At 34.5% G+C, this 122,222-nt stretch overlaps 15 protein-coding genes, 2 long non-coding RNA genes and 1 pseudogene across 20 annotated transcripts; 7 read left to right on the top strand and 11 right to left on the bottom strand.

The window, feature by feature from the left end:
* Positions 1-1,509: 1,509 nt before the first annotated feature.
* Positions 1,510-3,703, bottom strand: LOC102627166 (uncharacterized). The gene is made up of 3 exons (XM_052438526.1): positions 3,236-3,703; positions 2,849-2,946; positions 1,510-2,640 (listed from the first exon to the last, which is right to left on the bottom strand). Exons 1-3 carry the CDS (start codon positions 3,569-3,571, stop codon positions 1,932-1,934), a joined length of 1,143 nt encoding a protein of 380 aa, XP_052294486.1. The 5' UTR covers positions 3,572-3,703; the 3' UTR covers positions 1,510-1,931.
* An 896-nt stretch (positions 3,704-4,599) lies between these two features.
* Positions 4,600-6,537, bottom strand: LOC102626895 (exopolygalacturonase clone GBGE184). Its single transcript, XM_006480053.3, has 4 exons — positions 6,348-6,537; positions 5,581-6,188; positions 5,272-5,488; positions 4,600-4,927 (listed from the first exon to the last, which is right to left on the bottom strand). The coding sequence occupies exons 1-4, from the start codon at positions 6,501-6,503 to the stop codon at positions 4,685-4,687; spliced, it is 1,224 nt and encodes a 407-aa protein (XP_006480116.2). The 5' UTR covers positions 6,504-6,537; the 3' UTR covers positions 4,600-4,684.
* Positions 6,538-15,119: 8,582 nt separating this feature from the next.
* On the top strand, positions 15,120-21,294 carry LOC102615040 (sucrose synthase 2). The gene is made up of 15 exons (XM_006479940.4): positions 15,120-15,387; positions 15,501-15,633; positions 16,222-16,373; positions 16,452-16,644; positions 16,800-16,918; positions 17,043-17,259; positions 17,528-17,623; positions 17,727-17,900; positions 18,619-18,735; positions 18,820-18,986; positions 19,317-19,541; positions 19,854-20,175; positions 20,298-20,542; positions 20,631-20,769; positions 21,020-21,294. The coding sequence occupies exons 1-15, from the start codon at positions 15,290-15,292 to the stop codon at positions 21,056-21,058; spliced, it is 2,436 nt and encodes an 811-aa protein (XP_006480003.2). The 5' UTR covers positions 15,120-15,289; the 3' UTR covers positions 21,059-21,294.
* Positions 21,295-25,090: 3,796 nt separating this feature from the next.
* LOC102614738 (endoglucanase 17) lies at positions 25,091-27,935 on the bottom strand. Its single transcript, XM_006479939.4, has 8 exons — positions 27,539-27,935; positions 27,249-27,455; positions 26,957-27,157; positions 26,737-26,829; positions 26,475-26,636; positions 26,268-26,379; positions 25,999-26,162; positions 25,091-25,905 (listed from the first exon to the last, which is right to left on the bottom strand). Exons 1-8 carry the CDS (start codon positions 27,896-27,898, stop codon positions 25,573-25,575), a joined length of 1,632 nt encoding a protein of 543 aa, XP_006480002.2. The 5' UTR covers positions 27,899-27,935; the 3' UTR covers positions 25,091-25,572.
* A 3,515-nt stretch (positions 27,936-31,450) lies between these two features.
* LOC127901331 (uncharacterized) lies at positions 31,451-32,925 on the bottom strand. 2 transcript variants are annotated; one of them, XR_008053492.1, is made up of 3 exons: positions 32,355-32,925; positions 32,194-32,252; positions 31,451-31,953 (listed from the first exon to the last, which is right to left on the bottom strand). It is a non-coding gene; the product is annotated as an uncharacterized LOC127901331 (long non-coding RNA). The 2 variants fall into 2 exon arrangements; XR_008053491.1 differs by having other exon boundaries at positions 32,215-32,252.
* A 6,226-nt stretch (positions 32,926-39,151) lies between these two features.
* LOC102614454 (pectinesterase-like) lies at positions 39,152-42,628 on the bottom strand. The gene is made up of 3 exons (XM_006479938.4): positions 41,650-42,628; positions 41,408-41,568; positions 39,152-40,146 (listed from the first exon to the last, which is right to left on the bottom strand). Exons 1-3 carry the CDS (start codon positions 42,498-42,500, stop codon positions 39,449-39,451), a joined length of 1,710 nt encoding a protein of 569 aa, XP_006480001.1. The 5' UTR covers positions 42,501-42,628; the 3' UTR covers positions 39,152-39,448.
* A 7,900-nt stretch (positions 42,629-50,528) lies between these two features.
* LOC102625047 (protein ALP1-like) lies at positions 50,529-54,780 on the bottom strand. 2 transcript variants are annotated; one of them, XM_052437295.1, is made up of 4 exons: positions 54,632-54,780; positions 53,127-53,623; positions 52,815-53,040; positions 52,177-52,719 (listed from the first exon to the last, which is right to left on the bottom strand). In XM_052437295.1, exons 2-4 carry the CDS (start codon positions 53,517-53,519, stop codon positions 52,280-52,282), a joined length of 1,059 nt encoding a protein of 352 aa, XP_052293255.1. In that variant the 5' UTR covers positions 53,520-53,623; positions 54,632-54,780; the 3' UTR covers positions 52,177-52,279. The 2 variants fall into 2 exon arrangements, with proteins under 2 accessions (XP_052293256.1, XP_052293255.1); XM_052437296.1 differs by lacking the exons at positions 52,177-52,719; positions 52,815-53,040; positions 53,127-53,623 and adding exons at positions 50,529-51,312; positions 51,677-52,010.
* On the bottom strand, positions 54,632-58,720 carry LOC102614169 (uncharacterized). Its single transcript, XM_006479937.4, has 3 exons — positions 58,173-58,720; positions 56,662-56,900; positions 54,632-56,219 (listed from the first exon to the last, which is right to left on the bottom strand). Exons 1-3 carry the CDS (start codon positions 58,635-58,637, stop codon positions 55,973-55,975), a joined length of 951 nt encoding a protein of 316 aa, XP_006480000.1. The 5' UTR covers positions 58,638-58,720; the 3' UTR covers positions 54,632-55,972.
* A 4,896-nt stretch (positions 58,721-63,616) lies between these two features.
* LOC127901284 (uncharacterized) lies at positions 63,617-64,728 on the bottom strand. Its single transcript, XR_008053444.1, has 2 exons — positions 64,253-64,728; positions 63,617-64,169 (listed from the first exon to the last, which is right to left on the bottom strand). It is a non-coding gene; the product is annotated as an uncharacterized LOC127901284 (long non-coding RNA).
* A 5,274-nt stretch (positions 64,729-70,002) lies between these two features.
* Positions 70,003-72,075, top strand: LOC102613865 (probable pectinesterase/pectinesterase inhibitor 7). The gene is made up of 2 exons (XM_006479936.4): positions 70,003-71,064; positions 71,197-72,075. Exons 1-2 carry the CDS (start codon positions 70,065-70,067, stop codon positions 71,889-71,891), a joined length of 1,695 nt encoding a protein of 564 aa, XP_006479999.2. The 5' UTR covers positions 70,003-70,064; the 3' UTR covers positions 71,892-72,075.
* A 4,881-nt stretch (positions 72,076-76,956) lies between these two features.
* Positions 76,957-78,961, top strand: LOC102626311 (probable pectinesterase/pectinesterase inhibitor 20). The gene is made up of 2 exons (XM_006480051.3): positions 76,957-77,991; positions 78,116-78,961. The coding sequence occupies exons 1-2, from the start codon at positions 76,983-76,985 to the stop codon at positions 78,808-78,810; spliced, it is 1,704 nt and encodes a 567-aa protein (XP_006480114.1). The 5' UTR covers positions 76,957-76,982; the 3' UTR covers positions 78,811-78,961.
* Positions 78,962-83,660: 4,699 nt separating this feature from the next.
* Positions 83,661-85,558, top strand: LOC102626020 (probable pectinesterase/pectinesterase inhibitor 41; annotated as a pseudogene).
* A 3,266-nt stretch (positions 85,559-88,824) lies between these two features.
* Positions 88,825-90,968, top strand: LOC102625736 (probable pectinesterase/pectinesterase inhibitor 20). Its single transcript, XM_006480050.2, has 2 exons — positions 88,825-89,853; positions 89,990-90,968. The coding sequence occupies exons 1-2, from the start codon at positions 88,848-88,850 to the stop codon at positions 90,682-90,684; spliced, it is 1,701 nt and encodes a 566-aa protein (XP_006480113.1). The 5' UTR covers positions 88,825-88,847; the 3' UTR covers positions 90,685-90,968.
* Positions 90,969-92,605: 1,637 nt separating this feature from the next.
* Positions 92,606-93,493, bottom strand: LOC127901433 (putative invertase inhibitor). The gene has a single exon (XM_052438749.1). The coding sequence runs from the start codon at positions 93,294-93,296 to the stop codon at positions 92,778-92,780; it is 519 nt and encodes a 172-aa protein (XP_052294709.1). The 5' UTR covers positions 93,297-93,493; the 3' UTR covers positions 92,606-92,777.
* A 1,416-nt stretch (positions 93,494-94,909) lies between these two features.
* On the bottom strand, positions 94,910-96,029 carry LOC102613281 (RING-H2 finger protein ATL64-like). The gene has a single exon (XM_006479934.4). The coding sequence runs from the start codon at positions 95,887-95,889 to the stop codon at positions 95,095-95,097; it is 795 nt and encodes a 264-aa protein (XP_006479997.1). The 5' UTR covers positions 95,890-96,029; the 3' UTR covers positions 94,910-95,094.
* Positions 96,030-104,940: 8,911 nt separating this feature from the next.
* Positions 104,941-107,981, top strand: LOC102612779 (uncharacterized). Of its 2 annotated transcripts, XM_025099126.2 has the most exons (4): positions 104,941-105,651; positions 106,770-107,008; positions 107,274-107,326; positions 107,398-107,981. In XM_025099126.2, the coding sequence occupies exons 1-4, from the start codon at positions 105,187-105,189 to the stop codon at positions 107,553-107,555; spliced, it is 915 nt and encodes a 304-aa protein (XP_024954894.1). In that variant the 5' UTR covers positions 104,941-105,186; the 3' UTR covers positions 107,556-107,981. The 2 variants fall into 2 exon arrangements, with proteins under 2 accessions (XP_024954894.1, XP_006479995.1); XM_006479932.4 differs by lacking the exon at positions 107,274-107,326 and having other exon boundaries at positions 104,945-105,651.
* A 1,607-nt stretch (positions 107,982-109,588) lies between these two features.
* LOC102612478 (uncharacterized) lies at positions 109,589-112,626 on the top strand. Its single transcript, XM_006479931.4, has 3 exons — positions 109,589-110,233; positions 111,457-111,695; positions 112,139-112,626. Exons 1-3 carry the CDS (start codon positions 109,769-109,771, stop codon positions 112,383-112,385), a joined length of 951 nt encoding a protein of 316 aa, XP_006479994.1. The 5' UTR covers positions 109,589-109,768; the 3' UTR covers positions 112,386-112,626.
* An 834-nt stretch (positions 112,627-113,460) lies between these two features.
* Positions 113,461-115,734, bottom strand: LOC102612174 (60S ribosomal protein L18-2). Its single transcript, XM_006479930.4, has 5 exons — positions 115,571-115,734; positions 115,358-115,447; positions 115,140-115,268; positions 114,613-114,795; positions 113,461-113,903 (listed from the first exon to the last, which is right to left on the bottom strand). The coding sequence occupies exons 1-5, from the start codon at positions 115,571-115,573 to the stop codon at positions 113,745-113,747; spliced, it is 564 nt and encodes a 187-aa protein (XP_006479993.1). The 5' UTR covers positions 115,574-115,734; the 3' UTR covers positions 113,461-113,744.
* Between the last annotated feature and the right edge of the window lie 6,488 nt (positions 115,735-122,222).

The raw sequence follows: 122,222 nt of genomic DNA, 5'->3' as shown, positions 1-122,222 counted from the left end.
AATTAATTACGCCGCTGCATAAATACTATGCCTTAGTCTTTGTCTAAAGAGAGCATCCATTACTCTACAAATTGCAATGGGATATCTGCTTTAATTCTCATTGAAATGTGAAAGGGCGATTTTGATTTTCAATTTTCAAAATGAGTTTAATCGGTTGTGTGGTGGCAACCAAACGAGTCAGTCTCACGGCATCAAATGTCAGCATGAATAGCTTCGCTGAAGCCAGTTACAGATAATTACTGGATAAGAAGGGGAGAAATAGAGAGTATATACTTGGACCAAATTATCTATAGATAATTATGTGTGGTGGCAACCAAACAAGTCTGTCACGGCATCAAATGTCAGCATGAATAGCTTCGCTGAAGCCAGTTACAGATAATTACTGGATAAGAAGGGGAGAAATAGAGAGTATATACTTGGACCTAATTATCTATAGAATTTTCAAAGGTAAATAATCGTGGTTTTGGACAAATCAATGTTTCTTATATATTACGGCATTTGGTTTCTTTATTATACATGCCTCTTTTGGGGTAATTACACAAGTCCAAATATAGTCCACTCTCTCTCTCCCATGTTTTTCGGGTGAAGTTTCAGCACTTGGCCCTGACAGTACGACGCTTCAATATCATATACATGAAGCAGTGCCCCGGGTGGATCATATTTTTGCTTCCTTTTCATGGACTGCTCTCTCCGGATGGAGTTGATTGTATACCACTGAAGTTTTCCCCTTTTAGAATGGAAATCACCTGGATGGATGAATGGTGATCAGAGATAATTAATTGTTAAGGAAAAAAATAAGCCAATATATATATATATACATGAATTGGTTGCGTGGCAATTACAGTACCTCGCTCATACAGGGTCGTGAAGTTGGCTTACTGATGGTGCATTGAGTTGCCGCAGCCATTACCCTGTAAATTCCATGCATGTCCGAAAAATCCAAATCTTCTTCCAACAACTCATGAAATTTTCTTTGAAGCATCAATGGCCGAGCCTGTCAAACAAATTGCAATGATTAAAGTCAGTTTGCTAAATGGGAAAAAAAAAAAAAATAGGTTGTGACAGCTGAAGGCGTTGAATAAAGCCATTTCAGTAAGACTGATTCATAAATACAAGGGATATTTTCACTAAAGTTGTCCCATTTGTAATTCACATTTATGGCCTTCTCCAGCGTGTATGAAAGTGAAAAATAAATGTTTACTGACCCACTCGATCAAACTTCTGTAGTCCTGTGGCATTGATCTTCGACAAAACAGCCGTAAGAGTAGAACCCCAAAGGAGAAGACATCTGATTTTAGTAATTGCATTGATTCGCTATTTAATGTATCCTTAAGCTGCCACCTTATAAGCCAAAACAAACTTCTTTTTCAGCCAAAATATATTTGTGCAAAATTGTTGTATTGGATGGTATTTCTCGAAGTGAATATAATGAAAAAAGAAAAAAAAATCAATTTGAATTAAACCAATTTTGACTAGTACCTATTATTGGAGATCGATGCATGTTCATGATGAAGCCATGTTGCTTTTCCAAAGCCAGAGATCTATTAATTATGTGGGGTGGAAAAAATTAAAAAAAAAAACATGGTTATTGAACAGGAATGATTAAGCCTTGGAAGAAACTTGGTTATTAATTTTGAGATATTCACCATGGGTCGTAAGTCATGCCGTAGAAAAATGTTGTGAAGCTGTAATTCACCGTGAGCAATTGGGCCCCGAGGACACTCTTGGTGCATGTATCGAACACCTTCAGCTATTCCTATGGCAATCTTCAACTTTTGTTGGAATTTCAATTTCAGCTCATTATGCGGGGAGGCTGAACTAATTCAAAAGTTGCAGTTAACAAGAGTATCTCAATCAAGAAGAATATCATTTACATTAAACAAGGACTGATGGCCTTTTTCTGTAAATAATCTCAAATAAAGAGCGTAGGGTTAGAACTCACGGCAAAGCATATTGTCCAGTGTCCCTTCTCTTGGATGCGGATAGACTGAAACTGATGCACTATCACTCTGGTGGTAACCAAGCAACCCCAGTATGTTTTTATGGCGCATAGACCAGGCTGCTTTCTTTTCTGCTTCAAGAATGCTGCTGGAATCTCCTGTGAATCTCTTTACCAGGACAAACGCGTGATACTCCGATAAATACCCAAGGTAACCCACATAGTTCTTGCATTGCCCCATTAAAGCCTTTGTGGTAAACTTATCTGTTATCTCCATAATCACTTCCCAGCTTAGCTGCAGTGGCTGGCCTAGCATTAATTTGGCCTTTGAAAACTTTATTGGACTGTTAATTTGTACATCCTTTCTTGGTGACGCCACATCAGTTATATTTTCATTGTCCTGCTGTGCCTCAGACAGCGTTTGATTTTCACTTTGTTTGCTTGTATTAGCCAAAAAAGGAGAAGAAGGCTGCTGTTCTGGCAGTAAGGAGGAATTAACACGTAGGTCTTCTTGCAATATGAATCCTTTCATGAGCTTCGGAGATTTTGGTTTGTGTATTTCTTCCATGATCATTGAACATTCTGATCTATCAAATGAATCTAAGTGATGATCAGGGACCATGGCTTCATCATCATTGCTCACCAATGATACATTACAGTCTGTGCCATTCAACCGGAAACTGACGTGTCTTGAAAAGCAACTGCAACAAGAAATACACAAGGATCGACTATTTAGTATCTAGATAATCACAGTGGTGCGTAAGAGCCTAACGATCCTTGCCTGCGGCTTCTTCCATTTGTATGTCAAATTCACTGTATTACTTACAAAATTGATATGTTTAAAAGGATACATTTACATAATTAGTTATATATGAGAGCATGTAGCAAAAGGGAAAGGAGTGGCGAAACCTATCCATTACAATCCAAGTAGCCCTTGAATTGTTAGCTTCCTCAATTATAACATCCCTTGGCCGGAAGCCTGCAGCAATTTTTACCTGAAATTTCACCTGCGACAGAAGTAACTGATTCGTTATGCTAGCCAAGGGTATTACAAGTTAAGAGTTTACTTAATTTTCTGGAAGAAAAAATGACCAAACAAAAACTTAGGAGTGCAAGAATATTTTCCATTATTATGGAAAAATGAAACAAAAAACGTAGGAAAATGTTCACAAAACTTATTATCTCAGAGCCAAAAATTCAAGCAAGTGACTTGTTTAAAAAATATAAATAAATAAAAGCAGGTGATACTGATGCACCAGGGGTTGCAGGGCGGGGAACAGGTCTAGAAGGACTTACTCCCTTAGATTTGCAGCAATCATAAAAAGGCCTGAAAATTTGCTTGTAAACTTCCTTTCTGTCACTGATCTCTTGGCAGAGGAAGCTGATGTGTGGATCTTCCTCACACAATTGATTGCACTGCTGATCTTCCCTGCAACCTGCGTAAGTTGAGGACCCAGTTGCCTCCATAGCGTGCAGAAGTGTGAGAACCAATATCTCATCCTCTGCATTATTCACTTGTCTCACGGCCTTCAAAAGTGGTGCAACACCTGTATTCTCTATGCAGATCTTGATTCCTTCCAAAACCACGATCACACTCTGTTTGCTCTCTCTCCTTTTTCTAATACTCATCATTGTTACAAGGAATTTACAGCTCCTATTGGCTGCTACTAATTGATATCTATGATATGTTTTGTTGTTTTTTTTTTTTTTTTTCTATTATTGTTTGTTTGGTTAGCTGTGCATGCGGTTCATGCCTAGCTATGTGATCCAAATACACGATCTTATTGTATTCATCTTAAACTGGTGGCATATTATGTCCGCATAGTGATTCTTGTTTCCGACTTTGAGTCTAACGCACAACATTGTAATAACCGAAAGAGAATGTTTTGTTGCTGCTATTCGATTCGCCACGTCAAGGATACAATTAATAATCTGGCAAAGTGTTGCTAATGCAAACTATATATATAATTAGATCAAATATAAAAAACGAGCACATTATTGAGCTTTATGATAATACCAAGTTTATGTTCTTCCTCATTGTATCATGGATTTTACAATTTCGACAATATTAATTGGCAAACAAACACCAGTACCCTCCTAGCTTCCTCATGATTTATCTCCTTCTTCAACTCTCTCTAGCTTCCCCTAGAAATCTCCAACATCATGGCATCATATCACCACCATAGAGATTACCAATGCCTATGTTCAATCATAAGACAGTTTAGGCTCTTTGCTTTGAACTATCCAACGTTCTTAATCGAGACAGCTGGATCGTTCTTCAAAGGCCCACAACAAAATAACTGCCACATTGTTAATACTTTATAGGAGCTAAGCTAAATTTGTTGGCTTAATGTTTTATGATTTTCTTTTTTGAAATTCTATAAATTAATTGTACGTTATTTTTATTCTAGTGAAATTTGGATAATGTTACCTCCATTTGGTTTAATTGTGTAATGCTCTCTCATTAGCTGCACTACCAGCTTAATGTATGTATATATATATATAGAGAGAGAGAGAGAGAGACAGAGACAGAGAGAGTGGTAAAGGCATTCAAAATTTCAAATTCAAGCTCTATTGTTTTTATTTAAATACATGGTCATCTGAATTAATCTGATAACAGTCATCTGTTATTTGAGATAAATAATAAATTTAAAGGCGTTTACACAAACCACGCATTAATTTAGTGGAAAACGCTTAATTGTAAATGAATGTAATTGCACAATATTGTGTGAGACTCGTTTGTCACTAGCAGGGTGGTGGGCTGATCTTGCCCTCAAACTTGGCTTCAGCGTTTGCACATGAAGATGAGAACGGCAAATTAGCTTCAGCTTTCTTGGCGGAGCCGACGTCAAAGGCCAAATCCACGCCAACCAATTCAACACCATCACAAGGAACCACTGAACTGCAATTTAGATTAACACCTACATTTGTAATTGAGGTTCCCTTAATGTTCTTGTAATGAACATCGGTGATCTTCACGCGCGATGGCTGCAAAATATAACTAAAATAATTAGCAAATTTATGACAATTCTATGTTAACTTATACATATTAGAATATATACTCCAATGCAATGTATTAAAACATATATTTTATTATCTTTTAGTTTTCTCAAGTGCAAGAATCCATATTTTTTCTTAATGCAGACATACTTTTAAATCATGCAGTTTACGAGAGTTAAAAATTAACTCTTTTAAATCGCATGATTTAAAAGTATGTCTGTATGAAAAAAAAAATTGAGAACACCCGCACTGTAGAAGGAGACTCTCTCTCTCTCTCTCTCTATGTAATGCATGTATCAATTTGAAACATTGTTGTTTGCTGAGCTTAATACCTCATTCTTTTTGGCACCATAGTTTTGGTCTATGATAATGGGATTCTTAACCTTGTCCATGATAATATTGTCATAAAAGATGCGAGAAGCTTTAAGAGAAGCTGATCCCCGCTTTGTCTTAATTCTCAGGCCATTTGTGGTGTTAATTAGTGTACAATTGAACACAGTGATCCCATTCACATCCATCTCGTCCGGTTTGTTTCCAAGGCTGCCAACGCTGGTATTACACAGAACGTTAAATATATGAGTAGGAATTGGCATTGGTACAAATTAACATTTTAAGAGGGTTATAATTTGTAACTAACTTACCTGATGCCATGTCCAGGACCACAAGTGATTCGGGAGACGGAAATATCCGTGGAACCATGTCCAATGGAAACACAATCATCGCCGGTTCCAATCTTGCTGTTGGTGATGTTAACAAAACTGGACAAGCTTAAATGGATACCGTCAGTGTTAGGGCTTTCATCCGGAGCAGTGATGTTGAGGTTACTGGCCGTGAAGTTTTGGCAGAAGACGAGGAGGATGTGGAAGCCTTTGCTGTTGAGGGAATTGATCCCAGTAACAACGGAATTGTTCACATGGTTGAATTTGATTGAAATTGGGAGAAGGTCACACTTAGTAGCAGAGTGCTGGGGATTAGAGTCTTTTAATTTCCATGAAGCGGCACCTTGGCCATCAAAAGTACCTCCACCAGTGAGAAGCAAACCATCTATGTTTTCAAACAGGATCCAGTCTCCATCAGCGTATTCCTTGAGGTCAGTTGTGGCTTTTACAATGCCCCGAACTTCAACAGTTATAGCGCTTTTGCATGGCCCTGAAAAAACTACTGGCCCTGTCAGAAATGTTCCTGAGGGTATAAGAACCTTTGCTGGAGCACCAGATCCGCATGCCTTTGCCCAAGTCTCAGTAAATGCCTGCAGCATGCATATATATATGATCAATTAATTAAGAATTTGTAAAATGACCATTTTCATTTTTGCATTATATACATATCTATATGTTTCTTGATTCTTATGAATATTTTACGAGGGCTAGGTGACGCATGGGCATGGCTTTATCAATGAATTTATTACCTGTGCATTATTTTTGTCGCCATTTGCCTCAGCACCAAATTTTGTAACATCAAAATATAAGCTATAGTTGGGTTCTGCCCCTTGCACCACAGAAGAGAGAAAAGTTAATCCTAGGAGAAGAACAGCCTTGACAACAAATCTCTCTTGTCTTGCCATGGTGCTCTTAGCTAGCCGCGAGCTATAGTTTCGATTCTCTTAAGATTTTTTTTTTTTAAATGATATATCATTCGGAGACTTATTGAATTTATACTCAAACTTATTTCTATCTATAGTTAACTTATAAAAAAATGAGTTGTTTCCTATTTTTTTCCGTCTTTAGCGCGATAAGCTAAGCAGTTTACTGATTTAGTTTGCAACTAGAAAAGCCATATTGGATTTTGTTTGGATTTGAATCCTCTCGTTTTTTTTTTCTCTCTCTCTCTCTCAATAATCTTGTGGCGAACCCTAAACCGAATTAATAATACTTATTTATCAGCATTCATTACTTTGACGTAGCTTAGGTGTTCTAAAAATATTGAAAAAAAAAGTTGGATTGTAAAAATTTTGATAAAATATATGAGAAGATGGGAAAAAAGAGCGAAATTAATGTTTGATGTTGGGAATATGAACACCTTTAATTATTTAATTAATTAAATAATTTTTAATCATAATTAATTTAAAAATTAAATTTAGAATTATGAGAAAAAATATATATAACATCATTTTCAGCTTATTATTCTCCAAAAAATAGCTTATGTATATATATTAATTTTGCATTTAATTTTTAATTAATTACGATTAAAAAATTATTCAATTAATTAAAAAATAATAATTTCCTTTCTTTTTCTCATAATTTTAAATTTTAATTAATTATGATTAAAAAATTATAATTTTTTTTCTAGTGAGAAAATCCTTATTGTACCAAAGTGAGAATATCATTAACAAACACAAAATACCGATTTTAGTCATTAACAGATAAAAAACACAATCTCCAATGTGTGTGTATATGTGTATATATACTATTTTTATTATTTTAAATAAAAATTTCTCCCATTTTTCTCCCATCTTTCTACTACTCGTGGAGATAAAGTTACTTGAAATCTCAAGATTTCTAAAGTCAAGCGGCTACTAATGCACCCGTACGTGTCAAAAAAATTATAAAAAGCTCACACAGCTCGGCTTAACGCTCAACACTGGCTTTTAGTACATGCATACAACATGTCTTCAGTCTCCTCACTTCTCTTCCCAAATTACGGTAAAAAGTAGCGGCCGTTTGTTTTCATTGCTTTCGGTGGCCACTGCATCTCGTATTGCTAATGAAAATTGTTTCTATGTGCTACAGTCCTAGAGTGGGCAGACATCGGGCATATGAACGTGTAAAACAATACCTATTTTACAAGATATTTTAGGTTAAAATGCTTAAGGTCGTTCACGTATGTATGGACCACTTCTTCTAATATATGGCTAGGATAAGCGGAGGGAAGAATAAGGGATAGAGAGAACATATGCTAATCCGTTGAGGAATGTTCCTAGCCTTTTGGCATGGTGTGCGTGTATATATATATATATATCCCTTGGCTGCTGGCCATGAGATAAAGCCACAAAGGGACAAAGATACAAGAACCAAATAAATATCATCTTATATATTAGCTTAATTTATTGCAAAGACACTTTAACTGCTGATTATAAAGTGAGCTATTTAAACTGTACCATACCTTAATTGATGACCATGTCAATAGAAACAAAATATCATAACCTTATTACCAAGACGACCATTCTACATTAGCATTCTTGATACGTAAGCAATATTCGACGCTAACTAACGCCTTTGGCGTTGATGCCTGAAGTGGATGGCCAGCACTAATAAGGTGCCAGCGTTTCATTATTTTGCTTTTGTTTTTTCATGACGATTAGCATTATGTATTGGAATGTCCAAGGGGCAGCTTCGGCTAATTTTCGGCGCTCTTTCAGGACAATTATTAAAAATTATAATCCATCTATGGTGGTTTTGATGGAACCTCGCATTAGTGGAGTTAAAGCTGATGATTTCATAAAGACATGTGGTTTCGAACACTCTCACCGAGTGGAGGCAGAGGGATTTTCTGGTGGAATTTGGCTCCTTTGGCAGAGATTTATAGAGGTGGAGGTACTGCTGAATCATAGGCAATTCATTCACTTTAAATTACGTCGGAATAATATATTTGTGTCTTGGGGAACGGCTGTCTATGCAAGCCCAAACCCAATGTTGCGGAGACAGCTGTGGAAGCATATGGATAGCATTGCTATTTCGATTCAAGGGCCTTGGCTAATAGGGGGGACTTTAATTCTATCTTGTATGCTTCTGAAAAGCAGGGGGGTGCTACACGAAGTCCTGGTGTGTGCGGCACCTTCGACAGTGGTTTGATGAGCACAAGATTTTTTATCTAAAATTCAAAGGTCCTCGGTTTACCTGGGCTCGTGGACTTTTGTTTAAGCGTCTTGACAGAGCTCTCTGTAATAGTGATTGGCTAACAAAATTTGCGGACAATTCTGTGCTTCACCTTCCGAAGGTTGCTTCAGATCACAGGTCGGTTCTGGTTTGCTTCGAGAAAGTAGTTTCAAGATATCGGAGGTCTAGGCCATTTCGCTTTCTGGCACCTTGGCTGACTCATGAACAATTCAATTCCTTTGTGCAGAAAGCGTGGGATCCTCAAGCTCATTATAGTAATGCGGCGTCCCATTTTGTCCAGGCGGTCCAAGAATGGAACAGGGAGGTATTTGGGAATATCTTTCAGCGAAAACGACGACTAATGGCTCGAATAAATGGGATTCAAGCAGCTTTAGAAAGTTATTACTCCCGAGGGCTTGAGCGGTTAGAGGCTAGTCTACGGAACGAGCTGGAAATGGTGATGGGTCAAGAAGAAATCTATTGGTGGCAAAAATCTAGGAAAGATGAGCTCTTACACGGAGACAGGAACACTAATTTTTTCCACCAAAAAACCATAGCAAGAAGACGGAGAAATAGAATTGAAACTATTCAAGATAGTTCAGGAAACTGGATGTATAGCGAGGAAGAGATCCGTAATCATGCAATTGGGTATTTTTCGTCGCTATACAGAAGTGAAGCGGCATCTCCTCAAAGATATCAGGTACCGAATTTTTTTCCAGTCTTGAATGCTTATGATTTGGAGAGTACTGTTGACCCAGTGTTAGAGGAGGAAATTAAAAGGGTAGTCTTTAGCATGAAGCCCCTCAAAGCTCCAGGTTCCGATGGCTTACATGCCATCTTCTATCAGTCTCAATGGCCAGTTGTTGGGCCTTCTTTTTGTAAGTTTATGGCTGATATTTTTAATTCAGGTAAAATTCCCCAGGATATCAATACTACCCTTTTGGTATTAATTCCTAAAGTGGAACACCCTACTAGCCTAAGTATGTTTAGGCCCATCAGTTTGTGCACAGTTGCTTATAAAACAGTCACGAAAATAATTGCTAACCGTCTGCAAGCTTTGTTGCCTGATCTCATAGGCCCCCATCAGACTAGCTTTGTACCTGGCCGCCAGATTATCGATAATATTGTAGTTGCTCAGGAGGTGGTTCACTCCATGCGAAAGAAAATAAGGAAGAAAGGGCTTATGACTATCAAGGTGGATTTGGAAAAAGCATACGATCGGCTTAATTAGGACTTTATTTTTTATACTCTTAAAAAAACTGGCATTCCAATTCAGTTATCTAGGCTGGTCATGGAATGTGTAACGTTGGCTCGAATGAGTATTTTGTGGAATGGTGAGGCTACAACTGAATTTGCCCTAGGGAGAGGAATCCGTCAGGGAGATCCGCTGTCGCCGTATATTTTTGTTCTGTGCATTGAGCGGTTGAGTCATGGAATAACCCAAGCTGTGAGGGATGGTAACTGAAAGCCTATTCGTTTGGCCAAGCATGGAACTCCACTAACGCACTTATTTTTTGCAGATGATTTGCTCCTCTTTGCAGATGATTTGCTCCTCTTTGCAGAAGCATCAATGGATCAAGCTTCTACTATAGATGCAATGCTAGAAAATTATTGCCGAAGCTCGGAGGCGAAGGTCAATAAGTCAAAAACTAAAATTTATTTTTCCAAAAATGTTGTCTCAAGAGATGCTCAGCTGCTCAGTGATGTTTTGGGGTATTCGGTTACAAAGGACTTGGGGTGCTATCTTGGAATGCCGCTTCTCCATTCGAGGGTGAATAAAGCTACTTATCAGACAATTCTTGACAAGGTGGATAAGAGGCTCACGGGCTGGAATGCAGCACACTTATCCTTAGTTGGCCGAATCACTTTGGCCCATTCGGTGCTCCAAGCAATGCCAATCTATGCAATGCAAACGACTTTACTCCCGGCTTCAGTGCGCGGAAAGATTGAGAAGTCTTGTCGTCGGTTTATTTGGGATGGGAAGTCAGAAAATCACAAGATGAGCATGGTGGGTTAGAACCGAATTTGTATGCCGAAAACAAAAGGTGGCATGGGGTTTAAGAACCTGGATGTGATGAATCAGGCATTGTTGATGAAATTGAGCTGGCAAGTGGTCTCGAATTCTGACAAGCTATGGGTAAAGGTTATTTGCTCAAAGTACGGGTTAGATCCTAGACATTTACCGCTATCATTACCTGATAAACAAGGTACGAGAATTTGGAGGGCCATAAGGAGCACATGGTCAGCCACCATGATGGGAGCTCGTTGGGCTGTCTGTGATGGAACTCGAACTCGCTTTTGGCTAGACTGCTGGGCAACTAAACAAGACCCTTTGATTAATCTAGCTATTCACCCTGTGCCTCAAGAGCTGGTTAAAGCTACGGTAAGCGAATTTATAAACGTACATGGAGACTGGAACTGGTCAGCCTTTGAACATCTGTTTCCCAACTCTGTTCTGCTGCAAATTGCTTCGGTAATGCCTCCTAATCATTTGCTTGGTGTAGACAAAATCTTCTGCCGGTATGAACCAAGAGGCAACTTCACGGTTCGCTCAGCATATGAGGCTCTATGTCAGCTGGATTCAAATGATACTGGCACTGCATGGAAGCTAGCATGGACTTGGAAGGGGCCGCAAGCAGTTCGCATATTCCTTTGGCAGGCTCTGCATGCAAAGTTGAAAACCAAGGAAGAACTATCCAGGAGGCATATTCCTATTTCTATAGGTTGTGAACGGTGTGGGGCACCAATTGAGGATGTTATCCACGTATTGAGAGACTGCCAGTGCATTAGGCGGTTTTGGCTTCGGTTGGTACCAGCTCGGAATCATCTGTCCTTTTTCCAGTCTACATTACGTGATTGGATTACTGCTAATTTACAAAATAAGTGGAAAATTGCTTCTCCATCAACTTGGGAATGTATCTTCGGCGTAGCGATTTGGAGATTATGGTTTTGGCGAAATCATTTTATGGTGGATGGGAAGTTGGCGGACAACTCAACAATCTATTTAGATATTACGGCCAGAGCCAACGAAATCCATAAACTTAATAATTCTCACATAAGCCAGCAGCCGCGGCGAAAGGAAATCTTTATTGGATGGATTCCACCTCCATGGCCTTGGTGCAAATTGAATACGGATGGGTCTTGTAGAAAATCTGAAGGTGCAGGAGCTGGGGGAATTCTTCGAGACTCGGTCGGCCACTGGATTTCTGGATTTTGTTTGAATATTGGAGAAAGTTCGGTGCTCATGGCTGAGCTTTGGGGATTGTATCAAGGACTACGTATAGCTTGGGATACTGGCATCAAATGTCTTTTGGTTGAAGTGGATAGTCTTTGTGTCATTTAAATGATCTCAAAGCAGGTGGTTGTGCCTAATGAATTCTATGCACTGGTTGCGGCTATTCAGGAATTAGTTAGCAGAAATTGGCGGATTACCATCACCCATATTTATCGTGAAGCAAATTCGGCGGCAGATTTTATGGCGAATATGGCTCACTCACACCCCCATGGTTTGCATTTATTTTCTAGCCCGCCTGTGAATATTTATTCAATTATTTTACAAGACTTATTTGGGGTGTCTCAACCCCGCCTTATTCCTGTTTAGCTCGCTTGCTTGAGCCCCTTTTAATTAAAAAAAAAAAATTCGACGCTAACTGTTTCGTTTGTAAGCCTCAGAACGGGGCCAATTTTGATTGCTTTTCTTTTCTGATCTATCAGTTGGTTCGAGAATAAACAAATCCCTTAATTCAAGAGAATCATAGACTGATAGTAACAGGTTATTCTTATTTAGTGCACTTTATCCCCTTTTTTTTTTTTTTGATTACATGAGACTATTGCTCAAATTACAGTTCAAATTACAACTCATATTACATGAGAGTATAATTGATATGTACAATCATATATTTATACTGAGCCCTATTGATATGAATACTGATATGACACCGCTCAGATTTTTAACCCTCTCAAATATTCGAGGGATGTCAAACTCCCATCCTGGAAAAAAAACTGTCTTCACTTGAGCTCAAGGGCTCCAAGAAAGAATATTTAAATTAAACCCCTACAATGCGACTGCAGGGGCTCGAACCCCTTCCCTCACATTTGTGAGGGAGGGGCTCTAGCCACTTGGGCTAAGCCCAAGTGGTTGTGCACTTTATCCCGTTGGAATTTCCGATTTCAATTTCGCGTACATCCATAGCTCTATTTAACAGCATCCCCGAATTGTGATGAAAAGGACTCAATGGGCGTGGATTTTGGTCTCATTTTGGGCTTCATACTTGGGCCTAAACGTTCGACATATTCCTAACCCCATCTTCGTTTTCCTCGTGACTATAATCGACATTGTAAAGTGCTAAAATTACAACCTCTCAAAAAAATTTAAAAAAAAATTGACGAAAGATGATTTCATGGGATGAGTACTTTCCGAAGGTCATAATACACGCTATAAGCCTTTGTTTTTTGGGTGTATAATATATTGTTTCAAAGTTTGTGACGAGACGAACTAAACTCAGAATTATTTGAGTCGTTCTATTTTAAGGTCAAGTTGAAAATTATACTTTTTTTTTCATCATTTTTTAGTTTGAAGATTTTTTTAAAATTTTTTTCTATTACTTTCAAGATTTTTATTTTTTTTTAAGATATTGGATTGGGGTACCATTTGTTTTATTTTCTTTATTATTTTATTATGAAATAAGGTTATAAATTTACTTATTTTCATAAATTCACAATATTTAGAATTATTATATAAAAAAGCCAAATCCAAATTTTGTTAATTCATATATTTCTTAACAAAACTTTCATTATTAAAAAAATTTAGTTTTTTCTATCAATCAATTTTTAACGTTTCCACCTCGCGAATAAAAGGATAAGTTCTTAGAAGACCTGCGACTGTTGTTGGAAACTTGGAATATGTCGTTTCTGAGAGGGATATTCAACAAGATACCTCTATAAAGTGGAATTTCTTAAAAATAAAGCCAAAAAAAAAAAAAATCATTGCCCCTTGACTTTTTTTTTTTTTTTTTTTTGTTGAGAAGACCCCTTGACTCACTACCGTTCGGATTAACCAAACCCACCCCCGCGTTATCGCTTTCAACAAATAAAAAACTACATTATTGGATAAGGTTTGCCAAGTGCTTCTTCAAATCCGCTGGCGTTTGATGGTTTGTAATGATGGGCGGCCCACACCATTCTCAGAGGCAGACGAATTATGCCAATTGAGATATCAACGGCACCGAAAAAGACGAGTAAAGTGGGATAAAGGTAAAATAACTAAGAATACCCAAAAATATTGACAACATATCTTGCATAACGATGTGTTTACTTGTAATATGAGAGAATTGAAACCTGAATTGAGAATAATTGATTTTATTTATTTGTTATTTGGGATTTAAGGAATGGAATTTGATTCTCATAGGATTGGGAATCAAGTTCTTCTTTTTTAAACTCTCCATTTTATCTCACTTAAACTTTATAATTTTACTTTTGTCCTCAATTAGAATATTATTATTATTGTAATTATTGTTAATAATAGTAAGCAATTAGAGCACTTGAAATTTCTTCTCAGCTCTTTAACAACATCCGCCACTGATATTGTTGGCTCTTCTGACTAATTCAATAATATATCTCCAAAACAAATTGATTTGAAGCTTGAATTTCATATATTTGAGCTTTAGAGAGTTCAAATCTAGAAAAAAAAATCCACCATATTTTGAAAAACATAGATTGAGATGACAACAACGTCTACAGGTGTGGAACTTCACCATTAATTCATGACAATTTCTACGTGTTAATAATTTGGACCTTGCTAACTTATATAGACCATTAAATTGTAATTAATAACCTAAAAACAAAATCAATTAAACTACTTTTTAGCTCACTAAATACACCTTTTAGGTTAATATAAATTACATTATTATCATATAACTTAACAACACCCTAATAATTTTTGTTACACTAAATAATTTTTAAGAGTCATGTTATCGACCCGTGGATGTCGGACTCTTCTCACCACGCGCAGGCCAAGCCCTCTCCAGGCTCCATCAAGTTTGTTAATCGACTCACTTTCCTTTCCTTTGGGACATTATGAACGACTAGCCAATTTGGTCACGCCGGTCCACTCTCCCTCTCTTACGCCTTACGTGGCACGACATTTTTTCTGTTTATCTTAAGATAATTGTTTTATCCAGAGCTGAGGAATTAAACTGCAAGTACGGGCATTTTCATCACTTTTCCGTTCCCAGCTCCCAATCAAAATCAGGCGCTAGAAAAAACGTCGCTCTCGCACTCATAAATTCAATCACGTATCCGGTATTCTCGTTCTTTCCTGTAGCCTTTATTTAGTATATGCTAGCCAGTACAATTTGTCCACCGCTCCATCCTAACCCGTCAGTCCCAGTATATAAAGACAGAACCGCAACTCTGATGCTTCGCGTACTGCCACGACTTACACTTGTCACCTCCTTGTTTGCTTAACTTTTTCTCTTTTTGATCATCACAGACTCTCTTTTGAAACAAGATTCGGTGATTCACGAGCAACAAAATCATGGCAGCCCCTAAGCTAAGTCGGATTCCGAGCATCAGAGAGCGCGTGGAGGACACTCTCTCTGTTCATCGTAATGAACTCGTTTCTCTCCTCTCCAGGTTCTGAACTGATCTAGCTCATTTCTCGCTTTTTTTAGTTTGATATTAAGTTCGCTTATGGTTTGAGATGAAGACTGACGGTGGTTTTGGATTTTTTTTCCCTTATTATTTAGGTATGTGGCTCAAGGCAAAGGGATTTTGCAACCGCATGTACTGATCGACGAGCTTGATAACATTTTTGGCGACGATGAAGGTCGGCAGAACCTTCGGGATGGTCCGTTTAGCGAAGTTATCAAATCTGCTCAGGTAAATTTCTATTTCTCTTCTGTTTGCTTCCGTTTGATGACGATTTTCTTTAATGACACTGATTTGGAATTTCTATGAGGAATTAGTTTGTTTTATTGTTAGTATTTTCAAAATGTTTGTTTTGGCTTGCTCTTTGTTTTTTTTTTTTTCCTTTTTTCATGTATTTTGTTTTCTTAAATATATTAATTGAGGAATCTTTGGACGTTGAAGAAACTTGTTGATCAAGGCATTGAAGTTGGTTGAAAATCTTCTTGATTTAAATGATGACTGGCTTATAATTATCCAATTCTTTAGAATATCTCTATCTACTTAATTTGTAGAGGAAATTTGTTTGATCATTGACACATGAACTAGTCTCATTTATTTAATGTGATTTCAAATTTGGCTGTCAAGTCTATATGGCTTGCTGCACTATATAAATTGTGATCTCAGTGAAGAATGAGAATAGTAGTGAAGAGGAACCAGACTCGTGAAGAAGAAAAGGAAGAAAAAAACTGTTTATTGGTTGTTTGCTTCTTGTCTAGGTTCTAGTTTCCTTCAGAACTACACAGGTTAGGAGATTTCAATTTGTGTGTATTTTGCTGACAGGAAGCGATAGTTCTGCCTCCGTTTGTGGCTATAGCAGTCCGTCCAAGACCAGGTGTTTGGGAATATGTCCGTGTTAATGTCTATGAACTTAGCGTGGAGCAACTAAGTGTTTCTGAATACCTTCACTTCAAAGAAGAACTTGTAGATGCGTCGTAAGCATCCTCTGTGTTTCTGAACTTTGTGTATTTAATTAGTGATTCTAACAACCCATTGAGGCCTTTTTTTTTTAGGTTTAATGAAAGATTTGTGCTTGAGCTTGATTTTGAACCATTCAATGCAACTTTTCCTCGCCCGAATCGGTCTTCATCAATTGGTAATGGGGTTCAGTTCCTCAACCGTCACCTTTCTTCAAGTATGTTCCGCAACAAAGACTGTTTGGAGCCCTTACTTGATTTCCTTCGAGCACACAAATATAAAGGGCATGTAAGTATGAGATAACGGGATTTTGTTTAAACTGATTTTGATTGTTAATGTGTGATTTTTCTAGATTGAAGATTAAAATTTGCTATGCCTAAATATTGTTCTGTGTTATTCAGAGATTTTGTGGAGTTCAATGATTGATTATGTATTATATGCAGCTATTGATGTTGAATGATCGGATTCAAAGCATTTCCCGGCTTCAGTCATCTCTGTCCAAGGCAGAGGACCATCTTTCCAAGCTTCCACCTGATACACCCTTTTCTCAGTTTGAATATGTGTAAGCTCCTAGATATCTTTCATCTCTTTTACTTATTGTTTTTGTTAATGGTATATAAAATCAGGCAACTGTTATTGAACTTATCGTTTGTGTGCCTGATATTTCCATTCTTCCATGTGTGCAGGTTACAAGGAATGGGTTTTGAGAAAGGTTGGGGAGATACTGCAGAGCATGTGCTGGAGATGATGCATCTTCTCTTGGATATCCTTCAGGCTCCTGATCCCTCTACATTAGAGAAATTCCTTGGAAGATTACCGATGGTGTTTAATGTTGTTATCTTGTCCCCACATGGATATTTTGGGCAAGCCAATGTTCTAGGTCTCCCTGACACTGGTGGACAGGTATTCATAATTTCTATTACATGTCACAAGGCATATTTTGTGCCTCAAACATGGATATCTTTTCTCCTAGTCTTTGTTCATCTCCTCAAGTTAGTTCTTCTCCTATTACATGTATGAATTCAATTGTGGTTCATTGTGAATTTTATAAGAGTGAAAAATCAATCACCACCTTGAGATCTCAACTTTGTAAGATTTCTTTATTCTTTTATTTATTTATTTTTTATTATTATTATTATTATTTCTTTTCTTTGGCCTATACAATGTGAAGGTTGTTTATATTCTGGACCAAGTGCGTGCTCTGGAGAATGAAATGCTTCTTAGAATAAAGAGGCAAGGACTGGACATCTCTCCCAAAATTCTTATCGTAAGTTTCTTTGTTTTTCGGTCATGAAGGTTTCTTATTCCCTCCATTTCTTTTGCTTTATGTTCTTATCAGTAATTCTTGCACTTTTTTCTGGTTCTTAAAGGTGACTAGGTTAATACCTGATGCAAAAGGGACTACCTGCAACCAAAGGCTTGAAAGAGTCAGTGGAACAGAACACACCCATATTCTGCGTGTTCCTTTTAGATCAGAGAAAGGCATTCTTCGTCAGTGGATCTCGAGATTCGATGTCTGGCCTTACTTGGAGACCTTTACTGAGGTAAGCCTTGTCTAGCTTTCAAAATTCCTTTTATTTTTGCTTGTGTGTCATGCTTTGAATGATGATTCTGATGGTAGTGCATGGGGTTAGAAAATGCCAGATGATGAAGAATTTGAACTCTTTCCTTTTGTGTGATTACAGTAGTGTGGGAGCAAGTTTAATTACTTGGTGATTTTGTTGTTATGAATAACATAGTCTTATGACGTCAGATCAAATAAACTATGAATGGAAGAATATATGATAAACCTTAAAACTGGAAAGCCATATTTAATTTACTAATTTTTTCCCTTTTGGGCCATTTATTTGCAATGTTCAATTTAATGAAACCTAATAAACACATGTTGTGCTTATCTTCGTCATCAATGTTTTTGTTATGCAATCCTGGATCTCTGTCCACATGAAGTTGTCCCCTGCTTGTTGTCACATCCATTAGTAATTCTGTGCTGCTTGAAATACTTTCATTTTTCTTGCCTCCTAAGTCTAGCATTGCTGCAATTCCATGCCAAATTCTGCTATCTCACTTCTTCACCATCGTTATCAGTAAACCATTTTTGCAATAATCCCCATCTTTTTGACCACCACAGCTTGTTTACCCCTTGACACTGCATTTAGGGCACTGTAAAGTTGAAGCATCCTTTCATTCACATTTTTTAATTTATAATGTTGGCATGCTTTTCTAATTTGGCTTTAAAGACTAATCTGTTCTGTATATGATCAGGATGTAGGAAGCGAAATCACTGCTGAATTGCAGGGTTTCCCTGATTTTATTATTGGCAACTATAGTGATGGAAACCTTGTTGCATCTTTGTTAGCATATAAAATGGGAATTACCCAGGTAAGCAACAATAATATAGAAATGTGAGGCATACCAAATTATCTTTACGTTTAGCAACTCATGTTTTAATGTTGCTGTGTATAGTGCACCATTGCACATGCATTGGAGAAAACAAAGTACCCAGATTCAGATATATATTGGAAGAAGTTTGATGAAAAATATCATTTTTCATGCCAATTCACTGCTGACCTGATAGCCATGAACAATGCAGATTTTATCATCACCAGTACATACCAAGAGATTGCCGGAACGTAAGTTTCACCCTTTGTAGGCTTGAATCAGTTGCTTGGCTACTCATTCTTACGTGCTATCAAACTGAATGTGTTCCTCATGACATTTTTTCCCCACTTCTGTACTTGAACTAAGATTTATTAGCTGGAATGATTATTAAGGTTTTACTCAGCTTTTCTGCTTAGTGTTGGTTAGTTTAATTTTCTATTCCAGTTGATAATCAGCTTGCCTTTACAACTTCTTCATCTTTATTTAACACCTGCAGAACCTCTTGTACTGTGGAATTGCTTGGAATACTTCCAATTATTCTTACTGCATCAATTGCTTTACTTGGATGCTCTTCCTTTCAGGAAAAATACTGTTGGTCAGTATGAGAGCCACACTGCATTCACTCTTCCAGGCTTATATCGAGTTGTTCATGGCATTGATGTTTTTGATCCGAAGTTCAATATTGTGTCCCCGGGGGCAGACATGGACATTTATTTCCCATACTCTGAAAAGCAGAAAAGACTCACAGCCCTACATGGTTCTATAGAACAGTTGCTGTTTGATCCTGAACAGAATGATGAGCATGTGTGAGTCCCTTACTAACTCTATAATTTTTCTCAACCTTAATACAGTTTTTATTCTATACATCATTCAAATAGTTATAGGTTTTGTTGGTAAGAATTCTGTTCATGTTATTTCAAGTGATGCTATTGTTCTACAAGCATATATTATAGAATATTGTAAGGTTGCCATTTGGAGGATCAAATGCAAGAACAAATAGATGTATTCCCATTAAAGTCATTGACTGCTAGAAACTGTTTTTCAAGAGAAAATTTTGCATTTAAGTTAGATTCTTCAAAGGAGCTCCTCTTTTATAATCTGCTTCCTCATATCTGCAGTGGTACATTGAGTGATCAGTCGAAGCCCATTGTCTTTTCCATGGCGAGGCTTGACCATGTGAAAAACATGACAGGGTTGGTTGAGTGCTATGGTAAGAATAGCCGACTGAGGGAACTGGTTAACCTTGTAGTGGTAGCTGGTTACATAGATGTAAATAAGTCCAAAGACAGAGAAGAGATAGCAGAAATTGAGAAGATGCATGAGCTTATGAAGACGTACAAGTTGGATGGTCAGTTTCGTTGGATAGCAGCTCAAACAAATAGGGCACGTAATGGCGAGCTCTATCGCTATATAGCCGACACCAAAGGTGCTTTTGTGCAGGTATATGTGCACCCGATACCACTGAACTTTTTACCTTCTTACAAAGTATAGTAAGGTGTTATGATAACTTAACCCTCAACTCTCTTTTTTCCTTTTTCTTTTCTTTTTTAATTCTATGGCAGCCTGCTTTTTATGAAGCTTTTGGATTAACAGTTGTGGAAGCTATGACTTGTGGACTTCCGACATTCGCCACTTGCCATGGTGGTCCTGCAGAGATTATCGAGCATGGTGCGTCAGGGTTCCATATTGATCCATATCACCCTGATCAAGCTGCTGAACTCATGGCAGATTTCTTTGGAAAGTGCAAGGAAAATCCAAGCCATTGGAAAAAAATCTCTGATGGAGGGCTTAAAAGGATTTATGAAAGGTTAGTAGTATCTAGTGATGGAATTGTGGATCCTTCACCATTTGTTATCAATGTGATTTCCATGCCGACACAGAATCATAATTTGTAGGTACACCTGGAAGATTTATTCTGAAAGGCTAATGACATTGGCTGGGGTATATGGTTTCTGGAAGTATGTTTCAAAACTTGAGAGGCGTGAGACCCGGAGGTACCTTGAGATGTTCTACATTCTAAAGTTCCGTGATTTGGTGAGTACTTCAAATCATTTATAATAGTTACTATTGTCGATTGAGATTTCTCGATTTACAGTTGCACTCTTGTTTTTCACGTTGCTACAACTCCTTAAAACCTTTTTGAGTAATGAAATTCAATAGTATCTGAGGAGTTAAAAGAGTGGTGTGCCATAGCAGTTTTCATTTATTAGCGGCATCATTGTTTAATCCTACTTCAGATTCTACATCTTCTGCATCGAATTTCAATGTGCTTGCATTATTTCAGGTGAAGTCTGTTCCTTTGGCAAGTGAGAACCAACATTAAGCTGCTGGTACTCAAGGAACTGCTAATAATTACCCAGCTACCTCCCGTAACTATAGTGCAAAAATAAAGAGTACTTTTTGTATGTATATCTAATGCTTTATGTTGTATGGTTAAAAGGATATTCGAGCCTCTCGACACTTAAATCTTCCTGTGCTATTCTCGACAGTGTTCACAATCGTGGCTGTCGTGAAAATTTGATTGCTAAGACATTTTAATATTATTATGTTTTCTTGGTAGCTGGACATTTACTTTATATTATGCCGGCCTTGAAGGGACTCGAATTCCTCTTTCAATTTACCCCAATAGATTTGTAATTGCAAATAGCAGTAAAGGCCAATTTATTAATATGGTATTTCTTAAAATAATTATTGTTAGTTATAAAAGTAATTAATTGTCAAGAGAATCACTTAAATGTTTGGTCAAATTTAGGTTTAAAAGTGTGGCGAATTTTGAAAACAATTATATGTGTTTGATAAATTTAATTATTAAATTACTATAAGAATGTAAATTACTGGGTGAAATGTAATGTTAAATAAAATTTATTTATATATTTATAAATATGTTTATAAAATATTTTTTATTACACATATAATAATTAGTAATTAAAATAAATATTTTATATTATAATTTTATTTTTTTATCTGATAATAATAATAAACATAATCTTGAATTTTTATCAAAATCAAATTTTGAAAAGTCATTCATTCTCTATTTTTTAAAAAAATTATACTGTAGAATAAGGTGATGTGTCAAAAGTAATTTTAAAAAAAATTTATCACACGCATACAATTAGCTTTTAACTTTTTAAATTTACTTTTGACTCTCTCAAAAGTAATTTTAAACTAACCCTAAGAGTTCTAAAAGGCTCTTTAAATTTTCAAATAAGATTATTATTCTTTCTTTTCAATATTAAAAAGTGGTTTTCTCTTTTATTAAAAATATTATAGTATTTTTTGTCATTATTTATTGAAGAGAGAGAAGTATTATGACCACATTACCAAAAAAATTGGAGGATAATTAAATTTGATGAGAGAAGAATTTGATTAAAATAATATAAATTTATTTTATTTGAAAAAGCTTTGCAGAGATTTTTTTTCTTTACTAATTTATTTATCACATAAGTAAGTAAATAAGTTTTTTTTTTTTAAAAAAAAAAATCATATAAGTCTTTGCTGATGTTTTAGGCATATAATCTATGAGATCGAATTCCCAATCAACAATAAATAAATCAGTGCCTGATTCTTAACAAGGCTTTCCTAATTATTTTACCCCTGCAATTTTCAACTAAGGCCCGTTTGGGCAGCTGCGGTGCCAAACCTTTAATTTATAGATTTGAGGCAGCTGTCCCAAACGGGGCTTAACTAAAGGATCTTAAATAAAGGATTTCTTTAAAAAATAAGTCTAATTAAAAATAATTATTTGAATAAAAACACCATGTTAAAGTAGATCCAAGTCCTAGCTTGTCGTAATGATATATATTCTAAAAAGATGGAAAGAATAGAATTTTTTTTTTTAAAGAACGGATAAAATCCAAATTAATTTTTTAACCATCCACCTCCCAAAATAATATATTTTAGCACTTATTTATTGAGCCGTATGCGTAAACAGTAAGCTAGCTTGCATATTGGTTTTTTTTTATTTCTTTTCCCAAAGTTTGATATAATATGTAGTTTTGGAACAGCGTTTAGTAATAGTTCATTGAAGTATTAAATATTTAAATAGTCTCGAAGGCTTGGCTTGTTAGCTGCAAAACACACAAAGAGATTATTAAATAGCAGAGCAGCTCCATGCGGGGCCTGGGGTCACTTATTGAGTCTTCTGGGGAGATCACAATAACCGAGTTTATAGGACATTTTTAATTAATTAATTAATAGGATGTTTTTATATGTGGAGATTGGGGAATGTCTCTTTGTCTCTCTAATTTCTTTTTCCGTTGAATAATGATTGAAAGTCAACTCTAATTCCACCTCAACTCCATTAATTGAAGGTGTGAAATACTCTTCGATAGTCTTAGAATTGATAATTTACTAGAGAGAGTTAGAATATAGATACGAACTTTCCTTGCCTTTTGACACTTTTCCAGGCACAAGCAATGCATGAGCGTGTCCCTGCGAACGGGACTCTTACGCTATCGTTAGTTTGCATTTAGACAATTTTTAGTAAATCCCGACAAAATATTTTAGTTTTCTCTTAATTTGGTTAGAAATTTAGAAAATGGTCAAAAGTTCCTTTCTAAACTTTGTTTGCCTTTTATTTATAGGCTGATTGGGTTGGCAAAAAAATCCTGAATCGACCGACTCATGCTTGCAGGCCTATAGGCCGGCCTACATCGATTGAGATTAAAATTATAACTTATAACAGTGTAAAGTTTATTCTTATTTATAATTAGCACAAATTGAGACTAAATTTTTTTGATTAAATGCAAATTATTCCTATATAGAGTATCACTATAGAGAGATTTTACTATATTATGACACTTATAGATATCTTTAAAATTTAAACTTTTAACAAAAGAGTAGTCTTGATGAAATAATGGCAAGTGAATTAGTATAATTTGAAGAGTGTATAACAAGCATTACATTGAATTTGGAATCAAGTAACGCTGGTGTTGTTTTAATGATACAAGAAGGAAGTGTTGTAAAAGCAACTGAAAATTACTTAGGTACCAGGAAGCAAAGTCTTATTTAGGTCGTGACTCGTGAGTACCTCTATAGAAGATCTCAATAAATAAAAAAAAAAAAAAAAAAAACAAAAGTGTAGGGACATGAAGTAATTGAGTTTATAAATATTTGACCTTTTAAAATTATTTCAACAATCCCCACTTTTTAATTAACATTAAACCCGACTTATTTTCAAAATTATCCTCCTAAAAAGAAGATAATAATAATATATTATTTTATATTTCTTTTATTTCCTTGTCTACTCTATAACATAACAAAACTGAGAACACAGCCAGAGATTCCAAGTAACTTGAACCGTGAACATATGAGAACCCTGGGACGAATCGATTTGTTTTTGAAAAGTGATTATTTGGTAGAAGATGAGGAGGATAAGGAGTTTTTGAATTTGAATGGAGTTATGGAGATGGTGAGGAGCGAGAAAATATTTCGTGAATTTAATATTTCTTCGTCAAGGTTACTATTTTTCACCCATAGGCCTAAAGTTTCCTGCCTCTTGCTAATACTGGATAGTGGGAAAAGAATGTTAGTTGTAAAATAATAAGATTTTTTTCATAGGCAACGGAACTATGCAATAAAAAACAAGTAATTAATCAATTTTTTTAAATTTAAAATTAATTACAACTCTTCCATATTTGGTGATTGATGATACGATGGATTTGGTTGTGATGAAAACAAGTTATCGGTGATGATGGTGGTGATAGAAAGAGAGTGTATTAATTTTTTTTTTTTTTTAATTTTGTAATAAGGATAATTTAAAATAGATGGATTTGATTAAAAAGTGTGGATTAATGAGATAATTTTAAAGCCAAATGTCACTACTCTCTAACAAAATTGAGGTCAGGTGGTTCGGTGCTGAGCCATTGGGATTTAGGGGATTTGCATTTTCATTTTTCCTTCCCGTTCAGCAACGTATGTTATATGTCGTATATATCCAGACACTCATGGCTTTGGGCTCTCTTATTTCACTGTCTCAAAAGCGAAGTTCAGTTCTGACACACTGAAAAAAAAAAAAATCTGTAAAACCACAGCTTTTTTGACCATCTCACACTCTCACAACCTTCAAAAAGCATCACATGGGCATGGCTGACTCATTCTTCTTTTCTTTGTTTGTTTCATCTCCTTCTCTCTCCTTCCTTTCCTTTCCCTCCATTTTGAACAGTCAAATTACACTGCCCATCAAAGGTAAAATATTCATTAACAAGTTTAAAACATTATCCACTGACTATTTAGTTATTGTTAATTTGTTATCAAATATCCATCTAGTTGTTTTATATCTTCTTTTTGTTAGTTTGAAGATCCATAAAATATGTCTAATATGACAAAATTTAATAATATTTAAATAAATATCAGCTTCTGTGGTACCTTAATCCCTTTCTATTGATTAATTCCACTTGCTTACAAACACGCATAAACGGAAAAAGCAGAGAGAGAGAGAGAGAGAGATTGAAATCTTGAAAAATTCTTGCAACTGAAGGCACTAGTAGACACATTACAAGTCCCAAAAGGCAGACTTTAACATGCTATATTACAATCACAAGCTATTCTATTGGAGCTCTCTGATGGTCTTACTATAGAAACACCGTTCTTGGCACGAAACTTGCACTCACGCCACAGGCTACCTACATAATATAACTAATAATAACAATACGCCAATGGGATCACTTATCTCTCCTTGACCACTGTGCTTCAAGGCTTGGGACTCGAGCTTTAGGCTTCGACACAACCCTATCCCCAATCACCTCATGCACTTCCTGGAATTCTAACACTCTTTTTAACATTAAAAACGACAAAAATATAAAAGATAAACGAGCTCCTGTATCTAGTAACTACGAGTTAAAGCTGGCCAAATGAGTGTGCGAGATATGCTAAAGCTCCAACTAGGGGTGCGTTCATGTAAGTGGATGGCTCTGATTGCTCGTAATCTGGCCGTTCATCCGGGAACCTATCGTGCTGATCTGGCCCACCAACAATTGCACCTACCAGAACGTTGGGGTTGGGAGATTGAGATTTCATGATACTGAAGCCAGAGGAGCATTGAATCCTGGCTGGATGTGCACCCACGGACGGCAGTGATGATCCCCTGTGGTGTATCCTTTGTGGGTACCTTGGACCATATCCCACCATGTAGGACATCTTCAATGGGTTGTCCCCCAAAATATAGTCCACCTGGTAATGCACAAAATCAGATTAAAAATTAGTTTAACTTGAAAACAAGAAAATGGGTTGCAAAAAATTAAGATAAATTATCAAAATTTTGACCTGTCTCTTGGCAATTGTCCGAAGCCTCTTTGCGGTAACAGTGGTACCACCACAGTTAACAACTCTATGGGCAGAGGTTAAATACTTGGCATATGTTAAGAGCAAGAATGAAGTGGAGGTGACATATTGCATGTTGCTATCACTCATTTTGAACAGAAGCCCACCTGTTGCATCAATTAATATGTACAAACAAAATTAGCCGTTACAGAAGAAACTACATATTTTGGCATTTGCAGTGAGAACAACAGAGTGAAGAACACCGGGGAAACCTGGGGTGTACTGGGCGGAAGAGAAAGAGGCCCCCGGAATTAGAGAACAAATGAAATTATCTGCATGGTCCTTGTACTCATGGAGGGACTGTAACTTTTGGACCAAAAATGCCTGAAAATGCAGGATAAAAAATCAACACTAAGAGCCGTTCCATTTCGATCAACAATTAGTCAATAAATCAGGACGTTATTGTTGGATTGTGAGACCTTAGAGAGAAGAATCCTAGCTCCAACATGTTTGTTATCCCATCCAAATGTGTTATCATACTCTGCAGCTCCTAGAATCTGTCCATTAACTTGAATGTAGTTGAGGTAGGTTGGGTTCCTGGTGGCCTTGTGCAGCCAAGCAGCGCCCCACAACAGCTCATCCTTCGATCGTTAACACAAGAAAAGAAAATATATGCTGAACTTTCTCAACCTAAACAACAATGACACTTGAAAGTAGAAGGGAAAGTTTCAATTGTATTACCTGATAACCGGAATATGAGCAGTAGAATGGGCAGACAAATTTCTTCAACCCATTGCTGTAGGCTCCTCTGTACTTGTCAGCAAACTGAAAAACCTGTGCATTATATTATAAATAAAAGGGTAAAATTAATCTCAGCTTTTGTATTCGAATAAATTGGATAACAAGGAAATGCCCTTATTTTAATATAGTAATCCAGTTATAGCTCTGTTAGAAGTTTTACCCTGATAGCTCTCCTGACCAAAAGCTTGGAGTAGGTTGGGTCACTTCTCCTGAAGACCAAAGAAGCAGCGGCTAAAGCAGCAGCAGTTTCCCCAGCCACATCAGAACCAGGATAGTTCCTGTCTATTTTGATGACAGTTCTTGGAGTATCCATATCTTCAGGTCTCTCCCAACAAGCATGGTCCTTGTTAGCATCACCCACCTACACAAAATGTAAAACCCAAAAAATCAATCTCTTTGTTTTAGTCCTCATCTAAAGTTTATAGGGAACATTCTGTATTCTAAAAAGAGACCTGAACATAGATGGTGTCTGGGTGTACGGTAGCTTTAAGGAGATAATCAGTAGCCCAACGAATGGCCTCTCTGGCATTCCGCAGCTCACCTTTCATCAACCCGCCAAACTCAATGACACTCCATGAAAGCATGGTGGTTGTGAAAGCCATGGGAAACCCAAACTTTACATTGTCCCCTGCATCGTAGTACCCACCAACCAAATCAACCTGCATTTCCATTTTTGATACTCACATCAGCAAAACGCACAAGATTAACAAAAAAAAAAAAAAAGAGTTTGGTATAAACGTACATGCATGGCTGCTCCATCAGTGAGACCAGAGTCCCTCCTCCAAGTCATCCTCTGGTTAGGTGGGAGCTTTCCAGACCTTTGGCCTTCAAAAAAGATGATTGATTTGGTGAGAGCATCTCTGTAGTTGTGTTTAGCAAAGTGGGGATGGTGGTGGTGCGGGTGAAAAGCAGCAGGGAAGCCATTGCAGAGAAGCAGGGAAGTGGTGAACCAACAAAGGAGGACCAAGCGAGTAAAAAGAGAAAGGGAGAGAGCCATTTTTGAAGATTGGGGCTGCTCCTCAGAATAAAGAAACCAAACCAACAAACCGACCAACCAACTACCAAAGCCGCAGTGAAGAGCGCAGAGGTCTGTAGCTCTCATTATTTATAAAGCAAAAGCTGACACTGTTTAACGTCCTGCTTCGTTACAACAGTTATTGAATCCATATCCTCTTACAGTTACGGCCTTAACAGTAACAAGCGCTTTGCCTTTATTAACTAATTCATCAATTAAGGGTTAACAGAATTCATTAATTAAATCTTTCTTCTTATTTCGATTTGGATGGGGATGTTTATGCGCATTGTTTCAGGAGTTAAATGACCAAATAGATATTCCAAAAATTTTAAAAGACGGGTTTAATTAGATCAGTATTCAATTTGAACTCTTGATAAAGATTCGTCTATCCATTAGGAAGAAATTAAATTGAAGTCTTCAGGGAGGACTCATTTTATATGGCAAATATTTATTTGTAAGATTAAGATACATAGATTAAAAAATCTATTTGTAAGTGATGGAGATTTCGTCTATATTGAGGGTAGATATTTGACGATAACTTGGTAGAGTCCGATGACGTGATAGATAGATAGCGCATATTTTCCATTTGTGCTAGAAAGAAAGCAACATATGAAAATAATCAAACATTGTTTATTATGTTCATGTGTACCCAAAATTCCCAATACGTAAATGCAAAATTTTACTATGTAGCATGTGCCCCAAAATTGTTATCCAGCATTCAGCATATCTTATAACATTACTAATTGAAGAACTATGTGACAGATATTAATGAATAGTGATATACTTTCATCTCAAAATTCTAAAAACAATGCAGGTGGTCTGTTGCGGGACTGCCATGGTAAATTTCTTCATGGTTTCAGCGCAAATCTTGGAGTATGTTCGGTTATAAAGGCTGAACTTTGGGATGTCTTGCATGGGTTAAGAATGGTATGGGACCTTGGCTATAGACGTATCCAAGTTGGAATAGATAATTATAGTGTGGTGCATCTTATAAAGGAGAATAATGCTAATGTCAACAAATTTTTGAATATAATCGAGATGATTAGGGAACTCATAAGGAGGGATTGGGGAATTCAAATTGATCACATCTATCGCGAAGCAAATTCGACGACTGATTTCCTTGCTACGCATGCTTTGAGTTTGTCTGTTGGAGTGCATTTTCTTCATTCTGTCCCTTTAGGTTTAAGCTCTATTTTGTATTCGGATATGTATGGGGTGGCATACCCCCATTTTGTGCCCTCTAGCTCTTCTCTTTCAGAGCCCTCTTTTTATTTAAAAAAAAATCTAAAAAAAATGCAAAAATCCACACAAACATGAAATAAGTACTCCGAGTAAAGCTGGTCCTACTTTCGGACCAAAGGGTCAAGGACTGGTCACGGGTTCAGAGTGCTGATACTAATGGCGAGTTTCAAACACATGACACGAGCATCGAATAACTAGAAAGTGAACCTCATTATACTTTATTTATTAGGTATATATCACATAGTAAGGGAAAAAATAAAAAATAAAAAACCACGTTTTGCTCTGCCGCTAGCCGCTAGGTGAATCAATGGAACTAACCTCCCGCTACATTGGAACAAGCTTTATATTAACCCATTACATGCCCACAAACTGAGGCAAAGAGACAACGAATTTATGGGGCTGATGCAAAATATTCTTGAGTGCAAGTAACAAAATGGTCAATAAAAGCCCATGCATTTGCAGTACTTGGTGATGGAACCCGTCAATCGAGAAATGTGGACAAGCTCAATGAACCTCTTGATCCTCATCCCCGTAACCAGATACCATCCATTCAAATGAAACCGGCAACTTGAAGCCCGGATCACCACTGCAATTGCCTTACTCTTATTAATACTTTTTAAAATTTTAAGAGTTAAGATAAAATTATAAATTGTACAAACTAATGTGATATAATTCAATTGATTGGTTAAATTTTTTTTAACCCACATAATTAATTTTAATTATTTTGTATTTTCACTCAACTAGTGAATTTATGCTATATCAATTAGTAAAAAAGATTTTTATAAAAATTTGTAATTCTATAACCACACTTTGTTGTATTTTATAAAAATTAATGACTTACACTGCAGCAATGTAATTTGTTAGACAGTAATTCATCAACTTTACCTTGGTAGTTGAAGTATGCAATTTTTCATCAATCAAAAGCTCAAGCCCGTGAATTTTTAATTAACTAAAGCAATTAATAATTGAAAAATGCTAACCATCACGAGGGGCGAGAGAATGCCGAGAGAAACGGCAGCACAAGCTACCGTTTCGCTCTTTCCCCCTCGTGATGGTTAGCTAATGTTAAAATATTTAAAAAAAAATTAAAAGGACAACATTACATGTAATGCCTAACTTTTTGCTCAGCTTGTACTGTTGTTTCTCATAGTCTTCTCTCAGCGTTCTCTACATTTAGCACTACCATTAATAATTTATCTGTACACTCTTCAGATAAATAATGTCAACTCGTGTAGATCATCACATGAGGAAGTGTGAATCTAGATGTGGGAGAGAATTATCTTTAAGAATCTCCTTTTAATGATTGGGCCATTTTTTTTTTTTGAACATGCAGCATTATTTGATTAGGCATTCCCTTAACTAATAACTGCTTAGTGCTTAGTCAGTGCAAGCGTGAGAGAGAAGCCTCAATTGCTGCAAAATGAACACGTAAAGAGAAGCACCAATGCCCCAAGGCATGTTGCCTCGACACAGAATGTTCGGCAAGCTATCGATACAGCGGGACCAACCAGAGGTAAATAATGAAAAAGCATCACAAAAGATGACCAGAGAGACTTGTGTGCATTATTGAAATATAGAAAGTTACGTGTTATAGATTACAAAAAATAATGGAATGTGGGATAAATTATTTTAAAAATTGAAAAAGGGATTGCAAATGTTTGATGAGAAAGCGATATTGGATTGATCGAATCAGTAAGATCACGTGCTATTCTGATTTCCGCCCACATGCAAAAGGACGCATCCATGCTCATCTTCTTCTATCTATGTGCCCCTCTGTCAGAAAGGAGATATGACTTATAACTCAAACTGCAACAAAAAGCTGACACAACATTTCTCTTTGAAGACTAAATTGGTCTGAAAATGCAGGTATAGGCCTGAACTTGAATGGAGTTACAACTGAATCTTTTACCTTGTTTGTGAAACTACACTTAAACAGCAATTTGAATGCCTTATTTCTAGTTTTGCAGCCCCGTACACTTGCTAGAGGTCATCGGTTGCATATAGAACTTTGGGTGTGTTTGGTTGATGTATTAAAACTCCTCATTGCATAAAATTTATACAGGCCCATGTTTGGTAGATAAAATGCTACAGCAACACCACATTAAATTTATTTTGTCCTTTAACGTTTTCAGTTTTTACGTGCTTTTGCTTTGACTTTCGGTTCCTTTGCTTTAACTTTTGCTTTTGCTTATTAATAAAATAATAATAAAATAATAAATAAATAAATAAATATAATTTTTTAATTTAATAAAAATTTTATTTTTTTATTTTTTACATTATAATTATTAATAAATTTATAATTTTATTATAACTAATAATAAATATTTAAATATAAATGAATTTCAATAAATAATATTTAAAATTAATAATAGTATAAATATTAATATAATTTAAATATATTAATATAATCTTTTAATTTAAATTAATCACAAAAAATTAATACAGTACAATGTAATACCAAACATTGTACAGTATTATTATAATACAGTGCTAATGTAATACAGCATAATACAATACACCAGTATTAAAATAATGCAATACAACATAATACAATACATGTACCAAACGCACCCTTTGTGTATTCTGATCGTCACATCCCCACGCCACTACTTCAAGTATACATGAATCGTGAATGGGTTCAAGTCCATTTGTATTCTATAATTTACAGTAACTCAAAATTAATTATCCAATACAAGAAAATGATAGTATATGTGAAACTAGTGAAAAATTATAAATGACTATTTTTAGATTTAATATAAGTTACATATATGTAACTTAACAAAACTTAAATAGGGTTGACAAAATCTGAATCCGGATGTAGGTGCATCTGGATTTTGATATGCATTTATATTTATATATTCGGATCAGCAAAATCTGCAACGGATTCTGAATTTTCGGATCTGCAAAATTAAAATTTAATAATTTAATATATAATTTAAAATTTTAAAAATTTACGTAGTAATATAAAAAAATTCAATCATAATTCAACAAATAACAATTCAACATAAAGATCATACAACAACATCATAAATTCACAAATAAAAATATGACAATATAAATCAAACATAAAAAATAACATAAATTCAAGTACACCACTATTAAAATCCGTAAATAAAAACACTACAAATCGATGGAAATACCAAACTCCAAATCCAACACACCATGCCACTATATCGTCAGTCATCAGGATCTTCCACTCCTTCATCAAATAATTACCCACAATACCAAATTATTAACTAGAAAAAAGCCATGGAATTAATAGAAAGAACACAAAATTAATAGAAACAAGAGAGCAAATTACCGGCAAGAACGATCCAATCAGGCAAGGCTTGGACGACGGCGACGCGTGCATCAACAGCGGCGTGGTGAGCTACTTCGATTTTGGGCATTAGCGATGGCAAGGTGAAAGTTGAATGCGATATGTCTTAGGGTTACAGACTATATATATTTTTTATTTAAGTTAATATATTATATATTTTTTAATTTAAAACAAAATTTATTCGGATCCGAATTCTAATTTTCTAGATGCAAGTGCATCCGGATCCGTGCGAATTTTTATTTTTCAAATCCATATCTTCTGAATCCTTACGGATGGGAGCTGGATCCAAATTTTATTACTATGCCTGGAACCTAGATATACAACCCTTAAAAAGGGAAAAAGAAAAAACAATTGTATAGTTTCAAAATGAAAGTTTGACTTTAGAAAGTGTTTGGGTATCCGAAACATGGTGCGGGAAAGGTAACTGTTAGCCGTCAGTTTCATCATTACGATCTTTTTTTATTTTTTTTTCTTTTTCCCCCTTCTCTGAAGTCTGAAATCTGCTTACATTATCATTATTATTATTTCTAGCCTCACATCCCGTGATTTCCGGTTCTTGCAGGAATGACTATTACTCTTCGTGGACTATGGCCTACGAGTATCATCATATCATATGTATGCCCCGGGACCATACCCTCTACCCCTAGTTGCGATTAAGACAGATCTACCACTCTTGCACAATGTTTATTCACAAAATATTGAAAGTGTTTGGGATTGAAGATGAATAGCTTTATTTTAAAAGATATAATATTAAAATATTTGATAAATATTAATTATTTTAGTTTAGAAATTATATTGATATGATTTTTTATTTGTATAATGAAAAATTTATTATATCTTTAATAATTTTATCAAAATTATTATTTAAAATTTACGTTTACTATATATTATTAACTTTATTTTATAGTTATAGTTTTTTTTCTACAGCAACTATATCTTAAAAGGTACAGTACCTCAATTTCAAACGCACATATTATTGGGTGAGGTTATTTATTTATTTATTATTATTAGTGAATAAATTGGGTGGCGATTATTTTAAATGAGAACAAAGAGAGAGAGGAAAAAAGATGATTTAGGCGACTCTTTCCTTTTTATGAACGGTTTATCGCAACAAAAACATAATTAAATGGTCAAGTAGTGCCTCAAATTATCTTATTAATCTCAACCCCACCTTTCACATAATCTCATTTATAATTAAAATTATCCTTATGAAAATAAAGTAAAAATAATATTTAAAAAATTGCACTTCTATCTGTCATCGGCCTCTCTTTCTCTCTCAAGTCTCAATATCTCATCTGCTCCGAACTTTTATACTATTGGATCAGAAACATGATGAACTTAGATACACGTAACAATGCCAATTCCAGACAAATCATTCATAAGAATAGAGAAAACACAAGCCATTTTCAAGCACCATAACATACCTCCGCATCATTAGAAATTCAACTGTTCAGATTCAAAAGAAACTCCGTTGGAAGCAGATATACTGCCCTAAAGTCAAAAGCAATATCTTTGGCAAATTTTACCGGAACCAGAAGTAAACGCAAAATTATTCAGGCTGATCCGTTTTGAAAATTTGGGTGGTGAGTGGGAACAACGACAGTAAATGAGGAAGAAAAGATAAAAATTTAAAAACAAATCAGGTTTTTTATTTTTTTAAATTTACAAAATAAATAGATTTATTGAAAAATGAGGCTAATAAGATAATCTGAAGAATGAGTATGTTTTAACCCACTAAAACATTCACTAAATTCATTTGTTTAACAAACCCATCATCAAAATTTAAAATTTTAATTTTATTATGTAAATCCATCTTAATACCTATTAAACTTTTATCAAACAAAATTATCATAATTTATGCAATTATTATTATTATTATTTTTTGCTTCTTCAACCCTAAGATATACATTTTTTCTTCCTCAAGGACCAACATGATGGTGGGGGTTAGATGGAACGCCTACCTCTAATTTAGATCATCAAAAGGCAAAGAAATATGGAGAGGCACATAAATTAAAACCTTTAAATGGAAGAAAAATATAAGAAAACATCACAATATACCAAAGAACAGGAGTCAATAGCAAACTATCAAAAAAAAAAAAAAAACTATTTTCTAATATAAGGAATCTCTTATTCATCCAGATAAACTAAAAGAAAACCTTAAAAATCTAAGAAATACTAACGAATCCAATGAGTATGAACTCAATTAATTATGAAATCAGTTGCAAAAGTAACCTTGCAAAAAATATGCCTGATTACCCCCAAATTTTTATCTCACCAATTATTTTTTAGATTTTCACCATTACATATATGCAAGGTTGACTCTCTAATTCAATCTTTTTTCCTCTATGGTTTTTTTTTTTTTTTTTTATAGGATGTAACATGTACTGTCATAACTCATAAACTCAAAATTATGAAAATCCCATTGAGTAGGCAAAAGTTCTCTCCTCACCATTTATTTGCAGATTCTCATAGAATCCTTTTCTTTATTTTCAATATGCAGAAATCTTAATTTAGAAAGAGAGAATGTACCACTTAAATCCCAAAAAAACTATGCTATGAAGAGAGCCTATTAGCCAAATCCAAGAGGATATTTCCCAAGTACAAATTTTAAGCCAAATCCAACTTCCTTCGGTCTTTGTTGCATTAAAGAGGAGCACGTGAGAAAAAAGGGGGGAAAAAAATGACTTTTGTTCCTCCAAGACTTTGCTTGACAAAAGAACATTTCGTAGATTACTGAATTTATATCGTAATTATTTGAATGCCCGTCGAACAAAACAAGAAAACAATGTAAAAGAGATCAATATGGTAGATTGCGAGGAATAATCTTTTAAAACTTTATTTAACCCTATTATCTTGTCTAAAATTGTAGTTTACATTTGGAATATTTTGGTAGTAATTTTTTTTCATTAAAAAGTGAATTTATTGAATATTTTAATGAATTCATTTATTTTTGTGGACCTTAGGCATATTGGGTCGTGTCTAATAATTTTGTTGAGATTGGTTTAGGTTTTAATGTAAAAGCATAGGCCAGCCGGTCCAACTCAAATGAAAATTCAAATATCAAAATCTATTTACAGATGTGTTGCATAGCCATCTAAGATAAATTATAACAGTTCGGTGGTGATTCTGGTGAAATAAATTGGGAAGAAACCATTAATATTTTAGGTTGAGCTATTTGTAATATATTATTTTATTAAATTAAAGTGCTTAATGACCCTCTCAATTTTTTTTTTAAATAAAAAGACCGTTAAGATGGCCATCTTTTTTGCTATTGATTTTCAAAGAAATTAAAAATTAAATGTATGTAAACCCCAAACTTCTTCTCCTTTCTCGATTGCACTGCAAACCATATTGAACATCTTCTTTGGGGAGCAAAAACAATATTGAACACATTCTTCAATAAACCATAATTAATTACTCAAATTGTATTAAGATTTTTTTTTCAGACTTAAATTGTTTTCAGTATTATAAGCATATATTAGATTTCTTAAAAACTTTATTTGGGTGCGCTAAACATTTTTATTTGTATTTTGAGTAAATAAGGATAATTAATTTAATTGGTTTAAGTAAAGGTTTTATTTTCTTTATTTTTTTGTATTTTAAAAGTATATAAAATAAAATTTATTTTTTAATTTATTAGATCAGTGTATGCAATAATAAAATGTTAGAGAATAATTTTCAGAGTGCAAGTAGCTTGAGCCTAACACTTTGCACAACTTACACCTTGCAGAGAAATTGAACTTTGATCGGGGCACAAAACAATGAAATCTTTATAAAATATAACTTTTATAGTGCGTTTACTTTATGGGAATGGAAATGAGGTGGAATGTGAATGAGGTGGAATGTGAATGAGCTGGAATATGAATGAGATTTCAATGTTTACTTGGCAAAAATAAATGAGAATGAGAAATGAGAATGTGAATCAATTTACCAAAATACTCATAGTATTAATAATTAATAAAAATAATTAATTTATCATTATTAACAATATTATCATTATTGTTTTTCTTGTTGTTGTTGTTGTTCTTATGATGATGATGATGATGATGATTATTATTATTATTATTATTATTAATAAAATAATATTAACAATAATTAATAATAACTAAAATAATAAAGTTAATAAAATTTGATAATATTATTGAATGTCTAATTGTTGCTGATTAGTGAGAAGATGATCCCACCAACCTTTTAATTGACCAATAAAACCGGCAATGAGGATTTCTGATATAGCACGATCAGAAGTTCCTGCTTCGGTTTTATAAGCATTGGCTGCCATTGTCATTTGTTGCAACAATCCTAGGATATTGTATTCGGACATGCCGTCAATATTCCACTCATAGACTGAAGATGCATTATATCGGGATTGATTTAATGCACTTGGTCTATTATCTATTGCTAGATCCGGTGGAGTCTTGACAGTGGGAAGGGCTAATTCGCAATGAATTTTGTTGGCTTTAGGAGTAAAAGGTTCTTCTTTGAAGGCTTCTATATCAGAAGAGGCTATAGACAATTGGTCTTGTTCTAATACTCCAATCTTGCTAGATTGAGGAGTATCAGGGGCTATCTAAACTTTGCTAGATGATGAAGAAGCAGCTTCTATCCTATCTAATTGTTCTCTAATGGCTTTAGCAAAATCTGATTTTGACTTTTGAACAAGCTTTTGGCTAGTTTTCGAAACCTGAAAGGGTTTGAAAATAGGTTTCTTAAGCTTTTTGTCAGAATCCGATTTTGTTGGAATAGGAGAAATTGATGGAACAATAATGGTTGACTTCTGAATTTGGTTTTCTATCATAGTCAACTGCTTTCCGATTGTATTTAAGTTAGTATTACAGAAATTATTCTGTTAGATAATACTACTTAAATTTGCATCTGTATCATTTGGTTTTGGGATTTTGTAAGGTGATGCTCTAATCTCGATAGGAGGTTCACCATGATTTACGGCTATACTCCTAAGAGGTGGATGTTCAAACTCGATGGATCTATTCCTATCAGTAAGATTCCATTCAGGGATTTTCTTTCTAATAGTAATAGGGTTTGACTCTTTGAAGGGATAAGAGATGTTGTTCTGAGAAGAATATATTTCGAATCAATCAAAAAACAATATATGAACTTTATGAAAATTCACAAATTCATAATAGATTTGTTGGATTTCTTTTTTTTGATTTAAAAAATGTTTGAAGAACCAAATTCTTTTTTCTTTGTTTAAATCAGAATAAAAATCATTATGAAGAAATGTTTTATCCAATTCAAAGTCTTTTTCAATGACATTAATAACATTTTCCGTAACAGCAGAAAATGTAGGAGAAGTTGGAGGAGAAGGTTCCTTCTCTTCCTGACTTTGTAAATGTTGACTACTAGTGTAGATTGGATGAGGAACACTAGTGGTATAATCAACTGAACGAATGGAGGTACTAGGTATATCTGAAGTAGAAAACCTAGGTTGACTTTTTATGGACTGAAAAGGGAGATTTATAACAGAGGGTATTTTTGTAAATTTCCTTTCTAATGAAGGAATGCTTGAGCACGACGCTTTATCAGAAAATCTGGATGAGGTAGATCTCCTGAATGACAGTTTGACTTTACCATCGGAATACTGAGTCACATTTTGCAACTCTGTATTGGGCTTAAGTTGTTTCGGAATCGCTGGTGGAGCGGCTCCTTCAAGGATCCATTCCTCTGGAAGATTTACATCTTTCCATTGGATTGGTTTAGGAATGACCGTGTTTGCTTTGGACAAATCAGTCTGCAAGAGAAGGGTCTCATCTCTTTTCGACTGGTATTTATGCTGTGTGTTAAATGCAGAAATCATGGCTTTGTAAGAAATTTTAAAAATTAATTCAACTGGGATGGATCCCTTAAAAGATACCATGCTGATCATTTCCAAGCAATTTCAAAGTTTTTTCCTAAGGGCTAATAATAATAGTAGCCGTGGAATAGGCTGGTTCTGAATGTGATTCACTGAGAAAGAAATGTTTGAACTTAACTGAATCAGTGATTTCTAAAATGCTTTGATAGTAGGACTGGGGTTTTCTTTTAATTTCTTTAAAACAACCAACTGAGGATCAAAAAAGATTTCTTGATTTATTATTATTAAATTTTATTAACTTTATTATTTTAGTTATTATAAATTATTGTTATTATTATTTTTATTAATATTATCATTATTAACATTTATTATTATAATTAAATTTCATTAACTTTATTATTTTAGTTATTATTAATTACTGTTATATTATTTTTATTAATATTATCATTATTAACATTTATTATTATTATCAACTTTATTATTTTAGTAACTATTAATTATTGTTAATATTATTTTTATTAATATTATCATTATTAACATTTATTATTATTATTAAAATTAAATTTTATTAACTTTATTATTTTAGTTATTATTAATTATTTTTATTATTTTTATTATTAATAATAATGATAAATGTTAATAATGATAATATTAATAAAAATAATAATAACAATAATTAATAATAACTAAATAATAAACTTAATAAAATTTAATAATAATAATAATAATAATAATAATAATAAGAACAAAACAACAATAAGGATAATATTGTTAATAATGATAATATTAATGAAAATAATAATAATAATAATAATAATAATAATAATAATAATTAATAACTAAAATAATAAAGTTAATAAAATTTAATAATAATAATAATTATTATTATTATTAATGACATTTAAAATAATAAAATTATTTGTGATTTGAACAAAGGTAATTTAGGAAATATGAAAAAATTAGAAGGATAGAAAAGTAAATTTATATTTCATTTCCATTCCCAACCCCTCTCGTGAGAATGGAATTCCCATTCCTTATTCCGAAATTATGTAGAATACACACATTTTATTTCCATTATCAAATTACATTTTGCCAAATAAATATAGATTTTATTCTCATTCTCCAAACTCACAAGTAAACACACCATTATTCTATTAGATAAGTAATAATAAATTTTCTAAAGGGATAATTGTAATTCATTCCATTCCAATGCTAGTGCTCGAGCCTTCAGCACTACGGCAGACAATAGGCACTAAAAAGTTCACCCTCAAGGAGTCAAATTGAGATAGAAAGGAATGCCAGTAGAATTTAGCCATTCACTTCCTTGCAAGAATGGCCCGGCCGTAAATTGAGCTGCCACAGCCGAGTTATTGATCACCCTGTAACCAGGCCACGTCACTCTGGCACTCGTGTTAGAACCAGGGCCCCTGTTCTTGTACTCCCCATAAAAGAGTGTACTCAATGCAAATGTACCATTCCATTCTAACCATCCAGCCGGCGCTATCAAATCGCCCAAATAAGATAGCATAAAAACCGTCCTCGAATATTCTTTCCAAGGACGACCAAGGTATGTTTTAAACTCTGTTTGATATGGAATCAAGTCCGAAGCAGCAGCAACTTTGCAATTCAAGATTGATATCCCTGTATTTTGATTAGGGTCTTCTCTCCCCTGTGCAGTGATAATATTTTTTTGGTTTGCATTTGGCTTACGGGCATATAAGTTGCAGATTTGGAACACCACAGCTGCATTGCCAAAGATGAAATCAACTGTGCCATATACGTCGCATTCACGATAAAATTGTCTGAGGGAATGAACATATAGAGTGTCTTGGTACCCAACGAAGCTGCATTTGTAGAAAGCTGAGAGATCTGAGCCACTCCTTAAGGCTACTGCTTGGTGTTTGCTTGGACCAGCTGAGTTCTCAACTGTAATGCCTTTGGCGATAAACCCGGTCCCCACGACAGCTGAAAACAACAAGAAGCACCCAGAACAAATCACGTTATAATAATGGTCACAACGGGCCGCGTGGGCCAAGTCCAGCCCAACAAAAATTTGCTTATATCGTCACCCTGACCCACACGCCAGCGTGACAGTTTGTCAGAATTTGAGCATCAAGCTCTCAGTGGACAAACTACAGAAATGAGGCCAGCATTTTATATCATATTATGAGATTTGTTAAGACAAGAGAAAGTACAAACTGGGTCAGGCACGTAAATTGTAGAGGGAAAATCATATTGTTAAATAATTTCCCGAGATGTTCATTTTATACCAAAATCATTCTTAGTCCATTTCATTCGTTTGGTTTATTCATTAAAAGATTCCCAAAAAGAGTATATTTAAATTTATCCAAGATGAGGAAAGAATTAAACGAGGAAGACCCACCCGGATTTATGTGATTTGAAATTCTTGACAACTTCTAATCCAAGATCTTGACAAGTTTAGAATAAGCAAAGCAAAAAGATAATCAGAAAAGTACCAAAAAGAAAGAAGGAAAAGACAGATTCTTTTTGGGACAAAGTCGTTTAATTACGCGCTTCAATGATCCAAGAAACACGGCTACCAGGTGATGCGGTCCCTCTGCTACCGACACTCGTAAGCGAATCTCATTACGGCCACATCTCAAAACTGCAAATGCCTTCATCTTAAGGATTTTTCTACCTTGCATTATTAATGTAAGATACATCCCTCATATATTGAGCTAATATAAGATACATCCCTCATAAATTTAGCTGTGGATCCTACTTGAACCCATCTGGTTTTGGAATTCACTCAGCATAACATGCCAAAATCGTAGCATCAGAAACGAACCATGCTTGGTGACTGGTGAGCCCCTATCCACGGCCCACAACCCACTACCGACGACCGTTTATATATTGATTACTTTTGGGAGACAGAATCTTAATTATCTGAATTTAAGTGGCTTAAAAATACTTGAATCCACCACTTATGGGATTCACAATTGTGATAAATAATTTATCTACAAGTTATTAATTATTAATAACTCTTCCTACGTATCTCACTGCAAGCAAAGATGCTCACGGTCAGTAACCCACCAACCCGTGATGGGAGACCAACATCATCGATGGTCCCGCCCCCACTTTATCATTTGGACCAATATATACGATCGCTGTCGCACATCGATCGGTCCACATCAATTCAAAAAGAAAAGAAAGAAAGAAATTCAGAATTTCCAACAAAAAGATTCAAGTAAATTTTGAAACTCACCTACAGTGGCTGACCGGAAAGTAGTCCATCCATCAACGACGCTTCTATTGGCCTTCACTACTGTTTTGCCGATCCCATCTCCTACGAACATCAACATTGTCTTCTTTTTATCCACCTCCACGTTCTCAAAATAAGCCCCAGCTTTTATGTAAATCACAAACCTGTCAAAGCAATTAAATTTTGTTATGTATTGATATAATTTCCATTTTGTATAATACGAGAAAATATCCAATCCAACCCACCGAGTATTGGATTTGTTTGGAGCTGCTTCCACTGCTTCAGTAATGGTAGTGAAATTCCCAGAGCCATCTTTAGCCACTATCAGATCAAATTTGGTCAAATTAACGGACTTCTGTAACAATTTGCGATCATTTAAAGACAACCAAGTTGGGAATCCTCTCTTAATACGCCCATACTCAGGAAAAACCTCGTACTTGGAAGACATGTTATCACCGGGGATTTTCTTGAGCATAACCAAAGAGTTGCTCACGTGCCTGGAAATGTTGTACAAGCTGCTCTTAATAACGTCCCTCACGTTTCCGTCACTGTAAGCGAACCCATCAAGACACGTGTACTGGTTTGTCATTGCACCGCTGAACAAAGTTTGCAAATCATGGTAATGCTTGGAGGGCAATTTCTTGGGGGAGAGATCATTGAGAGCTGATTTGAGCTCAACAATGGTGTCATGAAACAGCTCGAGACAGTCATTGATTGCTCTCTTTTCAAGGGTGTTAAAATTTGGGTAACTCTGTCCAATGCTGGAGCAGTTTGAGGAGGAGGCTCTCAGCTCGGACAATGTGCGGTTTATGGTTACGGAGATGAGTTCAGGGACTCTTTTTGAAGCGAGATCTGGGACTGAAAGCAGAGTCGAAACGCAGAGTTCAGGATAGAGTGTGCCTTCGCATGCGGAATGAGCAACCTGGAAATGTTTATGGACTCGCAAGTGTGGGGCATCTGTTGTTTTGGGGTTCTTTTTTAGGGTGGTTACACTTACAGCTGATAGTACAAATAGTAGCAAGAAAATAGCTGAACTGGGTAAGAGAGCAAGTAAGAGTCTGGTTCCTCGCCTGGGACTGGGAGTGGGACTATACATTTTTTTTTTTTTTTTTTTGGTGGTTCAGTTCAGCTCTGAGGGAGAGAGTAAAACTGAGGAGTGAGATGTAAGTAAGCAGAGAAGAATAGTAGTGACCTGGTACGTCTAGTATTTGGAACTCATAAGGACAGCATCAAAAGCAACTTTATTTGCATCTGCGCTGCAGGGGAATTTTTAGAATAATTTTGAGTTACTGTAATAAAAAGGGTTAATTTTGTCCTGCACCCAACTGTTTCAATATTTTTCGTCACGCACCCATATATTTTGAAAATATTCACTCCACACCCAATTCCGTTAATTTGACCGTTTATTCTAACGATCAAAGGGCAAATTTAAAAATTCATATCCTAAATATTATTTGATGATGATAAATTAAATTTATTTGATAATTTAATTAATGAAATTATTATTAATTACCTTTAAATAAAATTTTTTAATGTAAACATTAATTATTAAATTAATATTTTATCTCATTTTATTTTTCTCTAATTCAAGATAAGGGGTATTTCGGATATTTACTTAAATTTCAAATAGCTCCATTAAACATAACGGTCAAATTAACGGAATTGAGTGTGGAGTGAGTATTTTCGAAACATATGGGTGCGTGGCGAAAAATGTTAAAACAGTTGGAGGCAGGACAAAATTAACCCTAATAAAAAAGTAAATAATATTATATTATATTTTTTAAAAAAAAAAAAATTAATAAGTAATGATTATATAAATTTTTTATATATGTACACACACATTAATTAATTATATTATCTCTAATATATTTTAAAAATTATTTCAATATATTTTGAATATTTTAATTAATTGCTTAAAAATATTTGTAAATTAACTGTCAACGATCGAGCGCATATATCTTTATATGTGGATATGTTAAACCACGTCCACCGAGCAAATTACATATGAGGACAATTCATTTCTTCCATATCTGCTCACAGATCAGCAAGGGCATAAATATCTGCGTTGTCATTTTACACTTCCTTTCGAACCTTGCGGAGGTTGCGTACAATTAAGACCGTTGCTAATAAAATTCTTCCGGTGTGCCCATTCCTGCAGAAAATAATAAAGTTTATTAACGAAAAGGGATTTATAAGTCCTTTTTAAAATGTTGAGGGGTTTTTTATCCCTTTTCTTAAATGTTGAGGGGTTGAATGTCCTTTTCCCATTATTTGGACACAAACCTCTCAATTTCTGACCCGTTATTTATGTTGTGTTTACTTGCTGGAGTGGGAGTGAGGAGTGTGGATTCCTCCCACTCCAGCGTTTACTTCATCTAAATGGGAAGGGAGTGGGAATCCCACTCCGTGGGCCCTACCCATTTTTGGAGTGGGAGTGGATTCCCACTCCCACCTCTCCCTTTTTTACCCTTTTATTTTTTTTAATTTAATTTAATTTAATATTTTATAATTAATAAAATAAAATAAATATTATTATATTTATTTGAATAATATTATTATATTTATTTGAATAATAATATTATATTTAACTAAATAATAATTTGCATTGATTCTAAGTTAAAATTATTTTAAAATAATATTATTATATTAATAGAGAATTAATAAATGTAATATTATTATATTTATTTTAAAAATAATAGTATTATATTTATTTAATATTAATAATAATAAATAGTTTATTCTAAGAAAATATTAATTTTGTACTAAATAATATTATATTATTATTTTATATAATAATAAATTTAATATATTATATTAAATAAAATAAAATAAGGTTTCATTTTGTATTAAAATTAATAATTTATTGTTCATAATTAAGAATATTAATAATTATAATAAATTTACAAATATAATAAAATAAATATTATTCATTAAATATATTTTTTATTAGTTTTGTAATTAAAAACTATAATTCTTTAAATAAGGATAAAATTGTAATTTGAAACTATTTACTCTCAATCCAAGACAAAGTAAACACATAAATTGGATTCTGATCTCTAATCCATACTTCCATTCCAGTGTAAGTAAATAACCTACTCCCACTCCCACTCCACATTCTCAATCCTAGGATTCCCACTCCTTAGGATTCCCAATCCAATCTAAAAAGTAAACGCTACCTTAGTGTTTTCCTTCACAGTAAAACATCTATCATTTAATACCCACTAAATTAACAACCTCTATTACATAATAGTTTTTTTGTTTTATTGACTTGGGCCGAAGAATTAAGTTAATAGCTTTAATAAATTAGTAAGATGATATTTTTTTTAAACTCTTACACAACTTAGTGGTCTCATTCATATTATAAATTAATAATTTACTGAAATTATAAATTTTATTATTTTATTATATTAAATAAAATGTAACTCTATTATTACTTGTTTTTTCTTTAAATATAGTTGGATCTCATATCTAGTTTCACTTAATGCTTATAGAAGCTTTGGAATTGAATTCTAAAATTGCAAGAACTTTATCTTTTTATTAATTTGATTTGTATTTAGTGGATTAATTCATTTTTAATTTATTAGGTTGGTAAAATACAATGAATTTTAGTTTATTATAATGTACCTTCAATGAATTGTATATACAATCTATAAATTATTAATTTATTAATTTATTGATTAATTAATACATCTTTAAATTAATAGGTTTTGTATGGTTATGAAATTATTAATTTACAGACAGTGGCGAACCCATATACTTAAATTGGGGGGAGGAGGTGAGAGGCGGCGCGGGCTTAGTTCCAAAAATTTTATTTCAATTTGAGAAATTTTTTTAATTGTTCATTTGAATATATTTAAAATTAAAAAATAACAACATAATTTATTTATTTTAAATTGGACTACCATGTTTCAAAAACCACTAAATAGAATTCTTATGATTGAACTATAAAAATTTTGTTTTGTAGAAAATGGGGTCAAAATTTTTATTTGACGCTTTTAGAAGGGGCTTAAGCATACTTACATGAAAAAACAATGGCATAAAAAGAGCTGAAGCACTTCATGAGCCTTGATGGATCTACCTATATTTATAGAACTTTCAATTTTAACGGTATCTTAAGCTCATAAACACTTAATTATTAATTGTTAATTTGATTTAAGAATAGTCACTTCAATGCACATTGATATTCAGCACTAAATATTAACTAAGGAAATTTTGCTATCAAATGCATAAATGAGTTCATTTAACGACTTTCCACACCCAAATGTCCTTTTGGTGTTCATGATTTTCAGGTTCCAAATTCGTAGTACTAAGAGTTTATTTGAGATTGAGGTTAGACAGACTAAGGTGTTTGGTAAACACAAACTGCTGTATCTTAGAAGTTATGTTGATGTGATTTTTTACTTGTATAATGAAAAATATATTATATCTTTAATAATTTTATCAAAATTATTATTTAAAATGTATATTTATTATATAGTATTAACTTTTGCTTCATAATTACAATTTTTTTTCCACATCAATTATAATTTAAAAGTTACACCACCTCAATTTTAAATATGACCTAAATGTTACAAGATGTTTGCATGCTAAAAATAGGCAGCCAAATAACTAATTTGTTGAAAAAGGCTTTTTCCTTTTTTTGGGAGTATTTAATTAGACTGAAATGACATATACAAGCTAAGTATTCTGAAATCTGAAAACGAATTAAGTAATTGCAATTGTAAATATATTAATAGAATAAAGGGGTGGGGTTGAAATTGTAAGTTTTTGATTAAAGGATTTGGACGCCGACAAGCCTTGCTCTGCTTCCTCTTATATACTTGGGGAGGTGATATTTTCACCAACAAACCGACCTCACTTTGAAAAAAAAAAAAAATTATTATAATTCTATGTTATTCTTTAAAATTATAAATAAAGGAAGAAACTTAGATATTTGATCAAATAAAATTAGATATCTATTTATTAGAAATAATAACATATGCTTTTTCTAAAGTAATTTGATTATTTTATATTGCTATGATAAACTAGTCAGATAAAACTTATCTTAAAGCAATAATAATAAGTAAAGATACCTATGTAAAACAAAAAAAAATGAATAAGAAGGATTTAATTGATTAATTATTATAATTTTTTTTGTTGATTTGTATATTTTAAAAATAATGTAAACTTATGACATTTATATTTTTAAATTGGGATGGATTTACATAAGTAGTGGGATAGAAATATCCCAACCCTTGTAATTGGCTATGAATTGATTGAATGTAGTATCAAGGAAATTATCAAATTATCAATGTGGATACCTGATTTGTTTTCTTTTTATTTATTTATTTATTTATGCAATAACAATATTTGTAAAGAAAATAGTATAAAAAATTAACACAAAAAAACATTATTGTTTCACTATTTTAGCAAGTGTGGGGATATTTTCACTGCACTACCTGTGTAAACCCACCCCACTTCTAAAAAATATTTACTGCAAGTTTATATTATTTTTAATAAATATAAATTAATACTGAAATTTTTTCATTTACATTTCTTTGACTATACAACTTGCTTTAATATAAGTTTTATTCCACTATTTTACCCTCGTAAATAATATGAAAAATTGGCCCAATAAATATATATTTTTGTATCTAACAATTTAGGTACTTAATTTTGTGACCTATAATTAAACATTTTAAAATAAAATATAAAAAATTATAATATCCTATATGTAAATTATATAAATTTGACAATTCAATAATTTACATGAGTATTACACCATAAGTCGTTATATTTTTTAATTAAAGATTGATGATCATACTAATAGTATTGACACATTATTTAGAAATAATGAGCTTTGTATAAAAAATAAAAAAGTACTATTAACGTTAAAAGCAAATTATTGGCACTTTTATATTATAAGGGTAAAATAACCAATTTCAACTTAGGTTAAAGCAATCGTAGTAGTCAAATATAATTAAATATCTAAGTTACAAAAAAATTAAGATAGATTTAATTAATTAATTTTCTAAAATTCTTCTTTATTTGAAAATTTTAAAAATTATTTGAACTTTTTATAATTATTTTTTATTAAAAGAATGCAATATATCAAATGACAAGAAAAAATATTGTAATCTATGGTTTTACAAATTTATTTTTACAAAACCGATCATTTTACTACATTTTTGTTAGCACTATTAGTTGACTAGTTAATTAACTAATAAAATAATAATTTTACCTTTTAATAAAAATTTTTGTCCAAAAAAAGCAAAGCACTACAGTATTGAAATATTAGTCAATTAATTGGTCAATTAAAGACACTAAGGAAAACATAATAAAATAACAGATTTTATAAAATATAATAATAAGATGATAAATAATAATATTTCTTGTACTAATTTGATATTTTATAATTGTTAGGGTAATTAAACAATAATGACACTCCCCCACACCGCACACCGAAAAGGACATTTCTTTTTATCTTTTGTTGAATTAAGGTCCACCCACCATCTTTCATGGTCCAGTAAATTATGACTTGGGCTTCTAGTACATGTGCGGATGTGCCCATGTGATGTCTTGTCGGGAACTGATTCCGCCACAATTAACTCAAGGATTTTGCCACCTTAGGTTTAACGTAAGACGCAAGGTACAGCCCCTCACACAACCGACCCGTGAACCCCACTCGTAAGGTAGCAGCTCCCGTCAGTCAATTGAGCAGTGATGGCCCTTCCCGGCTTCCCATTTATGTATTCAGGAACCAAAACAAGTACAATTTGCAGTTTTTGCCCATATACCACCTCCAATCTAATAGATTCTGACCCTAACCAAATATTATATTAGCCGAACCGATTAGAAAATGCATGTGATCGGATTAATTTCAGACTGAGTGATTGTATACATTCATGCATGCTTGATTGCTAGGATCAGGACACACTGTGTTCAAGAGAGCCATGGCGCAGCTGTTGTAACTTGCAATGAGACTGCTAGAGTAGGTAGCTTGGTTATTTTCCTTGTCTAGAATACAGCTATGATATGTACGAACTTTATTTAATTTGTTATTGTTTTCTTCTGTTATTTTTAGCCAAATTCCTTTTCTGGAAAGATGAAAAAGAAAGAGCAACGACGCAGCACCATTAGTTTGTGACCACTGACTACAATATATGCAATTAGATTAACATCAATAAATGCATGTGCATGGTACGATAGTTTGTTTTTAGCTATATTTCTTCTCAGTAGTAGATCCATCAATCAATATAAAAATATTAAGAATTACGTTATCATTCATGGCGTACTCCAGCTCTCAGCAGCTATATATATGCAGAAAGCATGTCAAAGTTATGTGAGCAGACTCTGGGAAGTGAACTGGGAACCCTATACATGCAATTACATTAGCATTGATCTGATCACTTCAGGTCTATACTCTGTAGTAGCTCTTTCCAATTGAAAGGGGCTCACAATTTGCCTAATTCGGTTTCTTTTAGGATAAATTATTGCGGGAGTTAGGACTGTTAGCACTTGCCTTAGTTTTGAAAATGCCCTTGTTATAAATTATAATTTCTTATGGGCCGAGCTACTTCAATTTTTAACTTAAAATTTTTACGTAAATTTTGAGCCACAAATTTTAAACAATTCAATGGTCGACAATGAAATTCAACGTAGTATTTAATCACGACTATCATCCACCGTTAGATTGTTTAAAATCAATGGTTTAAGATTTGAGTCTAAAATTTAAGTACAAAATTTAGGTTAGAATAATATATAAATCATTTCTTAATCTAAAAATACCTAGAAAATACAGTTTTTCTTCCCGCAACTATAATACAACTAATATGGCTTTGACATGCTAAAAGCTTTCTTGTTGAATACTGTTATGTTGCGTTTACTTTTTGGATTGGATTGGGAATCCTGAGGAGTGGGAATCCTGGGATTAGGAGTGTGGAGTGGGAGTGGGAGTAGAGTGTTTACTTAGACTAAATGAAAGTATGGATTGTCAATCAGAATCCCAATTATTTGTTTACTTTGTCTTGGATTGGGAGTAAATTGTTTTAAATTATAATTTTATCCTTATGTAAAGAATTTGTAGTTTTTTTTAAAAAAATGAATAAAAAAATATTTGTACAATAACCTATTTATTTTATCATTAATTTTAATTATATAAAATACTAATTATTTTTAATGACGTAAAATAAATTTTTTTGTGAATTTTATTTTAATTTTAAAACTAAAAATTATTGGTAATATTTATCTGTATAAACAAAAGACAATTTAAAATGTTAGATTATACTATTACATTGTGCCATCGTCAAGAAAATTATTTTTCACAACTTTAATTTTTCCATCCTGTTATTTTTTATTTATTTATTTTTTCAAATTTTATGTGCATACACAACTTGTTCTAAATATGAACATATCAAGGCATAGGGCAGCCATCAGTTTTGATGCCTGGAGCTACAGGCCATTTTGGCAAACAACCTTTCTATCTTTTCCAGTGGCTTTCCAGTAGCTAGTTTTGGTGGCTCTATTTGGTAATTTCGATCCCTAGGACAGAAGAAGAACCATTCCATATCTCGTTTTGGAAGGAATGATTTCTCTGCAAATTTACATTTTGTTGAATTCTCAAATCAATAAGATTAAGGTAAACAGAATGACCGAATATAAAACAGCTACTCACTGTTTTTTTTCTCATTATTGTACATGAAAACTTAAATCCCATAAAATTGGCTTTTAGTACAAAAAGTTAAGGCCCCATGTGAAGAAAGATTCTAACAGGAATCAAATAAATAAAACAAATGAAAAAGTGCTTTACAAAGCTAAAAACAATTCCTTGTTCACATTAACTTTCAACTGTCTTTGATCACTAAAGCTAATTCATGTTTTTCATGACAATTAGACAAATACAAACATTACACGATTAAAATCTGAGGTACTTGGTAACTCCCAAGGATCAAATTTGTACAATTAGACCACATGAATACACAACTTGTTCTAAATATGAACAAATCAAGGCATAGGGCAGCCATCAGTTTTGATGCCTGGAGCTATAAGCCATTTTGCCAATAGTAATACTTGGTAGAATGAAGTCCCCACCACTATGGTCCAAAAATATCATTAGACTGCAGTATAAAGTAAATCAATATAGCCATGAAAACAAAATTAAATATTGTTCATTAGTTCGATATAGTTTCGAACCCCAAAATATATTACATAGCACCTCAAGTCCAAGGTTCCAAAATAATATTATATAAGAACACATCTCTAAAGTTCCAAAATAGTGTGTTCATTTGACAAAACACAATCCAAATTTCCAGACTAATACAAGGACTGCATCTCACAAACCACGACCAATCTTTCGAAGGATATACCCCTTTTTTCAGCTCATTGGGCAAGTTAAAGAACACACGTAGCATATCATGTTTGGTTGCCAAAATATCAATCACATCTAATATTTCTTGCTCGCCTAAGCCTTCAATCTTACATATTTCACCATACAACTTAGCTTGTAAATCAGATAATTCTTTGTCAGCAGTAGAAAGTACGCTAATCAACCCATCAAGCTTGGGTACAATGGCTGAAATGGAGTCTGCCATTGCCCCCATATTTGAAGACATATTTTCAAATGTCTTGTCCTTGGTTCTTCTTTTCTTCTTGGGATGGCTGGAATTACTTGGAATGCTTTCATTTTCATTAGCATGTGCATGTGATTGTGGAGTGTGTGACATATCATCAAGAATATTCTCCATAAAAGTCTCATGAGTGGAATCATTTCCTAAGGTGAAATTAAAATTGTCTTCATGACGTACCTCTTCTTCGTCATCATCAGCATTGCCGGCATTTGCTCCATTAGCTCTATCACGACCAAAGATCTCACTCAATGTGTAATAATGGGGAAATGGTTTGAGAAATAACCCACTTGCATCCTTTCTTTTCTGTTGGGGGAATAACAAAACAAAGAAACATGAACAGCACAACAACATAAACAGGACAACAAATGATTGATTAATGTTAAACAATCAGTGCCCTTTAATCTTAAACGAACATAAACAACAAATATTTAACAAAGAAACAAGATCAACACATCAAAAGAATGAAGCCTAGAAATAATAATGGAACAAAGAAACATGAACAGCCCATCAACATAAACAGCCCAGAAACGGAGTCAAAAACAGAGCACGAACATCCAAAACAGCCCAAATGAAATAAATCAGATAGATAAAGGACATTATAAACTTCAAAACCAATTATGATCTACTCCCTAACTCTCAATAGAAAGAATAAAGTTAGGTATTTTACCTTCACATACTCATCGTAAACACTTTTATCACATACGATCATCGACTTCTCTGAATCCCAACCAAACCCACTTAGAGCTAACATGTCTGCCACAACATTATGTTTTAGCTTGAAATACTTAACTCTAGATTCAATATGGGGAGATGCTTTCAATCCACATCCTGGAATTTTCAACTCCAACATACTTTCAAGTTGATTCAAGTATCCAGTTTTGAACCCACAATCTACCCGCCACATTGGATTTTGACTCAATTCATACAATGAATCTACCAATGCATCATCTTGGGCTGTTGTCCAGTAATGCTTCGACAGCCCACGACCTCTTTGACTCATTCTATTTACAATAAAATAAATTTGTTATAAAAAAAGTATAACGTCAACTACACTTGATTGTATAGTTAAATGCAACATATAAAATGAAAATAAATGGCAAAAATAATTCATCATAAAAAATAATAATAAATTGCATAAACAGCAAATATAAAATAATACATTGTCAATTAAAACAATCACATTTTCATTGAAGGAACACACCAAACAAATACATTGTTAAATACCATTAAAAGTGATTTAACAAACTACAATGATAATAAACGAATGTCCTCATGCATTCCTCATGTTCCACATCTCTTGAGCTAAATTATCTCTCCAAGCAGACCACTCATTTGAAGTGTCAATTGACTCAATGAATTGTGCTTCGTCAACATTGTCCCCTATGTCATCATCTATTTCTTCTTCCATAACATCGATAGACATTTCCGTTCTTATGAAATTGTGCAACATACAACAAACGGATATTATACGACGTTGTGTTATAATATCATAAAAAGCGGGACTTCTAAGTACAGCCCATCTCTTCTTTAATATCCCGAAACATTGCTCAATCACATTGCGAGCACTAGAGTGTTTCATATTAAAAAACTCTTTTGGTGTATGAGGTTGGTGTCCATCACGAAAATCGCTCAAATGATAACGTTCCCCTCTATATGGTGAAAGAAAACCCATCCCATTGGTATAGCCAGCATCAACCAAGTAATAATAACCTATAAAAAGAATAAGATAACGTTGTATGAAAAAAAATCATTCGCCAAGTAATATACTCTCACAAGCTAAAGAAAAATTTGGTTAAATTTATTACCATGAGGGACTTTTAACCCATTTCTTCTAGTTAATGCATCTTTTAGCACGCGCATATCATGAGTTGAACTTTCCCAACCCGGTAAGACATATATAAATTGCATATCTTGTGAACAAACTCCCAAAACATTTGTTGCAATCTCATTTTTTCTAGTTCTATATCTTGGTTTATCGGCCTCCGAAACATGAACTTTTATATAAGTACCATCTAAAGCTCCTAAGCAATTCTACAATAAACCATTAAAAAAAATTAATGAGTCAATGTACAAAGTGTATTAGAGAAGACACAAATGAAACAAAATATTATACTTACCGTAAACCACTTCCATTTTGGGTCCGTTGAGTTGTTTGTAATTGGCTCAGGTTTCTTCCAAAATTCCTTTTGACATCTAATCATTGCCCTTAAACACTCATGAAAACATTTACTAACTGTTCTTCTGGATCTCTTAAAGTTAAAACCGACAACCCGATTTTTGACATGATGTGCTAAGATTGACAAAAACATTGCAACCATTTCCTCTGGAGACACCCTTTTACTTCTAACCAAACTCCCTTTCTCACAAAGAAGCTTACATAATTTGAAAAATGCTTGTCTATCCATTCTTAATTGTGACAAACATTTTATATCACTTTCAAACACCAAGCCATGCAAATGTGACAGTTGTTGGTAAACTCTATAAGCTGAATTCACAAGATAAGTAAACATAGGAATACATAGCAGCACACACAGCCATAATCATTTGCAACATGACAACTAGTTCTTGTATAATTACCAAGATTTTCTGCTTTCTTGCTAACAACCGTGCCATCCTATCGCTTAACAAAAAAGAAAACTCGATAAATAAAATGGGCTGGAAAATTAATTTTTATTTCTTTATGATGGAACCTCAACTAAATGAGCTGGAAAATATATTAACTAATCCATCAGTTATATAAAATAAGCCAAAACCAACAAGAGGAAATTGATCAAATCGAACAGCAGCAAAAACAATCTCTTTCATTCTCTTTCAATTACTTTTCTGTTAAAACACAGACAAAAATAGCTAATGCTTGGATGCCAGAGGCATAAAAAAGGTCAAAATTTTGCTAAAATAATAATAAGTCTAATTATTTTTCAACTTGTCATTGATCAAGTGTTTTCTCAATAGTCACAGCAAGAGGAAATAATAGCTTAAATAAGAGAACAAGAATAAAGTAGACTATGTAATTATCATGCCTTATCTTTCCCAGCATCATTATATTAGTCAAACATGTGGAGTCAATAACTAATCATTATGTCCAAGTAAGAACTGCAAAAAGTTTACATTCCAATATAAATATAAACTAATTATATTGCAAAAAGTTTACACTTGTTGAGTTCCCTTCGAATATGTTTACATATTGTAACCATAAATAGTTGTAAATTATGGACCCTAATCTTACACATGGCAAAATCTTAAATTGGCATGCATTAGACTAATTATGGATCTGCATGTACACGATCACTGCTCTCTTGAAAATGGGAGAAAAAAACCAAATCCATGCATTAAATTTTCACAACCCAGAATGGAGAAATTTTAAACAAAAAAAAAGAGCTTCCACATGACCACTGAACTGGCACCACATCTTGTCTCTATACGCAGTAGGAGCAAAAGCAGAGAAAAAGCACTTTCAACACACAAAAGAACTTCCTCTTTTATTTTCACTTTTTGACCAAAAAAAATAAGCAAATCGGTTCGAGCAACACATGTAACACAGAGATAAATTAATGACAGATCGTTGCATGTATGACTCAACAAAAACTAGATCAGCGGCATGAATGTTATTAGAAAACATTACCTTGGATGATTCGAAATCGACAAAAGAGAATTTTTAGCAGCGTGGGTAGTGATTCCAAAGCCGTGATTGAGGCTAGTTCATGTATTCTCTTTTCGCCGGCACTGGTGACCTTTTCCAAGTGAAGAAATCGAGCAATGATTTTGGGATTTCACGAGTTAGATTTTGGGATTTCACTGGTTAGGGTTTGATGAACTTGAAATTCGTTACCATTCAGTCTTTTTTATATATGGTACAATTGTAAATTTTGATATTGTTTAAGGGCGTTTTTGGTATCAAAGGAGTGGGAGTGGGACTCCCACCTCTCCCCACGGGAGTGGGAATCCCACTCCCCACTCCAAAATTGAGTGGATCCCACGGCGTGGGAATTCCACTCCCCCTTCAAAACTTGCAAGTAAACGCTGGAGTGGGAGGAATCCACACTCCTCACTCCCACTCCAGCAAGTAAACACTACATTAATGTGATTCTTGGTGATTTTATAGTAGAGAATATGACTAACCAAAATAATAGGGTGGCTTATGACTAGAAAATGCAATTCATAAACGGCGAGATCGGGATTGGAATTATAGGAGAGACGGGCCAACGCGGTTAGAAATTTCTGATGACGTAGTAGATGTGCGCACTGGTTTCGTCTGGCTTTTCTTGGTTGAGAAAATGACAGCACAACTTGCTGCAAAGCTGGAGCATCTTTCTTGAAGCCACCTGGTCCGATAAATGTAGCATCCAGATCCCCCACGATTGGGTATTTCGATATGAAAACCCGGTTCATGGAGCAATTGGCTCCCGGTTTCTGCAAGAACAGAAAATTAAGCCTTGTCTCACATGGTGAAATATATATCATAGTCTCATTAGTCCCATTCCTGTCTAATTGTCTCATATGGTGAAATATAAATAATAGTCTCATTAGTCACATTCCTTTGCAAGAAGACATCCTTCTTGTAACAAAATATTGAAAAAGGTAACATACTAGATAATTTGCAGTCTTTCTATTGGGTATAAGTTGATAAGCAATTCCGACAGATAAAACTGTAAGGAAAAGATTTACTTACGACCAACATTTGAGTTTCGATGTTTGATTAGACCGAAGCCACACTCTGTTAATGGTATTTTACATCTTCCATATATTCTCATTTAAGTCCAAACGGGCATATTCTTCCTTTGTCTTAGATATGGCAAGTCCTACAACTACAACACATTTATTCAGAGACAAACAGAACAATACAAGATACATAGTCTGGAGTAGACAAGGCCTAGACTGTTGGTATGGTGGAATTAATGAAACTTTAGATCATAACTCTTATGGAGATGCATGGCATGCTGAGATGGTCAATGACAAAGCTACATCAGAACTTCTTGATGAACTCATAGATGTGTGCACCGACTTCTTCTGCCTTTTCTTGGTTGATAAAGTGAGCTACCCCTTCCATGACAACTACTTCCTGCAAATATGGTACATATTTCTTGAAGCCACCATCGTGTATATATTCCTTCATACCTTTGTTGTTATAGACAAGATCCTGGTCACCCACGATAAACTTGACTGGTACTTCGATTTGTACCCCAGTCCATGGCGCCATCAGCTCCCAGTTTCTATAAGAAAGAGAAAAATTACTTAAATATACCGTACTCCACAATAGGCAGCATATTGTTTTCATATAAAGTATCCAATAACTACACTAGTATTAGTAAAATTATGTGCCACCTAGATACCAAAACAAGATTTGAAAATGGGACATCCATAACATGTCCTGATACTTCCAGCCATGAAAGTAGTCATGAATGTGTGAGTTCGGTGTTTCATATCAGTCTCAGACATGGATCAAAGATCACCAATTATACGTAGATGAAATAAGAAATTTCTAGAAAATAACAGTAAGGTACATGATGAAAGGCAAGATTGGCCCTACATAAAATGTATTCATCGACTACTAGAAAATACTGTCAAAAAGATTAATCGCCAATTTGTCCAGATAAAAGATTGATAACTAACTCTTTAATTATGATAGCCATGGTATAAGTTTTTGGAACATACAGATCCGAACATCGATAATAATTCACTGGTCCTGTGAAGCCTTTCTGGTTAAATTTGGAGGCATAATAATTGACATCTTCTTCTGAAAGCCAAGAGGGCAAGGCTGAAGGATCCGGTACAGTACTGAGTCCCGTATCTTTGGGTATACAAAGTGGTTTTGCAATGCGCAAACACAGAAATTTCTTCATAAGTCTTGCAGTATCAATCTGAGCAAACTCTTCTTCAATCTCTCCAGGTTCCTACAGCAGAAGTTAGAAATGTTTTGAACGAGAATCAGCTCATGAGATTTGAGAATGATGCACTCAAATAGATGCTTCTAGAGTACGAATACTGAAGATTAGAGCAACATTTGGGAACTATTCTAGAACCAAAATCAAATTACAATCTACTTCAGTGTCATTGCTTCCAAGTATAATGGTTTTGCTCACAATTTTAACACTGATCAAGAGGATACAACCACTGTTTTCATGACTGGAGGAAATCAACAATATATTGCAAAACATACCCATGGCACACATTTTGCAATGCTTGTACGTTTAATCTTCTTGGACTTAACTTTAGGAATATCACTCGTCAGTCAAACAAAACAAATTCACCTTCATTGTTACTACCATGCCTATCTGATTGAAAGAGAGATTTATTTGAGGGAATATCTAATTGGAATAGGGAAGGGATCTCTCACATGTGCCACCAGTAGGTTATTTGGTTCAAGATTTCTGACAAACTTCTGACATAATTTAGTGTTTTGGATAGATTAATGAGAATAAAGGAATAATGCCAAGTCATTCCTTGGTACCGACTGACGAGAGAGAATTTAGGTGATCCATCAATAATCAATTATCTGTCACTAAAGCACACTTAATGAGAATTTGGCATGTAGGACTTGTGAGGAATAACACTCTTGTTCATCTATTTTGGACACTCACAAAGACAAATATAGAAGAACGCATCCATCTACCTAAAGTATGCAAGGTACAAATTTGTAATTTCACAAACCCGCAAAGCAGATAATAGTTTTCCATGCTTCGAAAAGCAAATGCATACAGCAGTTTAGAATATGTCTAAATAACTTGCCTACAGTAACATAGTGCCATTGTGTCTTCTTTACGGGGTTTGGCCCCGAAAGCCAGTTTTTGTGTGAAAACACCATATTCAAGTCCATGCTTACAGCAAATAGTTAATGGTAAACAATCCCAAAACATTGTACATATTGAATAATCATCACAAACAATAACCAAGTGAACAGCTAGAAAATGGGTTCTTCCCAATTTCTCTTGCTCTTCGTAACTCCAGTGAAATTATGTCCAAAATTATTGACGCAAATCATTAACAAATGCATAAAACTGAAACATTTCATAGGCTAAAAAGATGAATTTAAGCAAAATTATAGCACAATTGTCAATGAAACTAAATTCAAGTGCATTACTTTTAAGGAATTACTAGAGCAACAATAAGAGTTATTTCTTAATACATGCACAGAAATGTTGTTAAAGAAAAAAAGGAAAAAATACCTGAAATCTGCAGATATAATAATCATCACCATAGACAGCCCTGAAGTTATTGAGAGGTCTGACAGCCGGGTTTCTGGGAGGAAAGGGGACGCTCATGTTGACTAAGGCCTTGACTCTGTCCGGCCTAAACAAACAAAAATACCAAGCAATCAAAGCACCCCAGTCATGACCCACTAGGAAAACTTGATGGATACCCAATTTATCAAGAAGGCCGATGAGGTCACCGACGAGGTGGAGTGCCGTGTACGACGTGACCGAGGGCGGGGCGTCGGTGTCGCCGTAGCCGCGAAGGTCTGGGGCAATGGCGCGGTAGCCGCGGGAAGAGAGATAGAGGAGCTGGTTGCGCCAGGAATACCAGAGTTCAGGGAAGCCGTGAATGAAGAGAACTACTGGGCCGGTCCCTATTGATGCCACGTGCATGTTTATGCCGTTAGTGCCCACTGTTGTATGCTCTATTTTCTCCATTGTTTGTTTGTGTTTTCTTTTGGTGCAACTCTGAAGTCTGAAGGTTTCAGGATTCGGCTCTGTTTTACTTGAATGAAAGGAACGTGAAAGAGGACGGCTCTTGTTTGACATTTATTAACTTTTATTATTATTATTATTATTATTATTATTATTATGGATAAAATTGTGGTGCAACTGTGGTACCGTGTCATAATTACACCCAACTGTTGAATTTTCACTTATTTAAGTGGACCCCACTCATTTGAGTGGATCCAACGGCTGGTGCAACTATGGCACGGTGCCACAGTTGCACTGTAGCCTGACCCTATTATTATTATTATTATTAAATTTTATTAACTTTATTATTTTAGTTATTATTAATTATTGTTATTATTATTTTTATTAATATTATCATTATTAATATTTATTATTATTAAATTTAAAAATAATAAAATGTTAATAAAAATAAAAATAACAATAATAAAATATTAATAATAAAATCTTAATAAAAATAAATATTAACAAAATCTTAATAAAAATAAATATTAATAAAATATCTAATTTTAATAATAATAATAATAATAATAAATGTTAATAATGATAATATTAATAAAAATAATAATAACAATAATTAATAATAACTAAAATAATAAAGTTAATAAAATTTAATAATAATTATAAAATTAATGATAATAATAATAATAATAATAATAATAATAACAACAACAATAATAACAATAAGGATAATATTGTTAATAATGATAAATTAATTATTTTTATTATCATTTTTATTGTTAATAATGATAATATTAATGAAAATAATACTAATAATTAATAATAACTAAAATAATAAAATTTAATAATAATTATTATTATTATTAATGACATTTAAAATAATAAAATTATTTATGATTTAAACAATGGTAATTTAGGAAATATAAAAAAATTAGAATAATAGAAAAATAAATTTATATTTCATTCTCATTCTCACATTTTTATTTTCAATCCCTCATGGAAATGAGATTCTAATTCTTTATTCTTAAATTATGTAAGACCCATATATTTTATTTTCATTCTCAAAATATATTTTATCAAGTTAATTCTCATTCCTTCATTCTCATTCCCTAAACCCACAAGTAAACACACCATTAGAGAATTGTAAATATTTAGTTAAAAGGTAATATAAAAAAAAGCCAAAATTTTTGGGAATTTCCTAAAAATGGGGGAGTTAGGGCAGCAAACGGTGCCGTTTTCGTCTCTGGGGAGTCGTGCGGCGGAGGATTCATTTGCGTCGCTCAAAGAGCTGGTGGAGAAATCGAAGACCGGCGAGGAGTCCGATACCGATAAGAAGATTAACTTGTTGAAGTATATTGTGAAAACTCAGCAACGCATGCTCCGCCTCAATGTTCTTGCCAAGTGGTGCCAGCAAGTTAGCGACTAATGAGTGGACTTGACTAGCTTACAGAATCTGTAAGCTACAGACTGCAGCATCAGCCGTTGGATGTGGAGTGAGAAACTAAACAATAGAAAATCGGATGGTGGGATGACGGGAGATGTTTGTTACAGAATCTGTACCATAGACAGGTCCCTAATGAGTTGGTTGGTTGGTTAGTTAGTTATTTACTTAGTTGCCGAGTCATTCATTAAAATTTTAAATACAGCTCTCTTGTGCTTACTCATTTAGTCGGGTGACATCTGTCCGTCTAATTCATCTTATCCATTTCATATTTAGCTGAATCATCAAACAAGAGCCGTCCTCTTTCACGTTCCTTTCATTCAAGTAAAACAGAGCCGAATCCTGAAACCTTCAGACTTCAGAGTTGCACCAAAAGAAAACACGACACTCCGCTAAATATGAAATTGGAATGACAAGAAAATCCAATTTTCTTGTCATCGGTAACGCAAGCACCGTGGTAAGTTCCGCATATTTTTGTCTTTTGCGACGCTAAATTTCACTTGACCCCTTGCTTCCTTTTGTATTTACAATTCATTTATAAGTATTACCATAATTTCATTTGCCTATTTCTTCTTAAAAAAATTCAGATTATATCATTATCATTGGTATGAAAATGTAATTTTATAAATAGAAATTTAAAAATACAATAGTAGTAGAAATAATAAAGAATGAGGTTATTTGAATTCACTAAAATACTTATTAAACTCATTAATTAAAAAATCCACCATAACAATTTGAAAATTCATATTTTACTCTACAAACCTATCTAGATACCAAATAAACCCTTAATAAACTTATGATTACAAGACTATTTTTCCTGAATAAATATATTTTATGTACTTTGTTTTCTAAAATGATAAAATTTCTTCTCCTTTTTTTAATTAATTGTATCTTAATAAAATATAAATTGGAATGGTGAATTAATTATTTTGGCATCAATGTTTCTTTTGTAACTGATGCATGGTGGTTACACATGTTTTGTAAATATTCAAAAGTAACTGAATATATTCGGTTGATGATAATCTTGTACTGGGTTTGAGCTAGGAAATAAGAGAGTTTTAATGAGTAATTCATTTGTCCATTATTATAATTTAGTCTGTAGACATTTTAGAAATAAAAAATTAGAATGAGTTTTTTTCCCTTTTTATTATCTTCTGCATTGATGCTTTCATGTGCTAATTATTTTACAGTGCTCACTTTCCATCCCGATATTCTCAACCAAATGCAAAAGAAATATGAGTTCAACAAGCGAGAAGCAAGAGAGACAATGTTCAGAAGCTAATTCAAGTAAAACCAAGAGAGTTTGAGAGCGAGAGACAGAGTGTTGTTGACTCATCGCTTTTTAGTATCGTAGCAACAAGCTAGATATTCAAGCAGTAACCTATGCGTACTAATACTTTTACTCACAACAGATATTAAGTAATACAATTTTAATACAGTTTTAATTTAGACCAAGTTGTGAATGATCAGATACACTCTTTTATCCACACTTACTTCGAAGGCTTCACTTCTTCGTCATTGAGCAGTCCATGACATCTACAAGGTAATCTGAAACCAAAGAAACACATGATATATTCACATTGGGCAGTAAATGATACGAGGCAACAATATGGGTATAAAAAGACCTACTAGCATCTTCTTTTGTGAAGCAAAGAGGAGGAGCAATTCTGAAAACATTTCCATAAAATCCACCTTTGCCGATCAATACTCCCATTTCTATAACAAAGAGGTCTCTATGTAGCTAGAATCTTAAAGCAATATGGCTGGATTATTGCTGAGAGAAGAAGAAAACACATATACGTTTCATTTTGTCCATTACATCTAGAGTTTCAGCCTTTCTCAATTGGCTATCCGTGACAAATTCAACTCCAAGCATAAATCCCCATCCCCTCGCATCTCCAATAGTTCCATATTTATCCTTAAGTGCAGTGAGTCTTTCTTTCAAATAGGATCCAACAACATGGGCATTATGCTGAAGCTTATCTTTCAAAACAGCGTGCCCCGTAGCTGTACATACGGGATTCCCACCAAAGGCGTTGAAGTAACTGCCACGAGTCAAGGCCTCTGCAACCTCTGGAGTAGTTACTAATGCGCACCAAGGGGAATGCTATTTCCAATGCCCTTTGCCATTGTCACAACGTCAAATAACCCTTCCAATAAGGAAAAAAAAAAAATCCTCTCTTGATATGAGCTCTTATGAATTTTTAAAAATCTTGTAACATATGTCTTTAAGTGATAGTGTATTGATAGAATTTAACTTTTTTTATTTTATTTATTTTATTAACTATCAATTACCACGTGTATGTTTGCTCAGGAGGAGATCAGATCAAGAGAAAATCATGATCCTCCAATAAGATAAAAGCTAAAATTTTGAGAGAAATTATAAAACTCTTACGCGAATTAGCATCAAATTGCAATAAAAAAAATCATCAAATTATTAAGAGCTAACCGAATGAACATTAATTTCCCAAAATCTAACTCAAATTGATCTCAATCTACCAAACCCTAACCCAAGACCGAATTGGTTTCAAATATCCAAACACTAACATCATCATTTTAATAGCAGCAGCAACAATAATTTGGAGAAGCAATGGTTGTCCCGCTTCATGGCTGCTCTGCAACATGTCACGGGCTCGCTTGGCACTCAAGGTGGATACACTTAGAAGTGGGGGTTAACTTAGAAATTGGGCCACCAAGACAACTAACTAGCTGGGGTGCACTTAGCAAAACCCCCACCAAGGCCCAAGGGTCTAGAACTCTCTACATATTATCCATTCACTAGAACTTTCTAGGACTCACCACTTGGGTCCCTTAGTGTTTTGCCACTTGTAATAGAATTCTCTAGAATTAGGCATTCCACCCCCTATAAATATGGGTGAACACCCATCATTCACACAACCACCAACACACCCACACAACACACCTAGCACACTAGCTCTCAAGCTCTCTTGTACAAACACTCTTGTAATTATTCAAAGTGCAATACAATCATCTTTGGCCATTCCACTCTTACTACCCTTAACATTTTCTCCAAGTGTGTGTGCTTGGCTTGTTTAGGGAGTAATCTATGCTTACTTGGCGACTCACACGCTAAGGTCGCTCAAGTGTCGCACGGGAACTTGCTGCGCAAAACTATCACCCCGTGACAAACAGCTGACTTTGCAGCGTGGTTTGACATTGTAGCAGCAGGTGCGCGTGCGGCATGGTTTTGCAATCTAGTGGCAGCCGACCGTTGATGTGGTTGGTAATAATGACTTTCTAATGGTACCAGCGTGTTTGATTATCTCTAATCAAATAAGGTTAAAAAAAAGCAAGTTAATGATTTTTAATTGTCTAATTGTTTATAATTTTAAAAAATCCAGACTTATATGTTAGAAATTTATCTCTTTAACTTTTAAGAATTTTCATAAGCAGTAGGGAGTATAATGTTAAAATTCAAACTAATACAATTCATCCGTTTTAACTATTTTTTTGGTGGACCCGATGGTGACGGATTGAAATTAGAAAAAGTTCAAATTGGTGGTACCTTGCAACAGTTGCAAGGTAGGTGAATCCATCCTATTTTCTTATATATATTAGCTGCGGTATTATTTTCTTAAATAATACACAATTTACATACTAGCTGTTTTCATATATAATTCTCTAAAATATAAACTTGATATTGGTAATATTTTCTTATCAGTCCCCTCAACCAAATCTCCTGTGTTTTTCACTTTTCACTAACAAATGTAAAGAGTTTGCAAGAAGTAAAAGACGTATATTACGCTCGTGGGTGGGCTTAGACGTGGACGGTAAGAGTTATGTGAGAAGGAGAACGGAGGGGTTTAAGAGGTCTGGTAATAGTACTGCCCTTATTACTGGGGACTGCATATTTTGAGTTCCTGAAGAGCCTTGGACCACATATGCCAGTTGCGGTCAACACTACATCTCTGCAATGGCCACTGTGAAACCAATGGGCCTGAAGTTTCTAGAGCCCAAGCTCTTGAAAGCTTCCAAAATCCAAAATATATATTACCTGCGGTATTCTTGTTTTCCAGTTCTTTTCCAACCCCACCGCACAGAAACAACGGACACGACATCAATTGAAACAAATTTCTCTGCAAGAAGGAAACATGATTGGTAATTAGTAATTACATTCTACATGCAGATGCAGAGAGGAACTAAGCGACAGTTGATTTACCGTCTTAATAGGAAATCCAACAGATGTACGACGGCAAAGGAAAAAACAATGGCATCAAATTCAAAACATGTACAAACAGTACCAATTGAAACTCGCAATTTTGAATAACAAGTTGTACGGATTGGCTTTCAGATTAATTACATCTAAGAACCATGCGTGTTGTTGTATCTTTGCTGTGAATTTTTGTAGCATTTATCAAATAAGGACCATCGCGGCAAAGGTTCCCATCTTAATAAAATGCGGCCCTACTTATTTCAAAGCAAAATGCTCGTAATTTTTTACTAATATGCACCAAATCGCACATGATTACCCAGAAATGCTCGTCTTTTTCTTCTATAAACCCTTGCGCTTGTTTTCTATTTAGCTAGATTAGTATTTAGAAAGGGGATTAAGAATTGTGTGCACACAAACAAAAACAAAATAATCAGATGAGAACAAACCAATGCCTAACTTTATATTAATCCACAAATTAATAGAGGGAGAATTACGGGAGGAGAATGCTATCTTGCTAAGTGGGCAGGATAGCATAGCAACGCATCAACTTGATTACTCAAAAAAATTAAGCAATTTGGTCTTTTGAGAAAGCCGCCAATACGTGGAAAAGTAAACGAAATAGTAAATTAGAAATTGCACGAGTCATACGCGTCGTCGGTGTCAAAATGTTAACAACTAGGCCCGGTGCTGCCTGCTGAAAACCACCAGCAAAAGAAATAGAATCGGCTCGCCAGCCTGTTCGTAGCTGTTTTTCAAAGTTTCACATACCAAATTTTCTTATGATTAATATTGTCTAATCGTTTAAATCCTTATACGCCTTCCCTTTGAATTCTTTCAAAATTTTGGCAGCTAAGAATATATATAATAGTCGAGACGTTTGACTTTGTTAGGCGAATTTATAGTTTCTTCAACTAATAGGAACATATTAAAAATTTTTAGTCAACAATAACCAAAGTATCGATAGTTGTTTAGTAATTAAATTATGAGCATGCAGATCAGATGCAGGAGACATTATAAGGGCAATACTGCAATATTATATATTCTAAAACAAGTTGGAAGTGTTGAACGAAGAGAGAGTAAATCGTTCCAAGAATCTTCTTCATAGTTTCGTAAGCACCGATTGTATTAGTAATTTCTAATTACTACCTTTTTGTGACAGTAATGATTGAAGTCTTTATAATATACTTTTTTATTAATTAAATATTAAGATAGAAATAGATATCTACTTTATTCATATGAGTGAAATAAATATCTAAAATATTAATAACGTTAAAATTTTAGACTATACTTTATAGTTTTGATTTAAGAATATATTTTATGATTGTAAATATTAATAGTATTTTTTATTGTAACAATGCATATTAGCATTAGAAAAAAAACAAAAAAAGCTTTAAATAATTTTACTTACCAGTCTGTTTGATCGAAATCGGTTCCCGAAAACTGCAAAATGGAAAAAAAATTTCACGCGCTTGTGGAACGTGTGTCATTGAATCAAAATATGCAGAATATATGACGTGTATTTCTAAATATGTCAACTTGGGGGAGGTAATCTTGAAATCAATAATAATTGAAGCAAAACGAAAGCGGCCTTGTGTCGGAGTTAATATACATTGAGTGAGATTCGATTCATATTAATCTTCGATCATTTAAATCATTTCCTAATATTTATATATTTGTTTGTGTTGTCGTATTATCAGACAAAGAACCAATCATCTAACAAATATTAGAAGTGAACGGGCTGGTTGACTATATGCTGGTTTTATTCCATGGCAAATCTAACTCAATCAAAATACAACCTTACCAACCGAAACCCGATCGGCCAAGAAGCAAACAAGAACTAAAAATTCAATACATATAATTAAACTAATAGTGGAGTGGTTGGGCTCAGCGTTAGCTTGACTTTCTAGACACATCTTTCCAATTGAAAAAAAATAATAATAAATAAATAACCTCGTCTTAACTAAACTTTCAGCTAAAATAGTTGCCAAAAAAAAAAAAAAAAGCTACAATAGTAATGAGGTTTGTGGTGTGTGTGTGTGTGTATCAATTCTGCTTGCTTTTTATTTTTAATTTTCAAAGTTTTGTTAATTGTCTCATTTGTTCGTGGATAAATTTGGTTAACCCAGTTTAAGAGCATCATGTGGATTAAAGGAAAGAAAATAGAACAACGACACGTGTTCTTAGAGAGAATTTTCTCCTTCACCTCACTCTTCACTAAAGGAGACTAGGGTGATATTGTAAATGGTTAATTTTAGGCCAACAATGGAAGAAAACATATTAATGATGAGAAGGATATGTGAGGGAAGCATCAGGTAGGTAGAATCGCTAGGCTTCAAAAGGGCCCTAGGTTCCACAAAGGATCCTGTAGGAACGCAATCAACAGACGAAGAGTAAGATACAAAGGGAATAAAGCAAATGGAGGAATGCCAAAGCCTGCATAGGTGCCTTATGATTAGGGATGATAATATTTTTTGGACCCGATTCAGATCCGGACGAATCCAGATAATCCGGACCGGGTTTACTTCGTACCAGATTTAATTTTATCCGGAATCTGGATGTAATTTTATGAACCCGTATATATCCGGGTCCAGATCCGGTTTTATTTGAACCTAAAAATTCGAAACCTGGACTCGTATTTCTTTATTTTTATATTAAGTTATAAAACTATTTTAAGTTATAAATAGAGAAGTAAAAAAAAAAAATCATGTGCCCTAATTTGCAAATTGCAATTCATAGCCGCATCGCATGTTTCCTCTTCCTTTCATCAAATCTTTATTGTCGTTACTCTCATCGCTTCGCCACCTTGTCCTTCACAGTTGTGTTCACTATCATCATCGTCATCAGCCACCTCTCTAGTCTTTTATGTCGCGATTGGCGACGATTGTGATATGGGTTGAAGTTGCACGTATATCATGGGAGGAAACGTTGGGTCAGATGCTTTGGAGGATTATTTATTATTATTATTATATTTTTTTAGGTGTTGTTGGGAGCTTTGGCTGTGTGGAATGGTAAGGCCCAAAGATTCCTTTTACACCAAAAGTTTATCTTTGTGACAACTTGCGGGTGGAGCTTAAGGAGAACTATAGACAGATTTGGGTGTGAGTATTCATATGTCTATTGTCGTTGTGTGTTCATCTGTTTGCAGCTAGAAATTCAGAGTTGTAAAAAATAATCGAAGATGATTGTTTTCCACAGCTAAAATCAAATTCGAGTTCGAAACCTAGAATCCAGAAATCTGATTTTTCCGGGTTCAACCCGTATCGAACCCGGAGTCAAAAAAATCGGGTATATATTTAGGTCCGGTAAAGTAAAATTGGCATCTTGGTCTGGAACCTGGAAGGCCAAACCTGGACCCACACCTAGATTTTGCCATCCCTACTTATGATTCAAAAGCTACTTTTTCATTTTCAAAAGTCAAACATTAGGACTCCAAAGGACATGAAACCATCTCCAATTAGAATCGCCCAACTCAAAGGAACCTCAAGTGTTAAAATGATCGCCAATTTAGAAGGAGGGATCTACAGACCTTATCTTGTGTCTCAAGTTTATCTTAAGGCTCTTATTCGCTATCATACAAAATAGTGATCCCTAGGGAACAAATAGGCGTGCCGCTATCAAGAAGCTCATGAGGTGCCTAATACACTTGCCAAATGTCAGGGCAAATCAAAATGCGCTACGTCAAAAAGGACTACAGGGTTCTTAGGTAAAAAAAAATCCTTTAATGAGAAATTGTCACGTGTAATACAAGATGAATTCAAAGGACTTTAAATATTTGAACTTCGACTAAAAATTATACAAATGCAAGGGTATAAAGAGGACCCGTTAATCGAGTTCCGTTATGTGTTTAGAGAGACTTGATGATGCCCTTAGTAACCTTATTATATAAATTAAGCTTATCCTAGGAAGGGTCTCCTTCCTTTTTTAATTCTTTTCTTTATCTTTTTCTCTTTCTTCATTGTATGTAAAAATATAGGTCTTTTACTTTTCCAACTTCTCCAAAAACTCTTCACTTCTTCCATTCTTAGAGCTTTCACATCTGAACATCATGCACCATACAAGTCCTTATTTTCACTACTCATCTCTCCATAAAGCCATTTTTTCCCTTAATCTTTATCTCGGGCCTCATCTTTCTAAGAGGCTAGTGCTACTTGTATGCTTCTTTGTGGTTGACACAACATAACCATCCTCCATATTATCCTCCACACTCAATGATACTCTTCGAAAGTGTCTTCGCAGAGAAACACAGAGCTCCCTTAAGGATCCTAAGAGGAAAAAGCACTAGGAAAATTCCTTTTATGTTATTTATCAATTATATTGTAAAGAATCCCTTGTAATATCATATTTAACATAATAGATAGGTTAACAAGACATTGCCCTTATAAGATATATGTCAAACCACGTAAATCTTATGTGTTATATTTATGCTTATGTATGCCTTATGCTTTTTCTAGGGCATCCTCGGATCTCCTCGAGCCCCCCAAAGCATCTTTAGAGTTTTCTCAAGACTCTTTAAAGGAACCCTATAAGTCTTCTAAGGCTCCTTTGGCTCACTGAGGCCCATAGAGTCTCTCAGGCTCCTCTAGACTCAACTTTTTAACTGATCTAGAGCAACACTTCACCCTCCCCAATCAAACAAATCTTGATGTCCCTTGGCTTGCATCGCTAAGATGAAAAAAAAAAAATGGCCTAAAACATTTGGCACTGTCTGAAAAAATTTTACTTCTACCCCATTGAGGTATTGTCCATCATTTTTTACTTGATTTTGTTCGCTGTGTGCCTCGTAAGCCTTTTAAGGCTCACTAAGTCCTATAGAATCCCCCAGGCTCCTCTAGACACAACTTTTTAACCGATCCAAGGCATCACTTCACCATCTCTAATCAAACAAATCTTTAATGTCTATCAGCTCGTACCACTCAGATGAGCGAAAAATGGGTCGAAACACCATGCATAATGCATCTACTGTATAGGAGAGCTTCTAAGAGCATCACCAAAAGACTCTTCAAATAAGATTTTATTACTTATTTGAAGAGTCACATCAATATTTAAAGCTCTAAAAGACACTCCAATTAAGATTCTTCAAATAAGAATTGATTCTCTCTCTTCAAATTTGGAGAGTTAATTTCTCACTTTTCAATTTATATTTTATTACTTTTCATTGAAGAAAGAGAGAGAAGTGTTTTAATTGCTATTGACTTTTCCTTTAAAAAAATAATTATTTGATTAAAACAATATTAATTTATTTATATTTGAAGAGTCTTTTGGAGAATATCATATTTTTTCACCTTTCTATTTGCCACATAGGTAAGTAAATAAGTATTTGAAGAGTAAAATTTATATATGTTTTTGGAGATACTCTAAGCACTTCACACTCTCTCATGATGGTCTCCAAAGTTAAGTATTTGTGTAATAATGGAATTAATTGGTCGTAACTTACCTTAATAGATTTAATTAATAAGCATAACCAAAGACGGTGAGTAATTCGACATGCATGTTTCACCTTTGAGTTTTGACAATCCAAATGTGATCAATTGCGAAAGCATGAATGTATAACTACGTTCAATCAAAAGTTACATGTATTATTAGAAGGGAAGATATATAGATAAATATAAATCAAGCCATACAAACGCGTTTTCTACCTAAAAGTCCAAGATGTTGACTTCCATGCATACTTCTCCATAATTAATTAATGCATCACAGTATGAACTATGAAGCAAAGCTAAGTACCCGTCTTTCCTATAAATACATCAAAGTACAAATTAAAGCCATTCAAAATAACTCCATCTCTTATTCAATCTCCAGTCTACTCCAAAATTAATTAATGGCTTCAAAGCTCTTCTTTGTCATAACAATACCTATTCTTATTGCACTTCTTCCTGTCTTTGCTCGTCCATCACATGCAACAGATGTCGCTCCAACGACTCCTGTTTCAGCTGGATCGGTTTGCAAATCCACTCCGGACCCATCCTTTTGCAAATCCGTGCTCCCTAACCAAACTGCAAATGTCTACACCTACGGCCGATTCTCCATTCGCAAAGCTTTATGGCAATCTCGTAAATTCTTGAACCTAGTTGACAAATATCTCACCCGCCGCGCCACATTATCAACTACTGCCATACGTGCTCTAGAGGATTGCCGTTTACTAGCTGGTTTCAACATGGACTTTCTTTTAAGCTCCTTTGAAACTGTCAATTCTACTAGTAAAACTTTACCCACCATGCAAGCGGATGACGTGCAGACTTTCCTTAGTGCCATTCTAACAAACCAGCAAACCTGTTTTGATGGCTTACAAGACACGGCTTCCGCTTGGAGCGTCAAGAATGGTCTCTCACTCCCTCTTTCCAACGACACAAAACTCTACAGTGTGTCTCTTGCTCTTTTCACAAAAGCTTGGGTCCCTAAGAAGAAGAAAGCAACCGCATGGCAGCCCACAAGGAAGCAACGTCTGTTCCGGAACGGACGGCTACCGTTGAAAATGTCTGAAAAAACACGTGTAGTTTATGAGACTGTAAGCAGAAGAAAACTTCTCCAAGCTGCTCCGGATGATGAAGTCTTGGTGAGCGATATTGTCACGGTGAGTCAAGACGGGAGCGGGAATTTCACTACCATCACTGATGCTATTAATGTTGCTCCAAACAATACAGATGTTACCAATGGATACTTCTTGATTTATATCACGGCGGGTGTTTACGAGGAATATATATCCATTTCTAAGAACAAGAAAAATTTGATGATCATTGGAGACGGCATCAACCAGACAGTAATCACTGGCAACAGAAGCGTTGTTGATGGATGGACTACGTTCAATTCTGCGACTTTTGGTAATAATCATACATACATATATACACACACACACTTCTATTTTATTTTTTTGATTTTAAATTTTGTTAATTGTAGTATTGGAAGATGATTATGTCATTCTAATGATTTTCTTTTGGTGATAAAAATTGCAGCCGTGGTGGCACCGAACTTTGTCGCAGTGAATATAACCATCCGCAATACGGCTGGAGCAATCAAGCATCAGGCTGTGGCACTACGCAATGGGGCAGATTTGTCTACATTTTATAGCTGCAGCTTTGAAGCGTACCAAGATACATTATATACACATTCTCTAAGGCAGTTCTACAGGGAATGTGACATATATGGTACAGTTGATTTCATATTCGGAAACGCAGCCGTTGTTCTCCAAAACTGCAACATTTATCCCCGGCTGCCGATGAGTGGACAATTCAACGCCATTACAGCACAAGGTCGGACCGATCCTAACCAGAATACCGGCACGTCCATCCATAATTGCACAATTAGAGCATCCAGTGATCTGGCGTCGGGCAGTCAAACGGTGCAGACATATCTGGGGAGGCCATGGAAGGAGTACTCTAGAACCGTTTATATGCAATCTTTCATGGATAGTTCGATAAACCCTGCCGGTTGGCAGATTTGGAGTGGAGATTTCGCGCTAAGTACATTATATTATGCCGAGTACAATAACACCGGACCTGGGTCAAACACTGCCAATAGGGTTACGTGGCCTGGTTACCATGTGACCATCAATGCAACCGATGCCGCTAATTTTACTGTGTCTAACTTCCTGTTGGGAGACGACTGGATACCACAAACCGGAGTGTCGTACACTGGTGCCTTAATTTAAAGCTACCACACAGTACTCATTCAATATCCGTTCTGGTTCTTCTTTTATTTTTATTTCAGAGAGTAATTGTTTTGTAAAAGCCATTCGTTGTAAACTGCCAGCTATTCTCATGTACAGCGTGGTATTAATTGATTCTATGCAATAATTGATTTGTCAATTCGAGCAAAGTGATCTCATTTTCTTCTTTCTCAGCAGTAGTACTAAAATAATATCATTATTATTGTTTTTCTTCATTGATTTGTTCTGATTTGTTATAGATAAGGACAGATCCAGAACTCTTTTCATTGGTCGATCATGTGAGATTTTGACACTTCATTGGGGATACTGGCGACCTTCCTGAACCAATAGGCAATAGCTCATGGTTTCAAATAGTTTCGAGACATTATACAATGGATTTGAACATGGAATAATAGTAGGTGGGCCACGAATTATTTTACTTTTACCCAAAGAAGGACGTAGTTCGATCTATTTTAGATAAATAGATCCACGACAGCATAACTGCTTTGTAAAACCACGAAAGACCCTTGTATTTTGGTTAATTTCGACCAACCACATTTAAATGAGAAGAGTTAACAAAATACTCATTAAACCCATTTATTCAATAAACATTCTACTAAGATTTAAAATTTGAAACTACGCTCTATACAAATACAACTACTTAAATACTAAAAAATACCCTCATATAATTAAATTCTTTTAGATATTGTTTGGAAAATAAAACCCACCAAAACTATTTACACAACTATTGATAAGCAATATTAAACCAATGAGAATAACAAAAATTCAATTGCAGCCAACCAATTAATCCTAAAATTTTCAGCTCTAGTAAACTGAAAACGTTTTGATTAAGAAAAAAAAAAGTATGCGATTAAAATGAATAGACGAATTAATAAATTATGCTTTAATTTATATTTGTGTTTAATCTTTCAGTTGTCCTTTCTCAGTTTCCCTATCAATTTCCTTGCCCAACTAAGATATAAATCACAGGTTGAAATTTTTACTCTTATAAATTAAATTCTATAGCCTCTTTGTTAGCAATCTACTTAGACCCTGTGATTTGCATTATAATTTGCTATGAGGCCTGACGTGATCTGGGATGACCCGGCTTGAATATTCGTTTTTGGATTTTGCTAGTAAAACTTGAGATTAAACACAATGCAATTAACTATAAACAAGAAGGTGTGGAGTGTACTTTTTATAGGTTCAAATATCCAACCCTTAATATCAATAATGATAGGAATACTAACATTTAGATAACAACTGAAATCCAAAGGTACATGTATTCCAATTATGCTTATTATTCCAATAAAGGTCACTAGGTCAGGGACCAATTTTATACAAAATTAACAAGTTATATGTTTACTCGAATAAACATAAAAACTCATGGCTCAAATGTTATTACTACTTCTTTCTTTTTTTTAATAAAGAAAACTGTGAGATAATTTTAAAATAGTCTAAGGAAGCTTCACTGTTTCGTCGTCACACAGTTTCCATGTTGAAATTACAATAATTAATACAATTAGTTGTAAGTTACACATTAAAACTCTGGTTCCAATCTCCAATGATCAAGTTGGATGGATATGGCGTATGTTTCGTCTGACTAATGTACTACGAAAATCAGTACATATTTTACGCGCTTGCACCCTTGTGAATCATTCAGCCAAGTGTGCGTGTGCACGTGTTGTCTATATGTATTTATAACGGTATTTCAAAATATATTACCTTGGGAAGTGAAATAATCATGCAATATACGTGACCGTCGTGCAAAACGGGGGCGGCTCGTTGTATTATTTATTCAATGGAGTGAGTGAGACTCGAATGACAAAATCCTTGATGATTCTGAGGTGAGATCATTGAAATCCAAGATGGCACGTCTTTGATGAAGCGAGAGAAATGCATAGTTCAAATATCAAAAGGAGCTAATTTGTTTGTTTGACCTACAAGCAAGGAAAAAGAACATGCCGTCTTCCGATTGGGCCGGTATACCGGGGCCAGGCCCAATCTTCATTCAATAGGCCTCTCCTAAGCTTGTCCCAAAATTCTGAAAGGACTCAATGAAGAAAGGAAGTTGGGGGAAAGGTTTCATACTTTCATTAACAAAATACCAAGTACTAAAACTAAACAGGTTAAAAGTACATTCCGATATAAATTCTGATCATAACGCTAGTTATAGTTTTAGCTTCTTCTTTTTTTTTTTCTTATTTAAATTGATGTAATATAATAAAATTGGTGGGTTGAAATCACCATATAAATTAAAAAAAAATTGTTATTCTTCTCTTGTTTAAGGGCTTAAGCAACATTCTACTTCACCATTGATCCACGCCCACGTACGTGTTTGTCTAAAAAATAACCCTAAACATTTTTTTGGATAAGACCCTAAACGTTTCAATTATATAGATCATTGCTAAAATCCAATTGTATCTTTATTCAACCCTCTTTCTCTCTCTATATATAAAACTCTATTCAATGAAAATCGGTGCCACTTGTCCGTTGGTGAAAGTTCTTAACTAGAAATAGGATTTAGATATTTGAACTTCACTACATGGGTGGAAAGAAATTATGTTGCAATTCAGCTATTAAAAAAAAAATTCCATTAGTTTATATAGTTAGATGATGTTAACTAAAGGTTTGTTTGGTAGCGTGTTCGGCAGCTCAAGCTTAAAAATTAGAGCATTAAAATGTTTATCCTGCTGTGATTTGCAGGTGAGGTTGATTTGATCATATACTTGTATGATAAAAATTTTATAATATTTTTACTATTTTTATTAAAATTATTATTTAAAAATCATATTTACCACACATTATAAATTTTTATTTCATAATTGTAGTTTTTATTTTACTACAATCAAGACACCTCAATGTTAAATGGGCCCAATTGATTTCTCTTTGGTTACGTTCACTTCTTATTAAACAAGGAATCAATCACCAAGCATAAGTTGCCTTCACATTCTTTGATATTATTTTATTACAACATAAGTGGGACGTGAGCATCACAACAATTGGGCGTTTTGACCATGTATTGTCTTTATTCCACGCCTTATCTAAAAACACACGTACCCACCGAACCTTGGTCGATCGACAAGCAGACAAGAATAAGAATTTCAATACGTCTTCGGATTGGTTGGGTTCAGACTTCAGAAGTACTTGCAGCTAGACACGTACGTGTGACTTTGAAACCATTGCATCTTCACTAAGAATAATTGATGTGTTAGTGTTGCTGAGGTTTCATACTATCGTTTGTTGTAGAACTTCTTGCCCGTCTATATCTACTTTAGGAGCTACCAAGCTCATCGAAAGATCACCAAAGTAAATTAATACCCACTTAGAAGACGAATCAGGATCTCAAAATTCATTCTGCGCCCAATGAAAGTTGTATTAATTCTGTGAGAAAATGTACATGTATTCTTTTAACCCAGTAAATACGCTAACTACTAAGAAGGAGTAATGATATTTGGGTACGTGGGTTCATATATATTCTTTTCATTTCAAGTCATAACAAACCATTGAAATTTTGCCCTTTTCATATATTCTCAATATCACATCCGCAACTAGCTACCTTATCAAGTTGTGATCATTAAAGTCTAAGTCCCGGTTTATTTATGTTGCCCGGCAGCCGGGTTGCTGCCACGGCGGTGTTTGGTAACCGTCACAATTGGACTGTGGCAGGTTTTCCCTCTCTCTCTCTTATTTTTTTTCAATTTCGTTTATCCTTGAGCCTTACGTAATGTATCACCGAAAACTTATGAAGTTAGTTTTTATTTCATAATAGCTCAAAAGTTAGGCTCCAACTACGTTAAAGATTTTGTAACTACCAGCAAAGCTGTTCTGATTTGTTGGATTAGACGACATAAATCTAATGCCAGATGGTGCGGAAGAAAAATGTAAGAATTTAATTGAGGAGGAGGGTAACCTGCTAATATATTGAAATTCATATTATCACTCTGTGACCTGCGGTCCCTGCAGACCCCAAAAAAGATATATATTTATATAAGCTGCATATTATAATTTGAGCTTAAGATATTGAGAATCTTGTATTTTGGCCCCAGTCAAGTTAAATGTTATACACTTAATCATTTACCCTCAGTTTTATGAAGTATTTTTCAGAATATGGCACTTAAACTTAACACCTTTGACAGTTTGGCCCCAAAGAATGTCAATTTTGGCTCCGTCTTTGACCCTCAACTTCGTATTTCACCCGCAATTCAAAGTTAGAAAATTAATTAGTTTAACATGTGCTCCTTTCCCTTTTTTAGTATTCCAACTAACACTGCTTCATAGCACAATTTGCACCCTATTTATCACAGTTTAATTCTAAGTATTCAACATCACGACGATACATTTTTTATGACTTATTTTAGTAGTGAAAATTGATGATGACGAATATATTTTATAATTCATAACTTAAGAGTCCTGAACGCGTGATAGTTAATAAAAATTTTTATAATAGTGAAAAAAATTAGTACTGGTAGTGTTAGCTATACTAATAATAATAGCTGTAGCAGTAATAGTAAAGACAAACCATACTACAATGTACCACCTTTTGCCGGTCATCATGTCTTAGGACTTTGATTAATTGACCAAGTGCCAATATTTGAGTGATGATCATGTCAAATCACTAGCTGTCACTTGCAGAATCTGTAACGTAGTCGGAACTCATATGGCCTCGTGCTCGGAATAACTGGTCAAAATTTGAAACCGCGGATCATATGCTTTGCTGGATTAATTAACCAAAATTAGTAATAGTGGATCACCGGTGGTGGGGGAATTTATGTCGCCGTTGACAATAATAGTGGGCAATATAAAGCAAAGTATTCCGAAAAATGAATATAAAAATGCAAGTACTTCCATCAAGGGAAAAAAGGAATAACAATTTTATTTTCAGATTTGGTTGCATGCATTAGATTATCAATTATCGAGACAAACAAGTTTTCTTTGTTTAATAAATTCTTACAGTTGACTTCCATATTTTTAAGCCCATCACAAATATGAAGCAATTAAAGCTACACTTGCCTCCTATAAATACATCACATTAACAACACCCAAATCATTCGAATTCGATCTCTTCAATTCCCTAGCCAGTCTAGAACAATTATGGCTTCAAAGCTCTTTTTTCTCATAACAATACCTATTCTCATTGCCCTTCCTTTTTTTGCCTATCCATCTTATGCAGCAGATAATGTTGATCCACCAACAACTCCTGTCCCACCAGAAACTATTTGCATGTACACTCCAAAACCTAAAGATTGCAAATCGGTGCTCCCTGCTACCCCTAACCAAACCGCAGATACCTACACATATTGTCGATTATCCATCCGCAAAGCTTTATCGCAAACTCAAAAATTCTTCAACTTAGTTGACAATTATCTTAAATCCGGATCCACATTACCACTCAGTGCAATCCGCACTCTAGATGATTGCCGTTTACTAGCTGGTCTCAACTTGGACTATCTTTCAAGCTCTTATCAAGCTGCCAACACCACTAGCCGAATTCTGAAAACCATCCAAGCTGATGACGTGCAAGCTCAGCTTAGTGCCATCTTAACGAACCAAAATACCTGTTTAGATGACATTCAAGACTCTGCTTTGTCCGAGAGCGTAAAGAATGGCCTCTCTGTTCCGTTACTTGAGGACATAAAACTTAGCAGTGTCTTGCTTGCTCTTTTCAGAAAGGGTTGGGTTGGTGAGAAGAAGATAGTCACCTCATGGCAGCCTTCAAAGACACAAAGTATGTTCGGCCACAATGGACGTTTACCGCTGATTATGTCTGACCGAATTCGAGCAATCTATGACTCCGTAAGAGGAAGAAAACTCACAGGTGGTGATGAAGGAGTCCTGGTGATCGATATTGTGACTGTTGCTCTAGATGGCACTGGAAATTTCTCCACAATCACTGATGCTATTAATGTAGCTCCAAACAATACAAATCCTGACAATGGATACTTTTTGATTTATGTCACCGCGGGCGTCTATCAAGAATACATCTCCATTCCTAAGAATAAGAAAAATTTGATGATGATCGGAGACGGCATCAATCAGACAATAATCACCGGCAACAGAAACGTTGTTGATGGATGGACTACTTCCAATTCTGCAACCTTCAGTAAGCTACCTACCTACCTATACATGCACAATTAGTCTTTTTTATGTTCTAGTGCCAAAAATATATTAATAAACTCGATTATTCTAATATTGACTTTATTGTCAATAAATTAAATATATTGCAGTCGTGGTGGCACCAAACTTTGTTGCATCGGACATAACTATCCGCAATACGGCTGGAGCAGTCAAGCACCAGGCTGTGGCACTGCGTAGTGCGGCTGATTTGTCTACATTTTATAGCTGCAGCTTTGAAGGGTACCAAGATACATTATATACGCATTCTCTAAGGCAGTTCTACAGAGAATGCGATATATATGGTACAGTTGATTTCATATTCGGAAACGCAGCCGTTGTTCTCCAAAACTGCAACATTTATCCCCGGCTGCCGATGAGTGGACAATTCAACGCCATTACAGCACAAGGTAGGACCGATCCTAACCAGAATACCGGCACGTCCATCCATAATTGCACAATTAGAGCATCCAATGATCTGGCGTCGGGCAGTCAAACGGTGCAGACATATCTGGGGAGGCCATGGAAGGAGTACTCTAGAACTGTTTACATGCAAACTTTCATGGATAGTTTGATAAACCCTGCTGGTTGGCACGATTGGAGCGGCGATTTTGCACTATCTACATTGTATTATGCCGAGTACAATAATACCGGCCCAGGGTCAGACACCACCAATAGGGTGACTTGGCCGGGTTACCATATCATCGATGCCACAGAAGCCGCTAATTTCACCGTTTCTAATTTCTTGTCTGGGGACAATTGGTTACCGCAAACTGGAGTGCCTTACAACGGTGGTTTCATTAGTTAATTTTTTTAATTAAGCTACTCATCTTGTGAAGCTTCCTGTTCGTCGGTTTTTTTTTTTTGGGAAATTGCTTTGCAAACTCAATAATCATGTGTGATACACAAGCTATTCAAATGTACAATTGTATTGACAATAAATTTAATATTTGAACTGCTATTGTATTTTTTTTATTTTTAACTTTTTTGCAGTAGAAGTACTCCAATGACTAAGATGTTTAAATAATGTTGTTATCGAAATTGATGATGAAATATCCGCAACAGTGAATCGTCCCTACTGCTTTTTATTATGCTACTTATTTCCTAAATTTTGCACAACTCTATCATTCTGGTAACAAATATTAAAGTTTGTCAACAATTAATCCTAATTCTGTTAACGTTTTATTGTTAACACATATGCGCAAATAGCCCATTTGAAGAAGAAATTTTTGGCTCTCGAGATTTAATAAGTCAAAAATTCTATTAGCTAGCTAGACTTTTCTAAAACAAAATCCTTTAATTCCAACATTCTTCTTTAAAAATACTATATGTGAAGTAAACCATTTTTTCTCTTGTGTTTTAAAATCTACTGAAACCTCTTAGGATCCGTTTGGGATTGCTTTTGGAAGATTTAAAAGCGATTTTAAAATTTTAAAAGGTAATTTTAGTGTTAAAAAAAATCAAAATCACTTTTGTCAAAATCAACCACTCTTACAGTTGATTTTGAAAAAAATGGAAGGAGTATCTTTTAGATTCTGATTTTGAGTTATCCTTTAATACAATTTCATAAATATCCTTAAAATTATTACTTAAACCCAAAATTATCCTTATTCAAATTGAAAACAAAATCAATATTTTAATAAATTTTTAATATAATTTATAAATATCAATTTATTAATATCAATTTGTTGGTCGAATTATTATTAAATTTGTTTCACTATATTATAAATTTAATTATCAATTGTTTTAAGATAAAAAATAAAATCAATATATTATAAATTTTATTTTTAGTTAAAATTATTATAATACACAATTAAAAATATTATATGTACATGTTTTTATATGTATAAGTAAATTTTATCATACATTATGTACATTTTAGACATTTGTTTTCTCTCAGCAGTTTAATAGTAAAATTTACCGAACGTCCATAATTGCTTTCAAAAGTCATAGTACTTCTGAAAACAAAATTTATCAAACACTTAACTGATTTTTTTCACAGCTGATTATTTCTACAACACAATTAACATCAATTATTTTAAAAGTTACAGTATTTTCCAAACTGGCCCTTAATGGTCTAATGTTAAATAATCTAAAATACTTAATTTTTAGAGGACAATTTAAGATCTTTTTTGTATCATACAAATCCAACTGTTGAGATACATGTATATAACAATTTTAACACTTATTTTAATGTAAAAAATTAAAGTTGACAATTAACAAAATATTATTGACATAAAAAATATGCTGGTTGAAAAATATTTAATTTCACCAAATAAGGAGTGTTTTAGTTGTTTTCCGTCATTGCAATTTTTGCAAACAATTTAAAAAGAAAAAAAAAATGTCAACGCATGCATATGGGACTTAAGGAAAGGTCAATGCAACTAAACGAGGGTTCTATGAAATTTACTTTATGTCACACCCACTTCAAGTAAAGCGCAATTTTGCTGAAAATCAGAGACCAATTTGTAACTTATTGCTAATATTTAGATTGTGTGTGTGTTATTTTTTTAAATAAAATCGGAGTAGACGAATGGGTTTAAATTTTGATTTTTCAATAAAGCTAAATGTCTGAATTTACATGACATATTTCTATTAATTTGTTTATTTTTCTCAACTTAAAAGTTTGAAAACTATTATTTTTCCATTTATACTCTTACAAATTTAAAATGTTAAATAAGTAATAAACATTTCAACGAACATTAATAAGATAGTATTTTATAAGAACATAAATCAATCATGTTCAAGTCAATACAATCTTCAATATTCTAAATTAGAACATGTGAATCAATTTTATTGTTGTTTACAATGTGTTATACACAAAATATTCATAAAAAATTATAAAGATAAATAATGCTAATTTTAAAAAAATTAAAACAATGATTTATTATTACATTTACATATCACAAGTTATGAAGATGAATAATAATGATAATTAGTAAATTTTATTTAGTTAAGGATGAAAATAAATAAATTAGATAGAAATAGTTACAACAGTATAATAAGTCAACTTGTAAATAAATTATTTGACATAATTATAACTATTAAAATATGTTCAATATTGAAATTTACATCCCAAATAACTTGTATTGAGAACATAATAATAAAAAGTTCCATAAATACTTTAAAAAGAAAAAAAGAAAAAAAAAGGAGAAGAAGAAGATGAAGAGATGAATAAAATGAAGAAGAAGGGCCAAAGGTTTAAAAAGGTTGAAAATAAAAGTTTTAAGGTTTAAAGTATAAGAATTGTAAATTGAATAATGAGTGTGGTATATGGGTGTTCAAAAATAATTATATAATATTAACTTATAATATATTATTCTTAACAATAATTCACATAATGGGTGTTTTTTAATATATATTTTTATTGAAATTAGAGTATAAAAATTAATTTTTAGAGTGCAAATAATCTCACCCTCTTTAGAAACTGATGTTTTTGGTTTATAAAATGTTGTTAAATAAAAAGTAAAGTTTTTAATGGGTGAGATTGTTTGAATCCCACCAAATTTCTTTCTACACCCTCTTTTTAGTTAAGAATTTTATTGTTTAAATAATTTTTTGAAAAAATTACTTAAGAAACCCTTTCTTCTTTTTCTCTTCTCAATTTAACAAATTCTCATCAATTCATTTAAATTTATTTTTTTAGCTGCACATAATTGGTAATATTAACTAAAAGGAACAAAAACCACTATTTTAAAATGAACATCAGTAAATATTTATCAACCATGAAAGTTATTGAATATAAAGAAATTAATTTTTACTAAACACAAAAGCTAATGAGTATCAAGATAAAAAATTCCTTATATATAGGAAGTATGAAATATAGGTCATGATATACTAAGAAAAGCTTAAAAAATAAATTTAAAAAAAAAATAAAATTGTAAAGTAGAGACAAAAAGTGATTAACGAAGGGTAATTTTAAATTTAAATTTAAGTAACAATTTTATTTTTTAAAATAGATGTAGAGAGAAATTTTGTGGGTTCAAATAGTCCCACATTTTTCTAATTGATCCGATGTATGAGTGTTTTAATTTGATTCAACCTCAACCTAAGTTGATGCAGATTAATTCCTTCGCTTTGATTTTGTCCTCTAGTTATCACAGTTGTGGAACCAACACTATGAACTTAATTTGTTTGATTATTCAACCAAAGTGAGACCTACGTAAGCGTCACAACTATTAGGTCTGTTGACCATATACTTTAATCTGTATTCCAGGCACATTTATTCAATTTATTTGTGGAGATGGATAATTTTTTTATAATCGCGGACACTGGAAAAAACCTGAAGCTTAATTTAATGTCTGATTATTCTATTTGATCAAGATGTAAAATCATTTAGGCTAGAAGCCAAAAGCTTGGTATTAGAAGTGTTTCAGCGCTTGAGACAATATTGTAGTTGTTGTAAGGCATACGTATTTCTTGTATTGCGTTCTCTAATGCTTTGTACAAGTTGATAGTGTGATGATAAGTAAGAAGTCACAAGAGTAGACGAGATCTAGTGATATAGTTTAATCAAAGTGGGTTTAGCCAAAAATCATATAACATTGTTTTAAAATAATTGCCTTAAAGTTATTTGGTTTTCTGGCAATAAGTTTCTTCTATTTAGTAAACAGTCTAGTACATTCCATATGTTACGTTTATCGCATTGACATTTGCACCCTTTCTTTTTTAAATAGTATTGGCACATCAGAACCCATTAAAATTTTGTCCCCTACCGACTATAAACTTTTAATTAATATCACACACATCTATGCTCTTAGGATTTTAATTGATTATTGGCGATTATTAATTTTGTGAGCATATGACTAGAAATTATATCTCATCTCCATATTTGAGTAAGTTCAAATGCCAGACATCTTGTATAATTTTAGAGATTTTACCTGCCAAACTAATCAACAATTATATGTTATAACTTCTAGAAATTTATTCTGCATGTAAATGAGATATTCCAACATAATAATCAGAAAGATGTTGGATTAAATTTTCGGTATTTTATTTCAATTTCAATTTAGTTCAAACCTAATTGCTTAAGCTGGCTGAAAATTAGTAATGTGTATGTCACTGCAGATAATCTTGGTGGGTACGCCCACAAGGAACTTAGACCATGTTTGATGAGATGCTGTGGGAAAAAAAATGAAATTATGAAATAAATTAAAGGTCATGTAGAGACATGACTTTTAAATAATAATTTTGAGGAAAAATATAAAGATATTATAAATTTTTTATCATACAAGTGTGAGATTAACTCAATTTATCTTCTAAGCCATTATATCTAGTGTTTATTAAATACTTTAATTGCAAAACTTTTAAGTTATAACTGTCAAATCTCATTACCAAACAAATCTTAATTTACTCACCCATCCTTACTCACACATTGTCGTCCCACAAGAAAGATATGTTCAGACATTAATATACAACGCAAAGATTGTCAAAGAATGAATACAGCAGGCACGTTGTATAAGTAGATAAATTTAACAAACATTTTAATTCCAAATTTGGTTGCATACATTAGGATATTATGTTGAGACTGCGTGCTTGATAGTCTCATAAGCTGACTTCCATATTTGTAAAAGCTCCCTGTCCCTCCTATAAATTCACCTAAATCCTAATACAAATCATTCCAGCGTAGTTCAATCTGTTTCATGGTCTAAAAAGATTATGGCTTCCAAACTCTTCTTTCTGATCAGAGCATTTCCAATTCTCCTTGCCCTTCCTTTCTTTGCCTATCCATCTTGTGCACTAAGGTTAGATAATGCTCCAACAACTCGCTTCACACCAGAAACCATTTGCAAGTACACTCCAAAAATCGTTCTTATTGCAAATCTATGCTCGCTAATGCTAACCCAACCGCAGATGTCTACACCTATGGTCGCTTCTCCATCCGCAAAGCCTTTTCGCAATCTCGTAAATTCCTGCACTTAATTGACACATATCTTAAACGGCGGTCCACATTATCAACCGCCGCTATTCGGGCTCTGGAAGATTGCAATTCACTAACTGATCTCAACGTGGACTATCTTTCAAGCTGCTTTCAAACTCTCAATACTACTAGAGAAATTCTACCTGCCATGCAAGCTGATGACGTGCAAACTCGGCTTAGTGCTGTGTTAACAAACCAGCAAACTTGTTTAGATGGGCTGCAAGCCGCTGCTAATTCAGCTGAGAGCATAAAGAATGGTGTCTCTGTCCCTCTCTTTGAGGATACAAAACTTAGCAGCGTCTTGCTTGCTCTTGTCAGAAAAGGTTGGGTTGGTAGGAAGAAGAAAGTAACCATCACAAGGCATCCCACAAGGACGCAGCGTCTGTTCGGCAAAGATAGACATGGACATTTGCCATTGATAATGTCCGACGAAAATCGTGCAATTTACGAGTCTTTAAGCGGAAGAAAACTCAAGAGTGACGACGGAGGAGTCTTGGTGACCAAAATAGTGACGGTGAGTCAGGATGGGAAAGCAAAGTTCTCGACCATCAATGATGCTATTACGGCAGCTCCAAACAATACAGATGTTACCGATGGATACTTCTTGATTTATATCAAGGAGGGTGTCTATCAAGAATACATCTCCATTGCTAAGAACAAGAAAATTTTGATGATGATTGGAGACGGCATTGGTAAGACAATAATCACCGGTGACAGAAACTTTGTTGATGGATGGACTACTTTCAATTCTGCTACTTTTGGTAATTAAGCTATCTATCTATCTATCTATATCTATATCTATATCTATCTATCTATATATATATATGGCGTAAAGCTAGCTTCTATATATATGTGTGTGTTCTAGTACTGCCGCAAATATTAATGATCAACTTATTACTATTCTACTTAATGAATATATATGTACATTATGATAATTGCAGCTGTTGTGGCACCAAATTTTGTTGCCGTGGACATAAGTTTCCGGAACACAGCTGGGCCAAGCAAGCACCAGGCTGTCGCTCTCCGCAGCGGGGCAGATTTGTCTACATTTTATAGCTGCAGCTTTGAAGGGTACCAAGATAGTTTATATACACACTCTCAAAGGCAATTCTACAGAGAATGCGATATCTATGGTACAATCGATTTCATATTCGGAAACGCTGCCGTTGTTCTCCAAAACTGCAATATCTATCTGCGGCTACCTATGAGTGGACAATATAATGTTATCACCGCACAGGGTCGGACAGACCCTAACCAAAACACTGGCATATCCATTCATAATTGCACTTTTAGAGCTGCCGATGAACTTGCTTTAAGCAATCAAACCGTACAGACATACCTAGGAAGGCCATGGAAAGAGTACTCGAGGACTGTTATTATGCAGTCTTTCATGGATAGTTTGATAAATCCTTCAGGCTGGCAGATTTGGACTGGAGATTTCGCGCTGAGTACATTATATTATGCTGAGTACGACAACAGGGGACCTGGATCTAACAGTGCCAATCGAGTTACGTGGCCTGGTTACCATGTGATTAATGCAACCGATGCCGCTAATTTCACTGTCTCTAATTTTCTGCTGGGTGATGTATGGCTACCACAAACTGGGGTGCCTTACACAGGGGGCCTAATAAGCTAATTATCACGTGATGCTTTTTTTTTTTTTGCCCCCTTTTTCAATTGTTTTGATGATGCATGTTGTACCCAATCTACCCAAATGTTCAGCCTGGTATTCACTTCAAATGGATTTATTTATTCGTTAATTCCAGCAAATGATTGTTATTTTTCTAACTTTTATTATTATCCTAATTGATGGCGTCCAGTATCAATTCTTTTTTACCAAATAGTATTATTTTGTATAAACTATATCACACGCACTGATCCTGTAGTCCTGAACAAAACATGGCACATGTTTAGAGAGAAAACTCGCAATAAGAAATTAAATTTTCTTTCTTTAATTTCTTTTCTTTCTTTCACAACTATTTTGTTAATAAATATGTCTTATTTTTCAATTAGGATTTCCTATAATATTTTCTTATTTAGTAGGATTTCTATTTAAGGAATAACTAATTTCGCGTCTTGTTGGTATAACACATCAATCAATTCTTTACAAGTGGACAATATTTAGTGTAAGAGAAATGATAGGTCTATTAAGAGATTATGTGTTATTAGGGTTTTGAGTGTGAGAAAAAAATATTAAGTTCTTTGCAAGTAGACAATATTTAGTGTGAGAGAAATGATAGGTCTATTAAGAGATTAGGTGTTATTAGGGTTTTGAGTGTGGGAAAAAAAATACTAAAATGATTGTCATAATTTTTTACATAGTAAATTTTTCTCTCGTTGTCCTTGGCGGCCTTGTTTTTTTTTATATACGAATTTTCCATGTAAATTCTTATATTACGTGATTGACTATATTCTCCATCTCTTTTTCATTTATTATTTGTTTGATATTTTTGCTTGCACGATCTTGAGTGGGATTAAAATTTTCTATTAAGTGGTATTAGAACTAAAGGTTGTTATGTAAAGCAATAATATATGCGTATAAATTTTCAAATCTTGTGAGGATTGAAGTTGAAAATTTTGATGGAAGAATTAATTTTGACTTATGGTAAGTTCAAGTCAAGGATATATTGATTCAATCTAGCTACACAAGAAAAGCAAGGTGATATAAACCATGATCCTATTGGTGGAAACCCATGGAAGTGTGTAGACAATCTGGGCACCTTAACGAATATTGTCGGAATAGAGCAAGTTTGGCTAGTAGTTCTAAATCATTAGATGGAAATACTGATAAAGCCAGTCCGTGGTGTGCCTCCTTTTACCCATCATAAAGTGATTCTAACAAACACTATGTGAGTGTAGTTTTAGGTAGAGTAAAGAAGGTGGAGACGACACAATTGTGTGGATACACGTGGATCATGTTTTGTGACATAATTTAAAAACTCGTCAAAGTGAAGATTATTAGGAAATATGTTGTATTAAATGATGGATTTAATAACTTGTAAAATTAGTTAATCACCATCTAATGGATGAATGCCACATCAATTAGGACTCAAATTCGGACTTAGATGTGATGGCTAGCATTGGTCTAAAATAAAACATTGGCATTCACAGTTTTGACAACAATGATGGTACCTTCAATGGCGTCTATCAATGAATTCAAAGGCAAATTTGGTACCAGCGAATTCAAATTTTGATGATATACATAACCAAACTAATTTCGTCAACATTGATGTGTTTGGTGGTGCAAAAACCACCAAAACGAAGTAGCGACGTTGGAACACTACCATATAATGACGGCTCTTCTAGCTGAATTGTCATCTAATTTCTTGTCTTCAGTAGCCGATGAGATTGACGAAATCATCTCCAAATGGCAAAGTGACGGCAGCATCACCTTTTGGGTGGAGTTTTCACACCAATATGGACTATTTTTCTAATAATGTTACAATTGTTGGATGGATAGAAAAATCTAAAATCTACTTATATATTTATTTTGTAGAACGTTTGCAACTAATTAGCTTCACCAACAGAGTCGTAGTAATAGTAAGCCAAGGTAGTAGAAGTTAGCTAATTTCGCATAAAATCCTCTCTTAATTCATAATATTCTTTATTTGTTTAAAAAAAAATTGTGAAATTCTCATGATGTGGGCGGTGCTGGTCAGCTAGCGCCATCGGCATCTCAAACTCAAAGCATGCATCAGCATCAAGCGTATGCCATGCGGCCTGGATGGCTGGAAGAGACTCGAGAGTCGAGAGGAATAGGCGGTAATTAACGCAGATGGTTGAAAAAATAAATAAAACCCGATTCTCTCCTTTTATGTTTTTGTTGGAAAAAGATAAATTAAAGCAAGAAAATTTCAAACAAAAATCGAAGTAATTAGTGAATATTTCAAACATTTGCTCATTTTTATCTATAATATCAAATTCTGTAAAATACTCCCGACTACGGTTCGGTCATTGTCGCCGATCAACTATGGCTCTGCCAATTTTTGCTTGACATTCTTAACTGAAACAGAGTAAATTCTATATTATCCAATCACCGAGCATTACATTGACTTTTATTATTATTGCTATTAATGTAATCTATCATAAGTGAGAGGTTCGTTGGTGCGTGCCACGTCTATTGGGTGCGTTGAGTGTGACCAGTATAAAGGATTTATTCCAGGCACATATAAAAACTCACTTCCCAACCGAACCTTGATCAACAAGCACACAAGAACAAACGTACCATACAACTATGGATTCGGTACAGGTTGACCTTGGAAAAATGTCTATTCGCTTGCATCCAGAAAGAGTAATGTAGAGTAATGTTTCTGAATTATTCATAAACTTTAATGTCGCAGATCTTAACATTGTAATCTTATGACATACTTTAACATAACTCGAGTCTTGACAACATATCAATGGTCATCATTTTTTTTTTTAACCAATATCATTAATGTTGTATTTCCTATTCTGTTCCTTAAGGTTCAAAGATTTGAATGTTGGTTACGTGAGAAATAATAATAATAAACAAAGAGATTGGATAAAAATTTTCATAAACCAAACTCAAGTTGGAGAATGATTGGAAGCTTGCATGTTATGACTTATGACACAGTTGAAAATCTAATTGGGGAAGGCAAAGGAAGATTGCCAAATCAAGAAATGTTCATACCACGTTCTATCAGTAGACAGATAAATAGATTAATGCTTTTATTCCAAATTTGGTTGCATGCATGATGCATAAGAATATCAATCTCAAAACGAACGCGTTCTTTGATAAAGCCTTACAATTAGTTGACTTCCATATTTCTCCTTCTGACACAAATTAAAGAAATGCATCATAATATGAAGCGAAGCTACCATTCACCTCCTGTAAATACACCCCATTACTGGCACAAATCATTCAAACTCTTGTCTCTTCTCTTTCAACCCTTAATCTAAAACAAATGGGTTCAAATCTCCTCCTCCTAATAACATTGCCTATTCTCATTTCCATTCCTTTCTTTTCCAATCCAACTTGTGCGGCAAATTTTGCTCGAAAAAGTCGCGTCACACCAGAAACTATTTGCAAGTACACCCCAAATCAATCCTATTGCAAATCTATGCTTGCTAATGCTAAGCAAACCACTGATATCTACACCTATGGCCGATTCTCCTTCCGCAAGGCTTTTTCGCAATCTCGAAAATTCTTGGACTTGATTGACAATTATCTTAAACGGCCGTCCACTTTATCGACCGCTGCTATACGTGCTCTGGAAGACTGCTATTTACTAGCTGATCTTAACATGGACTATTTTTCAAGGTCCTTCCAAACTGTGAACAACACTAGTCAAATTCTGCCTGCCAAGCAAGCGGATGACGTGCAAACTCGGCTTAGTGCGATCTTAACAAACCAACAAACCTGTTTAGATGGCCTTCAAGCCGCTGTCTCGGCCTGGAGCACAGCGAATGGCCTCTCTGTTCCTCTCTTAGACGACACAAAACTCAGCAGCGTCTTGCTTGCTCTTTTCAAAAAGGGTTGGGTTGGTCAGAAGAGGAAAGGAACCATATGGCAGATGCCTACAGGAACGCAACGTCTGTTCGGCAAAGACGGACGCTTGCCATTGATAATGTCTGATGAAAATCGGGCAATTTACGAGAAAGTATGCAAAAGAAAACTCAACAGTGGTGATGGACGTGGAGTGTTGGTGAGCAAAATAGTGACGGTGAGTCAGGACGGGAGGGGAATGTTCTCCACCATCAATGATGCTATTAATGCAGCTCCAAACGATACTGATGTTAGCAATGGATACTTCTTGATATATATCAAGGACGGGGTCTATCAAGAATACGTATCCATTGCTAAGAACAAGATAAATCTAATGATGATAGGAGACGGCATCAATCAGACAATAATCACTGGCAACAGAAGCGCTGTAGATGGATGGACTACGTTCAATTCTGCTACCTTTGGTAATTAATTAATTAATTTTACATGTGTGCGTGCGTGTGTGTGTTCTACTACTGTCCCCAGTGTAAACTTATATTGGATACGTATTCTAATGAGTTCATTCACTATTTGCAAAATGCATAAATATTACATGCGCAGCTGTGGTGGCACCAAATTTTGTCGCGGTGGACATTACTTTTCAAAATACAGCCGGTCCAAGCAAGTTCCAGGCTGTGGCACTACGCAGTGGGGGGGATTTGTCTACATTTTATAGCTGCAGCTTCGAAGGGTACCAAGATACATTATATACACATTCTCTAAGGCAATTCTACAGAGAATGCGATATCTATGGTACAATTGATTTCATACTTGGAAACGCCGCTGTTGTTCTCCAAAATTGTAATATCCATGCACGGCTACCAATGATTGGACAATATAATGTCATCACTGCACAAGGTCGAACAGACCCTAACCAAAACACCGGCATATCCATTCATAATTGCACTTTTAGAGCTGCTGATGAACTCGCATCGAGCAATCGAACATTACCAACATATCTTGGGAGGCCATGGAAAGAGTACTCGAGGACTGTTGTTATGCAATCTTTCCTGGATGGTTTGATAAATCCTGCAGGCTGGCAGATTTGGACTGGAGATTTCGCGCTGAGTACATTATATTATGCTGAGTACGATAACAGGGGACCTGGATCTAACACCGCCAATCGAGTTACGTGGCCTGGTTACCATGCGATTAATGCAACTGATGCCGCTAATTTCACCGTGTCTAATTTCCTGTTGGGAGATCAATGGCTACCACGAACAGGGGTGCCTTACACTGGTGGCTTAATAAGCTGATGATTACTTGATGCGGGTGTATTTGTTACTTTTTTTCTTTTTTCTTTTTTCTTTTTTTTCCCTTTTTCCACTTTCTTAAACTGTTTGTGTTTGATCATGCATGTTTTACCCAAGCTACCCAAATGTGCAACTCGGTGGTATTTCACTTTAATTGGATTTATTTATTAAATTTGTTAATTTGAGCAACTGACGCGCATTTTTTTAATTTTTTTTAGTTGACGTTTATAATTTTAATTCTTTTTCACCAAATGATGTTAATTTCAACGTACAAAACATGCCACAAACATTCTAGACAGAAATATATATATATATATATATATATAATAAAAGAAAATTTAGGAGTTATATATAAAGGTACACTTTGAACAAACAAAAACTGCAAAAATTATCAAGCACATGTTCATGTACTGAGACTCTATTTCCCTGCTAATTCTATAGGATGAGGATAAAAATCTAGAATAAGCTATAATAAACTTTATTTAAAACAATTACCATATTTTTTTATTGCAACATACACATCACTGTTAAGAAAATAGATATAATTAAATGAATTCAGCTTGTTTATAATTAAGAAAACAACATGCTTTAGCGAATGACTAATCATTTTTTTCCTAAGAATATCCATAAAGTATAATCTTTTAATCATGCGATTATGATGAGAATTTTTAGATAGAAACGGGATCATAAATTATTTACAAAAAAATAAAAAATAAAAAAGGCTAGATTACTTATCTAAGTTAATTAATCATAGTTTCGCAATTCGCAATAAAACATTATCTGGTAAATTAATGAATGTTACGCAGAAGAGTTTCAAATTTTTGTACCGTTTTCTTCTAAATCAATGTCCTCCTCACACAGGATTTTTTTCCTAAAAAATCCGCCCACAAGTTATGACACCTAAAATTTGGATTAGGAAATTCGGCATATAAGGTCGTTTGAAATTGTTTTGAAGAAGTTTAAAATTGATTTTGAAAAGTTAAAAATTAATTTTGGTGTTTGGTAAATTTTTTAAAAGATTACTTTTGGTAAAATCATCCCATCTTTTAGATTTTAAAAAGTAGCAAAAAAATAACTTTTCAAAGTCTGATTTTGTAAATCAGTTTTGTACTTACTACAATTTCATATATATATACAAAATTATCCTTATTAATTAAGAAATTAAATAATTAATTTTCAAGAGATTATTATTAATATTACCAATTCTAATGAGATAACAACATAAAGATATAAAATTAAGAAAATAAAATATTTATTTTAGTTATCAATTGTTATATATATATATATTTTATATACACGTTTATAAATATGTAAATAAATTTTATTTAATATTATGTCAAATTCAGTTATTTATATTCGTATAGCAATTTAACAAAAAGATTAAACAAGCACATATTATAGCTTTTAAATTTCACAGCACTTTTGAGAATTTGTAAATTTTACGAAACGTTTAACTGATTATTTTTACAACTGATTATACAACAATTATTTTTAAAGACCACTGCATTACCAAACTTACCCATAGTCAGTCAACCACATGTTTGTCTTTTTTTGTAGTTGGGGTGGGGGGCTTTTGTCTTGTTATGTTAATTGTATACTCTTAATCAAATTTATAATAATTAAGCGATAATGATGTTCAGCTTGATGAACATTATGATAATTAAAGTTTGGAAGATTACAAAGACTTAAGGCATATAATTGACAAAAAATAAAATAAAATCATGAGATACAAAATAAGATCACCGCGGCATTCCAGCCAATTGCTTGTTGGCAGCCAAAACATTTTTGCATAGTCTGATAAAGATTCCATTGTTCCAAGTGAGCTTGGCATCAACATTTGGATGTTGTGTGAAAGCTTCTTGGCATGCTACTGCATCAGAAAGGGCAGCTTCAACCCATGTTTGTCTTTTGTTGTAGTGGGGGGGCTTTTGTCTTGTTATGTTAATTGTATACTCTTAATCAAATTTATAATAATTAAGCGATAATGATGTTCAGCTTTGATGAACATTATGATAATTAAAGTTTGGAAGATTACAAAGACTTAAGGCATATAATTGACCAAAAAAAAAAAAAAAATCATGAGATACAAAATAAGATCACCGCGGCATTCCAGCCAATTGCTTGTTGGCAGCCAAAACATTTTTGCATAGTCTGATAAAGATTCCATTGTTCCAAGTGAGCTTGGCATCAACATTTGGATGTTGTGTGAAAGCTTCTTGGCATGCTACTGCATCAGAAAGGGCAGCTTCAACCCAAGCACGAACATCTTTGAATGCATCTGCTTCCAGAGCAGCAATCGAATCATCAACCTGATCAACAGCGTCTTGATACAAGTTCGCGCAATCTATCAGCCCCTGCTGCACTAGAGGTTCCAAATTTGGCTGACCCATCCTTTCTTGGACGTACTTCAATATAGCTGTTGCATTTCCAGATGCCTGATTGAGCCCGATCATTGCAAGGCCATTTAGATCGGCTTTTTGGGCATTGTTATAAGTGCTGTAACATAGATTCTTGTCTTCCGAACTTTGGCAAACTCTTTCTATCAAATTACTGGTGCCACTAATTGCACAAAGCTTAAGGCCAATGAGAAATATAAAACTTGTTGTAGACTTCATTTTCTTGATTGAAGAAATATTAATTTGTGATGCTTCCAGTTTAATTTAAAGGAGAACAAATTAAATAAGAGAATTCGTTGTTGGTTAATTTGTTGAGACAATAAACATATATATAGCCGGTAATATTCTGTGAACTACAGTCTGTTGGAGCGCGATTTAAGAATCATCATTGAAGCAAGAAAAATTTGTTCGGCCATCCATTGATGTATACGGGTCCCTCCTATTAAACGGAAATTAATTGTTTTGCTTGTTTTATTCTGCAGTTAAGGGTAATGTGTTCAAGCTAGTAGGGGGACGTGTTCAGATTAAGAGGAATTTTAAAATACATATTAATTGATACATGTATTATATTTATAATTGTATTTAATGTAGCCACCGTTTACATGGTGGTCTTTTAAATTTAAATCTTCAATGGAGAATCGCATTAGAACAGGCCATGAAAGGATCACCATATGGTTCGAATGGATGCCCCTAGCTTGGCCTTTCTTTAAATTAAATACAGATGGTGTAGACAAATTTCAGGCCATGCAAGGGCAGGTGGTTTCATTAGAAATTACTACAGAGAATGGGTTCGCGGTTTTGGTACGAATATTGACCATTGCACTATTACTGAAGTGGAGCTTTGGGGCTTATTTCGAGGTTTGCAACTTGCGTGGAATATTGGGATTCGATAGCTTCAAATTGAAGTGGATAGTCGGTGCATCACTTATATCCTAACCACAAATAACAGTCATCCTAATGCTTATTCCCCTCTTATTCGGGGAATTAAAAGACTCCTCAAGAGAAATTGGTAGGTATCTCTATCATATAGCTATCGGGAAACCAATTTCACAGCTAACTACCTCGTCAACCACTAATGGGTCTTTGGTCCAGTGGGAGAACCCTTGCACTTACAATGTTGAGTGCAATGGTTTGATCCTCCATAAAACTATTTATGAGGGTTATTTACAATCCTCCCTCAATTATCAAAATAATTGAGTGGAGCCCGTCTATCCTTCACGAAATGTGAGTGGAGTGGACAACTCTCGAATATTTGAGAGAGTTTAAAAGAATCTGAGCAACGCTTCAAAGGAGTACATGCCACGAAGAAAGTCTCAATTGTACAATCTGTTTGTAAATATTAATTATAATACCTGATGTAATATCAGTAACAGTCCTGTATGACAGTATTCCAAAAAAAAAAAAAAACTACCTCGTCAACCAAGCTATCATTTTACCTCTTGGGATCAATGTTTTTCCAATTCCTGTAACCGAAACCGAATGATGGATGTTGCATGATGTTTCCGGGTCTACGCACCCATGCTTGGTTGTTGCCTACTTTTAACTAGATCCTTTATGTATTAAGAAAAATAAAAGAAAGAAATATACATATATTATAATATTATTCACTTGTTGTATGATTGACTTAACATTAGTAGAATCAAAACAGGAATGTTCGGTCAAATTAAATATTAATACATCAATAAATAGTTATTAATCATGGTTTAGTTTTCACCCTAAAAAATTAATATTTAATTCCTTTGATGCATCCCAACAATAATAATTTGTGTCGCTCGAATCATTGGTTGTTAGTGCCTCTGACACAATTTTAACGAGGTAAAAACAAAAATTGATTTCAGTAGCACGATATCAAAACTGTATTTAGTACTTATCTGTGCTATACATTATTTGTACATAGGTGTTGCATTAATTTGCCACTTCTGCAAAATATCCACCACATGTTGGCAACAGACAGAATGGTCCGTCCTCTTGTGGGGATTCAATTTTATCTTTTCTCGTCAGTTGAACAGCAAAGCAGTCATATGCTCCAAATCCTCTTCAAAGTTAGAACCCGATTACCCGGAGACTTGAACCCGTTGCGTTCATTAGTTAAACTCAAACCCATATCATCCAAACCTCTGAAGTTCTCTCGAGCTCGAGGTATCTCCACCGACACACTCTCCAATTGCGGCAAAGAAGATGAAGAAGAAGAAGAAGACGAGCAACCCATCTGATGAACAACACCTAAGTCCCTCTCAGTAGGTTCGATAACGGAGACAACCTCTTCGACTTGGACCAGTGGATGAACCAGAGTGATGTCAAGTTGAACCGGGGCTCTACAGAGTGGACAATTAGAGTGAGATTGAAACCACATGTCGATGCAATCAACATGGAATACATGTCTACACTTGGGCAAGACACGGCCATTTTCGTTGTCTTCAAATTCCGACAAGCAAACGGCGCAGTCTAGCGGCTCCTTGGGGTGTTCTATGTTTGGTGAGTAGACAAAAGCGGGTATCCTTTTGAGAATAGAGAGGTCCAAAGCTTGATGAGCGTGAGGAGGAGCTGTGTTCATGGTATTAGCACCGCTAGAGAGAAAGAAGAGCCGATGGGCACGGCGGTGACGGTGACGGTAACGGTAACGGTGGCGGTGGCGGTAACGGAGCCAACTGGCATAACTGTGAAAGCAGACTAAGATGAAAACAACAACAAAGAGAAGAATCACAGAACAAAACATGATCTTTCCATTAAGAACGTAGCTGCTGGCGCTGGGATTCTGAATCTGATCAAGACCACTTGGTGCTGTTAACGTTGTCGAGTTAGAATCCATCATCGGATGAGACAAAGAGATTGGAGAGTGAATGGGGGCGCGCGCGCGCGTCTGTATATATACACATAAATATAAAAGGATATTTTTTGCATAGCTAGTTGTCGGACAGTGGGGAGGTTTTATTTGGGGTAGTAATTAAAGCGGAAGGGGAAGGGGAAGGGAAAGGGAGGGTTCCTTATCCTCTTGTGTGAATGCGAGTGTGAATAAATACTAAATTGAATAATTGAAAAGCTATACAGGATATTTCAATATCTAAATGTTTAATTCACTCATAACTGATGTTGAATTTATATTAAGACTTAGAATAAAACTTAAATATTTAAATTCGTAACATCATAAATAATTAAAATATGTGAATGGCGTTCTTGAGTTTTTTATAATTTACAGTAGCAATTTGCAGTTTTGTTTGGTGTAGGCTCATTCCTTACATTACAGTAATCTAAGGGGTGTTTTATTTTTAATCGATGTAAACGAATTTGGAATTTTAAATCCTCTCTTAATTTAATTTCTTTTTAAGTTTTATATAAGATCACTTGTCATCCCTTATATTACAGCATCAATATTAGATGTAGACGATTTAAATCCTCTCTTAATTTAATTTTTCTTAAATTTTTTTATTAGATCATGATGCATGTTTAAGGTTAGGATTTAATTTATTTTAGACTTTTCTCATTAAAATCAAAACGCATCGTTTCTTGACTAAATAAGCGTCTGAAACTTAACCGACGCGATCAAACTGCCGCTCCTTTCCCGCTTCTCATATCACAAACTTATAAACCTGAGCAAAGAAGAAAACGTTAACAATTAATTCGTAATTCTTTTAAGAATTTATGTCATTGAATGCATTATTGTTATTGGTAGCCTGCAACGACAATGACACTTGAAACAGAAAAATACCACTGAAGACAAGTTCTATTGTGATCGTCCGCAATTAATTTAACTCTATTTTACATACATGAATATAGTTCCATCTTTCTCATTCTCCATTGACTAAAAATACAATTAAAAAGAAAAAAAGAAAAAAAAGTATCTAACCTCCTTGATTGATTATCCAGTGAACAAGAAAGGGGAATAGATAAAAAAAATTTTTTTTTAAAAAAATACTATACTAAACAAAATAGAAGTGGAGTTGAAGCTAAATCTTAGCTGTTGAATCTGGTTCGTTAGCTTTGCTTTGATGAAGAACTAGATCCTCCCAAGATTCTCAGCCAAGATTAATCAAGATGCAATATCAGCTTAGATCAACTTCAGAGAATCAACTAAACCCAATTAGACTCGTAACAAAATGGATTGATTACAAACTTAGAAACCAAAAAACAGCAAGAAAACTAATCACACAAAGCAGAGCACAAGCTTTAACGTGGTTCAGCCATTAATGGCTTACATCCACGAGTGAATTCCTCAGACAGCTTTATTGAATGATTCAAGAAGTTTGTTACAGAGATTCTAAGAACAAGAACAAGTAAGACACTTCCTCTCAGACTTCCCTCAATCTCTATCTCGCACGATGATCTCCGCACCAGAAGACTGTTGCTTATATACCAGTCTTGTAACAGCTCTAACAACCCAGATTGCACAGCTCCTTGACACGTGTACTATGAGTCTGTTATTTAACGAACTCAGCTTCAGCTAACCATCACGTGAAGAACCCGTGACTTCACTTAAGTTGAGCATATCCAAAACGAACTCATGTGTTGCCGTTTCGGAACAAGGATTGGATGTGCTTCTCACGTGATCACTTAAAGCTTCTAAACACTACTGGAAACGCTGTCGTTTGCTGGCAAAGGTGTTTGAATTCACCTTTCAGCCAACAATACTCCACCTTGAATCAAACACCCTGTAACTGATACATTCACCAACTAATTCATATCAGGTTTTGCAGATACCAACTAAGTCCAAACATTTCTTGAACTTAGTTGCAGGAACCACCTTAGTGAGCATGTCAGAGGGGTTGTCATCAGTATGTATTTTAACCATCTTGATAACTCCCCTGGAGACTTCATTTCTTATGAAGTGAAGTTTAATATCAATATGTTTGATCTTCTCATGGTGAGCTGGATTCTTACACAAATGCAGTGCACTGGAGCTGTCACAGAAAATTGGTACAGACTCTTGTTTTAAACCGAGCTTAGTGATTAAGCCCTTGAGCCAAATGGCCTCCTTTGCAGCTTCAGTGGCAGCTGTAAATTCTGCTTCTGTTGTGGAAAGTGCCACTACATGCTGCAAGTTTGCCTTCCAATTAATCAGGCAGCCTTTTAACATAAACAAGTATCCTGTGAGTGATCTTCTTCTGTCCAGATCTCCTGCATAGTCAGAATCTACATAGCCCCACAACATTTCTTCTGTTCCAGAGTTCTTTCCATATACCAGACCAACATTCAAAGTACCCTTTAGATACCTTAGTATCCATTTCACCCCTTTTCCAGTGTTCTTTGCCTGGAGATGCCATGTATCTGCTGACAACACTCACAGCATGTGAGATGTCAGGCCTAGTCAGCACCATGGCATACATAAGGCATCCTACTGCCTTTGCATATGGAATATTGGTCATCTCAAGTCTTTCTTCTTCAGACTTTGGACAATATAGGTTGCAAAGTTTGAAGTGTGCTGCTAAGGGGCCTTGTACAGGTTTAGAATCCTCCATATCAAAGGTTTCCAGTATTTTCTTCAAGTATTTCTCTTGAGATAAAAATACCAGCCCTTCACTTCTATTCCTTCTTATATCAACTCCTAATATCCTTTTAACACTTCCTAAATCATTCATGTCAAATGTAGTGCCAAGCAATGTCTTCAAAGCATCTATTTCAGACCTTTCTTCACAAGCAATCAACATATCATTTACATATAGCAGTAGATAGATATGTTTTTCATGACTTAGCTGTTTAAGGTAGACACAGCAATCATAATTACACCTCTGAAATCCATGAGTGGTTATAAACTCATCAAATTTGAGGTACCATTGCTTGGGAGATTGCTTCAGGCCATAGAGGGATTTCTTTAGCAAGCATACATAATCTCTTCTGTCAGGAGCTTCATATCCTTCTGGTTGACTCATGAAAATTTCTTCCTGAAGATTTCCATGCAAAAAAGCAGTCTTAACATCAAGCTGTTCCAGCTCCAGATTCTGTGTTGCTGTTATAGCCATCAGTACTCTTATGGAAGCATGCCTTACTACAGGGGAGAAAACTTCCTTAAAATCAATACCCTTCATCTGAGTGTACCCCTTTGCAACTAACCTAGCCTTAAACCTCCTTGGTTCAGCTGCAGTCATACCCTCTTTGATTATGTATATCTACTTGCAACCAACAATCCTCCTATTCTTAGGTCTTTTAACCAGTTCCCAGGTACAATTCTTGTACAGTGAGGTCATTTCTTCATCCATAGATTTCTTCCATTCTTTTGAATACTGACAGTTAATGGCTTCTTTGAAATTCTGTAGTTCTTCAGCATTTATCTCATGAGCAGAATGTAATGCAAAAGCAATCAGATCAGCATAGCCATACCTCTTAGGTGCTTTGCTTTGTCTCTTCTATCTATCTCTTGTCAACTAATAATCCATTACTTGTGATTGAGTTGATCCAGCTTCTTGAAGTGACTCCCGTCTTCCAATATCATCAGCACTTTCAGCTGATTCTGTATCATCATTATGATTCAGGTTGCCAGGTGACTCCACCTCAAAATGTTTCTCATGAACTTAATCAGCTCTCACACTGTTTCTTTGAATACTATCCACTGCTGCTTCTTCATTGAACTTGACATCTCTGCTTACTATGCACCTGGGTGGAGAGAGATCAGTACACCAAAGCTTATATCCTTTGGTTCCCTCTGGATACCCAATGAACACACATTTCAGTGCTCTGGGTGCTAGTTTTCCTTGGCTTATGTGAGCATAACTCAGACAATCAAACACTTTAAGGTCTTTATAACTGGCTTGTTTACCATACCAAAGCTCAAAAGGTGTCTTGAATTCAATGGCAGTGGAGGGGCTCAAATTCACCAGGTAGCAAGCTGTGTTGAGAATCTCAGCCCACAAATTCTTAGGTAGCTTGGCTTGAATCATCATGCACCTCACCTTATCCATGAGAGTCATATTCATCCTCTCAGCTAAGCCATTCTGCTGAGGTGTCATTCTTACAGTTTTATGCCTTGCAATACCTTCCTTTGCACAAAATTCATCAAATACCTGGTTGCAAAACTCCAATCCATTATCAGTCCTCAACTTTTTCACTGTTTTTCCAGTCTGTTTTTCAACCAAGACCTTCCAGTTCTTGAATTTTTCAAACACCTGTTCTTTACTCTTAAGCACATAAATCCAGACTCTTCTTGAAAAATCATCAATTATAGACAAAAAATATCTTGCACCTCCCAGTGATGCTACTTGTGCAGGTCCCCATAAGTCTGAGTGTATGTAATCCAGAATGCTTCTAGTAGTGTGAACTGATGACTTGAAACTGGTTCTTGTAGATTTCCCTAGGACACAATCTTCACAAAACATCATCTCACCAATTGTATCACTGCCTAACAACCCCTGTTTTGACAACTCTTTAAGGCCTCTCAGACTCATATGTCCAAGCCTTAAGTGCCATAGCCTAGTTTTGTCAACACTAAAGCTAGATGACACTGACACCATCCTTGTCACAGTTGTCCCTTCTAACACATAGAGACCATTCTTCTTGATTCCTTTTAACAGAACCAATGACCCCTTTACAACACTCATTATACCCTGCTGGACCTTAACAACACAACCTATCTGATCCAACATCCCCAGTGAGATCAAATTCCTTTTTAAATCAGGTACATGCCTCACTTGTTTGAGTTCAAGAATTGAGTTATCATGTAATTTCAGTTTAATAACCCCAATCCCTATAACTCTACAGATTGCATTATTCCCCATCATCACCCTACCACCATCATATTCTTGATACTCAGAGAAATGATGTTTAAAAGGGTACATATGAAAAGAACACCCTAAGTCAAGCACCCACTTACCTTCCTGATCAACATCAGAGGCAATTAGGACTCCAGCTGACTCATAACCTTCTTCTTCAACTACTGCTGCATCACCATTTTCACTTCTTTGCTCTTTGTGCTGTTTGTTCTTCCTTTCTGGACAATCTCTCTTAAAGTGACCTTCCTTATGGCACTGGAAGCACTTAAGAGTCTTATTCTTGTCTTTGGCCTTCCCTTGCTTCTTTTTCTGGTTCTTGTAATGTTGACCCTTTGCAGTTAACCCTTCCCCAGTTTCTTGATCAAGATTCTGTCTCTTTTCTTGCAGCTCCCTTGTGTTTAGAGCTAACTTAATTTCATCCAATGAGAGAGTTTGTCTCCCATACATGAGTGCATCAACAAAGTTCTTGTAAGACCCTGGAAGAGAGCTAACCAGTAGCAAAGCTTTTCCCTCATCATCTAAAGCTTCATCAATTGTTGCAAGTGTGTCACACACTTGATTGAATTCATCAATGTGCTTATCCAGTGATGAGCTTTCTGTCATCTTTAGAGTGAACATCTTTTTCTTGATATACAGCCTGTTGGCCAAGGATTTCTTCATGTACAGGCTTTCCAATTTCTCCATCAAACCAACAACAGATGTCTCCTTGGCAACTTCTCTAATTACAGAATCAGCAAGGCTAAGGATTATGGTACATTTTGCCTTCTTGTCAATTTCAGCCATATGCTCTGGAGTCTTGGAAGATGATGTTCCCTTCCCTTCGATCTTGGTTGAAGCTTCAAGTGCATCACCAAGACCTTGAGTAACCAAGAGAGCCTCGATTTTAACCTTCCATATGTTGAAGTCGTTTCTGCCATTAAACTTCTCCAAATCTACCTTCTGAGTAGCCATACCTGAATCTTGGTTAAGAACCAAGCTCTGATACCAATTGTTGAATCTGGTTCGTTAGCTTTGCTTTGATGAAGAACCAGATCCTCCCAAGATTCTCAGCCAAGATTAATCAAGATGCAATATCAGCTTAGATCAACTTAAGAGAATCAACTAAACCCAATTAGACTCGTAACAAAATGGATTGATTACAAACTTAGAAACCAAAAATAGCAAGAAAACTAATCACACAAAGCAGAGCACAAGCTTTAACGTGGTTCAGCCATTAATGGCTTACATCCACGAGTGAATTCCTCAGACAGCTTTATTGAATGATTCAAGAAGTTTGTTACAGAGATTCTAAGAACAAGAACAAGTAAGACACTTCCTCTCAGACTTCCCTCAATCTCTATCTCGCACGATGATCTCCGCACCAGAAGACTGTTGCTTATATACCAGTCTTGTAACAGCTCTAACAACCCAGATTGCACAGCTCCTTGACACGTGTACTATGAGTCTGTTATTTAACGAACTCAGCTTCAGCTAACCATCACGTGAAGAACCCGTGACTTCACTTAAGTTGAGCATATCCAAAACGAACTCATGTGTTGCCGTTTCGGAACAAGGATTGGCTGTGCTTCTCACGTGATCACTTAAAGCTTCTAAACACTACTGGAAACGCTGTCGTTTGCTGGCAAAGGTGTTTGAATTCACCTTTCAGCCAACATTAGCCTTAAAAAGACTTAAATGATATGTATGCGTCATGATCTTGTAGAAAACTTAGAAAAGATTATATTAGCAGAAGATCCCAATCAGTAATGTGTTTAGATTAGAGGATTGTTAACCGTCTGCTTCATAATATATATATCAAAAGTTCAACCGGTATTTTGATCGATAAACTATCCAACCGATTGTTCTTGAGTTCGCGGCTTCATGTCCTTTTTTTCTATTTGTTAAATCAAATTGATTGGTATTTATAATTTTATTATCTTTTTAGTTTTATATATAGAAGCAAAAATAAAATAGATATTCTCTTGCTTTTGCTTTGAATCTTTGTATGCGCTTTCGATGGAGAAAGATCGCAAGTTGCTTCAAGATGTCGCGTGGGCATGGCGTGTGAACTTATCAGTACTTCCAAAAACCAAAAATATCTAGTGAAAGTTTGTCTAATAAAAGCCAAGCTTCTTTTTTTTTTTTTTTGGAGGAAAAAAATTTATTTCACAAGTATATTATTAATATTATTACAATTAGAAATCAGGAGAACTTACACAAGATATTTTTGGAGTTGCTGTGAGTAAAGAATAAATTTATTCATAATTTACTACTCGTGAAGATTGAAACTCTTCTCTTAATTCGAGACTGATGAATAGTAAGTATAAAATTAAGACATTAGTATACTGTAAAATTAAATCAATGGACACATAAGACATGAGAAGCAGGTAATAATAATGAGTGGCAGACACATCAGTTGCAATGAAAATTATGTTCGTCAACTATATAAATATATAGTATTAAGGGTTCACCTATTTGATGGGTACAAGTTGTATCATAAACCAAATGAAGTTAATTTGCAAGCAATTCGGGATGAAAACTTCAAGATGATAACAGATTCTTGAGCAACTATCAACCCCATTTTGTTTGTAGCTAACTGATTAAATCATAAACAAAAAGCGACTGATAGAAAGTGAATCGAATAAGATACTATAAAATATCTCTATGAAATGGTGGTGAGACTGAGGATAAGGGATCACTGGAGATCGTACAATATCATTCACGATACCTGGACCATTTGTTAACAGTTGCTTGTCCCAGAGGCTCATATCATATTCTCTCCAATCCAAACCTACCGATAGAATAGAATCATCAAATAGAAAATTGATAATTTGGGAATTGGGTCCAGAAAATCGGGTGCAATCAATCGCCCGTCAATGTTTTGAAGAGGGAGCTACTCATTAAACGTTTCTGCACGCAATTCATTGGGAAGTCCATTCCCAACATGGAGCAGGGCCAGCTGCTGAACGTGGGCTACTTGTTGCCGGGATGCACTTAGAAGGCCTCATTTCTGATGTGCTACAAGTAAGCACAATCTACTGCCTCGATGTTCACCAACTTTATTTTTATTCTTTCTTGAAGATGATGATGACGATGCGCGCCAACTTTAAACCCATCTTTTTCTTTAAGAATATTGTTATTTTATTAATAAAATTATTCTTACATATCATATCAATATCATAATTTATCGAAAAGTATATTTTATTATCAATCGTTTGCACCGTTACCAATTTATTATTGTTTCGTTAAGAACGTTAAAATTTTGTTGATGTTATAAGGGTATCAAAGATATTTTTAACTGTAATAGTAAAATTATATGTTAATTTAAAGATAAATTATCATTTTTTTACTAAGTTTTTAGGAGAATTATCATTATACTACCAAAGTTATTCTAACATATAATGCTTAAATTACAACATATAAAATTATCTTTTAAACTCTTGAGGTTAAAATCGAATTTTAACTCAATTTCTGTTAAACATTAACGTTTTCTTAACGGAATAATAATAAATTGATAACAGCGTAAATGTTCAGTAATAAAATATATTTTTCGATAAATTATAGTACTGACATAGAATATCAGAATAATTTTAGGAGTAAAATGATAATTTTCCGTTTAATTCGTAATATTAAAATGAATTATCTATATATATATATATAAAGCTAGGACTTAAGGAGGTAATGTGGCATCACCATTTCTCATCTTTGTATATTCTCTATTATCTAATAAATAGAGAAATTTTCTTTTACATTTAGCTTTTCATCTTCTCACAATTAATTTGATTGTTATTACACAATAACAATTATGTAAATAGATGTTTATAACATATATCTCTTAGTCTCCCCACTATCTCTCATTAGTAACTTTTAACTTCCCTATAACTCCCATTATCTCATAAGGAATTATAATCCATAATTTTTTTATTAATTTCATAGAGTTATTATACAACTATAAAAGGAGAACTCATCTTTTTATTTTGTACACACACAATTGAAATTAATAAAATCACTTTATAATATATTCTCTCATTTTATTCTTTATCTTGCGTTGCTTCTTTATTTGTATTGTTAGCTAATAATTTTTTTTATTTTTTATAAGGCTGCCTCATCTTAAAAAAAAAAATTAATTCATATTTTTTATCAATTTTATCAAATATAAACTAAGAAAAAATGATATTACAAATTTTTTTTTTCAAAACAGCCTGAAACGCAATTCTATTTTCTGTTTATATTATGTTTATGGCGCTCTGAATTTTATAATCATCGATGAAGCCGCATCGCATTCGCAGCAACAGCTTACTTCATTCCCCGAGAAATTAATAAGAATGGTTCGTTCACTTCCAAAACGTAGATAGTAAATAAAAGCTCAAAAACACCCACCCAACCCCAATAAGACCAAGAATCAAACAAACAACAGTAAGAGTTTCAGAAAAATGGAGAAAATAAAGCACACAACAGTGGCCACGAACGGCATAAACATGCACGTGGCATCGATAGGGACCGGCCCAGCCGTCCTTTTCCTTCACGGCTTCCCTGAACTCTGGTACTCCTGGCGCAAGCAGCTCCTCTACCTCTCTTCCCGCGGCTACCGCGCTATTGCCCCTGACCTTCGTGGCTACGGCGACACCGACGCCCCGCCCTCCATCACGTCCTACACGGCACTCCACGTCGTCGGTGACCTTGTCGGTCTCCTCGATGAATTCGGTATCGAACAGGTCTTTTTGGTGGGCCATGACTGGGGTGCTTTGATTGCTTGGTATTTTTGTTTGCTTCGTCCTGACCGAGTCAAAGCTTTGGTCAACTTAAGCGTTGTGTTTCGTTCCAGAAACCCTGCGACGAAACCTGTCGATCAATACAGGGCTTTGTTTGGTGATGACTTCTATATTTGCAGGTTTCAGGTGTTTGTTTTTTTTTTTTTTTTTGTTTTACCTCTTTTCTTTTGTTTTGTTTTAATTTAGTACCGTAATTAAATTTAAAAAAAAAAAACAATAATCGCCCTGTTGATTTGAGAACCTTTCTGTTTTCGTTTCCTGTCAAATTAAGAAACTTGTTTTGCTTTTTAAGTAGGAGTGTTAAATGAACAAATGGATCTGAATTGGGTGCTCGGATGTTATGCATTTAATATATTTCTGAATTAGGACAATTGTGTTGTGTTGGGAAAATGGCAATGGCGCCGGCTGTTATGTTGCCAATATTCTTCCTTAGGCTGGGAACATTTGTATGTATCCAACTGTATTTTCTTGGGTCAAATGTCAATCAATAGCAGTTATATGCATATGTTTAATTAATTTTATTGTTGCATTTATTTATTCGGTAAAGTAGGACTTTGATGTAACAAAATTACCGCCCCAGAATCTGATATCACAAGCTTAAACAAGTTTATAGCTATTGCATTTGGCTACATCTTTACTCGGAAATTTAATTAGATCTCTTAGCCATTTTTAGATCAGAGCAGGGCTCTCAAATGACATAACTCTTGATGTATTGTTTATTTTGACTGACAGTCTGTGGCTCTTTGTTGTAGCTTCATTTTGGCTTTGGTTAGATTTATACAATGGTTGGGCTTAAATTTTATCTTTTAGTCTTCTTATCAAAATACATCAGTATCAAATTTGCCATATAGTAAAGTTCCAGTTGTTGGCATTTTTATATTTCCATTAATAATTCTTAACATGATTTCATTGTGGTATTCAAGTACAAGAAAATTTGTATATCTCGTTGAATTTTGTTAATAAAATAAGGTTTTCTTTATTGCTAAATATAATCTACAGTAAAAAGGAAATAAGAATATTTTAATATTCTCTGGTTTATTGTCTTTCATTATTCAGCATATTGTCGGAGTGTTATTATCACTAACACAGTCTTGAGTCTGTCATTGTTTGACACGATTTCTGGGTTCCAATCCCATAATGCTCTATCAAGTTCATTATGTGATTCCTTATTCTAAATGCTTATTTTTGTTGTGTTGTTCTCAAATCTCTTGAATTGACTCTCTCAAAACTGAGATATGCTGTAGGAACCTGGAGTGGCTGAAGAAGATTTTGCTCAGATTGATACTGCAAGACTGATAAAGAAATTTTTGGGAGGTCGCAGTCCGAAGCCACCATGTGTACCTAAAGAAATAGGATTTAGAGGTCTACCGGATCTTCGAACCTTGCCTTCTTGGCTGTCAGAAGAAGATGTCAACTATTATGCCTCAAAATTTAGCCAGAAAGGCTTCACTGGAGGATTGAACTATTATCGATGTTTAGACCTGTAAGTTCCCATACAACCACTGTACCAGCTATGATAAATTAAAGAGTTAAATCAGATATCAGGCAAATTAGTCTTTGAAAAATGATCTTTTTGCCGAAATTTTGCAGTAATATTCATAGAAAGTCCATAATTCTTGCCTTTCATTTGAAGCCTGAGACTGATATGAAGCACTTAACTTAGACATTCGTGGTCCCTAGTTGATATCAATGCACATGAAGAATTGTCACATCTATTTAAGTAATTTTGTAATCTTTGTATGAAACAGGCAATTTGACTTTACAACTTGCATATGTATATCAATGTTACCAGAGCCCCAAAGTAAGTTTCATGTTTAGGACGGGGTATGTTCTATTGTTACCCAAAATAAAGTTTGTTTTGATTTGTTGCAGAAACTGGGAGCTCCTGGCTCCATGGACAGGTGCACAAATTAAAATACCAGTTAAGTTTATGGTGGGTGACTTGGATATCACATATCACATCCCTGGTATCAGGGAATATATACAAAATGGTGGGTTCAAGAAAGATGTACCAGGTTTGCAGGAAGTAATAGTAATGGAAGGAGTTGCCCATTTTATTAACCAAGAAAAGGCTGACGAAGTCAGCTCACACATTTATGATTTCATCAAGCAGTTCTGATTGAGCATTGCCATTGGGAATCTCAGAATGCGATGATACTTTGAGTTGTGATTGATGGTCGATCTCTAGTTTCATCTCTTCTATCATGATCCCATTGGTAGGGTGGCAAAGAGTGTTCTTCTTACTTCTTGGGGGGTCTACATATTTTGCTTTTGTCAGTGGAACCTCCGTTATGACTCATGTTTACCCTTTCAAGGCGATCCAAACAGGTCATTAGATCATGTTTGGGTCATTATAGGACGTGTCAGTTTCTGAGTGTCAGTTTCTGAGTTTCGTGTCGTGTTAAATTTAAGTCGATCCAAACATGATCTGTTTAATAATCGTGTTAAAATATTGAGACGAGAATTTGTCACAAAAAATTACTGGATTATCTAATAACCCGCTTAATATCTATGTATTTAATAAAATTTATGTAAAACATTTACATATTGTTTTACATATATATTAAAATATTATCACAATATTAGATATTTATACTATTGAAGTTCTAAATTTATATACAATTTTATAAATAAAACAATGTTCATATGTTCATTTTAAAAATAAAAAATAAAAAAGAAAATTATGGTCAATATTTGAGTTTTGTTAAAAGAATTTAGAATTAATTTAGAATATAAAATATAATCGTATTATTAATCGAATAAATGAGTAAAGAATTTTAGTTCTAATTTAATATGAAACAAAACGTATCGATCCATATTTGACCTATTTAATTATCATATCAAATTTAATGGCTCATACTCATATATTGTATTCATATTAGATAGTTGGATCATATTTAATTTTATCAGTTCTATAATCTCCAATGCAATGTTTTTATCTAGTAACGAAAACTAATAATGAGTTAATTAGTTTCATCCGGTCTAGTGCAGAGACAGAACTCACCCAAGCCACCAATACTGGGATAAGCAACATTAGGAAATTTGGATTACTTATGACTCGTTTGAGATTGAAGTTAAAATTTAATAAGTTGTTTATTTTATAATTTTTGATAAAAATAGTGTTTGGTAAACTTTGTAAAATCTGCTTATTTTATAATTTTTTCTATTTTGACAGCAACTTTTAAAAGCCAGGTAGGGAGTTGCTTTTCATAAGCAGCTTATTAAATAAATCAGTACCCATTTTTTAAATTCCTATTATAATTTTAATATTTTAACAAAAAGATAATTATGTCTTATTTTTCCATACACCTAATATATAACCATTAAATATCACATTACCAACATAATCGAATTACCCTTACATTATAAAGCTTTGATCCAATAAATTTATATTTTTGATATTTTACTTTTATTTTTTATTATAAGATTTAATAAGACTTGCATATGATTACGTAAATTTTCTTTGAACTATGAACAATTTCAAACGAAATTTAACCATGACTTCTAAAATTAATTTCATAACTATTGATTTTAACATTCAATCATATATATATTTTTCTATATACAAGGTGTTTTATGGCGATAAATTTAATATAAATGCAATGCATATTACTTTTTTATTTTATTTGAATTATGTATTAGTCTGAATTTTTATCATATTTTATGTAATAGATAATGAAGTTCATTAGATTTTATATAATTGAGTTTTTTTTCACTTTATGTAATTTTATGTATTTTAAAAAGAAAAATGCATGTCTAAACATTATTAAACATGCTCTAAAAAATAAAAAGTAATTTAAAATTATGTCTATTTTGGTCATAAATATAATAAAATAATATTTTCATAAAAAAAATTTATCAAATACATATACATTATTTTTTAAACTCACAACAATCATAACAGTATAATTTATCAAATACTAAATTACTTTTTTAATTACCAACTTATTTTATCCTCACAACAAAAATAACTTATTTAATGAGTTACCGCAGTTCCAAACCTGCCCTTAACTCTCATTCATTTAAATTTTAATTTTAAATACAGCTCTCTTATGCATGCTCATTTAGTCGGATGACATTTGTCCGTCCTATTCTTCTTATCCATTTGATATTTAGCTCAATCATCAACCGGGAGTCCGGCAGGAGCCGTCCTGTTTCACGTTCCTTTCATTCAACTTAAACAGAGCCTAATCCTGAAACCTTCAGATTTCAGAGTTGCACCAAAAGGAAAAACAAACAAACAATGGAGAAAATAGAGCACACAACAGTAGCCACTAACGGCATAAACATGCACGTGGCATCAATAGGGACAGGCCCAGCAGTTCTCTTCATTCACGGCTTCCCTGAACTCTGGTATTCCTGGCGCAACCAGCTCCTCTATCTCTCTTCCCGCGGCTACCGTGCCATTGCCCCAGACCTTCGTGGATACGGCGACACCGACGCCCCACCCTCGGTCACGTCGTACACGGCACTCCATCTTGTCGGTGACCTCATCGGCCTCCTTGATAAATTGGGTATCCATCAAGTTTTCCTAGTGGGTCATGACTGGGGTGCTTTGATTGCTTGGTATTTTTGTTTGTTTAGGCCGGACAGAGTCAAGGCCTTAGTCAACATGAGCGTCCCCTTTCCTCCCAGAAACCCGGCTGTGAGACCTCTTAATAACTTCAGGGCTGTCTATGGTGATGATTATTATATCTGCAGATTTCAGGTGATTTTTTTCCTTCTTTTTAACAACATTTCCGTTCATGTATTAAGAAATAACTTTAAAGTAATGCATTGAATTTGGTTTCGTTGACAATTGTGGTATAATTTTGCTTAAATTCATCTTTTTAGCCTACGAAATGTTTCAGTTTTATACATTGGTTACTGATTTGCGTCAATAATTTTGGACATAATTTCACTGGAGTTACGAAGAGCAAGAGAAATTGGGAAGAACCCAATTGTTTGTGATGATTATTCAATATGTACAATGTTTTGGGATTGTTTATCATTAATTATTTGCTGTAAGCATGGACTTGAGTATGGTGTTTTCACACAAAAACTGGCTTTCAGCGCCAAACCCATAAAGAAGACACAATGGCACTATGTTAATGTAGACAAGTAATTTAGACATATTCTAAACTGCTGTATGCATTTGCTTTTAGAAGCATGGAAAACTATTATCTGCTTTGCAGGTTTGTGAAATTACAAATTTGTATTTTACATACTTTAGGTAGATAGATGCGTTCTTCTATATTTGTCCTTGTGAGTGTCCAAAATAGATGAACAGGAGTGTTATTCCTCACAAGTCCTACATGCCAAATTCTCATTAAGTGTGCTTTAGTGACGGAAAATTGGTTATTGATGGATCACCTAAATTCTCTCTCGTCAGTCGGTACCAAGGAATGACTTGGCATTATTCCTTTATTCTCATTAATCTATCCAAAACACTAAATAATGTCAGAAGTTTGTCAGAAATCTTGAAACAAATAAGCTACTGGTGGCATATGTGAGAGATCCCTTCCCTATTCCAATTAGATATTCCCTCAAATAGATCATTCTTTCAATTAGATAGGTGTGGTAGTAACAGTGAAGGTCAATTTGTTTTATGCGACTGACGAGTGATATTCCTAAAGTTAAGTCCAAAAAGATTAAACATACAAGCATTGCAAAATGTGTGCCATGGTTATGTTTTGCAATATATTGCTGATTTCCTCTAGTCATGAAAACAGTGGTTGTATTCTCTTGATCAGTGTTAAAATTGTGAGCAAAACCACTATACTTGGAAGCAATGACACTGAAGTAGATTTTAATTTGATTTTGGTTCTAGAATAGTTCCCACATGTTGATCTAATCTTCAGTATTCTTACTCTAGAAGCATCTATTTAAGTGCATCATTCGTAAATCTCATGAGCTGACTCTCGTTCAAAACATTTCTAACTTATGCTGTAGGAACCTGGAGAGATTGAAGAAGAGTTTGCTCAGATTGATACTGCAAGACTTATGAAGAAATTTCTGTGTTTGCGCATTCCAAAACCACTTTGTATACCCAAAGATACAGGACTCAGTACTCTACCGGATCCTTCAGCGTTGCCCTCTTGGCTGTCAGAAGAAGATGTCAATTATTATGCCTCCAAATTTAACCAGAAAGGCTTCACTGGACCAGTGAATTATTATCGATGTTGGGATCTGTATGTTCCAAAAACTTATACCGTGGCTTTCATAAATTAAAGAGCTAGTTATCAATCTTTTATCTGGCCAAATTGGCGATTAATCTTTTTGGCGATATTTTCTAGTAGTCGATGAATACATTTTATGTCGGGCCAATCTTGCCTTTCATCACGTACCTTACTGTTATGTTCTAGAAATTTGTTATTTCATCTACATACAATTGGTAATCTTTGATCCATGTCTGAGACTGATATGAAACACCGAACTTACACATTCGTGACTACTTTCATGGCTGGAAGTACTAGGACAGGTTATGGATGCCCCTTTTTCAAATCTTGTTTTGGTATCTAGGTGGCACATAATTTTACTAATACTAGTGTAGTGATTGGATACTTTATGTGAAAACAATATGCTGCCTATTGTGGAGTACGGTATATTTAAGTAAATTTTCTCTTTCTTATAGAAATTGGGAGCTGATGGCGCCATGGACTGGGGTACAAATCAAAGTACCAGTCAAGTATATCGTGGGTGACCAGGATCTTGTCTATAACAACAAAGGTACGAAGGAATATATACACAATGGTGGCTTCAAGAAATATGTACCATATCTGCAGGATGTAGTTGTCATGGAAGGGGTAGCTCACTTTATCAACCAAGAAAAGGCAGAAGAAGTTGGTGCACACATCTATGAGTTCATCAAGAAGTTCTGATGGAGCTTTGGCATTGACCATCTCAGCATGCCATGCATCTCCATAAGAGTTACAATCTAAAGTTTCATTAATTCCACCATACCAACAGTCTAGGCCTACTCCAGCCTATGTATCTTGTATTGTTCTGTTTGTCTCTGAATAAATGTGTTGTAGTTGTAGGACTTGCCATATCTAAGACAAATGAAGAATATGTCCGTTTGGACTCGAATGAGAATATATGGAAGATGTATAATACCATTAACAGAGTGTGGCTTCGGTCTAACCAAACATCGAGACTGAAATGTTGGTCGTAAGTAAATCTTTTTCTTACAGTTTTATCTGTCGGAATTGGTTATTAACTTATCGCCAATAAACAGACTGCAAGTTATCTAACATGTTGCCTTTTTCAATATTTTGTTAAAGAAGGATGTCTTCTTGCAGAGGAATGTGACTAATGAGACTATTATTTATATTTCACCATACGAGACAATTGGACAGGAATGTCATAATGAGAATATGATCCACATTTCACCATGTGAGACAAGGCTTAATTTTCTGTTCTTGTAGAAACCGGGAGCAAACAGCTCCATGAACTGGGTTTTCAGATCGAAGTACCCAATCGTGGGGGATCTGGATACTACGTTTATCAGACCAGGTAGCTTCAAGAAAGATGCACCCGAATCCCGATTTGCCGCAAGTTGTGCTGTCATTTTCTCAACCAAGAAAAGCCAGACGAAACCAGTGCATGCATCTACTACGTCATCAGAAATTTCTAACCGCGTTGGCCCGTCTCTCCTATAATTCCAATTTGGATCTCGCCGTTTATGAATTGCATTTTCAAACATAAAAAGAGCTAAGTAGCAAATCTGCATATAAATATATTGTCCAAAAAGTCTGCTTACAAATATAGCATGCATTATGAGACAACATGCCATATCCAATGAATGTACCCTAAAAATTGAATTTAATGGAAATGGCAGGCTTCTTCAATTAGAAGATTGAAATGAAACTCATTCTGCAGGATTGGACAATCATTTATAAAAGCCATTTTTACGACAAATGTGGCAGTATTTAGCACAAAGCAACATCCACAACAAAACTAAAACCAGTTCTCATGGTTCATTTTAATTCAACTAGGCATGCATGTATGTGTGTAGAACTTGGGCAACTTTTAAATGAGGCATCCTGTCTTCACTTCTAAACATCAAGCCCCGAAGGACATCCAAGATCTGTCTCAAACAAAAAAAAATCCAAAAATCCAAATATAACTTGCTAAGATATTGTCCCAAGAGATTTAAAATAGCAAGGAGAAAAAAAGAAAACACAACATTTGCATAAGGTGGTCGGCTGCTCTGTATCCTTATGAATGAGTTCTGCATCTCAAACCCTGAAGCCTCTGCTGTTCCTTTTTCCTCTAGCCCTCTCAAATTTTCTTCCCTTAGATCGCACATAGGGTTTGGTGTGGCTGTGTGGTACACCAGGAGCAGGTCCAAAGTGCTTGACAGCCTCACGAGCATTCTTCGGACCTCTCAGGAGAACCTGAATTTGGCCATAAAATTCACCTTATTAAGATTATTAATCCATAACTTTAAACAATTATACAGCAATCTAAATTTTCCCAACTAATTTGTCTACCAAAGCAAATGATGTTGCATTCAAAGTATGGCATCAGGAGAACTCCTAAAAAAATTAATCACTGTTACCAGAATTGGAGTTGTGAAGATATACCAACAATATATATAAACACACACACACACACAGAGAGAATAAAGAGATTCATATGATTAGAATAAAACATCTACAGAAGAAAATGTTACATAATAGCTTATGCTGCTAAATCTTTAAAGAGGGAATAGTTTTCTAAAACCACAGATATAATAACTATAAACTGAGTAAAATAATTACTGCAGTCCCTTTTTACTTGTAAACAATTAATGCTCAACAACCTAAACCTCTATTGCAATCTAAGTCCCAATCTGTACCCACAAGTTTCAAAATTTCACAGAAAAATAAAATCCAAATAAAACAGGTAGAAAGTACACTATAATATTTTTACTGACATAAAATAAACATTCCAAAACTAGATGGTGCAACTTCACTATTAAGAACAAAACAGCCCAAGTTAACCTGACTGTTCCAATTAAATCATAGAATAATAATATAATAAGCTAAGCTCAAAAGTAGGCAGCGTGCATGCTAAATTATGAAATCAAACTACAATAGAAAAGAATCTGAGTCAAATGCATACCGTGTTCTGACCCAAAGGAGCACGAAGAGCCAGTTGGTCAAATGTCAAGCATTCTCCCCCTGCCTTCTCAATTCTTGCCCTTGCTGTCTCTGTGAACCTCAGTGCAGTAACCTTGAGTGCAGGAACTTCATACACACGAATATCATCAGTGACTGTTCCAACAACCACAGCAATCTTGTCCTCCTGGAGAATCAAACCAAGAAACAGTTAGTACTCGACTTCAACCAAAGCTCCTACAGAATGGTTGATACAGGCATAGATAAAAGCAAATATAACTAATAAACTTTCATTATTTTTCATCTTTTTAGAAACGCACAACACAAATAAGTTCAACTAGCAATCCATATAATAATACAGCTACATAAATCATTCGGAACAACTTTGACAGATCCTAACAAATAACCAAAGGCATTGATGTTTTCAATCCTGCATTTATATGAACTAATACAAGAAGCTAAGTAAGACTTTAACACATTTTGAATTAATGTAACATTATTATCCAAAAGAAAATAAATAGAGACACGGACCTTGCCCTTCATGAATTTAGTCAAACGAGAGAGAGACATAGGAGGCTTGTTGACTTTGCTCATGAAGAGCCTCTTCAATATCACCTTATCGAAATTGCTATCAGTCCTCCTCACGAGAAATCGGTACAGCTGGTCATAATGGATCAATCAGGCGTAAATCTAATGAAATACATGACATAATCAAATACAAAATTCAAATAAACATGGACAAGAGTTACCTTGACGAGAAGCTTGAGATAGATATCGTTCGATTTCGGGGCAGTCCTCTTGGACTTCTTGCTCTTACCACCGGCTATCAAATCGATACCCTTCCAAAACCAAAAGCACGAAAATTAAATTATTATTTTTTTATAGAACGAAAATTAACTAGTTAAACAGATATAAGTGAATTGTTCATAGGTTAGGGTTTGAAAGGAAGGACTATAATGCACCATTGTTGTTGTTGCTGCTGCTGCTGCTCCCTGCGACTGCTTCCCTAAACAGCAAATGCTATTCAAAGGAGACTAGGGTTTAGTGTTCGCGTTTTATTTTCTAGACGAAGGTTGTGAATGGTAAGTACACTGTAGTGCTGAGGTCCATCGCTTTTGACGATTCGTCATCCTGAACGGTACACGTTGGCTTTTGTTAATTGATCTGGACCGTTAAATGGTTAACTATGTCGATGGAAATTAGCGCTTTAACGACGTCGTTTCCGCATTAGAAATTATATTTTGTCTTCTCAAAAAAAAAAAAAAAAGAAAGGGTAATTTTTAAAAACCTCTCCTGAGGTTTGGACTTGTTGTAAGTAGATGGCGAGAATTGATTTATTTGTAAAAAACCCCCTATCATTAGTTAAGTTTAACATTGACCGTTAGTTGACCATGCAAAGACAATATTACCCTTAACAATAGTTTGTAAACGAAAATAACTAAAAAAAAACCAAAATTATTGGTGCAAAAAGCACAAATTCTATTTTTTGACAATTTTATCCTTGTCAATTCTAAAAATTTACAATATCATAGGTAAAGATTATGACTATTTCATTTTTAAATTTTAAATTTTATCTTTCTTGTAGGAATTTTAAGGAAATATCAATAATTTAAAGATGATTTTTTAATTTTTTAATTTTAACTTTTTTATAGGAACTTTAAGAAAATATCAATAATTTAAAAAGTGTAAAATAGCTAATAATTTTGGTTTTTTTTTTAGTTATTTTCGTTTATAAACTATTGTTAAGGGCAATATTGTCTTTGCACGGTCAACTAACGGTCAATGTTAAACTTAACTGATGGTAGGGGGTTTTTTACAAATAAATCAATTCTCGCCATCTATTTGCAACAAGCCCAAACCTCAGGGGAGGTTTTTAAAAATTACCCAAAAAAGAAATTATATTTTGTGAAATTAAGAGGGAAATCTCGTTATACACTGTAATTGAGTTAACAATCATGTATACTTTTGCTCAAATCGCACGAAGCTACAACTGATGTAAATATGCACATTGACCGTATAGGCGTATATAATAAAAATGAGGGAAATTTACGAAAATAACCATAAAAATTTTGTTATTTTCACAATTAACCCTCTCAACTTTTTTCTATCAACATTAGCCAAACACACGCTTTTCTCCCCAAATTACCCTTCTTTACAGACCAAAAGCAACTTTCTTTCTCACATATCGTCAAACCAAAGGCAGCTTTCCACTCTTTAATCATCAACCAACGGCGACGGCAAAAGACAACGATAAAAGTGAAATCCGATCATAATCTATCCGGATCCAACACTAATCGGCATCACATGAGTTATTTTTTGAACTTGCTCGAGAGTTTCAGTAAACTGAGTCGTGGGTGAATATGGCGACAGGTGCCTGTCGCAAAAAAACTTGGTGCGACAGGCACCTGTCGCACTTAGCTTGGTGCGACAGGCACCTGTCGCACCAAGTTTTATTCGAGGATTAATCGCACCAAGTTTTGCTTTTCCATAAGTGCGAGCTACAGAGGGTCCAGCCTTCAACAAGTTCGGTTTTGTGTCACTTCGAAGCCATAAATCATTCCAAATTCTTACAGCTCAACGTCAAACTCAGCAACCCAGAACTTGAAAAGCCCCAAGAACGTGAAAGATCAATAGATTGAAGTGTAAAGCTAGTGATTTTCGATATTGCAAATAAAGAATGGTCATTTATGCGTGGATAGAGACTGAGATCAAGATGGGTTGTGTTTGAATATCGAATGAGAACAGCTGGTAAGTGCTCTTGGCGAAGAGGCTTCAGTTTCTTGCGGTGCTTTGATTCTGTAATGTAAAACGATTTGCAAACCAACCTGTCGCACTTAGCTTGGTGCGACAGGCAACCTGTCGCACCAAGTTTTATTCGAGGATTAATCGCATTTGCTTGGTTATTGTTTTGCTGGAAGAAAATAGAGTTGATGAAGATGGAAGTTCCAGAGGCACGCTTGCTCAACAACATGGCTTGGCACATTTTGTAGCTTGAACCTTTGGCCGTATTTGAGATGTCATATGTTACTGTTCTCTCTTTTTTTCTTTCTTAAATTTATTTTAAATGAATCATTGGTTGTCTAAGGTACTTGATTTAAAACTGCCAATATGTTCGTTTGGCTTCAGGCTTCAGGCACCAATTTCTAACAAATGAAAGATGAAGAAAATCCCAGAATTTGGAATCAGTATCCGAAGAAATTAAAAGATTCATGTTATCGATTATCTCAAAGTATCTATGAAAAATTTATTAACAAAACTTAGCATGAAAGAAAGATTGACTGCATTATTCCAAGAGCAGTACTCAACTGCCCAATCGTTCATAGAACAATATTCATCACTTTATGGTATCTTAAAAATTTTCTTCAGCACCTTAACCAAGTTCCAGTCTTTACGAGACATATCATCCTGAAAATTTGAAGCAACCGTAAGCAGACCAATATTACTGACATTTACCCCGTAAGCAGTGTTGAGTGTTAGAAAATGCATATTTATAAAGGAGAAAACCGTCATTTTACATTTTAAGTCTTACTAACAACCCTTACTTTTATATATTTAACCTTCTTGTGATTTAATTACATGTGTTTTATTTTAATTAAGTATTTTATGTATTTTAGGGGCATTATAGTCATTTCACAATAAAGGAGAGATCAGACGGCAAAACGGACATCACTTTTGAACTCAGGACGGTCGAAAACCTTAGGAGGAGCATAAAAGGAAAAATGACACTATTCACATGTACGGTACTATTCACGTGTACGGTACTGTATACGTTACTGTTCACGACACTGTTCACATAGACGAATGATGACGTGGCATTGACCGATGATGTGGCATTGACTGATGAGGTGTCACGATCCTGTTGGACTAAAATTCTTATGTACTGTTGATGGTGACGTGGCAGCATATCAGTGGACGAAAAATCTCGCGTACGGTGCATGCATCACACAGGATTATTTTCAACCAAACCGCGTTACTGTTCAAAGTCGGGTCAAACCGTGTTACTGTTCATCCGCGTGGTCAAACCGTGGACTGTTGACTGATGACGTGGCGCAATCCTGAGCGTCCAAACTATTTTTTAATCCGATGGCCATGATTTACTCCATGTATCTATAAAAAGGGGGCCTCCCCCCCCTAATTTGATATCTCTGAATCCATTTTTGGGATCCATTTTCTGTAATTCCTTCTCCATCTTGTATTTTCTTCGTATTTTAATAAATTCCCATTTTGCCCCTAGTTCAATTATGAGTGGCTAATTTTCTTTCAAGCTTGGGTTGAAGGTGAAGTCTCAACATGTGTCATGGGCTTAATTTGGTAAATTTACTTTCTCTTCCCCTCTAATTTTTGTGGATGTTTTGACTTCTCGTCGACAAATAATACTAATCTTGTCTAGATACCGCCTTGGTTACACCGGCTCTCTAGTATAAGGTTATTATTATTTGGCACGATAAGCCCTTAGCACCATATTGATTAGAGCGTGGTTCATGAGGTGTGGATTCCCCCCTCATGATTTAATTGGCATTAATACGGATTATTTAGCCCGTGATGCATGTTGATACGGATCCAGATACCCAAGTACGTTAATTTAATAGATTTTCTCTTCAATTTATTCTCTCCATTGCAATTCCAATTTTAGAATTTATTCTCGCCATTTTAATTTAAGTATTAGCATATTCCAAATCATTTCCACCATAAATCCAACTACCCATTTACAAAATTAATTCTATATATAATTAAAATCCACCTCCTCGTGGGATCGACACTCGTCACCATTAGTCTATACTACAATAGATTCGTGCGCTTGCGAGTACATTAAAATTTGCACAACAAGTTTTTGGCGCCGTTGCCGGGGAGGTAAGTAATTTTAATTAATAGAATTAAATTTTTTTGAATAATTTCTTTTATTTGTTTTCTTGTATTTTTTTTATTAAATTAAAAAAAAAGAAAAAAAAAAGTGAATCTACATTTAAAGGTTAGTATTTCTTTTCTTTTTTCTCTTCTTTAAAATTCTGTAATTTAATTTTCTATTTATTTTTCTTTGTAATTTTTTTTTGTTTATCTTATTAATTTAATTTTTAGTTAATTTCTTTCACGTATTTATTTTTGTGTATTTTTATAGAAAGGTTGTAATAGCGCAATAAGGTTAGTATCGTAATTTCTCCCTCTTCTTTATTTTTATTTGTTTTGTTCCCATCTTTATTTTTTGTTTTGTTTGCATCTTTATTTTTATTTTATTTATTTTGCATGCATGGTCGTAGGTCATTATTACCTAATCTTGAACCTATAGACCTTGAATTAGAAAAAACACTTCGCACACAAAAGCACATTAAAAATAAATTTGAAATGGATTTGCAACCACAAGAGAGGCCATTTAAGGACTACTTCAGTCCCTTAGCTAATTTGAGCACATCATGCATAAGATACCCAAATGTAGCTGCTAGGAGTTTCGAATTAAAACCTAGTGTGCTAAATTGTCTCCCCACATTTTATGGCCTAGAAAATGAGGATCCATATAATCATCTGAACGATTTTCATGCCATTTGTCAAACTTTTAAATATGAAAATTTTTCAGACGATGATGTTAAACTTAGACTATTCCCATTTTCTTTAAAGGATAGGGCTCGTTCATGGCTTAATACATTGCCTGCTAATAGCATTGCATCATGGGAACAAATGGTTACAAAATTTTTGAATAAATATTTCCCAGTGCATAAAACCAATGCTATTCGCAGGGAAATCTCGGAGTTTACCCAAAGAGAGGACGAGCAGTTTTTCGAAACATGGGAGCGATTCAATGGGCTACTCTTGAAGTGTCCACATCATGGGTACGAGAAATGGCACCAATGCTAATACTTTTTGGAGGGATTACTACCAAATGTGCAAGAATGGCTAATGGCAACAAGTGGAGGAGAGCTAATGTCAAAAAGTGCATCAGAGATTTGGGAATTTTTCCAGCGACAAGCGGATAATTCCCAACAACGGAGTCGATCACTCAGGAATACTAGAAGAATTAAAGGAGTGAATGAGGTTCAAATTGGCGAATCAAATTCAGAAATCAAAGAAGTCAAAGCGATAATTGAAGGTCTTGCTCGACAAATAGCATCGTTATCGACTGCTAAATCAACAGAACCACATGACCATGACTCATACTCAGATCAAGCCAATGCCATAGGTGTAATGAGAAAGCCATCAAATTACAACCCATACTCCAACACATATAACCCTGGATGGAGAGACCACCCCAATTTTTCATGGTCTCAAGGACTCCAACAGAATGGACCAGCAGCTCCAGCTCCACCAATGCAACCAATTCCTCAAATTTCTCAAGCCTCTCAGCCACCATTTAGACCATACAATCAGAACCAGAACCACTCTCAACCTAGACCATGGGAGGATGCATTTCAGAATTTCAGGAATGTTACTCACTCCACGATTGAGCAACAGAACCGCACCATTGATGGACTACGAAATGAGTTGAGAGCAGGCTTCAACTCACAAGCTCAATCGGTTTCAAGCCTCGAGAAGATGGTGGGACAACTTGCTTCTTCAGTTCAAACCTTGGCAATGACCGTTGAGAAAGGTAAGTTTCCAAGTCAACCAGTGCCTAACCCTAAAGGAGTGCATGAAGCAAGTACCAGTTCACCACAGCAGCATGGAGAGGTCAAAGCAGTAATGACCTTGCGAAAAGGAAAAGAAGTCGACAACAAAGTGGAGATGCCGGCGAAAAAAGAAAATCAAATTGTACCTATAAATGTTGACGACTCATTATCGGAGGAGAAAGAAGAAACCAACCCACGAGAATATGTTCCGAAAGCTCCATTTCCCCAGAGGTTAGCTAAAGGCAAGAAGGGAAAATCCACAGGTGAGATTCTCGAAATCTTCAAACAGGTAAGTGTTAACATCCCTTTACTTGATGCTATTAAACAAGTTCCATCTTATGCCAAGTTTCTTAAAGACCTTTGTACTAAAAAGAGAAATATGCATGTTCAAAAGAAGGCTTTTTTAACAGAAAACGTTAGTTCTATACTCCAACATAAAATTCCTTTAAAATGCAAAGATCCAGGCTCCCCCACTATCTCATGTAGCATAGGGAACCACACAATTGAGAATGCTTTGTTGGATTTAGGAGCTAGTGTAAATTTGTTGCCTTATTCAGTATTTGTGAAACTTGGACTTGGAGAATTACACCCAACTCCAGTGGTGTTACAGCTTGCAGATCGGTCCACAAAAATACCTCGTGGTATTGTGGAGGACGTGCTTATCCAGGTAGACAAGTTTTATTTTCCTGTTGATTTCATTGTAATTGACACTCAACCAATACAGGATTCAAGGAAGCACATCCCCATTATCCTAGGCCGACCTTTCTTGGCAACTGCGGATGCTCACATTCAATGTAGGACTGGAAATATGCAGTTGTCCTTCGGCAACATGACTATGGAGCTAAACATCTTCAACATTGCCAAACAACCTCACAGTGCAGATGATGGAATTGTTGATGTGGATTTAATTGAAGCATTAGTTGATGATACTTTTGTTTCAAACCTTAGTGATGATCCTTTACAAACATGTTTAACTCACTTTGGTTTGAATTTTGATATTGACAGATCGGTCGATGAG

This window comes from Citrus sinensis, chromosome 3 (assembly GCF_022201045.2).
Source record: "Citrus sinensis cultivar Valencia sweet orange chromosome 3, DVS_A1.0, whole genome shotgun sequence".
Lineage (NCBI taxonomy): Eukaryota > Viridiplantae > Streptophyta > Magnoliopsida > Sapindales > Rutaceae > Citrus > Citrus sinensis.
The sequence above is the reverse complement of the archived record's forward strand: the minus strand, read 5'-3'. Positions and strand labels throughout refer to the sequence as shown.

Coding starts and splice junctions, on each gene's coding strand:
- LOC102614738 (XM_006479939.4), bottom strand. CDS start 27,898: ATGAGAGCTACAGACCTCTGCGCTCTTCACTGCGGCTTTGGTAGTTGG. Junction 26,830..26,956: donor TGGTCAGGAGAGCTATCAGG/GTAAAACTTCTA, acceptor TATAATGCACAG/GTTTTTCAGTTTGCTGACAA. Junction 26,163..26,267: donor TTCCGCCCAGTACACCCCAG/GTTTCCCCGGTG, acceptor TTGATGCAACAG/GTGGGCTTCTGTTCAAAATG.
- LOC102627166 (XM_052438526.1), bottom strand. CDS start 3,571: ATGATGAGTATTAGAAAAAGGAGAGAGAGCAAACAGAGTGTGATCGTG. Junction 2,947..3,235: donor ATTGCTGCAAATCTAAGGGA/GTAAGTCCTTCT, acceptor CTTCTGTCGCAG/GTGAAATTTCAGGTAAAAAT. Junction 2,641..2,848: donor ACTTGGATTGTAATGGATAG/GTTTCGCCACTC, acceptor TTCTTGTTGCAG/TTGCTTTTCAAGACACGTCA.
- LOC102626311 (XM_006480051.3), top strand. CDS start 76,983: ATGGCTTCAAAGCTCTTTTTTCTCATAACAATACCTATTCTCATTGCC. Junction 77,992..78,115: donor TTCCAATTCTGCAACCTTCA/GTAAGCTACCTA, acceptor AATATATTGCAG/TCGTGGTGGCACCAAACTTT.
- LOC102613281 (XM_006479934.4), bottom strand. CDS start 95,889: ATGATGGATTCTAACTCGACAACGTTAACAGCACCAAGTGGTCTTGAT.
- LOC102612779 (XM_006479932.4), top strand. CDS start 105,187: ATGGAGAAAATAAAGCACACAACAGTGGCCACGAACGGCATAAACATG. Junction 105,652..106,769: donor TCTATATTTGCAGGTTTCAG/GTGTTTGTTTTT, acceptor GATATGCTGTAG/GAACCTGGAGTGGCTGAAGA. Junction 107,009..107,397: donor TATTATCGATGTTTAGACCT/GTAAGTTCCCAT, acceptor GATTTGTTGCAG/AAACTGGGAGCTCCTGGCTC.
- LOC102625736 (XM_006480050.2), top strand. CDS start 88,848: ATGGGTTCAAATCTCCTCCTCCTAATAACATTGCCTATTCTCATTTCC. Junction 89,854..89,989: donor GTTCAATTCTGCTACCTTTG/GTAATTAATTAA, acceptor TTACATGCGCAG/CTGTGGTGGCACCAAATTTT.
- LOC102612174 (XM_006479930.4), bottom strand. Junction 114,796..115,139: donor CTAAATTCATGAAGGGCAAG/GTCCGTGTCTCT, acceptor TTGATTCTCCAG/GAGGACAAGATTGCTGTGGT. Junction 113,904..114,612: donor CTCCTTTGGGTCAGAACACG/GTATGCATTTGA, acceptor GGCCAAATTCAG/GTTCTCCTGAGAGGTCCGAA.
- LOC102612478 (XM_006479931.4), top strand. CDS start 109,769: ATGGAGAAAATAGAGCACACAACAGTAGCCACTAACGGCATAAACATG. Junction 110,234..111,456: donor ATTATATCTGCAGATTTCAG/GTGATTTTTTTC, acceptor CTTATGCTGTAG/GAACCTGGAGAGATTGAAGA. Junction 111,696..112,138: donor TATTATCGATGTTGGGATCT/GTATGTTCCAAA, acceptor TCTTTCTTATAG/AAATTGGGAGCTGATGGCGC.
- LOC102613865 (XM_006479936.4), top strand. CDS start 70,065: ATGGCTTCAAAGCTCTTCTTTGTCATAACAATACCTATTCTTATTGCA. Junction 71,065..71,196: donor GTTCAATTCTGCGACTTTTG/GTAATAATCATA, acceptor TAAAAATTGCAG/CCGTGGTGGCACCGAACTTT.
- LOC102614169 (XM_006479937.4), bottom strand. CDS start 58,637: ATGGAGAAAATAGAGCATACAACAGTGGGCACTAACGGCATAAACATG. Junction 56,901..58,172: donor ATTATATCTGCAGATTTCAG/GTATTTTTTCCT, acceptor CTTCTGCTGTAG/GAACCTGGAGAGATTGAAGA. Junction 56,220..56,661: donor TATTATCGATGTTCGGATCT/GTATGTTCCAAA, acceptor TCTTTCTTATAG/AAACTGGGAGCTGATGGCGC.
- LOC102614454 (XM_006479938.4), bottom strand. CDS start 42,500: ATGTATAGTCCCACTCCCAGTCCCAGGCGAGGAACCAGACTCTTACTT. Junction 41,569..41,649: donor CCAAACAAATCCAATACTCG/GTGGGTTGGATT, acceptor TTGCTTTGACAG/GTTTGTGATTTACATAAAAG. Junction 40,147..41,407: donor TTTCCGGTCAGCCACTGTAG/GTGAGTTTCAAA, acceptor TGTTGTTTTCAG/CTGTCGTGGGGACCGGGTTT.
- LOC102625047 (XM_052437295.1), bottom strand. CDS start 53,519: ATGTTTACTTATCTTGTGAATTCAGCTTATAGAGTTTACCAACAACTG. Junction 53,041..53,126: donor CAAAATGGAAGTGGTTTACG/GTAAGTATAATA, acceptor GGTTTATTGTAG/AATTGCTTAGGAGCTTTAGA. Junction 52,720..52,814: donor TGGGTTAAAAGTCCCTCATG/GTAATAAATTTA, acceptor TTCTTTTTATAG/GTTATTATTACTTGGTTGAT.
- LOC102615040 (XM_006479940.4), top strand. CDS start 15,290: ATGGCAGCCCCTAAGCTAAGTCGGATTCCGAGCATCAGAGAGCGCGTG. Junction 16,645..16,799: donor CACACAAATATAAAGGGCAT/GTAAGTATGAGA, acceptor TATTATATGCAG/CTATTGATGTTGAATGATCG. Junction 18,987..19,316: donor TACCAAGAGATTGCCGGAAC/GTAAGTTTCACC, acceptor TCTTCCTTTCAG/GAAAAATACTGTTGGTCAGT.
- LOC102626895 (XM_006480053.3), bottom strand. CDS start 6,503: ATGGCAAGACAAGAGAGATTTGTTGTCAAGGCTGTTCTTCTCCTAGGA. Junction 6,189..6,347: donor GCGACAAAAATAATGCACAG/GTAATAAATTCA, acceptor TGCATGCTGCAG/GCATTTACTGAGACTTGGGC. Junction 5,489..5,580: donor GGTCCTGGACATGGCATCAG/GTAAGTTAGTTA, acceptor GTGTAATACCAG/CGTTGGCAGCCTTGGAAACA.
- LOC127901433 (XM_052438749.1), bottom strand. CDS start 93,296: ATGAAGTCTACAACAAGTTTTATATTTCTCATTGGCCTTAAGCTTTGT.